This window comes from Lytechinus variegatus, chromosome 16 (assembly GCF_018143015.1).
Source record: "Lytechinus variegatus isolate NC3 chromosome 16, Lvar_3.0, whole genome shotgun sequence".
Lineage (NCBI taxonomy): Eukaryota > Metazoa > Echinodermata > Echinoidea > Temnopleuroida > Toxopneustidae > Lytechinus > Lytechinus variegatus.
In genome coordinates this window covers 8,964,051-9,108,229 of record NC_054755.1, presented here as the reverse complement: position 1 = coordinate 9,108,229, position 144,179 = coordinate 8,964,051, and the positions used below count along the sequence as shown (strand labels likewise).

Sequence of the window (144,179 nt, the reverse complement as noted above, 5' to 3'; positions counted from 1 at the left end):
TAATCTAAGAACCACTTTTCAAAGTTAATCCTCATAAATATGCCTTGTCTATTTCAACTGTGCACACATCACGCACGGCACGGAGTAAGATGTATTCCAGTCCAATACACAGGCTCGTTAGAAAGAAAATGGATGGAGCACGGAGATGGATGAAGGCTTTCATGTGTAGAAACACAAATACCCTACAACCACATGTTAATGCTACTAATTAGAGAAGCATACTAAATGATTTTGCAGATGGAGCTACGGTCTTCTTTCTTCTTCTTCTTCGAAGTTGCTCGGGGACCGGGTCGCGCAAAGTACATCGATGATAGAAGAGGATGGAAAGAAAGCTCTCACGATTCCTTGACGAGAGAAGAATATTCTGGCCCAGTTGTTGCAAATGAGTATTTGCCTGTGTAGATACAGTCATACAGTCTTGCAATTGGAGAATAAGAGAGGCGAGAAGCATCAGATCATTCAAAACCTTGCAGCAAACATTAAGCTGTTGTTCTAGATAAATTATACACCCTGGCAGCACTGAACACTTTGATCACATTAGGAAAGACTGAGGACTTCCGTTTTGAAGCATCCACACTTCTATCAAGGATTGCTTTAATCAAGGAGGTTCTTCAAAAAGGAAAGACAAGTTGAGTCACGAGGAGGGTCGTCGTCCAAGAGATACCACAGATATTCTTAATAATATTTTCCCTGGCTTTAAATGTTTCTTCTGAAAGGGGCTTTCTTTGTCTTACAGATCCTGGGATGATCTAAGAGCACTGCTGCACTGTGGCGCTGATGGATGAGCAATGCACGGAAGAAGATCAGCGTGTTTCTTGTGAAAAGAGATAGCAGACCTTCTGTAGCCTCTCGCGGTTGGTGATCAATGCTTGGCTTTGGAAGAAGAAAGCATCACAAAAAGCTTGGCTGTCATCGTTGTTATTCACTGAAATGTTTGGAACACAGGGGCTCAGATTAGGCAAAAAATTGTTATGAAGGGATTTTGGCAAGAATGCTGGTGTAGACGAGACATTGAATCTTTGTGAACATGGAAGGATGCGATTTCTTGATGAAGAACCGTTCCTAAATCCCTCCTAAGTTCTCGGCTTAATCCGTCTGGTAGTCCTGATTACACACAAAGTGAGGATCGATCAGGGCTTAACATGGGCGAGCGTCACAAATCCCCCGAGGAAACGATGCAAACATCGCAGCAATGACTTCAAGTTAATTGATCAATCGTTGGATGGGATTGGAGATCGTCGCAAGAGGCAAGAAGCGATGATGGATGATAATTAAGCAAACAGTAGACTTGCTCAATAACATAGGGATCCAATGGAACTCACACTGTTCATATACACAATGCGATGCGTAAATCACACAAATTCTGAATATTCCCACCAATCAACCTCGCTGTGCCAATATTATCGACATGAAGAATTGTCAAATCGCTATTGCTCTTGCAATACAAATGCACATTGGATTGCTTCTCCTCCACTTGCTAAACAATCAATATTTGTCACAATATGCAACGAGCGATGTCTATAGCGTACAGCATCAAAACAATAGCCATGCTGATTAAAGCAATTTCTCCATGCTCCGCAATCGATGGTAAAAATCTGCACGGGGAAGCGGTCAAATACAGATGTCATCCAGGCGTTTGCATGAAGATCGCTGGTGGAACAAACACGTGATTAACGGAGACACCCCTTCCTTGGAGGAAAGAACGATGAATGAATCGATGTCGAATAACAAAGCTACAACTGGGGGAGGGACACCATCGGAGAATGGGAAAGAGAAGGAGAGATGGGGAGAAAGTGACGGAAGAGTGTGGAGAATGAATCATGTAGGCAAGTAATAGGGATGCCAACTTCAGGCCGAGTGGTGGGAGTGTGTGTGTCTGTGTGTATAGCTGAAAGACACATATAATGTAGCATGTGGGACTACAATATTCAGCCTTGGGCTTTGTCTGTTTCTCTCTCTCTCTTCTTCTCTTATCACTTTTGTTTACTCCCAGCTGGTGTGTATGGGAGGTGGGTGGGGTAGGATAAATAATTAATCATGCCTATAGTATGCTTTATGAAATGATAATTGGATGAACCAACATGACTAATTGCTATAAATGTAATGGGTGATTCTGTGCTCATATATGATCTTAGATATTAATACATAAAATATATGTTTGCTAAACGTCATGGTTCACAGGTATAACTACTTCTACCCTGTACCCCCTCCAAAATTAGTAAACAAAGTTATGAACTAAAAACTTGGTAAAAACATATAGGCCTACCAGAAATACAAACTTAGAGCAAAAATGATATATCGGTTGGCGTATCTGGCCCCCATTACAGCTTTCCATAAGTTGAGGTACAGATCGGAAATGAACTACCAACAGCTGGAACGAGACTAACCACGAGAGGGCAATGCGCTCGGCTCGTCGACTCCGGGAATCAAAGGGATTGCTTCGCTTTATTGACCTGTTAATAAACTTGACCGGCTTGATTAGAAGTGATAGGTGTATACATCCGCACACACGGCCTCAAAGGCACTATCCAGTATATCAATCTTGTTCCTGCCCTCCCTATTTTCATAAATTACGGCTCTGAAAGTTATCCCCATGCCAGCCAGGCTCATAGTAATATCGGCTTTGGCATATGGGCATGGAGAGTAGCTCGAGGCTGGCCAGAGTTCGTGGATGACAAGAATGGTTTGTTCCATATTTATAAAGTTATGAATTTCCCAAAGGGATTCCTTTAATTGATCAATGTCATGTAAGAAATATTCATGTGAAAAGTGAACTTCTTTTATAGCAGATATCTTAAAACCCCAAACAACAATATCTTAACCTATTTTCAAGTTTGAACACATGCATTCAATATTTAAGTACTAAATGGATTGGGAAGATACATTTTACACATGTTCGACATTATCTTTTCCATTTCTAAGTGCGCTCACATAATACTGGGGACGAGAGGCTTAAGCTTGGCCCTTTGACAATGAACGAATGGCCAATTTCCGCCCAAATCATGTCTCAATGCCTAAGTATAGAGCAACGCTACATCTTATTACATTCTAATATGGGATGTGATCTGGCTCAACCTACTGACTTTGCCAAGTTTGAATTCCTGGGAAGTTAAAGAAAATGTTGCTTGGATTTACAATTTTCCAGAAGATTTATTTATAATTTTCGGGTCATGTTTCAATGATGTAATTGCATTAGTATCAGTGTTTGTGACTCATCCGGTGGACCCGTACGCATCCCCCACTTCTCTTCGCCCAAACCAATGCAATTGAGAGGCACGATTTGAAAATGGTAAATAGAGAGACAGATACTATGAAAAAAAGCAAAAGAAAAGAAGATATACCACAGATATGTGAATAAAACATCGTTGAAATGAGGACAGTGACAGAAACATGGATGACAGGGAAAATCATGAGCTAATGGAGAAGGGGAGGAGGGGGGGGGAGGATTGCCCCTTCTGAAGTTTAAAAATGTCCCAACATAAAATATTATAAATTGACCGATGCATAAGCACCAGAAAATAGGATAGATTGTAAGACACTTAAACTAATTTGCAAGGAATGTGTTAATGAAATACACCAGGATAAAGGAACCAAAATCTGAATTTTATTTCTCTGATATCTTCTATCAACCAATCTTCAAACCTAGGAGGGTATAATGAACTAGGCAATCTTTAAATAATAAGCACATTGAACTTTACACAGTTGGCACACTCAGATCTTCAAACGGAAGCTTGCTAAGACATCGGGATGAGAGGGCATGCAAACAAATCCTTGATATTTTTTACATTTTGATCCATTTTTAAAGAAATCTCTTGCAAACACTTCTGCTCTCAAATGACTCATGAGGGCTCCTCATAGCGCTGCCTCTCTGGAGTGAGTCAGTGACGTCCTTAACGCGTACTATTTAATGATACATTGGAATGATGCATGCTTTTCAGGGCCATTGATTCATGTAATATGTAACACCAATTATATGACTAGTCCGATTCATAGAGATTGATGGGGTGTCATCTACAGACGGCGAAGACCCGAACACTGTATCAAGCTACAAATGCAGTATGGTCACTGATTAACAGCACAGATTGGACACCGGCGGGAGCATCTTACCATATCTCATCTTGATGAATAATTTAGATGATTAATATATCATATTTAATGAGCTCTGTCATGTTAGAATCATGACTGAGTTGGACATGCATAGACTGACATTTGTATTTGAACATAAAACTAGCTGATGGAATTCCCTTATTTCTTTGACACACCACCAATCTCTATAATGACTAGATACAGTAATTCATCTTTGAGATAACTGTCATTTAAATTCTTTTGCACAGATAAACTTACACATTATTTTATTTTTAAGGCATTATGCACAGGTTATATTTACTTTCATTTATTAGATTTTAGTTTGAAGTTAAAGCAATAACAATATTGTTGTGCCAAAGTGGAAATTCTGATGACGTCGTTGGACTTTTTTAATGAAGGAAAATGAAATGAAATTTCAGCTGGTGTACACTGTGCAGACAATGCAGGTATTAAGAGTAAATACCTTATCCATTTTCAGTAGTACCAACGCGGTGAACCATGAAGCAAAACCATTTTCATCATTTAAACATGGAGATAGCTCAATGATTAAACACATACCTATGAATAAAATAATTTTCAAAAACATGAAAAATCCTGAATTAGCATGAGATATAGGAATTATCCTAATGCAGCATTATGGAGTATGAAATGAAGACAGGCATGACTCATTGTGTTCTATGTATGGACTAGGTACATGTAGGTGTTGTATGTTAAATATGATTGAGATGTGAAAGATGTGTCATCTGCTGTATGAGATGCCAGCCATGATACTGGAGTGTAGATGGGAGGGATGGAGGAGGAAGAGGAGGGGAGGAGTAGAGGAAGGAGAAGGGAGATGGAAGGGGGGGGGGAAGGGAGATGGAGAAAGGGAGGTGGATCATGTGAGAGGGGGAGAAGGGGAGGGAGGAGGGGATGGGGAGAATGGGAGGGGAAGGAGAGGAGTAGAAGGGAAGGAGATGGAGAGGTGGAGAATGGAAGGGGATGGGGAGAAGGAGAAGGGGAGAAGGGAAGGAGAGAGATGGAGAGGTGGAGAAAGAGAGAGTGAGAACGGGAGGGGCAAAGAAATAGGATGGAAGGGAAAACACAAGGGGAGGAGAAGGGAGGGAGGGAGGGGATACACAAGGGGAGGAAAAGGGGAGGGGTGGATCTTGAGGGAGAAATATGGGAGCGAGGGGTGGTTGGAAAGGAAGGAATGAGATAGGAGAGAAAGAGGGGATGAGGGCACAGAAGGGCAGTAAATGACAAGATAGATGAGAGGTTTGGGTCATTCCATGGTCAAATCACACACCAAGTAAGCATGATGTCATTGGCGATGTCATCACAATCACCGGGCGATGTATGAATCATTGAATGAGATGACACACTCAAGCTCCTATAAGCCGAGTACATTTGTCATGGTTGGTAATTACATATTTTTGTCTCCTTATTCACAGCACTTGACTGCAATATTTTCAAAGACAGTCACAGTCCCCTTGCGGCCATAATGTTTATGATTAAAAGCTAATGATCCCAAAATAAGTTTTTCTCAAAATCCTACAAAGAAATTAAAAAAAAATGTTTTCTGCAACAAATAATACTGGGGAATTCGGGAACAAGTATAAACTGCAATGTAATTAACAAATATAGTATGCTATAAAAATTGGCAAAGTGTCTGTATAAGATTCTGCAAGAAAATTAATAATTTCTAATAAATGCATGTCCCTGCTGGTTGACTAACCTATTTCCAAGCAAGAAAATAATACACGCTCCCATATGTGCTTATCTGTGGTGGTAATTTCCAGTATACTGGCTATATTCAACCTATATTTTATCATTTCACAATGTTCAGAGTGTGTAAACATACTTGATCTACTTCAATTTTCAAGCCTTCCTAGTGATATTATTCCTTGCCATAAGCGCTTGATTTTAGCTTTGATGTTTAAGTGGAAGTTCACCCTCAAGAAAAGTGTGAAAGAAAGAAATAATTAAAAAAAATTTGAAGGTTTGAGGAAATCCATCAAAGATTAAGAAAGTTATTAGCATTTTAAGTTTTGGATTTGTGACGTCATAAACAAGCAGCTGTCCCATATGTTATGTAATATAAAGTGCATAAATTTCATTTTTTAATGGTTTATGGTGACTTACTTATGTTTTTGTTTAAGGAACGGGTGTGAAATGATCTGTCTATTGATATACAAAAGGTACAGTGAAAACCATTTTCAATTTTTTGAGAAAATAATATTTCAATGATTTTATACCATATGGTATGTCGGAAAGCTGCTCGCATATGATGTCATAAATCAAATAATTAAAATTCTGATAACTCTATTAGTCTTTGATGGATTTTTCTCAAATATTAACAATATTTTTTCTGCTATTTTTACCATAAACTTATTGTCAGGGTGAACTTCCCCTTTGACTGCGACAACTCTGGGTGTTAATTGATTGCTTTTATTCGTCAAGAATATCATAAGAGATTACAATGAAATTGAAGAATACCTTGACAGGATAGCCCATGAAAGCCGAAAGGCTATTTCCAATGGGGTCCTATGCCTTAAAGCTAAATGATAGTAGTTGCAGTAAAACACTAATGTCATGAGAATGTCTGTAAAACCAAGGTTAAGTATGACTATATCATCATGGATCTAGATTTGGTACAGTTACATAAACTGAACTTTGTGAAATCATAAAATCTAAGCTGAAATACAATCACACTGAAGATCGCCAACACAGATAGGCACACGTGGGACAGTGTATTGTTATTGCTGGAATAAAGACCCGACGGAAGTGACCGAATCCGTGCTTATTTTGCTTATTTCTCAGCAATTACACAATTTCTTCCAGAATCCTTTGGCACATATTTTTTATTCATACAAACAGACACTTGGGTGGTCATTATATTAGATTCTGTAAAATGTCATTTTGAGATCGTTACCAGAACTGGAATTTATCTTTAAAAACACTTCTCATTACTCGCCGATTATAGAAAGGAGTGCAATGAGGTTGGGGTCCCTATCTTCCAATGACCCTGTGTACAACCAAGGATGAAAAGATCGGGAGCAGGTGGGACCAAAACGGAAGAAAATGAGATGGGAGGAAAGAGGATAAAGAACGAGCTATTAAGATGGATGACGGGCAAATGAATAAGGTCTCTGCCACGGATGAGTCACCGGGGTTAATTCATGCATGGATGGATGAAAAGACGAGAAAGGGTGTAAGGAACCCATTTCACACCAAATTCTCATTTACGTGAGTAGGAGTAGAATGGATAGATGATTAGTAATATGATGAATGCCCGTTTCACATTCTAAACTTAAGCAGGAAGGAAAATCCATGCCAACATTTATAATTCTAAGGAAAGATGGGGAATAAAGAGGAGCTCTTTTATTTACAAAATAAAATATTACATCAGAGATGTCGCAAAGATCATACATGCCTTTGCTCCATTAACACTTTACGACATATAGCTCTACATATGACCCTTGATACAGATCTATCTCATCTCTGGAAAAGTAATAATAAAAATATTAACACCAACAACAATAATAATGGTATATTTACCCAGGGTAGCAACCTCACTTCCGAAAACCATTCTCCCAGCAGCCCTTGCTATTATTACGACCCGGGCTAAGCTAGGCAACTGATACAGGTACCCATTCACCTCACCTGGGTCGAGTGCGGCACACAGTGGATGAATTCCTTGCTGAAAAAAACTATGCCATGGCTGAAATTTGAACCCACGACCTTTGTTTCAAAATCCAGAGACTAATCCACTGAGCCACGACACTCCACATGGATGACTTTCTCAAATAATGTAGATTATTTCTGAATTCATGAGTACAATTTTGATTGCTGGGTCTTCACTTTTCTGACTCAATACTATTCTGAGGGCGAATTCGCCAAAGATGCATATGTCATATCAGGAAACAGATACTTATGTAAATGTTATATAAGTTATTGAAAAAGAGGATTATTAAGTTCAAGAGAGGTAGAGCAAGAGAGAGAGAAAGAGAGGGGGGGGCACCAACACTCTTGATATTTAATATATCTCACACCATTAAAATGACATCAAACTAAACCCCATTTCCTCCTCATCAATCTCAATATGTGGGAATGAATATCACGATAATGTTCAGGTCTTTTAAACTACCACCCCGAAAACCCTTGGAGAAAATGGAAAAGCAATTACAACATGAAACGCAGATGCCTGGGATCATGTAGCAAAACAAACAACCAACTTGGACTGCGTCGGTTCCGGACGTCTCTCGCGGCCGCGTCTCCTGGGCGGGAGACGGAACCAATGCGGTGACATTTCCAACATCCCCAATGTAATCAATCAATTATGCATGGAAACATTCTACACATATTATCATCATGGCCTGGCTGTTTGGCTGCCTGTTGGATTTTAATGTTGTTGGAGCTCAAGATGCTTTGCGCAGGCACCGCGAAAATACACTCTACAGGATTGTAATCGATAAACTGATAAAATTACAAAGGACTGTTCATTAAACAAGGACTGTTTGTCATAGTGACCATTTTGAAGACAGTCCCAGAAGACAAAGAAACTGATTTTGCATTCACCACCCCCCCAACAAAAAAATCTGAGAATATAGTTTTGAACAAAATAATTCAATTGTGGTCACAAGAGGCACTTCCAAAAACGACACCACTCAGAATAAAAATAAACAATTCCGTATATTTCCTGAATAATCAATGTTTTCCAGATGTTAATCAAAATAATATATTCATTCAACTTACAAACCAAGAAAGAAAAGTCAGAAATGTCTCAATATGGGACATATCAATCAAAGGAAATGCCCATACAAAGCACAAGAAAGTCATTTTAAAGGAAGCCATATTGCTTTAACAAAGCCCATTTATCTGTGATATACTGCACCCATTAAGGAAAATTATTCGCCATCAACATTTACATATAAAAATTATGTGCAAAAAAGGAAACTCCTAATGATGCTTTGTTATCAGCCAAGCTAAACGACCGGTTCTGAATATTGCAGTTGTCATGGCAACCAATAATCAACACTATCGACAAAGCCTTATTCCCCTGCAGGTGTTTCGACTTTAACTGGGCAAAAATATTGAGAATAGAAATAATTATCATGCTTGAATCGTGTTCAGAATGGGGGGGGGAGGGAGATTGATAGAGAAAGGGCCTGATGTGGGGGTATAATAAATTCAATACTAAATATCACAATTTAGTACCAACAGTCATAATTTCTGAATCACTATTACAAATTTGAAAGCATTTATTGTACATGCACACTGGACACTCTTTAAATTCAAGTCATAATTATATGTACTGTATGAGTACTCTGTTTGGGTGTGATATTTCAAGAAATACATTTATAAACTCCCCCCCCAAAAAAAATGCTTATCCTGTTTAATACTGTATGTACAAAGATTGAAATACACCAACATCAGGCGTTACAATTTATATTAAAAATTCTGAAGAATCGTGAAAGAATAAGAAAGGCCATCGAACAACACAACCTCTGAATTCAACATACAGGATAGAATCTTGCTACATTGTCAGAGATGATGAAAAGAACACTCAACTGTTCAATACTGAACACAAGAGGGCACTGCTCCAGTTTTCAATATGAACAAGATAGAGCTTTCTGCTTATATCAGCAGCATGATGTTCAGAATGTTATTACTTGGAAGAAAAATAGAGAGTACAAATGAATGACAGGACTGCTCATCATGACATCAGAAAAGAAAGGGGAAGGGGGCTAAACCAACCTTTTTTTTGAGAAAACATCCAAGATAAAGGCATCAATTGTATACACCACTGAATTATGAGCACAAAGAACACATTAGCAAATCTACATTTTTGTTACTCTCATTTTCCCTCACAACATCCACAAGTTTATGTTGTAATACTAATGTTACTTATGAATAACAAATTTAGAAATCATCACTAAATGTCATCTAGTTTGATACTAAAAGCATAGAGCTATTAATTAGCATTTCATGCTACATGGAGGCCTATTTGAGGTATTCCAGATCAGTTATTCAGTTATCCTTATCTTATTGGGGAGGGGGGATCTACTGTGAAAGTTTTGAAGGGTACAATTTTTTCGAACCGCTCAATATTTTCTTTATTATCTTTTTTGAGGGAGGGAGGAGGGGGATACAGTAATTTATTTTGTCTGTGCTCTTTCAAAGATGTACTTCACATTCATTTATCATTATTTCTTTCTTTTAGCTGGGAGAGAAGGAATCTAAAAACCTAATTAAGAGTTTTAAGACATACTTATATATCTATTCTATACATGTATATCTAGCCTTACTTGATATCCAATAACTTTTGTTGAAATGATTTTCATTTTCCCACAGGACTTAAAATGTCAAAGAGTTAACAAAATGATACATTGCACACATAAAAAATCCCCACAATTTTGTGAACCTAAATTATATCAAAAATTCAATTTCAATTCTCTTGAGGGGTGAGTGAACCCCACAGCATTCAGACATAGATAAGTTCATACCAAAAACTGGATTGAAAAATTTCATATTTTCCTCAGTTTACGACCCCTTAACAGCAGAGATGCAGTTTTTCAATTTCATTACAAAGATAATAGTCTTCTTGAAATGATGTTCAGACCTTTTCTGTTAAAATGTTCATGTCAGTTACATGTAGCAGTTAGCACTGAGTAATACATATCTATTAAAACTTTATTATGGTCGAGTCATACAAAACATTTGTATGCACAGAAGTCTTCTCCTCCACTTTTACCCCCTGGCCTTTTTTGGATGCAGTCTCCCTCCCCAACGGCCCTAGTCTGCTATGCAGACTCTGAATGGCTCGTGAGGTGGGATCTGCTACTGGTTTGCGAAGCAAACCAGCCTGAAAGGGTGAGCGAAGCAGGCTCAGTAGACCTAGTCTGCTATGCAGACTCGTTGAATCAGCTGAGGTACACACACTGCAGATGTGGGTCTACATTTGTAGACTACAACGGCCCATCAATATATGGAATATTTTGTAATATTTGGGGTATAAACATTTCAAGTAGCTTGTACCCTGATGCAATAAATCTCCACCGATACACCTGGCGCAAGTAAGGGTCATGGCATTTAGGTCCCTGACATTTTTATTGCAAACGGGGTAACTAACGTACAAGAGCAAGGGAAGATATGAATTGAGAAGGGGCCCATTCACATTAGAAATATAAGCACAGGTTAATGTGCATGGGTAAATAAGATTATTAAAGCGAGAAAGGATTAAAAGGGGCTGCAATATTTTAACACAGCTTTACAGAAGATCTCCAAAGACTAATCTCAATTATGGGTTTTCTTGCCTATTTATTGCAATAAGCAATCAGTAAAAAGTGAAATAAAGTTTTATTATTTTGTCAATAGAATTATAAACAAATGCAAGTAATAAAGAAATCAAGTTCAATTTTTTTGTCTATAATGCTTTGTATAACATTTTGGTTGGAAATAAAATCTTTCTAAGGACATAGTTCAAATTCATAGGGGAGGGGGGGGGGGTGGGTGGTTAATATGACTGCATGCAGTGCACGACACTAATCTCATTTATCCAACCCTAGACAAACCAAAAATTTATGAATTTCTCTACAAATCATCCTCAATCACCAAAACTTTTTGCAAAAAGGAAAAGACATATTTCAAGTCAATGCACTTATGTCTTCTCAAGATACTAGTAGTATTAATACATGTCACCATACAAAAAATAACACTGGAAACCACAGAATAAGTACATGTATTTTATAAAGTAAATGAGAGGAAAATAAAAGTACCGTTTCCCACAATACAGTCACTCCATCGACGACCAAAGAATGTGAAGAGGAGGGAGATTTTTGTAAAGAACGTAAACGAGACGAAAATGGAAAGAGTGAAGGAAAAAGAAGTATATATTTCTTGACATTTTCCCTGGAGCGTAGGGAATAATTGAACTTTATTGAACACTCTTCAACATCACTCGAGGGGACTGTTTACTAAAAAGAGAGAAAGCGTAGAGTTGTTTTATATCGACCCGTTTCAAAATGAGGGGGATAGAAAGGAGGTTCGGGAGGGAGGGAGGATGGTAACGTGTGTATTCAGACCGTCTCTGATCAGGAAATTCCCCCTGATCTATCCATAATAAGAAAATACTAGGCGTTTTTACCAATTTGGAAGCAAAATACTCAATCATTTTTCTTAGAGGAAATACCCGCTAAATAGTAGGTACTTTTCATAACTATAGGCGGTTTCAGACCGCCTCGAAGTTCGCCAGTTCCAGGTATTCTCTGATCGGGAAATTTACCCCGATCAGAAAATACCAGGTATTTTGGTAATGTGAAAGCAAACTACGCGTAATTTCCCCGAAAGAAAATACCCGCTAAATAGTAGGTACTTGGCGAAATTACAAGAACTTTCGTGGGGATTTTTCCAAGGTCGCAGGTATTTTGGCGATGTGAAAGCAAATTACAGGAACTTTTATCCCAGCGTGTCGTTGGGCGCGGCGGCGTGGGTGGCTGCTGGGCTAGTGATTTTGAATCTCCCGCCTTGCCTGCTTATCAGACCACACTGCGCATGCTCGTAACTTCGGGAACTTATCCCGAAGGATGTGTTTCGGGGCGGTGTGAATGCAGGAATAATTAACGGGTATTTTTTAGCCTTAAAAAGTTCTCGTAATTTAACAGGGATTCTTGTGATCGAGGCGGTTTGAAACCACCTTATGAGAACATTCGCAGGAACGTTTCAAGGTCGCAGGTAATCTTGCAGTGTGAAAGCAAACTACAGGAACTCACTCAACCCAGTGAGTAGTTGGGCGTGAATGACCAGGCCTGGCCTGCTAATCAGACCATACTGCAGATGCCTGTAACTTCAAGAACTTATATCCCCAAAGGGTCTGCTTTGGGTCGGTGTGAATGTGAAAATTATTATCAGGTATTTTGAGGCCTGACCAAGCTCTCCTGATTTAAAGGGTATTCTGGTGATCAAGTCGGTCTGAATATGCCTATAGAGAATGAAAAGAGAAAGAAAGGAGAAAGGAAGAGAATGGAAAGAAGAGGATGTTGTAATGGAGAGTGTAAGAAGTAGAAAATGAGAGACAGAAAGAGAGGGTAGAGGGAGAGAGAGAGAAAGAAAGACAGACAGACGATTGAAAAGGGAAGAGATAGAAGACTGGGGAAAAACACAAAACAATAGGGCCCATCTTAATAGGAATAGGGATCATCGTTTTCATCCGGTTTTATTATCAAACAAGTATGAATTGGCATGAGTTTATGTGATCAAGCATGAATACGCCTTCTTTTGATGCACTAAAATCTAATTGAGTCTTCACTTACCTGTTAGCAAGAACATCACCATGATGGCAGAGGCAAAGTAGAATCACATGCAAAGGAACAAAAAAAAAGAGAAAGAAAAACACAACATTAGTGAATTGTATATGATACAATGATATAACAATAGTGAATAGTAGGGAAAGGTTGAGGATTAGCCCTGGGATAACAAAGGCATTAATGTCAACTTTTGCTGTATAGATGATTGAGCATTTACCGCTGAAGCCCTAAAACTCTGGAGTTGCTTGTCTCTGGAAGTCCAGAAAGCACCATCAGTGAATGATTTCAAATCAAACCTTCAAACACATCTTTTGAATTATAACAAGGATCTCAGGACCTCGTCTATGGACAAGCAGAATTACTTTTAATCATAATAAGGTTAGAAAAAATACTAAATGACCTTTTGAATACAATTTTCTTTGATCTACATACTCAATCAACCATGCGCACCAGCTAATCCATGTTTAATTCACAAACACAATCACAGACACAGAATATTTGCATGCATCACATCGAACTGCATTTGCGACTATCACTCATGAGAAATAATTTTTTTATTTATCTATATTCCAAGCAGATTTCCATGGAATATATTTTAACTGGTTTCATGATTTGAAGATAAATACAACGTTGTGGTAACGATCTCAAAATGAGTTTGAACTGAATCCAATGAAATGACCACCCAAGTGTTCGTATGTATAAATGAAAATATGTGTGAAATGGTTCTGGCAGAAAATGTGTAATTGCTAAGAAATCAGCAAAACAAGCACGGAATTCCATAAAATGTTGGGTATTTTTCCAAGCAATATAAATAAACTGTCCCACATATGCTTTTCTGTGTTAGCGATTACAAGAGCCAGTTTTTTTTCAGCTAAGATTTCATGGTTATATAAACGTAGATATTATGTACCAGATCTAGATCTATGATAAAAGGGTGACAATTAACCTTGATTTTAAAGACTTTCTCATGTCATAAGTGTTCGCTGCAACGACTTCCTTTTACCGTTCAGGAAGAGGAATGACATCTCAAAAGCTTATGAAATTCCTGACATTGACATTGAGAACACATAAGAGTACTGATGGCAATTTGTCAAATGATTTTTCACGACGACGACACCCGAGACCCATTATTTTTGCTTCCTTTGCCAAGCTTTCACAAGTTTTACCAGTCTACTTCTTCCCTTTTTCAGCTTTCTCATATCATAAGTAGATATCAGCAACATTCATTACATTGGCAATACTCTAATGGTGTACACGATATACATTATAAAGTAATTATATAAAAAAAAATCTCTCTCATTTCTTTCCATAGTTGGGCAAGTAGCATCTTGGGGTTGAAAGGAATCGAGAAATTTAGCAAAGACAGCACTAATGGCTGTGTCCTAGTTGTGTCAATGCATGGAAGAAAATGATGTATGCATATGCCAGGTTCTCGAGTCATCCTGTGAGTTGTGAAAGGGTGTTTGTCATGTTATGGAGTTGAGCAGAAAGGAGGAATAGGAATGAAGAAAAAAAATTGAGGTTATGGCAGGAGAATTGAAAGGAAAGAGACATCGGGGGAGAATGAAAGAAAGAGAGGAAGGTGGAAGAAGGAAGGCTAGGCAAACAGTGAAGATTGGACAGAGGACTTGAGAACAGAATGCATCCTATGGCGAAGGAATAAAGAAAGGCCCGGATGATGAAGGGAAGGAGATGAAACAAGGAATGGGAAAGAGCAAGAGAGAAATATTTAAGCAAACAAGAAAGAAAGAGAACAAGAGATTGGAAAGGGTGTAACGATGGTGAAAAGTAAAGAAGACTAGACGAGACAAGAGTGCAAGATGAATAAAACTGTCCAGGTAAATTGCCAATTGTCTACTGCCAACTCGTCCACTCACCACATGGTCTATCAATTAGTCTAATGCCATTCCGTCCATTAACATTTTGTCTAACAACCATTTGGTCCATTAACCATTTGGTCCAATCATCACTTTGTCTAATCACCATTTCGTCCATGACCATTTTGTCTCGTATCCAGTTGGTCTAATATCCATTTCATTTTCATTAATTTTGCACAATTTAACACTTAGTCCAATCAGACCAAATGGTATATGGACTGAATGGCTACTGGACCAACTGGTTATTAGACGGAATGGCATTAGACTAAATGAAGATAGACCATGTGGTGAGTGGACGAACTGATGGTAGACCAAATGATAATAGACGAATTGGCAATTGGATGAATTGGCATGAGACGAACTGGAAATAAACCAATAAAATCCACAGGATACATGAGGTGGTTGCTTCATAAAGCTGTTCATAAGATAAGAGCAACTGGTGATCCTTTCTTTTGGTAAATGGTATACACCATTGGCGAAAATTTAGTGCGTATGAAAGGTTCGCCAGTCGTTCTTATAGTTGCTCTTATCTTACGAACAGCTTTATGAAACAGCCACCTGGGGGGCGTTTCATGAAAGGACTTGTCAGACATTTTATCCGACAAGTACCATTTCATCTGACAGTTACCATAGGAACAGTGCCTCTCAGCCAATCAGAATCAAGGAAAGATGTCAGATCTGACAACTTGTCGGATGAAAATATTGATGAAACGCTCCCCCCCAGGTGTGGATATTTATTAGGTCCTAATTATCTGTAAAATCTAGCAAAGTAGTAACATTTCACTCCCTTCCTGCACCTCCAACCTATAACTAATCTCTTCATAACTAATTCAAACCCCCATCCATTTCACTTACATCCAACCTCTGTCGGGCCATCATTCACTCCCCTACCATCATTAATGTTTCATGCGTATAACTCGAGCCACAAGTTTCAAGCACGACACGGCACACCCGAAGCGCTCCTCTTTCGCTGAGCTCCCGTCAACGATCCCCGACATGTTCCAATGGAATGTTTGTTCCGGTGCAACGCCGTAGTGCTCTTGTGTTTTATAGTTCTGAGCACTGAATGCTAAGGATATTTTTCCTGTCCGAGACCTAGGGTGATTTTCAATCAGCCATGCAACCCCACCATTAACACATGTGACTTAATGTTCTAAGAATAAGCCAATATTTCCCTGTCTAAGCCCAAGAAATATTCATGTACCATTTAAAGTAGAGGCCCAACTTAGGTTAAACATAGTTACTAGTATCAATACAAATACAAGTCAGTATTTACTATTTTACAGCATATGCAATCATCTAGGAATTGCATGGGAAACATGCACAAGTCTTAGAAAACAAGTGGAAATAATATAATTTGACTCCTCACTTCCCAAAGAAACAGTCTGACACACTAGCGTACCTACCTGGGGGGAGGGGCAGTCTGCCCCCCCCTGACGAGCCAAAACACATCAAAGGACATATCCCTGCCCCCCCTGACGAGCTTGAAAGACCTCTTTGCCCCCTCTGACGAGCTTGAAGACCCTTATTGCCCCCCCCGACAAGCTTGACCTTTTTTTTTTGCTTGTCAATTTTTTTTGGCGGACGGTTTTGCCTCCCTGTTGAAAATCCTAGGTACGCCACTGGTCTGACACACACATTAAAACTGATTAATGAAATAATTTTAAAGAATTCATCAAATGCTTCAAAATTCATATTGAAATTATTGTTAGCACTCTCTTCACTCTCAGAGGTAATGATCAATTCCAATTCAAATTCAATAATTTTGCAGGTTTTTACAGAACATTTTTAGAGTGATGCAAGAAATAATTTTGCTCTACAAATTTGAATAGCATTTTTAGTCATAAGAGGAAAGCTCTCAACTAAGTAATGTACAGTCCTATTTTAAAATATGTTATACAAAAGACTTTATGTGTAGCAGTCTTCAAAAATGTGGAGCAAATTGCGATGTGATACCAGGAAAATTATTCCCTGGTGATGGATGTCCAGGGTCCCATAACACAAAGGTTAGTGATAAATCATACGCTTGATTTTCATGATTGATCATACATTGTAGTCAACTCAATCAATCGTAGAAAATTGGTCTATGATCATTGTTAAGCTTTGTGTTACGAGCCTCGGGTCTACATGACCAAATCCAAAGCTGAACCCAATACGATAAGTCAAAAGACAAGAAGTTCTCTCATTATCACGAAAAACCAACATCCAATACACAAACAAAACATTTCCTGAAGCTTATACAGTGAAGATGAATGTGACAAAATGTACACAGTATAGGCCTACATGTATCGCACAACTTTATAAAAAGGGTCTGCATGGAAGACTAAGAGCTGGAAATGCCAAAAGGCTCACATGGACTTGACCTCTGGGTCATGAAACCATGAATATTCAGCACCTCAACAGTGCTTCCTGTTGTCAAGGACACAAAAACAGAAACGAAAAACAATGGTGAACTCCACGACCCAAACAAGTTCTTTTTTCCCTAAATATCGTAGGCATACATGATTCGGGACTGAAACAGCTTTTGGGCATTGAAACTGTATAGGCCTAATATGATACTTCTTTTTCTTCTGGGGAGAAGAGATTGGGGGAGGGGATATGGGGGGGGGGTCCTGGTGGGCAATGATAAATGAATACCTGTGATATGAATACTGTACTAGAAAGGATATGTAAACTAAAATTTTGAAAAGCTTTTTCATGTTGCAATGTATATTGTTAATCTGGGAACATTATAGCTGACATGCACAATTCATTCCATGAAAAAGTGCAATTTAGTGATGGCCCATTGAATGGAAGACTGCCCTGCATTATTGTCTAAAGTTAGGCATATACCTTATAATTTCAACATTATGAAATGATTTCATGTATTCCTTTTTAAAGATTGTCTTATGATGCATTATTAAACCTATATGATTTTTTAGGTAGTTTCTTTAGGCACGCACACCTTTTATTTGACAATAATTTAGTAATTCATGATACAAGTAAAATTCATGGACATACCAAGATTTGTAATATCTATTTTAGACGAGTCCTTTCTACATGTAGGTAGTTACTTTGTGAACATCTTTTATTTAACAATCAATGATATTGTGGTTCAACTACAGACAGGTACACGTACATGTAGGTATCATCAAGATTTTCTTGTGATAAACATTACACGTTTCTATTTATGTGAATAACGCTACATACATGTAATTCATTGGGCGACACTGGCACTGGTCCGACGGTCCCAGACCAGTAATAATTGCTGTTGGGCCAGTAACTTTTCAGAAAAAGCCAGATTTACTGGTCCGACATGACTCGTAAAAAAATTAATCAAACGGTTTCAAATGATATTTCTCCTCTTTTGTAAATGATAAAAAAGACTCTGCAAAATTAAGAAATGACTCTTATGAATTATGTTGTATATGTGTGTGAACTGTTTTTTTTTTCATTTTTTTTTTGGGGGGGGGGGCAATAAAAGACAGCAAAAGAAACTAGAGCCTTTTTATATACTGTTCTTCATTTTGGAGACAAATAAATTTGAGGTTTCAACCAGTAAAATTGGAAAACTGGGTATCTAACTGTCCAACATGAACAGGTTGGACCAATAGAAAAAAAGGGTTAGTAGGCGGTTTCAAACCGCCTCGATCACAAGAATCCCCGTTAAATTACGAGAACTTTTTAAGGCTAAAAAATACCCGTTAATTATTCCTGCATTCACACCGCCCCGAAACACATCCTTCGGGATAAGTTCCCGAAGTTATGAGCATGCGCAGTGTGGTCTGATAAGCAGGCAAGGCGGGAGATTCAAAATCACTAGCCCAGCAGCCACCCACGCCGCCGCGCCCAACGACACGCTGGGATAAAAGTTCCCGTAATTTGCTTTCACATCGCCAAAATACCTGCGACCTTGGAAAAATCCCCACGAAAGTTCTCGTAATTTCGCCAAGTACCTACTATTTAGCGGGTATTTTCTTTCGGGGAGATTACGCGTAGTTTGCTTTCACATTACCAAAATACCTGGTATTTTCTGATCGGGGTAAATTTCCCGATCAGAGAATACCTGGAACTGGCGAACTTCGAGGCGGTCTGAAACCACCTACTGTGGAGCCTTGTGTAATTGTCCTCATATGAAGTCATACTCACCCCTGAATCACTGATACCCAGGTCAGGGGATTCTTACCCCAGGGCAGTGTCTGGAGTGGGGCTACCACACCCCAGGGGTGCAATCTTGCACCCCAGTGACCAATTAAACAGATAATGGGCGGGGTTGAGTTTCAGAGTACATGTATTTGGGTCAAGGAACACATGATAGGTGGCAATTTCTTCCTTCCTTTTGTATAGCCCTTTGTATATAAACTCTTTTCAAGTCATGCATTACTTGGGCCTTGCATCATAAAGCTTAGTGACTGATCGTGAACCTAATTTCTACGATTGATTGCATTGAGTATTGTGCACGACCAATCATAAATATCGCCACCAACAATCAACTGTTGGTAACGGGGCCCTTGCATATACATGGAGAGAAATTTGGCTTGGGAGGGAAAACTGCCACTATTAAACCAATGTACATGTAACTTCATGGATACTATTAATTTAAGTGCATGTTATTTGCCCATTTATCATGCCTGCACAAAAATAATTATCCAGAAGGCTGTTCCACAATGATTTAAATCTGATTAAAAAATGCATTTAAAATCAAAGTTGAGTGTGGTATATAATGCACTTAACTATAAGGCCAGAAAATGCTGAGGCGATATGTGCTCGTAATACATAAATCATCAATGAAATAACACAATGCAACTTATATGCAAATATGGCATTTTAAGCACGACGTTTACTTGAGTCAGACTTAACTATATGTGAAACATCCCAAGAATTATTCATCTGTTTCAGGTAAAGAGAGCTAATATGGTCATGATGCGATTAAGCAGTTGACCTGAAAGTGAAGCAAAGTGAAAGAGAACCTGTGCCCCAAACAGCCTGATATGCGAGTTATTGTACAGGTGTTTTCCAAATGGAGGCTTCTAACTCTTCAAGTGTGAAATGGAAGGATCAATTTTATCTCTCATTCCATCTAATTTGTGTGAACAGGGAGGACCAAATACTGATCAAATATTATCCACGTGTTTTATATAATATTAATGTCATTTCTTGTTGAATATCATTTGTGTACACGGGGCTATATGCTATATGCTATATGCACAGGTGCTTTTGTACAGATTGATTTCATTCTTTGTTCAATATAATTTGTGTAAACAGGGCCATATACTGAATTGCAAGGTGTTTTGCCGTGTCAAGATTAACTTTATTTCTCATTCAATCATATTTGTGTGAACAGGGCCATATACTGATGAAGTAATGCATTCTATTGGGGGCTGGCTATAAGTGGAGCATGAATGAATGATACACATCCTTCCATACAAGAAAAACCGGTGGCATTTCAAGCCCGCCGCCGCAGGGTGGTTGGAACACCCTTAAAAATAGATGAAATATGGGAGGAGAATGCAAATAGATAATGGAGAATACAGAAGAGGGCAGGGTGAGGTATAGCAAAGATGACAAGAGAAAGAGAGAGACAAACAGACAGATAGACAGAGGATGAGAGGCTTATCGGCATATCAGAGGGGGGGGGGGGCAGTAGCATATCTCTGGGCATTCTCCTTTTTTACTTATTTTTTTAAATAGCGATTGTGACTAATTGAAGATTGATCACCTGTTTGCCAAATAAAAATGCAACAATCTTTGTTGCCACCTTTGGGGATAATTTGGAAAAGTCTCCTTTTATTAATATCTCGGTGATATTTAGATAATCCCAGAATAAACACAATTTCTCACAGTAAAATGTCATCAGGAATAATTGGAACCTAACAAAAGTGTGAGAAATCTGTGAAAGAGAGAAGAAAGCTTGACAGTAATTGCAAGACATTTTGCATGTTAGATTAGGTCTGCTGCACGACTCGCGAAAGAAAGCACAAATGTCAAATGGTATCCACGCTGTTGTTTGCCTAACAATAAAATGTCAACTATATTGAACAAGATCAATCATTTTGTTTTCTATATCTGCTGAAACTTCTTCATGCTATTCATGTCCTTTTTTTCAGTAAAGACAAAATTGGTAAAGAACTTGTCTAAATAGGGTTGTTCTCACTTTGAAAAAATAAACATGTTTAGGAAATTTCTAAAAGATCAGAGAGGGGGACAATATGTATTAAGTGGTTATTTCATATCACAGAACACGAATGTTAAATGATCCTACCCCATTCTTTAAAAAAATTTGTTGTTGATGATTCATGATTGTTAAAATGAGGATGGTGATCTTATATTTCAGTTTTTTAAGGATGTCATGATAATACAGACTTCAACAAGAAAAAAGTTTTTCATTCAATTTGACTCAATAAATCAATTTTTTTGACACACCCAATCTGTCATGTAACACAATGACAAAAGTTAGGAAAGTAATCGTAAGCACGATTTTCAAGAATCAATTGTACATTGTAGTCAATGCAATCTATCGTTAAAAAATATTTACGATCATTGCTCAGCTTTGTGTTACTTGCCTAGGTCTGCTTCAGGAGTCAAGTATGCTTTTCACACTGCATTTCCTTAACCCCATACTATCTTTTTTTGTTTGTTTCACACTGTCTTTCTTAACCCCATACTATTAGCCGGGGTTAACGCCTCAACCCCGGACTATTACACAGCTCATGAATATTGATGATTTTGCCACACAGAGCGTGACTAACGTGCAATGTCAACTTCTGTGATTGGCTAATGCTTAGCCCCACTTTTCCTTAGCCCGGTTTCGGTTAACACTGCATCTGTTAGCACCGCAATTAGCTGGCTAACCCTGCTTTTTGTAGGGCCATATAGTACCGTACTATTTACCACGCTAGCCCACTTTGCTGAAACGTAGTGTGAAAACAAGTGGGCTAATCTTAACCCCGGGAAATTGGTGGGGCCAAAACCCCTCATAGCCCCATCAATTTCGAGAAGTGAAGGAAAATATGTGAAGTATGAAAAGCATATAAATGAAAAAAAACCTTTTGAAAGGTTTAAAATCACAAATCAAGATTTTTCGACCATTTGTAGATGGACACTTGAGGAAAAATAACACAGGAAAAATCGATACAGGAAAACAAGTGCAGTCTTTGAATAATTCATAGAAATAAGGAGAAAAGTAACGGATGTTTTAAGGTTATATTTGCAATTAAACTTTTAAATCTATTCTCTCCCAACCACCCACCCCCCTCAATCCTGATAAAGAAATCATTGACATGTTACAAGTACAGCGGTGATTTCGGCGATGTGTAAAAATACAAATAGGTCACTAGTATGTGGTACAAACAACATTCTCATGGATCCATCTAATTTGAGTCTTGTCATGATGATGCCAATGACATTTTGAACTTTAAGCATTTATCTACATATGGCACTCTCCATCCAGTAGTATTATACCCCTTTCATAAACCCAATTATGCGGCTAATAGCAGCATAATGTGGTCGTAAAATTGGAGGACCAGAGTTATCCGCATTATTTTGATGCTGCTATTATCCGCATAATAGCAGCATCGGGACAAGATTTTGAGTTTATGAACACATTTCCAAATAATACGGATAATTGCCATGGTGCGGTCACGAGGTCACCTTTTTCCAACACAACCGCATCGGAGGGGGCGTGTTCAGTTGTCATGACGATTATCCGCCTTTTTTAGGACGGGCACTCGTAAAAATAATGCGGCTTATTTTCGGAGTTTGTGAACGCAATTTTTATTGAATTATCCGCATTACTCTTAGGCGGCTAATTGATGGATGGGTTTATGAAAAGGGTATAAGACAATCTGAAGGAGATCCTACGTTTGTAGAGCTGTAAATGTGAGTTTACATGAGCACAAAATATGTGGGCAGACATACTTCCACAAATAAATGCCACAATATGCAGCTTATATAGTTCATATTGTAAACACTTTTTGGCAATTTTCAAATACAAGATATTTTATTTTGTCTTTGCCAACATGATAATTACAAAGAAAAAAATTAAATTACTCCGGTATCAAGCAGATTCGATAAAACTTTTACAAAAGTTTGAGTCGTCGAGAATACTTGTCATAATTATCATTATTATTTTCATTACTATCATTATTATTACTAATTCAGGTATATGGTTATTATTATTATCATGAAACGTGCCCCTGTACCAAAGATTGGGGTTCATTTGCACGTTTAGGTTGATAGAGACAGACACATACATAAAGAGCATGAACCGATTAAAAAGAAAATTGATATTGAACCAGAATTCTTATTCCTAACGATGAAACAGGAAGATAGAACTTCCCTGTACAGGAAACATATCCCACCCTGAAACAATAGTTACCTTGGTCTCAAACACACAGCGTAATGGCGATCGATTGTAAAGCTGATTTATACAATTGATTGCACATTGATAATAAATGCCATCAATCATAGCAATTAGCCATACGATCAATCTTTAAAGGTTGGTGTAACAAGACCACGGTGAGTGAAAAATTGAATAGGAAACGAAAGTGATATTTTTTGCATGAAGTACACAACACACCTTAATTCTAAAAGATAGAACTCCTTAACACATATCCAGGCCTACCAATATGTAAACATACATAATAAGAGTGATTCATTAAAAAATGATAGTCACAGCATATTTCCAATAGCTGACTGTATAGTACATAATATCTGGACAAAAAAGTTTTTTTTCCTATATGATATAATGTATATTAAAAATTCCCCCTAAAGGAGTAACTCCTTTTAAAAAGGAGTACATATAGTTGGCAGGCCTGTAGGATATATCTAAAATGAAAAATAAAAGTTATATGGGCTGAAAATGAAGACCATACACAGCTTTATGTATGAAATTTTTGGACCACTCTGAGAATAAAAAGACAACAAGACCCCAAGTTGATGTTGTAGAAAGCCCCTGCAATTAATCTACATATGAAGTAAAATGGCACAGACATTTAAGGTCTGAGGTTCAAGCCCCATGTCTTTCGAACACAGACAAACATGGGTGACCGGGAACTTGACTGGCCTAGGGAACTGTAAACAGAAAGCTTCACGACTGACCATCTAGGGGCTGATATTTTCTATACGGTTGATTGCAATGATTATTGTGTATGATCAATCTTGAAAGTCAGCCCCAATGATCAATTGCTTAACTTTACGTTACGGGTTGCTTGTGATAATAATCATATCTGATTGATACTACACATCTGTAAATGTCTAAAAACCATGAACACCCACCAGTAACTACCATTGGGTATCAATTTTCATAAGTAGTAATGCAGAAAATATACAATTCATACACAATTCTATGCAATTTCATTCACATACAAAATACAGTTGAGAGAATGGAACCTGGCTCACAGCAAGAGAGAATTGATGGAAGGGTATCGACTGTCGTCCATATTCGTGATGAAGAAAACAAGAAACAAGTAACTCACAAAAAATGGATATTACGAAAGGCTTTATTTACAGCATGGTCTGTATCACAGTATTATGAATGAACCCATATGTAAATAACTATGAAGCCATTTCATAATGATCAGATCCCCTCCTATCAATGTTCCCATTTGGTCTCATCCACATAAATTATGGGGTTTCATCGGGACTTCAAGTCCAGAGGTGATATTGGATACCACGATGCCCTCTACCTACATATTTTCCTCCTCGTTCTTTCTTTTGAAACCACTCTAGCTCCCTGCGCCAGCTTAGGAGTCACCTGATACCACGATGACATCAAAACACCATCGTCATGGTTACCAAGCACGCTTATATATATATATTTGTATCAAGCCCCTTCCATTGAAAATAAATTCATTTCTCATTTCCAAAGGCACTTCTTCATGCGTCGAGCCCCAAACCCTTAATCGGACAATGCAGAAAATAGGAGGAAGAGAATAAAGTCCACTTACAAACTCATTCTCTCCTCAATCTGCAATTAAAGGAATGATGTCAAAGGAACGTTGCCGTGGTAACAGAGCAGTGTACGCAAGCTACCTCTTTACAAAAACGACTCAAATTAGCTCAGACTTACTGGGATATAATAAGATTGAATCCATGGATCTTTCCACGGCCTAGAAAATTATGAAGTCTGACTTCTTGTTTAAAACGGCTTTTGGAAGAAAGAGCTTGGAAGATCAATGGAAAGTGCGACAAAAGGAAAAGCACATTTGTACAAACCGGAACCCATGGACTATATTGAAAGAAAAATGCGCATCAATGATGGTTTCTTTGAAATCAATTTGCCTTGACATTTCAGGTGGATTTTTTTTCCGTCTCAAAGCAAAATAACTGGGAGGGGAAGATCATTCAGAAACAGATCAAAATGGAGATGATGATGATGAAGAACTTTCTTGAATGCAGATATAGGTTAGACCACATTGTCAGTGATTTTCATATACGCACCCATTGAATTCATTCATTGTTGTCCGTTCATAGTGACTATTGGTGAGGCTGGATTCAGGCAAAGTTTTTGTTTAAATTTTCAGTTGCTACTTTCCACAACCTAATGCCTCAATCAGCAACACTGGATAGGTATCAACATTGAAGTGAATGGGGAAATTCCTGTGGCTTTTTTATTTTCCAGGGCTTTTTTCGCATTTAAAGGACAAGTCCACCCCGACAAAAACTTGATTTGAATAAGAAGAGAAAAATTTAACAAGCTTAACACTGAAAATTTCATTAAAATCGGATGTAAAATAAGAAAGTTATGACATTTCAAAGTTTCGCTTCATTTCACAAAAACAGTTATATGAACGAGCCAGCTACATCCAAATGAGAGAGTCGATGATGTCATTCACTCACCATTTCTTTTGTTTTTTTATTGTTTGAAATATGAAATATTTTTATATAGTTTCATTCCTCCCTGAATTCCATTATTTTAACATTTTGTGCTTCAGGCAAGGAGGTCCTAATCGTCAAATTCGTAAAAATTGAAATATTGTATAATTCAAACAATAAAAAACAAAAGAAATAGTGAGTGACATCATCAACTCTCTCATTTGGATGTAACTGGCTCGTTCATGTAACTATTTTGTTAAAAATAAGCGAAACTTTGAAATGTCATAACTTTCTTATTTTACATCCGATTTTGATGAAATCTTCAGCATTGTGCTTGTCTGATTTTTCTCTATTGATTCAAATCAACATTTTTCTGAGGTGGACTTGACCTTTAAGGGGCAGAATCGCCTAAAGCACCTGACCGGATATCTGGGTGGTATTTCATAAAGCTGTTCGTAAAGTTATGCACAACTTCTCGCACGACTGAAACCTGTTTTTAGGTGCTAAATCACATACATACGGATATCATTAAGAACAAGAAATGGTCACCAGTCGTGTGTAAAGTCATTCGTATCTTACGAACAGCTTTATGAAACGGGCCCTTGAATAGTATCCATGAAAAGCAAAATTTTCTACTTTTGACGAAATCAATTCATGCCTTTAACGGCATACGCCACCTCTGCTTTTGGCAAGAACATGAGGACGGTTTGCTATTCATGACTTGGAGCCATCCGTCACATACAAGCCTTCGTGTCATACATCATGATACCACTGAAAAACAAATCATTGCCCACCCGGAAAACATGATGAATGTTTCAAAACTGGGGAAGATATACACGTAGCCTGATGGTTAGAAAAAATAAAATAGGAGGGAGCGAAAGAACAAAATAAATCAAGACCTGCTGTGGAAATTGATGAATCCCTACAGATTTGATTTTAAACTTAAATGATCAAAATTAAAAAAATTTGAGATTAAAATCTACATCCAGATGTCAACTGGTCTCCATTCACATCCAATATGTATCTATTTTAATCAATGAAATTACGAGCGGGCATGTGAGAGAATCGTTCAAGTTACACATAGGTATATGTATTTGTCACTGCTTGAAACATTTATTGATGTAAAAAAACATTTCTTGTGATTAAAAAAAGACGAGCAGATTGGTTCACTTACTCTTAATATACAGTGTATTCCATACATAATTATATGAACAGCAATATTTTATGTTCTAAAGTCATAATACGCAATCTATTTCTGACAGTACAACATGTATACAATAAAGCAGACAGGCTCGTAATTCAGTAGAGAGGCTACATGTAGTCTCCAATCACAGACTCAAATTTGACACTTTTACAAATAATACCATGTCTGGAGAGGAGACTAGGGTCCAAACTCAAAGCGAATGTTAAATAATGAAATAACATTAATGAACAAAGCAGCCACAGTACACGAGTGAATCTAGTCTCGCTCCTTCAGACTCTGCATTATGCACCTTGCAAAAACAAAAGGTCTGTGCCCGCAGACTACAGAGAGGCTTGCCTGATATCGAAGCCCAGTGATAAACACAGTGGCCTACGTTGGGTCACGTATCGCCAAACTCATAGACCTGTATTTGCTCATTCACGTTTGATCATTCAAACGCCCATGATGAGCATGAGATGGAGTACGAGTATTGGATGCTTAGTGAGAGGGATATAGAGAGGAGGAAAATAATTTATAAAAGGAAATAAGGGGGGGGGGGGGTTACAGGTTGTATGGTAGATAATGTATGTTTCATAATAAAAATAATAATGGAGAAAAAAAACAGAATGCAAAATAATCCCCACAGAAATTATAAGCTTGCCGATGGCTACATGTACATGTATTAACTAGCTATTTACTAGCTTGTCATAGGCATGCAGATACTTTTCAGTTTTCAAGCAATCATTTTAATAGAGAGCATACTATTTGCTTACTAAGATTGTTTATTAATATCCTTTATAAATGACAGCCACAAGCTAGTTGCTACCTAGTTACTGTAACGAGCTTGCAGCATGCATGCTACCACTAAATTTCTTGAAGTGGGCTTGAGAAACTATTTCATTCTTTTGGAAACCCACCTCCTGACAAAGAACATTGCAATTTCAGGCTCCTTGCAGACATACAACGTAGCAATGCTACACAATGCAACCATGGATCATGATTACAAGGCTCCAAATTAGCATGAACTTAGCCCAAAGTGACTTTCAACAATATGGAGATTTGCTGAAATTCAACAGCTACATGTACATGCAGATACCAGGAAAAGCCAAGCACTCTTGAATTCAGCAACAATGAATGAACGCCAGACAATCAACATCAATTTATCACATGAATTTGCCTAATGACACAGGAACGCCTTGATGGCACGGGAAACGCCTCAATTACATGAAATATTCACTGTATATGTTATAATACATCTTTAATGGCCTGGGCTGAGGTTTCGCCTGAAAAAAGAGGCAACCAGACTAGAATGGATACACTTGATGCTTTGGTGGAATATCTGATGCCCAGAGGCAGATATATGTTACAGCCAATACAAGGAAATATTTTCTTGAATGTTTGCTGACGTTATCAATATCACATCATAGAGTGATGGATTGATGTGTGGGTACAATGAAGAATAAGAGTACACAGCAAAAACTGTGGTGTTAACTGGTGTACATAGAGGACCACACCAGTTATTTAACACCAGTGTTAAATTGACAATGTAAGTTTAACACCTACATGTATAGGTGTTACAACACCTTTGGTTGTTACATTTACACTCTGGTACTATGTTCAATCTCTAGGGTGTAATTCTAACACCTCAGGGTTTGGTCCTCTATTAACACCAACTGGTGTCAGTTCAACGATGCACAGATGATATGTACATCAATTTATCATGGTGCTAAAAACATCTCTTGTAACATTTTTCATACCCCCCGCACATATCAAACCATTGTGATCAGTTGTTGCTTCCTGAAAAAGCACATACATTCTAGATGGTCATGGACAATTCCAGATTACAGATTTGATGTTAAAATTGGTCACAGCCTGTCAGCTAATGTACATGTACGTCTGTGTCAATTTTGCATTTGCAAAAAGTTTAGTCGCACCGAATTCAAATGATGTTCACTATACTGAGTTGCAAGGGTGCAAAAAGGTTGGGGAAATTGAAAGCCCCTGGAATATTTGAAAAAAAAAATGAAATAAGTTCAACTGGGATTCAAGCCCATATTTCAACTTACAGCCATCAATCAATTGTCCTAATATTCAAAATTAAAAGCAATCCATATTAAAAATACATGCATAAAAGCCAGGCCAATATTTTCAAAATGAACGCAATAAATTGACTCCAAGGAAATTCTCGTTAACCCGTTGGAAACTAAATAATTTTGCTAAAACACACATTTTCCATGGACTCCAGCCAGCGTATATGCGGGTTCAGTCTCGAACGGGTTAAGGGTGTTAAGACTACCCTGTTATTTCCTCCAAAAAATTATTTAACTCATGAAAGATCAACATATGCAGACTTAAACTATATTCAATTTGATATGGGTGCTATTTTCCTGCCCTTCCGTTCAGCAAAAATCTTAATTTGCTCTAAAATCATCTACAAAATAACATTCAAATCACAGTTATTCTGCAAACTGATAAGGTCTATTTAATAACATTCACAGCAGCATTTCACATCGATTTCCCCTATACACAAATATACGGCAAATGTGAATGGGCCTTTGAAAAGCATATCTTATACAATATACCCTTATACAATATATCCAGTTAATGCGAATGCCCCTCTGCCTTTGCACATTGCACACAAGGGGATCGGGAGATACAGAAAACACCATCAATGTAATTAACTAAACATCAATCTCATCGCCACTAATGACTTCAATGTAATTGGTCACCCGGGCAGGTATAGATCATAGGTATCGGTATACACTGTAGATCAATTGTAAAAAGCTGCTCCTGTATTTTGAGAGTGGATGCAGTGACAAGCAATTACATCAATTTTGCAGTCGGAAATTCATCAAAATGGCCTATGCACCAATTCCGGTTCTGTTTCATAACAGATGAACAATTTCTAAACAAACTAACAATCAGCCAATGAGATTGAATGATTTCAGTAGCTTTTAACTGCAAATTTGTTATTATAACAAGTTTTATGCAACGGGCAGTTTCTCACGAATATCTTCAAGAAAACATCACAAGTTCAGGGGGTGTGTTTCATTGGATCATATCTTGTCAGACAATTTTGTTCTGAGCCAATCAGATGCAAGGATTTCGGTAGCTTCTAACAATTATCAATGAAAATTACTGATGGCTAAACTGCTCCCCAAGACAATTAATTTCATGTCTTCCCCTCATTAGCGTATCACTGATCATCAACAGACATAATTTTACTGATTTGATTAATTTCACTTGGGAAGTTGGGATCGTCATCAAAATAAATCACAGAAAAAAAAATCATTAGCAGGTATAATTATTAGAGATAAATCAATTGAATGTGACTTTGGGGAGAATTATGGGAGATGATGGACTCTCGACTTCATCATCTCCCTTGATGATTTTAATGATAAATTTGTCAAGGCAGATGAAAATTTGAAGTTTAACTATGATTCATATTTTTTCTCCATTTCTCCACACAATTATATTGAAAAAATGAGATCCTTTCTCTACAAAAAAAAAGTTTGATGTGTATGCATACTCATTTATACTTCAAATTTTACCCCTTTATCATATTCATCATGATTGCATTTGAACTGCAAACCTTTAAAAAGGTGCAGTTCATAAACCACTATACCTCCAATAGTGCTGATTTGAAGCTTATTCAAACTCTATTCTCTAATAATTGAGTACTACCAATTTTCACAAACCCTTGCATCATAGAGAGGGCCCACGAAAATGGTAAAGGAGAAATAAAATACCAAACACGAATTTCAGTTGACCAGTAATTAGGAACCTCATCTATTAACAAAATCAATTTAAATGACCTTTTCAGGTCGAAAGATATTAACTGTACCTTTCCCTGTATTAAAGCTAGATGTAAATCTTTTTAAATTCTGCAGCAAATATGCTAAGAAATATAAGATATTCTTAATTACTAACATGAACAGCATTGGACGTATAAAAAGATTAATTCACAAGAGTTTTCTGTACTTTCCAAAATGAATTAGTACATGGATGTATATCTTGCTTTTAAAACAAATGAAATTGCATACCGGTATATAAAATATCACAGTAACAAAGATTATTTGATAGCACAAATTAAAATCTTAATATGTCTCCAAATAGAAATGATTTTTTCTTTTACATACCGGTATAGCTTTAATCACTGCATGTTCCTGATTTGTCTTAAGAAATACATGTAGCTAGATGCCCTTTTAAGTTAACTTCCTAATCAATTTCAATGACCCTATTTCACTAATGGGAAAAAATTGCTGTTCCTGTAAATACCGTCTAAGTAAGTAGCATTGAACACTTTGTAAGTAAATAAAATAAAATTTAATTTCTTGAGCTGAATATCACTGTTGCTGCACAAACGCTCATAATTGTCAAAACTTTAAAACTGTGAATGAATGGTGATGGAAGATAGTTTGAGAGAGAAGGGGGGGGGGGGGGCTGGAGTCACTGGACTATATACTGCTGATCATTTAGTCAGAGCATGTGTCACAGGATCGTTTTCTGATTCACACTGTTTCAAGGTAATGGGATGGTACAGCTCTAATTAACATGCAAACCTGTACCAGCCCAGGATATCAACCATGTTAAAGACAAATACCAGTTGTGGTAACGATCTCAAAATGAGTTCGAACAGAATCCAATGAAATTACCACCAAAGTGTTTGTATATATACATGTCATAATAAATAAAATATGTGCCAAATAGCTCTAGAAGAAAATGCGCAATTTGCTAAAAAAAATGAGCAAAATAAGCACGGAATTCTATCAAATGTCGGGTATTTTTCAAAGCAATAATAATACACTGTCCCACATATGCTTTTCTGTGTTAGTGATCGTTGGAATTATTGATTTTGAGCTAAGATTTCATGATTTTACAAAGATAAGTTTACATTAATGTCCCAGATCTAGATGTATAATATTTTGACAATTACATGTAACCAAGCTTAAAAGACTTTCTCATGGAATAATTTTTCGCTGCAACTACTCTCTTTTACCTTTAATGCAAACACCATCTATCCAGCCTCTCTACATATTCGTTAATGGACTTTCGTTGCTAAAAGGGGATTATCTCCTAAAGCACAGTACTGCAAGGTCGATTTTATGACAGAAAAATCAATTAGTGTTGTCCGAGTCTTCCTTGTTTCGCAAAGCAATAAAATAGTCATTTATTTGGATGGGTATCTGTTTGAATTTCCTCACAATAAATACCACGGGCACAATGCCCGTTTGACAGATCCCATTACAAAAATTAATTGAAATTTCAATAAATCTTTCATATCCAGAAATGATAATTGAGGAGAGAGAGAGAGCCAACATTTGATGCTCAGTGCATTACATGTATACCTGAAGGAAAATAATGCAGTATCATATGCTTGGCTTGAATACTTACAGTGTAATTCATATCATTATCTTTTCATTCAATATTGAATTGGAATTAATAAGAGGTAGTGAAATATATACTGTCATATATTTCTAGAAAATAATGCATTTTAATGATTCAGAATATATGTATAATTTCATATAAAACAACATATGCTCATCAGGATGGAAATATACGCCTATTTTTAGTTGTTTTTTTTTACATTGAGGTTAATATATAAATATTTTTATCGGGGGTGGGGGGGGGCTACATTATTACTTTGATTCGGAGGGCTACGTTTCTTGTATACTTGTAACAAGCAAGTATGCGGTAAATGCAAATATCATCACCCTGACTTCTACAGCATATTGATTTTTCTTGATATTCTTGAATAATGTTTGTGGCTATCTTGGGGCAACCTTTAAAAAGATGGTAGCCCTCAAAGCATTTTATTTGGGTAATTTGAGGGGTGATTTGGACTGTGATAAAGCAGGGTGCTACTTAACTTCTTATATGCACTTGCCCGGTCAGGCAAGTAAATCTTTAAATAGTTGAAATATACTTGCACAAAAATCTATTTCACTTGCCCGAAAATATCATTGAAAAAATAGTTATACCTCTTCAAAAGAAAGTTTTGCAGTTTTATAAACCACTGACCTTTTCTCTATTTTGACATGCTCTGATCTACCTTGTTATTGCATTTCTTTTTCCAAAGTTATTTTATCTTGCCTGCCATGACCAAAATTAGGGTCAATATAGCAGCGCTAAATTTGGTCATTCTACAGTGAGAATTTTGCTTACCCCATTCGGGCAAGTAGTTTTGGTCTTTACTTCAAAACACTTGCCCGACTCTAACTTTTACTTGCCCCGGGCAATCGGGCAAGTGCTTATGTAGCACCCTGGATAAAGGACATATATCCAGTTGCACAAATGAATTTCCTACACCGATTCTCACCAAACTATGTTTTGAATAAAGATATCAATTCCAATGCACCGAGGTATCTGCAAGCACTGAATTATACAAAACCACAACATGAATAAAACCTGTATTTCACGATATTGGTTTCAAAGGAATGAGAAAGTAGGAATATGTATTTATTCTCCAGTTTGGATCTTCTAGAAAGGTTAAAGGAAAATGTGTTGGAAAGAGGCTTTCCCCCAAGGGCATATCCCTGATCTGCAAGATACACGTGGAAATCAACTACCATTAAAAAGAATTAACTTAACACTTTTGTAAAGGACTTACAAACTAATGCTCTGAGTTCCACGGATTTACAAAATAAATCCAGATCTGGAGTGGTTTGTAAAAAAACAAGCTGAACACTTAAAAACATATGAATTTAAAACCGTAACTTATTGTACTTTGCATGTTGATCTATATACAGCATAAGTTGATCATCATGTGAATTGGCCGGTGTATAAATCATCAAAGTTGTAAATTTAATTGAAATATGAAAGTGGACAAATAAACAAAATAAATTGAATTTACATATTACAGACTGAATATGAATCCTTACAAGATTTCAAAACAAATCTTATGGATTAAAACCTAAATTCAGGGATACATTGGTCAATTGATATCAAAGCTAATCTGTATTGAGGTGAATGTTGCCACATAAGTCAAAATTCTTCTCTTGAAAATATAAAAAATACTTGCTAAAATGGCAAAATAAAATAGAAATACATTCATAGAAAATAATGATTTCAGGATTCGAAATCTGTTTTGTCTGTGAAAAAAACCCTGTTTTTAGCCCAAAGAGTCACTAGGGGACAGGTTAATCATTAATCACTGAAATCTCTATTTAGATGAACAAACCAAGCGCAGAGCAAAACAAACTAATACATATTTGAACTCACAGTTTATATAACACTATTGACTGGCAAAGATCTTTGCAGAGTATTTAAAGTCTCTTGTACACATTAGGTGTTTTCATACCAGTTCAATTTAAAAAAATAGTTTGTAAATTATGGGGACTTGTTTAAGCAAAAAAAATCTGATAATTCATAAGGTTCTAGTAGTACGATCCAGAGACAAAATAATAAATTCCACCACAAAGTTAAGAAGGCCTACATGTATGTGTACATGTACATCGTAGGCTAGTTCTTGTAATTTACTGTCTTGTGGCAAAATTTCAACAGCTATGGAAAAAAAAATCGCACCTTATAATTTTGAAAAAAATGTCCGTACCTAACTATACCTAATAACTTGTGGGCGTTTTCATGTTGGTATTTTGCTTTCACAGTTGCAAAATAGTTGGCATTTTGCTGATCGAGGTAGAATTCCCGTTCAGTAATACCTCAGTCAAAGTTTCCCTATGGCGGGCGGCCGTACGACGAGTCGAAAACAGCCGTTTTTATTCAGGTTTATTCAAACCACCTATATGTATAGTAGCTGGTACAAAAAATGTTAAAAGAGCCGTTTTGGACTGGCCATACGGCCGCCATAAGGCAAATGTGACCAAGGCATTAATACCAATTATTTTTCAATGATTTGTTGGGTGTGAAAGCGTAATAGATATTCTGATTTTGCCTTTGTTTTCCTTTACATGCCTTGACCTGATTATAGATAAACTGTGTCAATGACAAATTAACAGTAGCGACTTTCTACACAAGAGTATGTATGTTTCTGGGATTAAGAATAAATTTGATTTTCATGGAAATTATCGAAAAAAATGCAAAAGGAGCTTTCTAGGAGTTCTCCATGAAATACGCTTTATAGCTGTGAAGAACAGCAAAAAGATAGAAATACTACAGGCATATTTTTTCATGAAATAGGATTGGCTACGAAGAAAAAAAAATAAAAAGTTATAGGAATTTTCAGTGACATCAAAATTCAGAGCAAATTTTTTTCGACTACCGTACTGTAGCTTACTTGCTTGCACTGCGAGACATGCAATGTAAGAGGTATTCGGTAAACAGTTACCTCACATGGCTATAAATAATGTGTTAAGTTCTGTGAACTACTCGGACATGTAGCCGAGTTCCGAAGCAATTCTATATATCGATTGAACGCAGCAAGCAATCCCAGGGGGAAAACATTCTTGCATTTTCTCATCAACGCTTTCCCCCTTTATCGGAGAATGCATGCTGTCTCAATCGACTTTACTGGGCAAAAAAAGAAACATTGATGTAGATCCATTATCCAAAAAAGATCATCATCCCCAAAACTCAGATAATAAATGTTTTGAATGTTACAAGCCAACAGGCAATAATCACATAAAATACAAGATAATCATATTTTCAAGATCAAAGTCCACCTTTAATAAACTTTTCTGCCATATTACTTTGACATGGCCACATAACTTTAAGCAGGTACATACAGTGTACATATACTACAGTGTATGCATTAATGATACAGATTGCACACTTAGCAATAAAAACCCTACTTATTTCATAATTTGATTTTAGCAGATTATTGGAAATCCTAGTTGTGGAAGTAATCAGCTGATCATAAAAAGAATTAAAAAACTATATATCCAGTGTTGTACATGTTTATAAGCCTACTGTGTTGGGGGAGTCGTGGTCTAGTGGTTATGACTCTTGTCTTTCATTCTGAGGGACGTGGGTTCGATTTTCTAGCCATGGCATGTTTTCCTTCAGCAAGAAATTTACCAACATTTTGCAGCTTTTAACCCAAGTAAAGTGAATGGGTATCCAGGAGGAACTGAAGTGGCTACCCTGGGTAAATATACCGTTATCATTATTGCTGTAGCTACATGTATGTACCAAATAATTCTGGTAGAAAATGGGTTAATTGCTGGTATAACAAATCAGAGATAATAATAAGGTGATATATTGTTAATCAACTGCAACCAGCAATATATATATAGGCCGAGGGCGTACACTGGACAATAGCACTGGCATTTCATTTTATTTCACAAGAGGCAATAAAAATAAGAAATCACATTCAACATGTCGTGAAAAGCTAGACAGAAATTGCAGTTCAATTTATAACCAAGCAAAGCCATAATACATCAATGCCATTGCCAATATTTTGTCTTCTTCAACCTACAGTAGTCTTCTCTAAAAGACCCTAATAATGAAATAATGATACATTGACAGTTTGCTAAACTTATGTAGGCCCTATATTTAGATATTTTAGCTTAGAATTTACAGTCTAATCTCATATCATACTACATGTAGGCCTAAGGTATGGAAGATGAAATTTGACAGAGGGCAATTTTCAGCCAATTTTGAAACACAATCAAACATAAACTGCAATATGAAAATCTGTGAAAAAGATGTAGGCCTATCTATGAAAATCTCATCTAAATATGTAAAATATTTTCTTCATCTTTGGTGATAAAATCTAAGATGCTATTTTTGGTTTATTCTATCTGTATGATAATTACATTCAGGGCACAGTTCTAATTCATTTATAAATGTTTCTAATAACACATGGATCTTGTAACACATAGATCCTATATCCGGCCTGCATTTCATAATCAAAGGTCAAGTCCACCTCAGAAAATGTTAATTTGAATCAATAGAGAAAAATCAGACAAGCACAATGCTGAAAATTTCATCAAAACTGGATGTAAAATAAGAAAGTTATGACATTTCAAAGTTTCACTTATTTTTAACAAAATAGTTATATAAACGAGTCAGTTACATCCAAATGAGAGAGTCAACGATGTCACTCACTCACTATTTCTTTTGTTTTTTATTGTTTGAATTATACAATATTTCAATTTTTACGAATTTGATGATTAGGACCTCCTTGCCTGAAGCACAAAAAATGTTAAAATAATGGAATTCCACGTGTTCAGGGAGGAATGAAACTTCATTTCACATGACAATGACAAGAAAATCAAAATATTTCATATTTCATATAATACAAAAGAAATTGTGAGTGAGTGATGTCATCAGTTCCCTCATTTGCATACCGACCGAGATGTGCATATAACTGTTTTGTGAAATGAAGCGACACTTTAAACTGCCATAACTTTCTTATTTTACATCCGATTTTGATGAAATTTTCAGTGTTATGCTTGTTGAATTTTTCTCTTTCTATTCAAATCAAGTTTTTGTTGAGGTGAACTAGTCCTTTAATAAAATACGTTCTGATGTGCATCCATGACCTCAACATAAGCATGCGCATCATCTTTGGACAACGCGACAACTTGAGCCTGGTTGCTATAGACTAAGTGGTATCGGATGATGTCATTCTTTTATTGATCCGAACAGGGATGGGGAGGTGGAGAGAGAATGTAGATCTAGACCTAGGCCTTGACTGGCACATGATATACACAGCTTAATATAAATCAACATGCACCTGTTATGAAACTACGCTCATTTCTGTGTTATTGCTGTCTCTCTCTCTCTCTATCTAGGCACTTTCAGACAGACTGGAAAACTCAAGAATACCACAGGAAATTCACTCCAAAATTTACATCGAACTCTACCATAATACCAGCTTCTTGTTTGTTCAGTGGTGTAAAAGCGAGTTTTTTTTTTAGTTTTCCTAAAAGAAAATACCTGCTAAGGTACATCTGTGTTTGTGTATATATATATATAGGGGAGATCGGGGTTAGATGGAATGCAGGGTAAGTTGAAACTTTGTAAATTTCTGTAAAATAAATTTATGCAATACTGCCCTCAATTTATTGCTATTAACACTGTTGTATTATAAATAGCAATAAATTGAGGGAAGTATTGCATAAATTTATTTTACAGGCATTAAAGAAAATTACAATGTTTCAACTTAACCCGCGTTCCAACTAACCTCGATCTCCCCTATGTGTAGGCCTAATGTAAATTTAACAAAAATGATTTATGTGTATGATTTTGTGATTGGGTTGCTTTGAAAGCACTGTCTCTCTGTTTCTCACCTTCGTAAAATAAACATGCATTGCTGCATCTTGATAAATTTCTGATGCTACACGTTGTACATTAATATGGTATTGAAATTAATGGTAATATAGAGGGGGTGGGTGATTTACACCATTTGGGGTCTAATCTACCCTATGCCTCCCAATCATTTTGGCAATTTATTCAATATTATTCACAGCTTGTTGTTTGTTACACTGTAATTTTCATATTTCATATGCCATTGCCAATTATGTAGAGAGGTTGAAATTCAGTGATATAAGACTGCAGGAAATACTAACAATTTCAATAAACCATTAGACCCTATATCTCATGTTTTCCTACTCTCTTTTGAAAGTATTAATACTTCAACCTATTTCAGGGTTTGTTTTAATTCACACTCAAGAATATTACTCCAATATATTTCTTATGGTTTTGAATGTATTTCATTGTTTCTTCATTTGTTAAACCATTCTCTTTTTTTTAATTCCCCGGCCCTCTCCCTCTCCATATTTCTTTCTCTTTCTATTTCACAACAAAATAGTTTCTAACCTATTGTACCTTACTTGCATTATCAGGGTAGTCTGCTGGGCAAACCCTTCACTCGAAATAAGGGTCTGAATGTGCAGCCTACTCATGCCTTGTGTACTGAAGGCTCTCGAACAGCAAGTTTTGTATGTGCTAGTCTCTGCGTGGAGGCACACTTGTTGATCAAAGTTCCAATGAGGGTCTGTGCCTGCAGACTATTATCAGGGTGCTGTTGCAACCTCGTACTACATGTACATGCTTGAATCGTTCGACATCCATGGCCTCCGAGTATCTATACGGCACTAATTGGTTTTTGTTTCGTTACAATTTTCCTAGGTTTCTACACGTTTTCCCCTTTAAAGCAATACAAACCCTTTGAATTTACAATAAAAGTATTAAAAAAAAACCCCTGTAATATAGAAATTGTAGAAAAGTAATTGTTTGGACCTGATACATCACTGTATATTTTTTGTATGACAATGTGAAAATTGATAGATTGCTATGAACAATTGAAAGTGTGATTAAACACATTTTCATACATAATTGCATCAACCATGATACTACATTCACAGTACCAAATGTACATATTCATTCACAGTACAAAATGTGCACGTAAGGGGAAATCCCTGTTTTCAGATTACATTATGAGTAGTTTCAATAATAAACATTTGCGTTCAATTACTCTTTACAGCATGGATTAATGATATCCCATTTCTCCTAACACATCTATGTACACTCTTTATTTAAGTATTAAATCAAAATCAACTATCACATTAAATTTCTTCTTCTTTAGGTTTCACGTTCATCTGCCTCCTTCAGGGTTGAAGATTCTTGCAGATGGTTTATTTGGCAGGTGTATATGGCCAGGTGGCCATGATGATGATGAGGATGATGATGGTGGGGATGGTGATGATGATGAAAATTATACTGATGATAATGGTTATAAAAGGCGGTTTCAAACCGCCTCGATCACAAGAATCCCCGTTAAATTACGAGAACTTTTTAAGGCTAAAAAATACCCGTTAATTATTCCTGCATTCAGACCGCCCCGAAACACATCCTTCGGGATAAGTTCCCGAAGTTACGAGCATGCGCAGTATGGTCTGATAAGCAGGCAAGGCGCGAGATTCAAAATCACTAGCCCAGCAGCCACCCACGCCGCCGCGCCCAACGACACGCTGGGCTAAAAGTTCCCGTAATTTGCTTTCACATCGCCTAAATACCTGCGACCTTGGAAAAATCCCACGAAAGTTCTCGTAATTTCGCCAAGTACCTGCTATTTAGCGGGTATTTTCTTTCGGGGATATTACGCGTAGTTTGCTTTCACATTACCAAAATACCTGGTATTTTCTGATCGGGGTAAATTTCCCGATCAGAGAATACCTGGAACTGGCGAACTTCGAGGCGGTCTGAAACCACCTAAAGATGGAAATGAAAATGATGGTGAAGTCATGATGATGGTGATGATGATAACAGTGGCCATGATGATAACGTTGATGATGGTTATGATGATGATGATTGATATGGCAGTAATGATAACAATGGTGACGATGATGGTGATGATGGGGATGATGGTGATGATGTCTGATATGGCGGTGATGATAACAAAGGTGATGATTACGACAATGCAACAGCGATGTCTGATGATAATAATGATGACGATGGTGGTGGTGGTGGTAGTATGATGTTAATATTTCAATGGATGAAGATATACCCCAACACCAATATCAAATAACTAATGAGATAATATCCTTTACAATTCACATAGTCATACCTGCTTGTACGGTTGTCGTCCAGGCATTTTGAACCAATTTCACTTCTTCCGAGGTGCATATAACATCCAAATACTTTAAACGTATATTCTAATCAACTGATCATTCGCAAAGTCACGGGTCAAAGCCAAATATTTTGTATGTCCGCTGAAATACAATTAAAACAGTCACCCAAACCTGCTAGCTGCTAAAAGCATTCAAGACTACACATCCAGTCCCACTCATCCAAAATTGTGCAGTGCTCCTTCGATCTCCCTTGACAGCACTAATGGAGTTATCGCATTCACTCGCAATAATAATGATCCAAAATCCAGTCAGTCGAGTTATGATTTGGATGATGGTTTAAAACCTCAACATCTCCCACCAAGGAGATGGAAAATGTCTTTATTATCCAGCTTGGAACCTGTAATATCTCAGAAATTCACTGGCGAGCTCGACTCTGGTTTGTTGTTTGGGGTTGACGAGAAGTCCTGGGGTTGATTTGAAAAATGGATTGGTGGTAGGCTGACAAACAGCCAGACAAGTCAATCAATGGACCGACCGTTGCACCAGGTAGAACGCCTGCAGTGCTGAATACTGAGTGTGTGTGTGTTTGAGTGAGACACACACAACTATTGTCTCACTGGCAGAGAGGTATGCGAGATCACCAACAAGGGGGTGGAAGAGCGTACCAATGAGATCTCGCACACAGGTGCACACTGCCTATCGTTTAACCGCTATCAGTATCACGGTGGCGGCTCAGAGCAATGCCAGCCTTCCGCAACACACCAATCCTTGTGTGTGTGTTTGTATGCGTTCACTGCACAGAGCAGAGCTTGATTGAAAACTGAAGCTCCAAAGACCAATCGTGCCCGAGCCAGTTACCCCTATTGAGACTCGCTTCAGTTGGCATTCAACTCATTCAAAAGAACATGGCACAAAAGAAAACCTCCAGCCTTTTCATTCAATACTGGGGCCAAACTTATGTTCTTTGTGCGCCTATTGTTAGAATGAATGCTGTATAAGGACAGAAAATAAAGGAGGTGGGGGGGGGGGTGCAGAAAGGAAAATAGAGAGAAACAGAAAGAGAGAGAGAGAGAGGAGATAGAGAAGTGTAAACAATACAACCTCATTTTTCGTAACCCTTGGGGCAATAATGTGGAACAAGTTGTCAAGCAAGTGTAAATACTTCAGAAATCACTTGCAATGGGACTTGCTGAAAATGAACTTCAGACACTTCAAAGTGTGAATACAAATGTGTGTCCAGAATAGAGAATTGAGAGGATAAATTTCGCTGAAGATCAACAATGCATCATACCACACTAATTTTTCAGCAATGCACCATTCACAAAAATGCCCTCCTGACCCAGGGGTATTTTTATACAACACATGAAAGAAGAAATGAGAGCTGTAAAAACAAAAATCCTGATTGATATCAAGGTGTTTTGGGAAAAAATGTGAACAATAAAAACAGTGGGTCCAAATTTTATGGTTTGATGAAAATTTTAATGTCACAGCATTCTGAAGTTCTAGTAAAAATCTGTTTGTATCTTTTTTTAAAAATCTGTCCCTCCCCTAAAATGCAAATAGGAAACCAAAACTAAATGTATTCTTAAAGAGACTGATATAATTGCTGCTTATTTAACTGTTGTTAAATAATATATCTGTCGTTCCGATGTGTTAAGCGCTATATAAATGCGGAATATTATCATTATTATTATTATTATTATTGTTTCTTATCTCTGTACATCTTTTTGAAACATTTTGTTGCATTCATTTGAAACTGTGCAACAATATATTTAGGTCTACATTGTATAATGAACATTGAAGGATCTACAAGACTGGGCAGGGCGAGATCGAGCATCTCACAAAATTCCTTGAATGCTCGAGCGCCCAACAAGAGAAGCTGCATGCTATAGCAGGGTAATAGTATTAAGAGCTATACAAATGTTCCATATTATTACAAAAGAGAGTCACAATTAAAATGTATGGAATTCTTTCAAACATTCTGACATACAAAAAATAATGATCACTCCTAAAAACATATTACAACCAAATATATAATTGAAAGCTGGCGAAGGTGGGGGGGGGGGGGGGTGCCCCTGTGATATCTCCATTTCATACACAATTACACTGCAGGCACATAGATGAAAGAAACCGTGTCATCAAGAATATTATGAAGAAATGGGATACAAATATCAATATTCCCTCCACACTTTGTCCTTACAATACAAAACCAGGTGGAGCTGGGAAGAACCAATAAAAACCTGTGTTGATATCGGCACCTGAAGACTGCCTCCAAGCAAAGAGACGTTATCCGTATCTATAACTTTCTTCGTCTTTCATTTTATCTCCCTCCATACCCTTCTCGGTTCAAGATTCATTTATATCTGGGAATCTTTTTCTCATCTGACAAATATGACACCCGGTCTGAAATTGGAGAGCTGGCAAAATGGAAAATGATTGGAGAGACTGGATAGATGGTGTTGATAGAGGGCAGCAGACCTCATTTGCTCCTGAGAGCAACATTGATTGAAAGTGTACAGGATGGGTTGGAAAGCTGTCACAATCCACAGACCAACAACAAATGTATGTACCCTTTTTTCAAATATATCCCCCATGTTCTTTTCATCCTGCACAATGGCAAATGATGCATATATCAAGTGTTAAAAACAAATTGCAAGAATACACTATACACTGAAAAATCTGCATTTTTTTTCAGCAAAAAAGAGAAAAGAATGAAGTCCATAATTTTATACTGTACATGTAGGCCCTATATTATTGAAACGGACCATGATATTTGTCCTCAAACTATACACATACATGTAAGTTATGCCATTAAGTAGACCTGTCTGGAGTCTGGAATCTATCATAAAACTGAACCAGAATTTATGAATAAATTGCAGAACACGGAGTGTTTGTAAACACAAATTATGAAAGATTCCATTGGCATACAACCATGTACATGTAGGTCTGTGATATCACGCTACATGTATGTGTACAAATGGGTAAGGGGTGACACTAAAGATCATCTACATGTAATACATGTAGGTTGCATTAATGGATCTAAATGGGCTGCACACCTAACAATTAGAGATAAATAGAGTTGTGGTAACGATCTCAATATGAGTTCGAACAAAATACATTACCACCAAAGTGTTTGTATACGTAAAAAAATACATGCCAAATAGCTCTGGAAGAAATGCATAATTGCTGAGAAATGAGCAAAATAAGCACGGAACCCCATCAAATGTCTGGTATTTTTCGAAGCAACATTAATACACTGTCCCACATATATGCTTTTCTGTGTTGGTGATCATCAGAATTACAGACTTTGCGCTAAGATTTCATGATTTTACAAAGACAAGTTTACCACCAGATCTAGATGCATATTTTGAAAATTAACCTTGATTTAAGAGACTTCTTTTAAAATAATTATTCAAATAATTAAATCATTGTTTGCTGCAACTTCTGTCTAAATTTGTGCTAGCGTATACCCATTTATGGATAACAAGCATTTCATTCTCCACATTAAAAAAGTTCTGATATTGTTAAACAACGCAAATTTCAAGAATTAACATTCTTTGAAGAAATCATCTTTTTTGTAGAAAATTGGGATCAACACGATGGTTTGACAAGTAGACATAGCCTATACTGTATGCATGTACTTATGCATACTGAGCAATTTGCAATTCTATTTCCAGACATCATTTCAATATCATTCAGTATACAATAAAAAATGTGATATTTTTACATTCTACATACACAGTACAAAACATATATTATGACATAGGCTATTTAAGTCAAGGATCATATTTCAAAGGCATCGTACATCTTGAACTATACATATATAGTGTGCAAATATTGCTAGTGCATTGCCAATCAAATTTACTCAATGTCCTTTAACTTTTAACACTAGGACGTACATGTAGCCTACACTGTAGGCCGACACGTATGTACAGGAAGCTTATTGAAACAGAATTTTACAACTTGCATACCATCCTCAAACCAAGGTAGAAGATGTAATTTACTCACATATCTGCTGTTGCTGGTATGCAAATACCGCCACCAGTCCGTGCCGTAACCAAACCGCATGAGCTCGCGAGCCGTCTGCGCGTACGATCCTCGTATCATCACCGGATTCCTCATACTTCTCTGGAGCGAATTCGTATCCATTTTTCATTTTTCACTCACATCAATTTACAGCATTTCTCATTGTTTATAGAGTGATCCTCTGTGAATGTCACGACCATGAAGTTTGCAAATATAGCAGAACTGCTGACTAAAGTTTGAAAGTTTCCGTCAAATCTCCTAGGGGATTCACGAAGAGCCCTTCGTATCACAGTGCGGAAATTGGATCCATCTGGCCCTCACTAATCCTTCATGTTGGATGACATACATGCAGAATTAAATGTTGAGTTCAGAAATTACAAAAAAGTGCGTTCTGAGCAATGAGTCGAAGGCAGGATATCTCTAATTGTATTTGTTTCTAATCCTGTTATTTTCTGCAAAATCTCATCTTTGCTAGTTGAAAATCTGAAATTTTCAAGGAAATCCTTTACAAGCTGTGATATCGCAGATTGCACTGCATTCTATGAGCACAGGTATTGGGCAGCGATGCATAGAAACGAACGGTAAACAGCAATTAAATACATATTGCACTTAGACAATGCAAGATTGGCGACCATATGGGCATTGTTTGTTTGATGAGGAATATGAAATTGTGCATTTGCATTTGATGGAAATCAATGCAATGTCAATGAAAGATGTGCAATTTCGTACATGCAGTCCCACATATAGACAACGGTGATGGATAAATGACCTTGTCCTTCAAGGAGACAGCGTATTTATAACACAGCAGGGAGCCAATGATTCAATTATTCTGTCAAATGGTTCCTGGATGACCAAGCGACATCTGCTTTAATGCCAGAAGGGAGTAAATCAAAATCCTTCCACAAAGCCTAAAATATGCAAGTTTTTCAACAGAAGCAGCCAAATTATCCGATGAATAAACTGAAAAAAAAAGAAATTACCTTCCTCCTCTCCTTAATATTCCTCCTGTAGTTCTGAAGACTTCCAATCATAACACATGATTTCAATATAATTCACTTAATGTAGGCTCCTTAAATATATCCACAACTATTGAAGTCCTACTCAAACAAACAGCAGTGTAGTGCAGATGGTGACTCGATTTGCAATTATTATTAGCATCTTGAAGAACACCATACACAGCCTACCCTCCTCCTATCCGTAAGAAGAGCATACATGTCCACCTTCGCTTTTCTATCGAGGACAAGTGTGCTCTCGGGGGCATATAGTTTACCAAAGGTGCGCTAAACACTCGTCCATCGGTTCCAATCGAAGGATACAGACTTGATAAACAAGATACGTCCCCGCAGCCGAAAAAGTTATCAGGGTTGGCCGTGGACCGGACTGACGCACCTTGAATGCATGCCAATCATGGCGATGAGAAACAAGGGATAATCATCATCCAGTGAGCTGTGATTGGGTTGTAATGGGGTCAATGGCTCTCCCAGGTATGGACTCACCTCTGGGTGAATCCAATCAACAATTTTTGCACCCCAGATATATTGTTTTAAAGCACATTCGGTTGAAAACACAGGTAATAATCACGAAAAAATTTCTAATAATTGTTGAGAATGCTATCCCGAAGAGCCAGACACACAACAAAAGGAAAGGGGTCTTATTTTGAAATATTGCTCAGCCAAAATCATCATTACAGGACTATGGATCTGAATTGAAATGGTACACAGGCAATGCAGCATTACCTTAAAGTCTATGGCAAAAATTAAAACAAATCAATTGTATCGTTCCATGTTATAAAGCCAAAATAAAACAAAGAAAGACAGGATTTGGATAGAATACTGATTTTAACTTAAAGGGGTGGTCCAGGCTGAAAATATTTATATCTTAATACACAGAATAGAATTCACTGAGCAAAACGCCAAAAATTTCATCAAAATCGGATAACAAATAACAAAGTTATTGAAGTTTAAAGTTTAGCAATATTTTGTGAAAACAGTCGTCATGAATATTCATTAGGCGAGCTGATGATGTCACATCTCCACTTTCTGTTTTCTTATGTTATTACATGAAATCATATTTTTTTTATTATTTCATACTTGTGTGAATAATATGTCTCCCTTATAATGAAATAAGTTGCAGCAATAAATATCTAATGCCCTAAATGAGTTGTCAATCCAAGTTTTCTAGTTCTTGGAGGAAAAAATTTGAATAAACCTAATTTCATATAATAAAATACAAAAGAACAAGTGGAGACGTGACATCATCAGCCCACCTAATGAATATTCATGACGACTGTTTTTACAAAATATTACTGAACTTTAAAATTCAATAACTTTGCTATTTGTTGTCCGATTTTGACGAAATTTTCGGCATTTTGCTCAGTGAATTCTACTCTATTTATTATGCTATAAATACTTTCAGCCTGGACCACCCCTTTAAAAAACACTCTTTTGCAGAAACGAATTGAACAGAAGGCAGGTCTCGTTATAAGAACCAGGATTTCAATCTACTTGGACAAAACAGCCTCGGCATTAATATTTCTAGACATCTCAAAAGATTCTTTCCAGATTGCCAATAAGAAAAATTCATAAGAAAAATAGAAAGATTGCTATGCACTTGGCAACAAATATTCCCACAAATCTTATAGAAAACAAAACACAAACAAAAATCCTCAAGGAAAAATGTTCAATATTAGCAGAAAGCAAAGCCCATATCCATTTAAACCTTGAAACTCCACTGTTAAAATCCAAGGAAGAAGTATTCAGAACTAAAAAGAAAGGGCTTCACTTTACAAAGGCTGCACAATTGAATATGAATTCATCAAGCATATATACATGTACCATGAAATTCCACTTCTGTAAAAACTAATCCCAGCAGAGATAATAATACAGTTTATCACACACTTATTTTGAGTTTTTAGAAACCTAAAAAAATAAATACCACAAAACCCTTGCCACAAACAACAAAACGACGAAGACACAACAAAGGTTACGAACCTGAATCTGCAAACATCATCTAAACTTCTAAATCATTTTTGAGCCAGCAAAAGAAAAGAAAAAAAAAATCAAAGTAGAAATGAATATAAATCCAACATGGTGTCCAAGCAAATTTTTTTTAATAAGACAACTCCAGGAAAATGCTAAGCTTGTTTTCTCTGCCACGAACACAGTAAACGATATCATCAAATATTGTCATGAACTCTGCAAGTTTCATATCAAATCGGAAAGTGATTTTGGTTGTGAAAGGTTGACCTTTTACCTATACAGAAGAAAAAGAGCAAGACAAAGGTTGCGACAAAGAGGCAGAGAAAAGAAATAAATAGAGAGGAAGAGTGACAGAGGTTGAAACTATTTCTTGTGCCCTATCATCTTTCTGTCATAATATCCCCTGCAGTGAGAAGCGGAGATTGGAAAACTTTCATATCTCAACAAGCATCATAATACTAGTAATGTAATTCACAGGTGGAGGAATATACTGTATCTGTCTGACTACAAGGATAAAACATACATAGAAAGTGAGAGAAAGGGAGAGAGAGAGTGAGAGATGAAGGGGGGGGGGGTAGATTGCAAACAGATTTCCAAAGATAAACAAAGTAAGAATTCAAACAATAACTGCATATCAAATCAGTTAAATTTTTTGTTTACAATGAATTTGGAAACTGTTTTATCACTTAAAGGACAAGTCCACCCCAACAAAAACTTGATTTGAATAAAAAGAGAAAAATTCAACAAGCATAACACTGAAAATTTCATCAAAATCAGATGTAAAATAAGAATGTTTTGGCATTTTAAAGTTTCGCTTATTTTCAACAAAATAGTTATATGAACGAGCCAGTTACATCCAATTGAGAGAGTTGATGACATCACTCACTCACCATTTCTTTTGTATTTTATTATATGAAATATGAAATATTTTTATTTTCTCGTCATTGTCATGTGAAATGAAGTTTCATTCCTCCCTGAACACGTGGAATTCCATTATTTTAACATTTTGTGCTTCAGGCAATGAGGTCCTAATCATCAAATTCGTAAAAATTGAAATATTGTATAATTCAAACAATAAAAAACAAAAGAAATAGTGAGTGAGCGACGTCATTGACTCTCTCATTTGGATGTAACTGGCTCGTTCATATAACTATTTTGTTGAAAATAAGCGAAACTTTGAAATGTCATAACTTTCTTATTTTACATCCGATTTTGATGAAATTTTCAGCATTGTGCTTGTCTGATTTTTCTCTATTGATTTAAATCAAAATTTTTCTGAGGTGGACTTGACCTTTAACATAATCATCAACCATACAATCTGACATCTTATACACTACCAGGCTAGACCTAACTGTGAAACATAAACCTTCAATTCAAGAAATTGCCAGGCATTACATAATAGTGTGGTATCGTTTGACAATACAAGGTTTCTTCCATATTTGGATGTAGAATGCCCTTGGAAGAGAGGTCAAGAAATCACACACTTTAGACGTGTCTGCGCTAAACGGTGTAGTCGTAAGGCTTGCTCGCTTGCCAAATGAAATCACGGAGATGGGCCGTCTTGATTTTGCATCTCCGCGGAGGATGGGAGTATTAACTCCGACACACGTCTGTATACAGGGATGAGTGAGATGCATTAAATGCCATGTGTTAATTAGCATTCCACTCTATGGAGCAATGCTTAATGTGTAGTCTCAGTAAACAGACTTTCAACTAACCTTTCAAGAGTAATTGCAATGAGCGACAATATCAAGAGAAAGTATTTGAAACAAAGGTGATTACATACATTGAAATTAAAAAAAATCTAGATTTGGTATATTCTGATGTAGTTAGTTGAGTCCAACATGGTGAAACTGAGAAATTTATGGCTGAAAATTGTCAAATCAGAACAGTATTTATAAAAGGTAAAAATAAGAATATTCTACTTCCACTGTACCACCACAACTACGGTACTACTTCTTCAACTTTGACTACTTCCTCAACTACATGTAAGTACTACTACTACTTCTGCTGCTGCTAACTACTACTACTACTACTACTACTACTACTACTACTACTACTACTACTACTACTACTACTACTACTACTACTACTACTACTACTACTACTACTACTACTACTACTACTACTACTACTACTACTACTACTACTACTACTACTACTACTACTACTACTACTACTACTACTACTACTACTACTACTACTACTACTACTACTACTACTACTACTACTACTACTACTACTACTACTACTACTACTACTTCTGCTGCTGCTAAGTACTACTACTACTTCTGCTGCTGCTAAGTACTACTATTACTACTACTACTACTACTACTACTACTACTACTACTACTACTACTACTACTACTACTTCTGCTGCTGCTAAGTACTACTATTACTACTACTACTACTACTACTACTACTACTACTACTACTACTTCTTCTGCTAAGTACTAATACTACTTCTGCTGCTGCTAAGTACTACTACTACTACTACTACTACTACTACTACTACTACTACTACTACTACTTCTACTAGTAGTACTACTACTACAACTGCTGCTGCTGCTAAGCACTAGTACTACTACTACTAAAACTGATAATGCAACTTATGATTTAACATAATATTAATATGATGCAAATATTAATTACTAAAAAGGGCTTCATACCACTGAAATGCAGATCCATACCATCTTGCCATACAAATCATAGACGAACTATCCGGACTGTTAAAGTTCCCCTTAATATCTACCATTGAATTAAACGTCTTGCTGTGAGGCTAGATAAATGCATGTCTCTATTATTGCAAGGTCTGAGAACAACAAATCAACAGAGATAAATCGCTAGACGCTTCACATGCCAGCCATTTCGTCATATCCAAAGGAAGCAACATACTACGTCCACATCTGCATTAGATCCGGCATTTGCCCGTCCAGTCTTCGCGGTAAAACCTGTGGGGAATGGCTGATCAATGGCTCCAAGATCCTGCAAAGTCTGGAAAAGAACTTCCAGCATTTGAAGGCTGGCTGTACATCCAAGTAGAACTCGAAAGCTATCTTAATGGCTATGGTAATGCATACAAAAACCAGTGCAGGTATACCGGGATGAAAGGCACTCGAAATGCACTCGAAATCTACTCGACAGGTACATGAAATCTACGATGGTGGATGGCAGGGGCTGAGAATTGGGCTTCAATCACATACCAAGAGCGATTGCCACATTTACACTGGTACAAATCAGAAATTATTACCACATGCTGTGAGTAGGGTGAATATCAGGAGTGCTATGTTTATGGTCTAAAGTCGCGTTCACACAATTTTATGCAGGAATTACAAACATCAATCACAAGAACCTTCAAAGATGAAATAAATGAACAATAAGTGATTTTCATTGACTACTGTGGAGTTGTTATGAGCTACTGAAATCCTTGCATCTCACTGGCTCAAAGCAAACCTTTCGGTGGAAATCACTGACAAAATACATGAATGCAATGCTCACCACAAATTGAAACTTCAGCGTTATACTATGTAACACGGTTACTGCAGAGAAAATCCAAGCAATATTGCATCAATACTGATACTCCTTCAAAACATAGAGCTTCATAGCAGTCTGACCCTGGAAGTAAAAGTCAACTTGGGGTAAATACAGCGATGTCCTTACCAGAAGCAGGCCACTATAATGATGTCTTAAAGTTATGATGGAGATCTCTCAAGATATTGCGCAATTTCTCACATTAGAATACAAAACATACCGATTTCATTGCACAGTCTCACGTTTGCATTTTATGAAAAGACAATGAGTTTCTATGGCAATCAAAAGTAGTCTGAATGCAACCATGATTCCAAGTGAATGTCTTTGAATTCCGCGACTCCAAACGTAAAACTGGAAGTTTGAACACAACCATAGAATAAGATATGAAAGGAAAAAGTTTGTGGAATTTACATTAGACTACATGTAGAACCCATTTGGTTTGGATACTATAGAGTATTTGAAAAGTTTTGATTAGGGTCATTCTAACAGCAATCAAATTTAACCTCTCAAATTGGAAAGAAATAGATCAGCATAAATCATGGACAACATACTTGATTTTATTTCTATCGCTATATACGTGACTAAAAGTGGGTAGTGCTGCTTCCTAGGTAATTTATCATGTCATTTTTTAATCTACGTTATTATAAAACATCATTTGGGATGGCGGCTCTCTTATCTTTAACAGTTGATCTTCATAATTGGAAAAAATGGGTCAGCATAAATCATGGACAATATACTTAACTCAGTGTAAATAGTGCTTCCAAAATATAGGTTATACATATATCATACAATTCTCTTTATAGGTGTAATCTTATTAACATTATTTGGGATGGCTCTCTTATTCTATCTATCTACCTACCTACCTATCTACCTATCTATCTATCTACCTATCTACCTATCTACCTACCTATTTACCTACCTACCTACCTACCTACCTATCTATCTATCTATCTACCTATCTACCTATCTATCTGTCTGTCTGTCAATCGATCTATCTATCTATCCATTCATTTATTTATTTGTTTATCTATTTATTTATTTCAATTTATTTATTCATTTTTTTCTTGGGGGGGGGGATTTTTAGCTATTTCACATTTTTCTGAGCTGCATCGATCTGGGGCCCCCGTTTCATAAAGCTTTTGATAATTACAAACTTGCAATAGCAGTTAAAAGCTACTGAAATCATTCCATCTGATTGGATGATGTTGAAATCATTAAAGAAATTGTGAATTTGTTATTGTAACAAGTCTTTGTGAAACGGACACATGGACTACCTGAGGTGAATTAATAAAAGGGACAGCATTCTCTATTCAACTATTGTACCCAGGGGTGTGAGTGGTCACAAAAAGATCTGAAAAAAGCTGAAGTGTCTTAAAAAAAAGTCTGAAATAGAAAGAGTTCCCATACTTTTTGTACAGAGGAAAGCCAAAATAAGCAGAAATTAAGCTGAAAATCGAAAAAAAAAATCTGAACTCTCACACCAGCGCACCTTTAACATTCCCCCAGTCCCTGGCCAGCCGATACCCTGCTTGTCTAATGGACAAATAAGCCCCAATTACTTGGAGAATTTGCAAATCTAAGACACCATACCTTTCCCCGAAGGATCAATTCTGTTTTGGCTGGTAGGAGCTCAAACACCATCTAGCAGAGTGTGACTGGTCTCTTTGTCTGATCATCATCTAGTACTAGACTCTATCAAGAGATGTCACTAATGGAAACTCATAAATTGTAAAATATCGTGTTTTTTATTATTCGTTTCAATGAAAATTTCAATGTAAAAAATAACTTTAGAATATCATAGAGGTTACAAGATAGGACCCCCCCCCCAAAGAAAAAATGTTTACGTCTTCATAGAAGATGTTATGTAAGCTTGCATGGTAGACCAATAATGAAATATAAATGAACCACTGCATAGAACAGGTGACATAACTTGTAGGTTACATTAATTTATATGATAGGGAAAGCTTCTACTACACTCTTTGCTTTTAACTTATTGGTATTATTTGACCCGTCGCCAAATACCAAACATGACTGACCTTCGTTGTTAATCTTTAATTGGGATAACAAGCTTATTTTAAAACAACTTTACAAATTTACAATAACAGATGAAAGCTACTGAAATCTTTCAAACTGATTGGCTGATAATAAGTTTGTTATTTGTTATAGAAATGTTTTAATTTTTTTATTTACTATTATAAATTGAAAAGTGGACCTGCTCATGAGCAAACTGAACTTACGAAACGGCTTATTCACACCAACATGACTCTAGAAAGTATACCACAAAATACATGAAGCTACTTCTACTAGTAGAAAATACAGAAGTGCAGCTCTCACATGTCAATACGTAAAACGAAGAAATAGATAAAACCAGTGAAGATGAAAAGTCCTTTTCCAGGGATGAGGGTAGCGACTCACCAGCACAAAGGCATCCACAATTGTAAACAAACGTGATGCGGAACACTGGAAATATGTACAGAGCAATACTTCCTGAACAGACAGTTCCTCAATCGGATTCCTGTCCATGGAATCGTCATGCAAATGTTCACAACATTTCCCCCATCAACCGTGAATACTTGCATCTCCAAAGAAATGCACAACTGCTAAACACACACAACGCAATTTATAACACCCGATGTAATTTACAAAACATCACTGTGTTGGCCAATAGCACACTGCATGATGTAAACTATATACAACCACAAGCATCCATTTAAGTAATCAACACCTTGTCCAATGACGAGAATCAGCCTCAAGAAGAAAACTGCCTTCCCCTCTGCTTTTATGTTTACTATCGTAGAGGATTTTACGCCGATAGTAGATTTCACCTGCTTTCGCATGCATCCTCCCTCCTTCCCTTCATGACTGAACCGTTGCCATGGCAATTGGTGAATTGGGCTCAGATGTTTTTTTGTGATCCTAAAATAGACGTAACTTGACAATAGTTTGAAGTATTGTGGTGCCTGATTTTTCCTTCCTCCTGAGAAAATTATATATTTAACGTCATTACAGGATATTAATACTACCCTTGGGGGATGGCTTAAATAGTAACTTGCCAGATAATCTGAAGCTCTATGGGATTGTGTGTATTATTTAATGTCAATTAACGGCAAAGGCATGTTAAGAGCTAAAATATATAAAATAGCTTCGGACAGACTAAGAAGTATCCATGTAGAGAGACTTTAAATTTGCAACCTGAAATTAATGCAAAAATAAAAAAGGAACACCCGATTTTCCCTTTTGTCCAAATTTCCCAGAATACTTTACAAAGTTATGATGAAGACACTGACATTTCAAAAACTTAACCGCGATTTTTAATTTGAAGCAACACCATTTTATTGTCTTGCCTGCACAGTAAAGGCGAGGCAATAAAACACAAATTACTTATGTTTCTGGCAATTTCTTGTACGTAATTAGAGGTGAATTGGCCTGGACCGTTAACAGGGTTGAATGTACTTTGTTTGTATCTTGTGTTATGTAATAGTATGCGTATGAAATACCAACATGACATGGGTGCTAAAGACCATTGTTATTATTATCTACATCTTTCTACTTCAGCTCATAATGATCAAATAATCATTGATCCCATTTGGTTTGCAAAAGTCAAGTGCTTCTTCACGCCAAGCTTTCTAGAACACCCCCCCCCCCCATACTGGAAGATTACCTCATTGACATTTGATATTAGGAGGCTCTAACGCTGATAGTTGAATAAACATTGATTTCTTTTCATCAAAGCAAATAGATATGATAGTATCCCAAAGAAGATAATGGGTGGATTGAACACCATTCTATACTTCTGACACAGTGACCTTATCAGAAACAGAAATACCAGCAAAGAAATAGTAAAGATTCACTCTGGACATTTCAATATATTACTCCTATAGGAATGGCTATATAAATATAAACGGCCGTCACACCTAAACGTAAGCTAAAGCTAGTATATGTACATATGCCAAGCAATTATATAATTTCTATTTCACTGCTTCTCAATCTTAATTCATATCCATATTCCTAGTACTTGTTTCATATATCTCTTCACATTAAAAGTATGATTGACTTAAAAAATGACTTTAAAAAATGACTAGTGATCCTTTCTTCGGCACTTAATCAACATGGATGGAAATTTGGTGTATACCAAGGATCACCAGTCGTTCATAAAGTCGCTCATAACTTTCGGAAACACCTTTCACCAAATCATGTGTCAATTTCAAAGGAGTAACATCCATGTACATACCAGGCAGTAAAGTGTCTCAAAACCTACTGCCCTTACCCTGTACAGTAAACTGTATTGTATATGTACAAAGAACAGAGGATTGGGGAGGCTATGAAAGATGTTTTCCAATTGAGGATTCCATTTGGCAATTTTGCAAGGGTAAACTGAATTTCTTATGAACTGTTCATAGAACAAGAATCTTGACAAGAAGTTTAATAGACACGTATGTAGTCCAATGCACCTCAAATTTCCACATTGATAGATGCTAAATAAAGATTGGATTGAGAAAGCACCTTGCACAGATATTCAATAATCACTATCATAACTTTGTTTTGCAAAATATCTTTATTTCCATTGAATTATGCAACTTTGAATAATGCTCAATGTACCTCATAAAATCAAGTGAATGGATGCCATCCAAAGAATGGGTGAGCATCTTGACAAGATCTTCATTTCTCCAATGACATATCCAAAATATACAAAATTCCAAAGAGTTGTGCAACCATAGCAAAGTTCTGTTCATCGAAGGGAAATAGAGGCATATCTGAAACACACATAATTCAATGTATTTTGAAGGATGCTAATTAAGACCAGTATACCATCTCAATACACACATTTGAAAGATTTGTGCAACCGTGTATACCGTTCCACAAAGTGGAATCGGTGCACATCCTAACACATAGAATAGATGTTGCGGGATCCTGACCGAAGACCAACATAAAGCAGCACAACCTTGTAAAGCTCTTTGATCCAAAACATACACTTAACAATCCCAAGAAGTTATGCAACCAACGTTACAACTCTGCAAAGTTGAAATTTGTACATGTTCCATATATATATACACAGACACAATAGAACAGATGTTGAGGGATGCCATCCGAAGAAAATGGTATGCATCTCAATCTGATAAATCCTTCATTTCTCCCTCTTGATCCAAAACATGTGTTGAAATCAAATATAAATGTGCGCATGTGTACGTGTATAGAACCTGGAGAGCAAATGGAATGAACGTTGAGGGATGCAATCTTCAGACCGGTTCCAGACTAGCTAGTAGCATCTCGGCCTGGTCTCGGAATCCAGAACATGCTACCGGTATTACATGGTATCAATCGAGGAGTTCATCAAGGAAAGGTCACCATTCTAAACTTTCCCAGACTGGAGTGCATACCAAGCTTCAACTCGCTCCCTCCTACTCTAGTCTTAGCACAAAGACTCCTGGGAAAAAGTGACACAAATCTTAGCGATCAATTTAGTGTAAATGATTGTAAAGCGTGAATAATGAATACAATTAAATATAAAATCAGCCCTACTAAAACATCAATGAAGATATTTGAAAATCAAATTAGACTAACTGTTCTAATGAAACAAGAAAATCAAATGCCACCTTCATTTCAAACAAAGCAATAGACTATGATTATACACATGATCTATATGTTCATCATTTTATGCTATTCTTTTATTGAGCTCTGCAAGGTCTGTTATACGCAAACCTCAATTAAATACGTTTTTTAAAGCCTATCAAAGACAAAATACCGTAGTGAAATGGTGTTATTCCAAACTTGGGGATATTCTAGGAAAGCAGTAAAACCATGAAAAAGCAAAATAATACAAATAAAAAAAAAACATTTGAATCACTAAATGCATGAGCTGGACCTTTTCTTTTTTATCCACAGATTCAAAATCATTACAAATCAATTTCACAATAAGGCGTAACTCAGAAGCAAATGGATACGTGTTCAAGTACAATCTATTGGACATGACTTAAGATGGCAGCATTGCATTTAGATTATCATGCTCAATCCATCTATATGTACATCCATAATAACCTTGTTCCAGATCACACATAAAAAAAAATGATATATTTTTCTCAATTTTCAAACTCAAGATCTGTTCTCATTTTCTTTCTTTTTATTTAATGCAAAGAATAATACAAAATTTCAAAGGGAAAGATTGATCAACATCCTTTTCCACAAAACAGGCAATAATATTTCTGGCAAGTCTCTTTGTCAATGCATGGCAAAGTACAAACTGCATAGCGCCATCACTTGTTGGAAAATACACAACTTGTCTGCTAGAGTTTCAGCAGGCCTGCAAAGTCACATGTGTTCTTTGGACATCTATCCACGTGGGCCAAACTTTCATTAAATCGATCATCTAATACCCTTTTCATAAACCTATCCTCCAATTAGCCGCCTAAGAGTAATGCAGATAATTCAATAAAAATTGCGTTCATAAACCCCGAAAATAAGCCGCATTATTTTTACGAGCGCCCGTCCTGAAAAAGGCGGATAATCGCCATGACAACTGGACACACCCCCTCCGATGCGGTTGTGTTGGAAAAGGGTGACCTTGTGACCGCACCATGGCAATTATCCGCATTATTTGGAAATGCGTTCATAAACTCAAAATCTTATCCCGATGCTGCTATTATGCGGATAATAGCAGCATCAGAGTAATGCGGATAACTCTTGTCCTCCTCCAATTTTACGACCAAATTATGCTGCTATTAGCCGCCTAATTCATTTTAATTGGGTTTATGAAAGGGGTATAAAATAAAGTCAAGCTTTGTTATGTGCTAAATCAAATTTTTTTTTTACTCCATTAAATAGTGATTAAAACATACCCTTGAAAAATTGATCATGTATCTAGTCAGTAGTGATGCTTCCAAAACTACATGTACATGTACTTTTACATTGTTTATGTTATGAAATAGATCAGTCAATAAATAATTAATCAATCAATATGGCCATATATATCTTGATCCGAGCATTATTCACGAATTGGAATTATGTTATACCTAATACATTGTATATAATAATCTGATTTAAATTTGCCATTTTTGTGACATCACTTCATATCCAACATTGTACTTTTATTCTATGAAAGAATATACAAGAATAAAACAAATTTCTGTTTTTAGAAATGCATTGTTTCTATGTATTTGGAAAGGTGACGTTTTGATTAATAATGGTTCTTCAAAAGTCTGTAACTGATGTACTGGGGAAGGTTGTTCCATAAATTTGGTACCATTTTTTACAAGCTCTATTACGGAATGCCACAACTAGATTTCAAATAACATTCATTTCTGACGGATACTGTGAACAAAGAATTGGGCTAAAAAATACATTTAAAAATAAAAAAGGAAAATTTCAAAATATCTCCAAACTGGTCGCATGAAACATTGATGACTTTCTCTGAAGTGATAAGTTTATATTGTGCATTCTCTTTCCCTTAAAAAGAATAAAAAAATATTTATAGAATCGTCAAGTTATGTTTGATTCTCATAGCCCTGCTAGGTCTGCAAACTTCTGGAAATATAACTACATGTAGTATTCTTTGATCCCCAAACTGTATTCATTGATAAAATATGCAATGCTGTTGCAGATGGAAAAAAAAACCCATTGAAACATATGAATATCTCACCTATTCTCATTAGCACCCTCGTTAAACTGGTTTTAGCATGAGGACACAACCGATCGTCGGGAAGCGATCTTTGCACATTTTGAGCGTGCTACTCCACACACATGTCACCCCCACATGTAGCGTTCCCATAGCAACAAGGCCACTTTTTGTGAAGTGGTTTTAAAAAACACTTTCGGCTGATCAAATGGGAATGCTGGCAAAGAGATCTTTCAAACTGGTCTCCTGAACCGATTTCCAGTAAATTAGTTTTACAAAGTACTGTATAACGGTATCCTCATGACATTGGTTCATGTTGCTATGATTGGAAAACAAAATCAGTAACTTAATTCATCCAATTACCTTAACTCGTGTAATTTTTTTTCAAAATCATTTTTTATGAAGAAAAAATGTCCCAATATTCTGTTGCAAAATGTATAAAATAGGGCAAAAATGTATTGGTTGGCAGCTCTGCTAAGGCTTCTATAAATACTAAGATAATGTATGCTGCTAGCAAGCACATAAATAGAAACATATTTATCATCATTATTAAACTTGCTTTGCAGACTCAATTCAAGACAACTTCTCCTTTACGATGAAGAATTGTAATACAGAGGCAGGCAAGAATTTTAATCCAAGTGTCTGATGCTTAAGACTACATGGAGCTTATCTAACAATATCGCCAGCCCTGGGCGCCGAGCAAATGGCGAGTATGTTTATTCTTGTTTATGATATGAGATATTAAGAATAATCTCTTCCTTTCAGCCGTGGGCCAGGCGAAGATTGGTCGCAATTATCTCTAATGAAACCGGGTTTGCCTCAGGAAGAATTTAAGCCTAAATCTCACAAGGGATAATGCATTGTGTGAAGCATTACTCTGCATACTTTATCACCATTTATTATCAATTAAATGGCAATATTATCACTGGTACGTGGTAATATGATAAATCACTGGTATATTTTTCTACCTTTTTAGGCAGTCAATAAACTTTTACATTTGTCCATGATTACAATAAAAATCACCTTTCCAGCAACTGTTGTATAACATCATAATACTTTGGGGTCAGACAGGAATCACCTGTGCTTCTGGGGGCGTAGTGGTAATGACTCTTTTCTTTCAGAGGGACATGGGTTCGAATCCCAGCCATGGCGTGTCTTCCTTCAGCAAGAAATTGACCCACATTGTGCTGCACTTGACCCAGGTGAGGTGAATGGGTACCCAGTATGATTTATTCCTTGGCAGTTTAGCGCTGATATGGCGGCTCAGCTACCGTCGGGATGATGCCAAGTATCAAAGCGCAGTTGAGTATTATGCACATATAAACTGTGATATATTAATGGACATACTATATATTATTAGAACTACAGGCTAAGCGGCCATCTTGAGCAGTCGTTGCCTTTGAATGTAAATGCTGCTTGTCATCATTTTATGAAACAAGTTGTCAGTAATTTTCACAGACTGTTGTTATAAGCTTTGGAAATGCTTGCATTTGATTGGCTCAATGCAAATTTGTCAGTGAAACTCACCGTTTGCTTCACGAACCTCTCCCCCTAGTGTGAGCGTGTCTTTAATATATGTAAGCAGATAAAGTAATTTTATCACCACGATAACAATGGTAATGTAAACATGCCCTATCTTGAAAGGTTAAGTCAAGAATAAAGAGTCATGAAATTGATAACTGTTATCGTAGTTCAGACTTCTCCGATGATACAGTGATAATATAAACAGTATGTACATCATGTACATGCATTGAATACCGTGTTGAATGACCAAATTTTCTGTGTGGCTGTGTGCATCAATGGGGAAAGGGGGGGGGGGGTTGTTCTCCTTTTTTCTGTTACTTATAAGGAATCAGCACTTTTAAAAAGTTCATTAAGATGTATAAAAGGTGTGTTAAGGTGTGTAACACAAAAAGTTGAACTTGTGACATGTATTCATGCTTAAATGCAAAAATTGTAGGTAAATTTCACCGAAATGTATAGCAGATCAATGTATTTTTTCTTTGGCTATCGAGTAAACAGGCCAGCAATCAGAATGATATTCACAACAAATCGCACTTATGATTGATTAGGAATGGAGCTGACATTTATTCAGTGATGAATTCAATGAATTCCAAATAAATGCACATAGACTAGGCGGTGCTGCACCATCCAGACTTTGCTCAATATTGAGATTTTAGCCCGATTGGCCCTCTTCATGATTAATCTTGAGATTAAAGAAACCCCGTCTCCACTATCGCAGGAGGAGCTACTCCTGCTCGAGCGAGGCATCAATGCATTATGGTCTGACGCCGTGAATAAATAATCCCGAGTGCGTCTGGACCTACAAATTAGCGCGAAAATTCGAAAAAATAGCGCGCTATTTTGCAAATAATCCCAAGTTGACTTGGGATTGCAATCTCGAGATTAATCCTACGAACTAGCACGATAATTGCGTCTCCATTGCAAATAATCTCAAGATTGTTCAGATCTGGATAATTTGCCAGATCAGAAATAGCGTGCTAATTTCAAAACTCGGGATGGTGCAGACGGCCCTACTTTGAAGTTTGACCAGCTATAGAGCTGAACCTTGCTGATTTGAATTTAAGGTTTATAGACCTTTTTTAATTAACATTGAGTTAATCCTTTAGATTATAAATCTAGTGTTATCAATCCAATACTACCAAGATTATGGATGGCTACTGATTAGCCTCAATAGGGCCGTCTGCACCATCCCGAGTTTTCAAATTAGCGCGATATTTCTGATCCGGCAAATTATCCCGATCTGAACAATCTCGATATTATTTGCAATGGAGACGCAATTATTGCGCTAGTTTGTAGGATTAATCTCGAGATTGCAATCCCAAGTCAACTTGGGATTATTTGCAAAACAGCGCGCTATTTCACGAATTATCGCCGTAATTCGTAGGTGCAGACGCACTCAGGATTATTTTATTCACGGCGTCAGACCATAATGCATCGATGCCTCGCTCGAGCAGGAATTGCTCTTCTTCTGATGGTGGAGACGGGGTCTCTTGAATCTCGGCTAAGATCTCGAGATTGAGCAAACTCGGGATGGTGCAGCACCGCCTAATGCCCCTCTCATACAGAGCCTCAGATAATTTTTGCCCTTTTAAAAATGTCCCAATTTGGCTGTAAAGTACTGGTAGAAATTGCCTTACACATAGATACAGTACAAGTACTGTGGAAGTGAACATACTTTTAATGCTGAAATTGAGTGTGTGGGGGGGGGGGTGGGGCAGGAGTGGAGGAGAACAGAGGGATAGTGTGCACAGCAGGCAAACGATAGAAAAGGTCTGGAATTACGCTTTCAAGAGAGCAAATGGCATACAGCTGGAGCCTCTGATGACTCTCTTGACACATTTCTGCCACCCTGTTCTATATTTAAATCATCTGAACACAGCCGAAGAGAAAGGGAGCTCCACGCATCTCCACCAGAAAGTGCTTCAGCACGCGCAAGGAATGTGACCGCACACAAATGCATTGAAATCGTTCACAGCAGTCCCACATGATGAATTTGGTGTATTGTTGCCAGGCATGCAGAGTCCATTCAGATATTTCAGAAGAGATACACTGTAGGGCATTTTGTGTAGGCCTACACGGCATGTAGATGTCGTTGAATAATTGGATAAGAGATTTTATAAACTTGACTACATGGAGGTCAGTATGTGGAAGAAATTATTACATATTAGTACATATTTACTTGTCTTATACCTCATTCTTTAATTAAAAGAACAATAATATAATTGACATTTATTACAAGATATATACAAAAATCCCACCAACTCCTCCAATTATTAGGCCCTACCATCTACCTTGGACTTTCTAGACTGGCTAATCTTCATTTTCCTAAACTGCTGGGAACCTACAATGTATGTGTGCATTTTACCACTTGAGAACTGATGACTTAACATCTCATCTGTGGGACTTGGCAATGTTGGTCAGACATGCTTCAATCCAATGTTTTACTTGGCTCCTGTGTCTGCTTTCCAACAGATCCGGATATTTCTTGTCATAACATTTTCTTGAGAGTACAAAAACTTACATGTAGGATGTAAACCCTATTTGTATTACATTTGCACACAAAAAAGGATCGGAAGAGAGCAGACAGCTGTATGAACAATTACAGGAAAGCCCAGGACAAAAAATAATCATTGATTTCCCTTTAAACACTGATCTGAGGCTATGAGATATCATCTTTTTTTCTCTTACAACTAGGAATTGTAAATGTTGAGTTCCATAGAGGGTTGGGAGTATCTTAAATTCCTTGTGCCCCCCCCAAAAAAAAAGAGAAGAGATATCACTGCATCTAACTGGATGATTGGATAATATACAAATAGCGAATAGGCATGAGTGCGAGATTTCGCATGAGGTGAAAGAAAGATGCTCTATGAGGTGTTAGCCGAGTTGAATAGAGCGTCTCTTTCTTCAACGAATGCAAAATCTTGCACCATTGCACGAATAAGAATATTCGCTATTTGTGTTGTACAACGCCTCAGAATTTAGCGAAAATATGAAGAAAAAAAACAAGAGTTTTTCCCTGCAGTAATCTATGAAAAGAAAGCAAATAATCCGAAAGTGAAAAGCAAAATCCCACAAGCGCACATGACCTTGGGCAGCATTGCGCATTTAGCCAGCAGGCTTTTACGCGTATTGTACCTTCATTTTACTGAGCGCAATAAATTAAATTGTATTGTGACGTCACCTCCTAAAGCCATGCAACGGTACATTTTGGAGGTACATTTTGGATGGTACATTTTGGATGGTAGTCTTGTGTACAACGGTACAAATGTTTGACATTCAGTCTCCCATTTGCTCGCGTACAACAAGCTAAGTAGGCATTGTAAAATAATTGTTATACGTGGCATTATGAAAATGAAAGTGATGAACTGGCAACTGCAGTTTGTATCTCTCTTTTCCGTCTCTATTTAGCTCTCTTTCTCAAACTTTTCAACTAATTAATTATTCAAAGCCATTGATAGATATAAATGTTTGTACATGTATTATGTTTGAAGAATCAAGTGATCACAAATTACAGAAACTGTCACTCAAAAGGAAATCAATTGCTCAAGTGATCGACCTATCCTCCATCAAATAATAATCAATAAATCAATATCAGCAAAACGATCAATCAATAGATCCATCCATCCATCCCATCCAACACCCACCCATCCATCCATCCATCTTTCCACCCACCCACCCATCCATCCACCCACCCACCCATCCATCCACCCACCCACCCATCCACCCACCCATCCATCCATCCATCCATTCATTCATTCATCCATCCATCTAACCACCCATCCATCCATCCATCCACCCACCCACCCATCCATCCATCCATCCACCCACCCACACACCCATCCATCCATCCATCCTACCTCTGAAGGTTGTTTAGGTGAATTTTGTGCAAACGGCTGCTGTTCTTCCCACTTGCTCACAACTTGTAATGTTTCTAACGTCTTTTGTGACATTGATTTTGAATTGTCCATCAACGTCTCCTCATAGAACTCTTGTATATCTGTGAATGAACAAAACAGTTTTTGAAAAATTATATATTGGTATTAAACACAACATTCCCTCCCACAATAGGTATTTTCAGACTGTCTCGAAGCTCGTCACTTCCAGGTATTTTCTGATTGGGATATTTTTTATCTACCCCGATCAAAAAATAAGAGGTATTTTTGCCAAAGTGAAAGCAAATTACCTGTAATGTCCCCGAAAAAATAGCCGCTAAATAGTAGGTACTTGTCAAAATTACGAGAACTTTCAAAAGGGATTTTTCCAAGGTCGCAGGTATTTTGGCAGTGTTACGGAACTTTCTTAGCCTAGAGTGTAGTTGGGTGTGGGAGCAGTGGGTGGCTGCTGAGCTAGCGATTTTAGGGTGTGTTTATGCTTCCATCGCGAGGACAGAATCACCGTTTTCAAACGTCGATTCAAAACACCGATCGTAAATGTGGTTCTGGGAGTGCTGTTTATGCTTAAATTTTCAGAGGCAAAATCTTGATCTCCAGCTGGCTTCGCAGGAAAGCGAGGTCAAATTGGACACGCCTTTTTTCGAAAGTTGTTTTATTACGTGGAGATAACATGGGGCAATGCGACTGTATTTGCCAGCGGATTTTCATCTCACCAGAACCATGTACCAAATTACGTCATTTAAACACGTTTACGATCAGGGTTCTGTTTGTACTTCCCCAGAAAGCCTGATTCTGGTCTAACGACGTTTACAAACGCACATTGGGAGTTTACGATTGGCGTTTCGAAACAGCGTTTAAATGAAAGTAAGCATGGACGCAACCGTGTTTTGGACTAATCACGTTTGGAAACCCTGATTCTGGCCTGAAAAGTGGAAGCATAACCACGGCCTTAATCCTGTGCCTTGCCCATTTATCAGACCATACTGGGCATGCTCGTAACCCCCAAGGGTATGTTTTGGGGCAGTGTGAATGCAGGAATAATCAGCAGATGTTTAGCCTGAAAAAGTTCTCGTAATTTAACAAGAATTCTCGTGATTGAGGCGGTTTACAAACCATCTACTGCTACCTCCTCCATTTCTCTGATACAAAGACGAGGATTAAAGCAATTATTACAGTTTTATTGAAATTTGTGTACATTTTCCATCCAGCAAGTATACATGTAGTTCCTTTCTAATAACCAACAAATTTAAGCTATTGACTACTGAAATCTGAATTTCACAAAAATGAACTTGACAGGGATCATACTATGCTAGTTGGATACGGATGGGTCAATAGATAGAACAAATTCAAAATAAAGGTTACGCAGCTGTACATAATATCATGGCATGAAATAAAGCATTTTTTTTTTCAAAACAGATGCTAATTTTATCTAAAATATTGTCAAATGAGGCCTATCACAAATGAAGACAAAAAAAAATCATACATGGAAAGGACCTTGCAAAACATGAAGCAAAATGCAATACAAAACTTATCATGCTTTGTTCATATTACCAAACAGTTACATCAAAGAATCATACATATACATCAAATAGATTAAGTATAGTGTTATGAAGAAAAGGCTTCTACAATATACCTCTAATACTTCCACTGTTTTTGGTTCTACTTTTTGTTCCCTATTTAATTACTTATAACAAAGAGATAAATGAATCTTGGTCCTTGTGATTAAAAAATCAGAGATTTCTCCAACAACGACCTCTACTTCTTGAAAAAAAAAGTTTAGTGGATATGGTCAATTTTAATGTAATTGGTAAAGTCTCTATAAGATCTTTTAAAGCGATTTTACAAATCAATCTTTATTAGTTGAGGTTTATCTCCAGAAATTTAACAGACAGACACCACATCATTTCATTTCTCCATTGCCCCTATATTAGCACAAACCCCTTTACTCCGCAATAGAAACAAGACAATTGCATGATAACAAGATGCGCAATGTCTCCTGCACCCCGCTCTCTGGTGAATAATCCCGGGCGAATTACACGCCAGAAACGTCAATTACCACTATCGGATTACCCGGTGTCCCCGGCCACAAGCGCGCAGCGAGAGTTTCCCTCGCAAGGCCACGACCGTGATGTCTGGCATGTCTGGTTACAGTAACGCTGATAATCATCAGGTCAAAGAGAAGTTATGATATGTGCTTCTTCGGTAAGAGATACATCTATCCAATGAGCATGCTTAAAGTCAATTCTAGAAAGTGAATCCTTTGATATTATGAAGTGCCATGTGCAAAATTATTCTCAATGCCAAAATTTTACAATGTTAATGATTTCAAAAGAATTTACAAAAATAATTTCACTTTTGTTTCATATCATTTTCGCTTTTTTTATTTTGTTTATTGTATTTTTGTAACAATTTTGCCCAGTTATTACCAATGACCATAACTATAATTATCAGCATTTCCATATTACTATCACGATTATCATCCCTTATTTACTATCCTTATTTCATAATTTTTATCATCCTCATCATTATCATTATTGTTACCAGAAGTTCATCAATATTATCATCTACAATGATTAATACTTTCTTTGGACAGCATCATTAGAAATGGGTGTACAATGTTGATATCTGAAATGCAAAGTCATGCACGCCCCATGAACATCAACAGTGCAGGATTTTTATGAGAAAAATGGGGGAAAATTGCAGTGATCTTTTGTTTTGATATCAAATGTCTGGCAATTTTTCTGCACGATCATTACTCGGCAAGCGGGTTCGGTGACTAATCATATCAGCGTTGATTATGCTTTTTCTACTTTCCTCTATCTCTTCCTCCCACAAAGGGTGTGTTTATGCTTCCATTGGGAGGACAGAATCAGCGTTTTCGAACGTTGATTCAAAACGCTGATCGGAAACATGGTTCTGGGAGTGCTGTTTATGCTTAACATTTCAGAAGCGAAATCACGATCTGCAGCTGGCTTCACATCGTAATTTTCACTGAGCAGGAAAGCGAGGTCGAATTGGGCGAGCCTTTTTTCGAAAGTTTTTTTTCCGAGTGTTGTCATTACGTGGAGATAACATGGAGCAATGCGACTGCATTTGCCCGCAGATTCTCATCTAAGATAAGATGAGATTGATTTTATCTATACACGGAAGCATGTACCAAATGACGCTATTTAAACACGTTTACGATAATGGTTCTGTTTATACTTCCCAGAAAGCCTGATTCTGGTCAAACGAACTTTACAAACACACCTTTATATAAGTTTACGATCAGCGTTTTTAAACAGCGTTTAAATGAAAGTAAGCATAATCACGTTTGGAAAAGCCGATTCTGGTCTGAAAAGTGGAAGCATAAACACGGCCAAATTCTCTTGGTCGAAAATAAAGTAAGCAGTCATATGTCCTTCCCCAGCTCTTTCCTCCTCCTCCATCTCTCTGTCTGTCTCTTTCTCTCTCCCCCATTTATCTTCCCAAAATCTGGATGCATTCAAAATATAGCTCTCTTTCTTTTTCTTGCTGCTCTCCCCCACCGCCTTGTTTCACTCTCGCCTTTCTTTTCCCTCTTATGTGTGTATCTAGGGCAGTATCTGGGTGTTTTGATGTTGGGAGGAGGGAGGGGGGGGGGGGGGGAGGGGGGGGGATGCAAGACCTCCTAAAAGTTATTTTGTTTTTTTTCATCTCTTTATTAAGGCTGTTCTCCATCACAACCTTTCTCTCTCTCCCTCTCTCTCTTTCTATCATTTCAACATGAATCTCAATATATTAGTTTCACCAAGGAAGTTTCATTCAATTTTAAATGAACTTCTTGGTTTCACCTTTTTTTTACTCTCATCCCCTCTCTCTCTTTCTTTCTCTATATCTCCCTCATCCTGTCTTTCAATCTTTCTCCTTCTCCCTCTCTCTCATAACCCACAGATTTGTAAGATTTAATATCTGAAGCGCTTTAATCATCACTTTTATCCATCTTGCCATGAACCGATCTGAATCATCAATGACTCATTATCAAGCCGGGTTTGAATTCTCTCGTTAAAGGTGCCGCTGCATTGGAATCCCCATAATTGATGTAAAATATTGAACACTTTTTTATTCAACCCTTTTTAAAACAATTTGTTTGATTTATTTTCTCCCAATTTTTTTTATTTCGAAAGAGAGCCTTCAATACACAAGGCATTGTAGGTTGCACATTCAGACCCCATAACATGAGTGAAGGGTTAGCACAACGAACCATGTAAATAGGGTTTGAACCTTAAGGCTACTGAAATATGATATGATGATATCTTTGCCACACAGATAAAAGATTTTTTGTTTTTTGTTTTGATGCAAAGTGCAAATCAAAATATTCAAAGCATGTACCAAAATCATTACTATTATCATTGACATTCAAGCTCATGATATAATGGCCCTATGCAGAAAAATTTAATGTCCACTTTGAGAATTATGTTGCCCATATATTGAGATACTGAGCTTCGAACATTCTCCATATAGAAAATCTCCCATATGCTTCCTGAATAGTAAGAGATTTGTTCTAGCAAACCTGGACCATGTATTACAGAGAGTTGTGATCAATCCGATCAATCTCAACTATGGCAAGCCATTGTGTATAGTAAGAGATAATGTTCCGGCGAACCTGGACCATGTCTTACAAAGAGTTGTGATCAATCCGATCAATCTCAACTATGGCAAGCCATTGATGTATTATAGTAAGAGATATGTTCCGGCGAACCTGGACCATGTCTTACAAAGAGTTGTGATCAATCTGCTCAATCTCAACTATGGCAAGCCATTGATGCCATTGTAATAATGCATGAATCCATTATCTGAATATTGCAAACAATCATGCATTATATATACTTTTTTTACCATTCACCAAGCTTCTTTTCATTTTATGAAAAATAATGAAAAGTACATGTATTACTCTGCAAACTTGTAATTGATTGGTCCAATTGCCCCTCTTTGTAAAACATGGGTACCCTCTCATCCCCCTATTTGGATCACTATGGTCCCCCTTCCAAATCTGAAATATGAAATAGTTCTATACAAGATAGTGCCAAAGGGGAATAATCAAATCATTTACGAAGGAAAGGGTATATTGGAAGAAAAACTTATAAGCCCGACTCCCTTTTAAAAGATAACATCCTTACATACTGTAAATACATGTAACCACGCCGCTCATGCATGCATTCATACTGCAACCATCAAAAAGCCATTTTACGAGTATGTTTGACATACGTGCAATGCTAAATATGTCTCCATTGTCAAGAATGTACTGAGGAATTCATGCAAGCGACTGGCCATGAACTTTGATATGCCAAGAAGTCTGTGAGTTTTACGAAAAGCAATTACATTTTTTAATGGTGAGTGCGCAGATTTGACAAGAACCATCTGGCGATAGTAAAGCAGCAATACATAGTTATACATAAATGTAGGTGCTTAAACATCAGCCCCATCAGAAAAAAATGCCTAATATTTTTTTATTGGGAATCCTCCCCCAAGAAAATGAATGCATGGCTGCTTATTTTGCCAACTGCATGAAAGCTAAGAACGTGAAATATCCCAGAAAAAAATATGCCTGCAAAATATAGCTTGTAGTATGTATTTTTCAAACTACAATATACTTTCGCACATATTTATCCAAGGTCGTGGGGATATGTGCAGTTTGAAAGCAAATTGTGATAACTTTTGCATGGCCTTGGTGGACTGGACTTGGATTGACTTAAAGGTCAAGTCCACCTCAGAAAAATGTTAATTTGAATCAATAGAGAAAAATCTGACAAGCACAATGGTACGAAAATTTCATCAAAATCGGATGTAAAATAAGAAAGTTATTACATTTCAAATTTCCACTTATTTTTAACAAAATAGTTATATGAACGAGCCAGTTACATCCAAATGAGAGAGTCGATGATGTCACTCACTACTTCTTTTGTTTTTTATTGTTTGAATTATGCAATATTTCAATTTTTACAAATTTGATGATTAGAACCTCCTTGCCTGAAGCACAAAATGTTAAAATAATGGAATTCCACATGTTCACGGAGGAATGAAACTTCATTTCACATGACAATGTCGAGAAAATCAAAATATTTCATATTTTATATAATAAAATACAAAAGAAATAGTGAGAGATGTCATGAGTTCCCTCATTTGCATACCGACCGAGATGTGCATCTAACTGTTTTGTGAAATGAAGCAGAACTTAAAAGTGTCATAACTTTCTTATTTTACATCCAATTTTGATGAAATTTTCAGTGTTACGCTTGTTGAATTTTTCTCTTTTTATACAAATCAAGTTTTTGTTGGGGTGGACTCGTCCTTTAAGAACTGGATTAGAATAACAAAAGTCCAATATAAAAAACAATCATAAAAAGTATTTCTGACCAGGGAAGTGGGAGTTGAAAAATTTCCTGCTCTAACAGCGGCTACTACAATACGCAATAATGCAACAGCCACACCAGGGGCCCGTAATTACACAAAGCTTAGCAATGATCGTAAACACATTTTTCTACGATTGATTGCATTGACTACAATGTACAATCAATCATGAAAATAAAGCGTACGATTAACGCTAACGTCTATGTTACAGGACCCAGTATACAAGTAGCGAATAGGCTTGAGTGTGATTGTACAAGATATTTCGTATGAGGTAAGCTCTATTTAACGTGGGGTAGCCGAGCTGAATAGAGGGTTTTTCTCACCAAATGCGAAATGTCGCACCATTGCACCGGCATTGCACACAGTGGCGGACCGTGACCCGAGGAGACAAAGCATTGGGGGGGGGGACACGGCATTGTTCACAAACAATGCAGTGCCCCCCCAATGCTTTGTCTACTCCGGGTCACGGTACGCTACTGATTGCACAAATAAGAATATTCTCAATTTGTGTTGTAAAATGCCTCAGAAGTTACCAAAAATACAAATAACTATCAACTTTTTCCTGTTTATCTATGAAAAAGAGAAAGAATTATTGAAAGCAAATTTAAGCAAAAGCAATGCGCATTTAGCCAGTTACAAGCCCAATGTGCATATTGCACCTGCATTCATAAAAGCGCAATGAATTGAATTGTATATTATGACGTCAAAACTGTACAACGGTACATTTTGGATAGAACACATGCAACGTTACAAATTTATGTTTGACATTCAGCCTGCCATTTGCTTGCGACTTCAGACTCATAAAAGATAATAAATTATTCTGAATGACAATTATGACATAATGTATCACTGGTAACATTGGAATTTTAGTGTAATACAATTGTGTGAGTGTAGCATACATGTCGGCAAAGTCACAAAATTTAAAAAACAATGTGCTTGAATATACTGATATTATTATAATACAAAAATAAATACAAAGAGTCTATCAAATAAATATATTCAAGATACAAATTACAAAGGTACATTATGCATATATAGGCAAATTGATTACAAAGATTACTGGATAATATTATACAATTATATGTAAATATCAATTGTAAAAATTTACTCTAAGTATACATGTAGGACATATATGTAATTTGTTTTACATGTCTTTTAGTCTTATTTGATTGAATAATGTTATCTGGATCACAGTGAAAGCAAAAATCACCCTTAGATATCTGGGGTCGACAGAGAGAAGACAGGATATATTTTTACGAATGAGCAGCTTTTTTTCAAATACCACATGGCAAAGGCAATTAACACTAAAATATTTAACAGGGTGAGCATATTTTGAAGTCTGATATTATTATCACAACTTCAAAAAAAAATTGACGATTTGTGTGGCTTTTTTTTGCTAAGTATGTTTAATCTTGAAAATCTTTTTAAGACACCAACCATTTCTGCTCTTCTTTTAACCCCTATCATGGCAGCAGGTGTGTGTGGGGGGGGGTGCTAATTTTGCCTACATGTACATATTGAGCAGTCGACAATTTCCATGTAGCTGGTACATACTTCAAAACAACTTTGACATTGACATTATGCTTTTAAAAATGGATGTATCTTAAGAGGTAAACCATAAGTAGAGTGAATTCATACTTAATCTTTTTGGTTACAAGACATCAGCAGAAGATGCTAACATGACCATGCATGAGGAAGGCATTTGCAGCTGAACATGGGAGACTGAACGGTGCACAGACTCAAACAAGAATGAACATCTACAATACATACTTTAACAGGTTGCCATGACAACATCCAACAAGTGAACAACAAACCATCATGCTGCAATGATTCAGGCAAAGCATAAAGAGAACATAACTACCTGTTCAGACAGTGGTGAAAATCTTTAAGAAACAGCGTGGAATGCATTAGAGTTAAATGTATAGTGTTCACGTGTGAAAGGGATTGGATTTGTTCATATAATCACTGTAAAAAGAGAATGCAGTTGAGGGGGCCCATTCACACATTTCCAATTAAGAGTTTGAAGAGTGCTGGCTAGTATCACAAAATGCATGTGTTAAATTATTTTTTTTTAATATCAAATAATCAACAAACACTGGTAGTTTATTTAATCAAGGGTGTACAATCAAACATTTGAAAAATTGACTATTGTTAATGTGTTTTTCATGGGGAAAATTATGGAGAAGTATTATGCAGAGAAAGGGGACACAGATTTTTGAGACATAAATTTGGAATAAAAAAAATAAGTCTAATTTTTTTTTTCATTTTCATTATAACCGATTTTCAGATCACACTTGGTCAGATGTTAGAGACAGAAAAAATACTGCTCGCAATGAATTATTTTCATGCAGTCCTATTGCGGAAAATAAAAAAATACATAAAATAAATAACAACCCAATGTTTACTATTATTATTTACTCTGTGAAATCTTGGACAATGCTGTTTGAATTTAAGAACATCTGTTAAACCTTTGTTAAACTATAAAAGAATAACCGACCACTTCATAAACCATGTTGTACCAAATTTACAAGTTTTTTTAATTTTGCTTTTACTGTTGTAGGTTAAACATTGAAAAATACAATGAATTTTCTCAGTCTGAACAGGGAGTTAAATAGATACACATGGATTAACATTCTGCCAAGTCACAATATGCTCACAGGAGAACTGAAATAATAAGACAAATAAAAGCAAATCATTACAGGTTGCTGGCCAATTTATGCATGAGGGGACGGACAAATTGGCAACATCGAGAAAAGAACAAAGTGTGGAGACGCGCTCCCTCTTACTGTTATCGACTGGAAGAAGAACGCAAGCGACTTGAATGTCTGTTGATGGAGAGATAGGAAAAGTGGTGGAGGATGGTTAAATGGAAGGAGTTGATGGGATAGAGAGAAGGGAGAATAAGGAGGAGATTATTAAAAGAGAAAGGGAGGAAACAGATGGGAGGAATGGATGGGTGGTGATTTTTTAAAGGACAATTATCATGAAGGATGAAAATGGAAGAATTATTGGATGAAAAATCAATAAATCATTCATAATTTTAAAATAAATGGAATTAATCAATATAATTGATAATGTTCACCCCATTTTTCAGAAGGAAGATGGTTTGAAGGTGGCATGATTTTTATTAATGATAGAAATATAAAAAGCCAAGATATGATTTGATTATTTATTAATTGTCAATTTATAATTGTTACACAAGAGACAAGTTTGAAAATTATCATTTCAATGATTGATATATGACAAATTGAAGTTAAAGTAAAAATATCCTTTCATACAAGGGGGAAGGAGGAAGGGGAGGGGGTGGAGGTTTAGACCGGTTGTTGGTTGCGGAAGAAACCAAGAAAATGAGATAAATAGGATGGGAAGGGAAAATTGTAAATGAAAGAAATGGAAGAAAAAATATGAGTTAGTAGAATCAGAATTGTCATGGATGTGTTATTACATTTATAGCTTTCAATGAAAGCTCAATATTAAAGACATTACTACAAAACCTATTCCCCACAAGAAACTCGATAGTTTGAAAATATATTTTAGGACTATTATTACAATTATTTTTTTTTCACAGGGGTAGATTTATTATGGCGAATGTACAATATTCAAAAAGCTGTCTGAATTATAAACAAATATTCCAATCAGCACCCATACCATTTACCAAGCATTTTCTGGGACAAGAATTTTGTTCTCAATTCAATAAGAATGGCAAAACTAAAAGTGGACCTACTGCATATTGACAATTCAAACATTTTTTAGCATCCCATTTGGCTTTTATACAGGCATAGAAAGATTTGTTTACAATAAAACAACCTTTTGATTCATGAGCAAAACACACAAACTAACAAACAATTTTTTGAAACAGAGCAAAAGATATATCAATGCGAGCAACAACAAAAATCGGGGGGGGGGGGGTGACTTTACTGCTGTACAAACGTCCAGAAAAAAACATCTGGGTCACATGTAGATGCCCAAAAATTGCTTGCAATTTTGCATTTCTTTGATAAGGGCTGATATCTCATTTTGATCATCTGAGAGATCAAGATAGAACTGTCCTAAGAGCAGTGTTTGATCTCAAAGTTATCCACTTTGGTCAGGCAACTTGTGAAAAAGCATTTTAGTTGGTCCACTATTAGGGTCAGGTCCAGGTCCAACCAGGGCCAGCTAATTTTGGCAGCAAAGGGTACTTATGCAGAGCTTTGGTTGGCCCAAATACAAGGTCATGCATGCATATACAGGACAGGTCTGGAGCGGCAGGGTGGTAGGGGTAGCTGACCAAAAATTGTATGTAAGTCTTGTGTCGGGCCTAAAATTTAACCAGGTCCTTTGCCAGAGATAATGGAACAAATCCCCTTCACCAGCAGGTGGCAGGGATATATAGGCCTATATATGTATAATACAAATATTTACAAAGCACATACACAGCAAAAACTGTGGTGTTAACCGGTGTACATAGAGGACCACACCAGTTATTTTACACCGGTGTTAAATTGGTGGTGTTAGTTTTACACCTATAGGTGTTATTTCAAAACCCGTGGTTGTTACATTTACACTCTGGTGTTATGTTCAATCTCTAGGGTGTTATTTCAACACCTCAGGGTGTGGTCCTCTATTAACACCAATTGGTGTCAGTTTTAACACCACAATTTTTACAGTGTAGGTCCCAGACTGATTGCTCTTATATGCAAATAGTATTTCCTTTAATAATCAGAGTGCAGACACCTTTAATTCGTGTCCAATTACCCACCAAGGCCATTCAAACATTCATGTTTAATTAGTACCTCCCAAAGAGACAGTGATCAGACAAAGAGGACGAGTTGAATAGAAAGAGATAATTGGGCTAATAGCTTTTCCTCCTTTCTCTAGGGTACCCTGGATTAAAATAAGATATTCAGTGAGCATGCTATTGCATTATATTAAAATAATTGACAACTATCTTTGTAATGAAACCTGCATCTATGAGGTCTCTTTTACAACTTCCGAGGAAGAAGTTACAAAATTTGGGGGTAAATACTTAAATAGCTCTTTTAACCTATTTACTTATTATTTCAATTTATCAAATCAATTTATTTATGACTTCACCTATCTATTTTCATTTATCGGTATTTATTATTCATCACTTCAATCACTTATATTGATTTAATATCAACCCGATAAATTTCATTCATACTTGTGGATCCTGAAATATGAAGACATCAATGCATTCTGAATTTGAATTTGTGGAGACACCCCACCCCCCTCCCTTCCGCATTCCTCTTACCTCTTAATTGTAAATCATTTCTTAGATAACTTTTTTTTGGGGGGAGGGGGCAAAGTAATGTACAAAATCTCTCATTTTCTAATTCGTAAGGTGCACTATTATTTGTTCATCATTTTTCAGTTTAAAATACCTAGGAGAATGCCCACTATCCCAGCATCCCAAGAATCACCCCCCTACATCTACATATAGCATCTCCCCCCCCCCCATCCCACTCTCTATCTGCCTCCAGTAAGAACTCAGTCCAGGGGCCTGTGACACAAAACCTAGCAATGATCGTAAACTTTTCTACGACTGATTCCATTGATTACAATGTACAATCAATCATGAAAATCAAGCTTACGATCGACTGACTAACCTCAGTGTTACAGGACCCAGGATCTCGTTCAAGTCATCTAATGAAACATGATTAGTGAACAAACATGGAAGTGAGAACCAACAATGTAATTACTGGCTAATACGGAATTATCAGCCCACCTCATTGCTAATTAATAGAAGTATTGTCAGTAGCATTAGGACATCCCTTCCAATGCAACTGCAAATATAACTATAGTTGTAGGTGTAAACTGATTATGATAATTGCTTTTATTAAGAAAACTCCCAAATAAATGAGATAATAATTTTCAGCTGTATATTTTGCTGAGCGTATTAGAATTTAGAAGCACTTTACTTGAAAACCAAATGCATATGTTTGTCATCATTTTTCTATCTAATGGTGTCAAGAACCTCGCATCATTACACATATCAACCAGCCTTGCAGGTTATTTTCGTCGGAAAAACATTTCAACCATAACCGGCCGATTATGACTCAGAGTGTTGCCGTGTATTAGGATTTGAAGGTGGAACGAGAGCCAAAATACCCCTTTTCAATATTGCAATATCCGTTTCTGATCAAACTGTAATTAAAGGGGGTGTAGACTCTTTCCTTCCCCCGCCTTCTTGTTTTGTTTTTTTGACGTGTTTGGGACTGTTAACCTTTTGAGGAATGAAACGGTTTCATTGAAAGATAGTGAGATGGGATTTACCTGTCATAACAATAACAAGATGGGATAGTTGTAAAAAGACAGGGTTTGAGATACAGTTGCATAACAGGAAATAACTCTCCAGAGTTGTTATGTATGAATGTTGGATGAGAGATGTGCAACAAAAACATAAGCGTTGGAATTTCTTCAATCAGGTTTTTAAAAACATGAAAAGAATTATGGGGAGTGGCACTCACATCAAATATCATATTTGGTATTAAAGCCATATTTCTACTCTTAGTAGCCATATCTGAATAAAACTAGGTGTGAGATAGTAACACGCAGGCCTCATCTTATCGTATCAACTAAAAATGTAGGCCATCAAAATCAATATGAAATCAAAAGGAAGATATTAATGAACTTGGAAAATACAAATATTTTCTGTTGAGATCCCACTTTAAAGTTTAAAGCAAAAAAAAATTCTGCTGATGGCTGAACAAAACAATTACGATATATAAAGAATTGGTGCCCACCCCCTTCAATACAAGAACATTGTATATTACAAAATTCTCCAGTGCAAATTTTCAAAAATGAATAAAACATGTGTTTTAGGGTGTGTTTATGCTTCCATTGCGTGGACAGAATCAGTGTTTTCAAATGTTGATTCAAAACGGCGATCGTAAACATGGTTCTGGGAGTGCTGTTTATGCTTAACTTTTCTGAGGCGAAATCATGATCTCCAGCTGGCTTCGCATCATAATTTTCATTAAGCAGGAAAGCGAGGTCAAATTGGGCGCACCTTTTTTCGAAAGTTTTTTTGTGAGTGTTGTTTATTACGTGGAGATAACATGGAGCAATGCGACTGTATTTGCCCGCGGATTTTCATCTCATCGGAAGCATGTATCAAATGACGTCATTCAAACATGTTTATGATCGTGGTTCTGTTTATACTTCCCCAGAAAGCCTGATCCTGATTCTGGTCAAACAACGTTCACAAACGCACCTTTTTGTGAGTTTACGATCAGCGTTTTGAAACAGCGTTTAAATGAAAGTAAGCATGGACGCAACCGTGCATTAGACTAATGACGTTTGGAAATGCTGATTCTGGCTGAAAAGTAGAAGCATAAACACGGCCTTAGTGGCATGGCCACTAAAATTGTACCACACATACAGCATAGCTATTGGGAGTGAAAATTGTCAAGGTGGTCTCACATGCATGTCAAAACTTTTTTGTCATCAATTAAGCCAGTCTAGACCAGCCCGTCTCGTTAACAATCTAATTAGCTAATCCCCCTTTTGGATGCTCCTGTGGGGATGCTACTCTGATCAATAACATGCCTTTCTGAGCCACCCCCAATTAACGGAATTAACACTTTCTGCAGCCAATCCCATCCCAATCAACAGATCAATTATTAGTAGTCTTTCTGCAGTCTAGCACCTCGAGATGTTTTTCTGCATCTGAATATTGAGTTTTGTGTTCAGCTGAGTTTCTGTGGGTCGGAATTAAATTTACATTGGCTTTTAATAGAGAAAAAAAATACACAGAGGCTCGGGGCAAATTTGCCCCCGAAATGCTCAAAAGAACCCTAGATATTTGAAGAGAGCTCCAGAAAACCTCAACTGCAATAGCTTATCCAATATTATTTAGGCAATTGGTTTTAAAAGGAAGCCCCCCCCAAAAAAAAAAAAAGAAATAATAATAACATAAATAAACAAATAAATCGAAAGAAAAACAAAAAACAAAAAAATGCCTGCTTGGAGAATGTGGAAATTATGGTATTATCATACTTGGATGAATTCTTAATTGCAAAAAATACATCACATCCATTCCAAATGATATGGCAGTATAGGCAAATGAAAGAACACTTCATTACTTTAGCTCTAGTTGCTAGGGGCAACAGATATACAAGACAAGGCTTGTGCCCAAGTCATTACCCTCTGGAGTGGTCATGACCTTTGACCTTTAGAGGTCAACTGTTTAACCTCTAATCATCTGGAGCTGGAAATAGGACACCCTCCACGGTAAACTTGACCCTATCCCTCTCTATAAAAGATGGGTGAAGGGCACATCATAGGTGCTCATGGGGTGCAGGACCCTACCCCATGCTAAGACAAATCTGTGGATTTAATCTAAAATCCACAGGTGAACTGTGCTTTGCATTAATGCAGGTGCACATGTGCAAGGATGCAGATGCCTGGGTATTTATACACAAGCAATACATGTATGTCAACAGGTCTTCAATTTATTTGTGTTACAGATAATTCTACGGGTACAAGACAATGGTACTATCAATTTATCCTGCAAAGTACAACATGAAGAACTTTTCCCCAAAATCATCTTATCTTAATTGATCAGGTTTTATGAAACAAAAGAGGTTTTGTTTTTCTCTCAGTTTGCACAAGTTATTCAATTAGAAAAGTCATAGCTCAGGCTTGCCCCATCTAACTTCTTTCCTAATAATGGTTCTCTTATTTAAAAAAAAAAAGAATTTGTGCTTTATCCTACACCTTTCTTGAAGCGCCATGAGCACTGAAAGGTGGACCTGTGCGCTATATAAGTAGCCACCACTATTATTATTAAACAAAACTAATTAACACAAATATAACTCACAATGTCCCTAGACCAAAGAGCTATACGACCACCATCTACCAATAGCCACACAGCTTTCCACAGACTTATGGTTATGATCAATGGTACAATCAATAGCATGATTTATGTATTAACATGGGAGGTGTTCCAAACCAATATGCCAGCCAAAAGGGATTCGAAGGGGTAAAAAATGAAAACTTGGACTGAGCATCCGGAAGCAAATTTTGGTTTGTGGTTGTGTTGTCACTGCGGCTTCACAATCTAGAATAGACAGAAGCTTGCATCTTTATGATGACAGCTCTCTAGGTCATCATATTGAATATATAAGGTGGTAACTGTGAGTCAGCTGCCTTGGGGGATCTCCATCGGAAATGCTCTCATACAGTGCTTGAGAACCAACAAGCCTTCAGCACTGCAGGCAACAGCAGGCTCTAAACAAGGGGAAGCATTTCCTGAAGCATCTTCGCAGAAGATTTCATTGACATCTTGCTGTCAGCCAATCAGGTGCAAGGGTTCCAGTAGCTTGTAACAGTTCTCAGTGAAAGTCACTGACATTTTCTTCATGATATACCCCCCCCCCCTTGGAGAAATACTGTCCATTGTTGTATCTACAAGTACATACATGTACAAACTTTGGTCAAGTGGATAGCATGCTGGATTATAACATGGGGGTTCAGATCCCAGAATGTCATTGTGGTTAAATTTTATACAAATGCTTGTTAAAAGGCAACCAGAGAACCAACAGCAACAGGTTCTCTCCGACGGCCCTTGGAATTTATAGTGTAAAACTGCTCCAAAGGGAACTTGTGCACCACCTTTAATAGAGCAATGTAGCTACATTCGCAGAATTGGAAATCCACTGCTCTTTCAAGAGCTTCAGTATCATACCTCCTGTTTCATACCAAACTCTGGCAAGGCATTTACTTTCATTTGCCTCTCTCCACCCAGGTTTTTAATATCGTAAACTGAGAAGACTGAAAAGTGAGGTTAATTTGCTATTAAAGCAGTCTGATTCACATATTAAACACAAACCTCAATTGTAGATTGTCCACTTTATTATGGCATGATCAATTAAACAACAAACATTGCAATAAATTTATAATCAATCATAAAAAAAATCAGCCAAACATGTACGATCAATCACTGTCCTGGAGGTATTGTGATGGCACTTGATTTGTAGCTCTAGGAATATGGTCAAGTAAAATGACAATTCTCCCATATAGATCAGCCATGCACTCCTGCCGAGATTAACGACATGTCTATTTCCTCCTCGCATCCTTTTAGCAATTTCCTGTACACCGCAGAACAGCAACAGAAGGTGGTTTCAGACTGCCTTTAAGTTTGTCAGTTTGAGGTATTTTGGCAGTGCGAAAGAAAATTATGTGTAATCTCCCAGAAATAAAATACCCGCTAAATAGAAGGTACTTGTGATCAAAATCATCAGAACTTGCGCAGGGATTTTTCCAAGGACGCAGGTATTTTGGCAGTGTGAAATCAAATAACGGGAACTCTTACAGTTGGGCGCAGGTGCCATGTTTGGCTGCTGAGATAGCGATTTGAATCTCGTGGCTTGCTTTATCAGATCATACTGCGCATACTCGTAACTTCAGAAACTTATCTCAAAGGGTACATTTCGGGACAGTGTAAATGCGTCAATGCGAGAAAAATTCACAGGTAGTATTAGCCTGAAAAATTCTTGTGATTTAACAGGGACTCTTGTGATTGAGGTGGTTAAGGTTTGAAACCATCTCGAGATACTTTGGCAGTTTCACTGAGGTGTACAGTGTATGTCAGATGGGGTATTTTTGCTCTCTTTCTGTTGAGCACATGTGGATAGTGCTCAAGCGTCTTTTTGTTGTTCATACAAAGATTAATGACATCCCACATGCCAACACTTTTTTAATCAATGATGTTCTATATTAAAGAGAAGGATTATTTCCTTAATAGATTTATGCCAAATTCTCATAAATCACTGTCCATTTAGAGAAAAATAATATGTAAACAAACTATATTTCCCACTGCCAATGCTGAATGTTTATAATACACTAAAATGATAAACATTAAAGCTCAAAAATATAATGCAAAAAAGGAATAAATGAATATTGGCATGAGAATTTGATTCAACAAAATAGCAGTTTCAGTTTTATACAACATTTTAAACCATGTGATTGAACATGTTTTTCAAAATTGCACAAAATATGTAGAAAAGTTATTTCCACTATCAGAGAAAATTTTTATTGCAACCAGTACAAAAACAAAAATCACTTTCATTTTTTAGATCTATATCCTACCATTTTTTAAATTTCTGCTTTCGAGCATGCAGCTCATAAAAACACTGATACGTGTATGTTGGAAGTACTTCGCAAACTGCATGGTATACACTCCATGTAGTTTGAGATACTTTTTTTGAGCAATAACGACGTGTTTGGACTCAAAACTGTAAGTCCTAAATTTTCTGTTAATAATAATAATATAATATAGGTTATTTATATTGCGCACATATCCACCTTGTTAGGTGCTCAAGGCGCTCCTATATTACCCGGCTAAGCTAGGCGTTCATAGCGCACACAGCTTTTTAAGGAATTACTTCCTACCGGTACCCATTTACCACACATTTACCTGGGTTGAGTGCAGCACATTGTGGATCAGTTTCTTGCTGAAGGAAATTACGCCATGGCTGGGATTCGAACCCACGACCCTGTTTCAAAGTCCGAAGACTAATCCACTGGGCCACAACGCTCCACATAAGAAATAAGAAAAAAAAATTTGAAAATGTAATTTCATGCCCTTCCCTATATTGATATATACATTACACATCAATGGATCATACATGTACACTGTACATGTAATAGGCAAGATTAGGCAAGGATTTTTTTTTCAAAAGAGACGAAACCAAACATTGAGACTAGAGTTTCAGGCAAGTTTCTCAATTGCGTTTTTTATCAAACCATGATGCATCTGAACATACTCACAGCCTTAACACAACCATCGAGAGATGAATGATTTATTACATTCATAGGGTAATAGGCAGAGGAGGAAATATTGACACCTTTTGAGTGCGAAAGGCAGCTAATATCCATTCGTCATGTCATTTCAGATCTGCTTACCACAGAAATCATTTTTTCTTTTAAAGGGGTTGTAGGATGATATGAACAAGTAGACCTACATATATGAGCGCTATAGATACAATCATTGGTGACAATGTAGACCCAAACCCACCTCCCTTGGAATATAAAATGAATCAAGAAATAAAAAAATAAATAAAAATAATTCTTGTCCTTCATACCCCATTACTGCCTTTACCAAATTCAATACCCCCCCCAGTTTGTCTCTTTGCCCCTACCCCCCCCCCCTCATTTCAACTCTCTCTCTCCTTTCTCCCCCCCCCCCTCTCTCTCCTCCCAGCTTCCTTTTCTCCACCTCTCTCTTGTCCATTCCCCTCTCTTTATTCTCTTGCCACCATGCCCCCCTTCTCCATCCCCTATCCACACCTCCATCTAGTCTGCTGTGCAAACCCTTTACTCGAGTTAAGGGTCTGAATTGTAACCTACTCATGTACTGAAGGCCCTGTATGTGCTAGTCTTTGTGTGGAGACACACTTGTTGATCAAAGTTTCAATCAGGGTCTGTGCCTGCAGACTAACCTCCATTCCCATAAAACAAACAAGATGACAGACCCGTTTCCATATCTGCCATTGTGGACCCTATAACGTTTCAGTTACTGTTGATGGACCAATAACTCAATTACTTGGATTACAGATCCTTTCAAAACATTGGATACAATTCAACTGATCGAACAGGTTACATTACTCGGCAGGTGTATCAATCCCCATGTTCAGACGCACAAAACTACATGTACATCAACTTTATGCTTAGAACCACTGGCGCATCCAGGGGGGGGGGGAGCACAGCCAGCCCGTGCCCCCTTTTGAGAGAAACAATTAAAATTTGTTAAGTAAAAATGCCATTAAAACAGAAATGTGCCCCCCCCCCTCTTTTAAAAGTGAAGACCCTTTTTTTTTGCTTGTCAAATTTTTCCTCGGGAAAATATGCCCTCCCCCCCCTTTTGAAAAATCCTGGATCCGCCCCTGCTTAGAACAGTATAGCTTCAATGGACATTCTACATGTCTACCAAGAAATTTAGTATCTGAATTATGATATGGAAATATTGCATGACATAATCACCTTTCCCTTTGTGTATGAACACATACATGTATGGCAACCAAAAGAATTATGTTCTGGCCTTAAATTTCACATTTTTGTGGGCAAGGACTCTATATCTTAAGACACATTTATGTAATATACTACATCACAAATGGGAAAACTTTTAAAGGAAATAGGCCAATGAGAGGGGCTTTGATGGCTATAAATTCAGGGCATCCAAGGCCACAGCCTAAACAGAGGGGGGGGGGGTTGGAGGGTTTTAGCCTCATTTTTTTTCCAGTGTACAAATATGTAAAATTTACCATCTGATTCTGGTCAGCACCCCCCCCTTCCACTTTCAGAACAATTCCATACATGTAGCCCATGTTTTCTTGATTATAAAATAGGGCCAGAGGTGACCAAAAATCAAGCATCTGTTCTTCATGGTCAAGATATTCGTCTGAACGCTCTGTTGCCTACATGTATATGATCACGAAGACAATTTTATACGTTCCTTGATTGATCAAGTTTCGGTATGAATACTTGGCGTCTGAACAAGCTCCAGGTTACATTACCTGTCTGGGGTAACTATAGCTCGACTACAGTGTATACATGTATCATGAGCTTAATCAAAAACAATATTGGATCACTTGCATTATACAGTGCGTATCAAAAAAAAGTTTACACTTTGAAAAAGCCCTGGGAATTAAAAAATATACAACATGTGGATAATTTTTTCATATATAATCTTGGGGTTGGGTCTCATCTATCCAATGAAAGTAAAAGTTTTGACAGAATGTTACACTTGAGTGAGTACTGTCCATTTTTGTAAAGCTCGCAGAAATCTGTTTGCGCAGAAATGCTTGTTTTCACGCTGTGTCAAGGGGAAAGGACGAAATCAAACCTACCCTGCGAAACATTTCTCATACATTTCCCTTGCGTTTTTAGTCGATTGAAATAAAACGGATACATTCAGGCATTTTGTAACAATTTTGCCACCCAAATTGAAAATTAAACTCTTAGTACGCACAACCTTTACCCTTTTTGTGCCAGCTGGATCTGAGGACATAACTGAATCTGAACAAAAGTTTATTTCAGACATCTCCAGCATTTTTTCACTAAGTTTTTATCATTTAAAGTGGGTTTACATTTCATTTTTCATTTAATACTTGTTTCTCCACACTTTTCTTAAGCTTGAAAATGATTAACAAAATGAAAATCAAGCCTAAGCCATTTTATGTAATCACAGCTCAGTGTAAAGCAAATATCGTCACGATGGCCTCAGTGTGTGGGGGAGTGGGATGGGGCAAAATGCAATCTTCAAAGTGTTTTGGGCAAGGAAACAAGTAGAAAAAGGTAAAAGATATCTTCAAATCAATTTTACTAGCTAAATTCAACGTGTTCTTCATGATTAAGGTCTACTTTTAATCGCATAACTATTTCAAAGTTCTGCGCAAATCATTTTTCACTAACTTTTCAAAAGTAAGTGGTGCTCATTCAAGCGGAAATATTTTTCGACAGTTATATCGGCATTTGCTTAAATGGAAATGGATCTGTACCAAGGTTAAAATGTGTAAAAACATTCAGGATATTACAAATGTGTAATTTTACAGGGTTTTTTCAAAGTGTAAACTTTTTTTTGATACGCACTGTATAGAGGTGTGTGTAGCAGCTGTAGCTCCATTTTCAAATTAGGTTGTGTGATGTCTGAGCTACATGTATATCTGTAGTAGAAAATAAATTCATTACTGCAATTTCTTTATTTTTAGGATTCCCACTGGATAAGAGTTACAAATTAAAGAGAAACACCAGTAGTTGCAGTAAACACTGATTTCATGAGAAAGTCTGTAAAACCAGGCTTAATTGTCAGTATATCACTGAGGATCTAGATCTGGTACAGAACTTTACATAAACTGAACTTTGTGAAATCTTGAAATCTACGCTGAAAAATGTTCACACTGAAGATCGCCAACACAGATAGGCACGTGGGACAGTGTATTATTATTGCTTTGAATGTCGGCCCGACGCTTGACCCGAATCCGGAGCAAATTTGCTAATTTCTCAGCAATTACACAATTTCTTCCAGAATCCTTTGGCACATATTTTTTATTTAAATATAAACAGACAGTTTGGTGGTCATTTCATTGGATTCTGTACAAACTCATTTTGATATCATTACCACAACTGGCATTTACCTTTAAGATCATACTGAAGACGATGATCACTAAACCAATTTATTTAAGCCCAAAAGATCAAGAGAATAATGAATCATAAGAGCTTCAACCAGAAAAAATAAAATAAAATGAGGCTAAGGGTGTTTCATCCCCTATTAAATAAAAAAATACTACCAGTAGTCGATATTTATGTGTATAATATTACAGAGTATATATATTTTTTGGGGGGAGGGGGTGGGGTAAAATGTAATTTGAACAAAAGTAAGGAAATAGTCCCTATAATGACCTTTTTACACTTAAAGGGTACAGGAGATTGGCAATTCCTCCGTATTCAGATTACATATTATGTTCTGCTTCTTTGGGTTTTTTTTAATTTTTTGTATTTTGTCATTCTTAATTAATTCTTGTTTGTATTTTTTATCATTTTTTTTAATATTGTACAATTTGAATTTGAATATGGAAATAAATGAATTGAAATTGAATTGAGATGCAACCCACCCCTTTTGAGAAGTAAAAATACAAATGAATATGGGGCAATTATCCCCCATCAAGATTTATCTACAGTACTTTAATAATCATAGAGTTGATTTCTTGGAGCCCAAATACCTGGAGAATAATCACATTCTTTACTTGATGACCTTTGGGGGCGGAGTCTGCAATATGACACTGAACTTGACCTCTGAATTCAACTTTCCACTCACAGGCATTTGGTGAAAACAATATGCAGTTTAATTGGCTGCTATCGGGCCTGTTCGTCTGCACTTAATGGCTGTTTTTTGGCATGCATTATGATGCAGTGCCTGTGGGCCTAGATAGTCGAGCCTGTAGGAATTGTATTTCTAAATATAAATGTACATCTGTAGTGGTAGGCCATGTATGTAAGCCTCTTATGGAAATTAGGGGAAATAAGGTATATGTAGGGACCCCATGGAAGAACAGTTGTATTTTTTTAATACCGCTGAGATGGGCCATCCTCCATACGATCTGTACGTTATATTAAATTGAGCAAGTATATATTTTATTTTTATATGGAAATAAATACAAACAAACAATACTCATACAAAAATCTGTGCAGACGCTACTTTTCTTTATAGTCCTATGTAAATTTCAAATTGCATTTTTTTTGCAAATTATGTGACTTTTTAAATAATGTATTTGACAATTTATTTTGTTTTATTTATTTATTCATTTATTTATCTATTCATTTATTTATTTATCTATTATTTATTTATTTATTCATGCATTTATTCATTTAATTATTCATTTATTTTGATTCATTTCATTTTGTGAGGGGAGTCTTATCATTTTGGGTGGCTGATATACAAATGGAGGTAAAATACTAATAATTCCCTTCTACGTGAAGGTCTATCACTCAACCCAGGTAAGGTAAAAATTAGCACCTGGCTAGTGTAGTAGCACCTTAGCCCCTTTCTAACAGATCTTCAATTTCCAAGGATTATAATCTATTTTTTTTTGCAATCTATATCATAATTGTTCACCAAGAAGGCATATACCAAAGCCTACAAATTGAGGTACTGTCACCATTGTTTGCATTGTCTTTTGTAAACAATAAAAAAAGAATATACAAATCCAGACTAGAAAAAGAAAATCATGTATGATTGAACGCCTGTATTCTGAAGTCAGGTTTAACTTTATACATGTAGACCATGGTCTAACTTCGTGCTAAAATTATGGGAAGCCAAAAAAGTAAAAAATTTGTTTACTTTGCATGCTTTCTATGTTTACCGTGATCTTCCCTACATGTAATTTTCCAATGGTGAAGACAATTATCTTCTTTATATTTCCAAGCCATTTAAAGAATGATTTGAGGGTCAATATTTTAGATATTTATGTCATAATTGGCTATCCATACATTAGTTCAACCACAACTTTAAACAAGAGTTTGAATTAAACCCGACTGCTGAATATACTTGAGATTGATAGGATCAATCACAACTCTTTAGGTGGTTTCAGACCGCCTCGAACTTCGTCAGTTCCAGCTATTCTCTGATCGGGAAATTTACCCCGATCAGAAAATACCAGGTATTTTGGTAATGTGAAAGCAAACTACGCGTAATTTCCCCGAAAGAAAATACCCGCTAAATAGTACAATGTAGGTACTTGGCGAAATTACGAGAACTTTCGCAGGGATTTTTACCAAGGTCGCAGGGAGTTTGGCGATGTGAAAGCAAATTACGGGAACTTTTAGCCCAGCGTGTCGTTGGGTGCGGCGCCGTGGGTAGCTGCTGGGCTAGTGATTTTGAATCTTGCGCCTTGCCTGCTTATCAGACCATACTGGGCATGCTCGTAACTTCAGGAACTTATTTCGAAGGGTATATGTTTCGGGGCGGTGTGAATGTAGAAATAATTAATGGGTATTTTTTAGCCTAAAAAAGTTCTCGTACATGTACTTTAACGGGGATTCTTCTGATCGAGGCGGTTTGAAACCACCTTTTGTAATACAGGGTCTAAGCGCTCAGAATCTAATAAATCTATAGAGAAGATGCATGAAAATCATGACCTTTCTCGACCTAGTCGTCCAGGAAGTTATTCATGAGGAAACATCAGTGAGGCATGAATGATGCATGCTTTATATAAAGACAGTTCCCACTAGCCAACATTAGTTCATGCAACAGTTATACCAACAAAACCAACTCGAAACCGAATGATGGTTCTTTTTTATCTATCAGCATCGCCCTAATTCAAATCGAAAACAAAGGAATCCACCAAGAAATAAGTTGAGGTTTACATGTACATGTACATACGTGTACATTTAGCTTTTTTTCTATCGACTTTGTAAAAACATGAATGTAATGTACATGTATACAGTAGCTGGAATATTATAAAGGCCCTTTAAGTCTTGGGGGACAGTTTTGATGGTATTACTGTGGCATTATATGTACAATGTACATGTACTGTTCAGAGGGGGGGGGGAGGGGTAGATCTGTGCAAATTTATGGACAGTGAAAAAAAAAACCTGGTCTGAATTTTCAGACTACAAGAGGGGAATGGGAAGTTGTGTATTGTACATGTACATATAGCTTAGAACTCGAAATACAACTATAGCACAGTACAGACCTTCATTTTTGAGGAGCGCGATCGCGTCGGCGCTCCTCCTGCGCTCCTAAAATAGGAACAAAAAATCACGCTCCTAAAAAAAATTAAAAAATATAAAAAATCGCCAAAACTCCACATTTTACATCTCCAAATCCATGAAACGGCCATCCATCCTCCACAATTCCCTGAAACACCTTAATTCAGTTGAAAACCATCAGAAAAATGAAGAACACTTACCTCCCTCCCGACTCCGAGCGGAACTTAAACCCGGCAAACATTGCAGTCCAACATGCAGATTTTCATGGCAACACCATGGAAGTCCTCACTCAGGACCACAACACCTACCGAGCATAAGTCAAAATTAGAGCCGGGTAAGAGGCGAATACTCTTCATCCCCCCCCACAGCTTGGAACCACAGAAAATATATGGCCACCTCATGGACCCAAAGATACAAAATGCAAAATTTCAGCAATTTCTTCCTTTTTTTTTCTTTTTAGCAGGAGTGCGATATTTTGTAAACATATTGACCCAGGCCTAGTTTCACAGATTAATTAATAGCTACACAGCTATTGCATATATACGATATTAAGAAAAATCTACAATTTATCATACATGTATTGTATTGAATTGATTTGAGTTCCTCAAGGAGAGCGATTCTGAGGAGCTCAATTGAGCTCCTCAATAAAATAAGGAGAGCGATTTAGTGAGCTCCACGAAATTATAAACGTGAAGGACTGACAGCAGTTGGAATTTGTCAAGAGTATTGGCAGAGGAGAAGACAATTAAATTCTTAAATTATAAAAGACTAAATTATGATGATAACGTATTAATGGTCATGATTGACTGTTGACACCTGATAAAGAATTTATCAAAAATAAATTTTGATTGTGGTTTCATTACAAAATGATTGAACATTTTGATGATTTACTGCTTGCAGTGTGCTAGGAAAGGGTACTGCTACATGTATTTTATTAATATGGCCCTGAAATTGCACCAAGGTTGTACTTGATTATTATCTAGCATTTTAAAGGCATTTATTCCGGCATTACATTGTAATATCTCTTAAAGAGCAAAAGAGGGTTACATACATGTACATGTAGCTCTATGGAATAAACAATTAAACATGTACAGTGCGTACATGCCCCCTGTGCATGGAAGAAAATCTTGCACAATGCAGACACAACGGTGCAACAATCCCCAACCGAACATGCAATTTACAGCACACGTGCCGCTTTGCTCGGTGAACGGCAGCGAGCGATGGTAGCCGAATTAGTAATTCCTTCCTCTACGATATAAATACACGGTGCCTCGTTGAACTGCATGTATCCTTAAACACACAGTTCAACATGTGATTATCGTAGAGCATAGTAGCAGTTCTTCCTTGGCATTGACTATGTACATTAATAAGTAAATTACATACATGTAAGTACTTCTCTATTGAATTCATTCCTCACATAATTTTCTATAAATTCATCATCCTTACAATTATTTGAATTCAAAAGTTCAAAGATGTTTTGATTTTTCAATCCAAGAACATAGGCCCTACTGTAGGTCTGCAAGCTTGATTGAAGCCGACTCCCAATTAGGAAATGGCAAAATTATGATTATTACAAGTTTTACAATAAAGAAAGCCTGTTGAATCTATAACAATTGAAATACATGTACAGGCATATAAAATTACAAGGAATGTATCATCAGCTACACTTACATGTATACATATCAAAGAGCTCTATGATTTTTTAAAACAATATATTAATAAAACAGTATTTTATAATATTTCCCTTTTTAAAAATTTCATTGCACAGTGCACTTTGTATTTATTCTCACCAAATTGTTGCTAGTAGGAACTTGCTAGGATAGAAATGGTTTTTTAAATGACATGTGCAATAAACATACATACTAATAGAAAACAACTGCAAAAGCAGAGCAAGTTAAAGGAGGGAGTCACAACTCACACGCTATTTGTGAATGCGGACGGACCACAAAGGATCGTTGCGATGATTCAGACGCAATCATCAGTCATCCATGTGGCCTTGTACATTGGTTTGGGTGCCTTCAAGTTCAAAACCATTGATCATTATCATCATTCTATGCCCTGTTCAACACAGGGGGAATGCATTGCAAGATTCCACTACTACATACATGTAGAGTCTATACAGTTACTTACAGTATAAGCATCCCCCCTCCCCCCCCATTGGCTTTTCATACAATGTAGTATACATGTACATAAATATGAGTCAAAGTGGTACTACATGTACATGTATGTGAAATCTACTTTGGTATAAAAAAAATGATGATTTGCTTACAGTAGTACATACACAGTGAACATGATATTGAATTCCTATACTAAATCATCAGGTACACAATGTAGAGCCTACAATGTACATTAACCAACCCCCCCCCCCCATCAGCCACCACCCCTGAATATACATCTTCTTGGTATAGAGAGGGGGTGATCCCTCCTCCATCTCTTTCTTTATCTCTCTTTCTATAATGTTAATTTAAACTCCCACTCTCTCTCTCTCCGTCTCCCATCTTCCATCCCACTATCTAACTACTCATCCTGTCTCTCCATCTCTCTCGCACCCCCCCCCCTTCCCCTGTTTACTCTCTTGTCTATCCACCACCCTCCCACCCTCTCTCTCTCTTGCACACCCCTTCCCCTCTGTTACTCTCTTCCATATCCACCACCTACCCCCCCCCCCTCCTCCACCTCTCTCTCTCTCAGACTGCCGCTCATTGAGTAAGATACGAAACCAGATACATAAAATTATGGGCGATGCGCCGCTTCTACCATGGACCCAACTAAAAACTGCTGAGAATCCTTACCCAAATCCCAAACTAACAAAGAAGAAAAAGATTTATTCAGCCTTTGGGCTACTCATTTAGCATGGAAGGGAAAAATCGATGCGTTTCTGCACCAGCTACTTTCAATCTTCACATGCACGTCGAGTGCTCCTGCTTTACACGATGCACAGGCGGCAAGCCTACATGTATATTGCATTTGAACTAATATACAGTACATAGGATCACACTGTAATACCTGTTGCTAAAAATACATCAGGTAAAAAAAACCATGATTTGAAAATGGGAATTGCTATACAAAATACCACTTTCAAATACCTTGAATGTAGTGTATAGTGCATCGCATGAATGTTTCTTCACCATACAATCTTGATTTTCGATTATGATCAAAATCAGCTTTCATGTACAGTAGGCCTACACGTACAATGTATTGTAGTCCCTGTACGAACTCTGTTTGCTTAAAAAAATTATAACAGTCAGATGTAAAAGTTCAAAAATTTGGGGTTTTACAAGTATACATGTAAAGATTGTGTGTGGGGAGAAAAATAAGCAGTCTGTTGTCTGTTCACCTATTAAATGAATATTAAAAATAAAACTTTTATTAAATTTATTTTTAATATTCATTTAATAGGTGAACAGACAACAGACTGCTTATTTTTCTCCCCACACATAGTGACACAATCTTCACATGTATACTTGTAAAACCCCAAATTTTTTAACTTTTACATCATAATTCATAAATGGAACGTTGTGGCCCAGCGGATTTGTCTTCTGACTTTGAAACAGAGGGTCGTGGGTTCAAATCCCAGCCATGGCATATTTTACTTCAGCAATAAATTCATCCACACTGTGCTGCACTCAACCCTGGTGAGGTGAATGGGTACCCGGCAGGATTAATTCCTCGAGTGCATGAGCGCTGAAAGGCAGCTCGAGCTAAAGCCGGGGTAATAGCAATATAAATAAAATTGCGCCTCGGAATAGAATATTTCTAGATAGATGGCACTATATAATTGCCTATTATTATTATTCTACTCAAACTAATTTCCCTGTGTGAATTTGCGTGCAACCCTGATGGCCAACCTGACAGATATTATTAAATAAAACATGTGGTTCATTTATAATACATCACACGGACTAGCACCTAGGATATTAAAGTTTTAAAGTAACGGTACCATGGTCTTTATACCTACTGCACTTTGCAGCCAATGATGCATTCCATTACTTCATTAAATTTCCATAGATGTACTCACTAGATGAAAATGATTCTGTAATGATCATTATAGCAGAGTCAATAAACGACAACCCTTCTTGTAGTGTGACATGAGATACAGATGTGTTTAAATAATTTGTTAACTAAAATACAGGTCATGATGATCTATGTAAAGTTGAATATTAATAAGATTTCAATCGCAATGAAGGGGTTTACATGTATACACATTATTAGGCTTAATGCCTTGTACAGTTTACACTACAGATACAAAAAAAAACTTAATAATAAAAGTTGTGACAACCAAAATTGAGGGGGGGGGGGGGGGGATTCATATTTGCCATGCAACAAGAACTGTTAAGCATTACATTAAGTCTGGGAGTGTTTACTTTATAATCTCAACAAGAACATGTACATGTATAGTGAATTATAATGGCTGTGTCTTTAAAATCTGTTAAATATGCTCTATAAAAAATTATTTGAAAACTTTATGAAAAGCTACAATGTAGACCTCCTGGGCAGGGGAAATACATGTAACTGTTTGCTTATAAATCTCTTCTAAATACAGTGTTCCTTATAATCTTTTAATACTGTACTGGGAATTAAATCCCTAGTAATTATAATACGCTTTTAAAGTAAAATAATATAGGGAGGAAAGATAATGCAGTACTGTACATTGTATGTACTTTTTGACATCTGCAGAAAAAAAATCAATATCTGAAGAAGGCTCAATCACAGCTGATCCTATTTAAAACCCCCTGTCAATAAATCCTATTCAAAATGTGCCCTCAATAGCTATTAGCCCACCCCCTTTATACCTGAACAAAGACTAAAACCACAGCCATTTAAAGTAAAGTACAGTATACTGTACAGTTAGCTGTTGTACAATATACAATAGAGTGAATTGAAAGATTACAGCTCAGGAGACAAAAGGAATGTTCAAGTAAATTACAAGACCTGCAAAAGCTATTAAGACACCTACACATGTACACATGGAGCGTTGTGGCCCAGTGGATTAGTCTCCGGACTCTGAAACAGAGGGTCGTGGGTTCGAATCCCAACCATGGCATAATTTCCTTCAGCAAGAAATTGATCTACAATGTGCTGCACTCAACCCAGGTGAGGTAAATGGGTACCTGGCAGGAATTTATTCCTTGAAACGCAGCACGCGTAAGAGCTGCACTGCTAAAGCCAGGGTAATTATGCTGCATACTGTAGAGCGCTTGGAGACTTCTGACAAAGTATTAAGCGCTATATAAGCAAGTATAATTATTACCTTTAAAGATACATGTAATGTTCTTTGTGAAGGCAGTCAAGACTCAAGACTGTCTTATACCCTTTTCATAAACCTATCCTCCAATTAGCCGCCTAAGAGTAATGCGGATAATTCAATAAAAATTGCGTTCATAAACTCCGAAAATAAGCCGCATTATTTTTACGAGCGCCCGTCCTGAAAAAGGCGGATAATCGCCATGACAACTGGACACGCCCCCTCCGATGCGGTTGTGTTGGAAAAGGGTGACCTTGTGACCGCACCATGGCAATTATCCGCATTATTTGGAAATGCGTTCATAAACTCAAAATTTTGTCCCGATGCTGCTATTATGCGGATAATAGCAGCATCAGAGTAATGCGGATAACTCTTGTCCTCCTCCAATTTTACGACCAAATTATGCTGCTATTAGCCGCCTAATTCATTTTAATGGGGTTTATGAAAGGGGTATAACTCACAAGCTCATTACATGTAGTCACAATAACAGAACAAGCACACTCTTGATACATGTACAGGTATGTTTCATAGCAATCAAAACTTGAGTTAGCGCTGGCTGTGATTTGACTCTGTTTCTGGTCAAAGTGACTCATTTCCAGGTTATTTTGACTAAGAATTGAGTGATTTTCAGCTGATGCCACGCAATTCAGAGCTCAATAAATTATCAATCTGAGTGTAAATTTAAACTTGGAATAGAGTTGACTCTCAGCTAGTCCCATTCTGAGAGTCAAATTTGACTTCATAGAAATGAGTGCAGTTAGGACATGACAGGTAACTTTGTCCAAGTCTAATCTTTTGGGACCAAAGAAGAAAGAAATGTGAATGACTTCCCGAAATCAAGATTTGACTAAAAAGAGGTAGGTCTACATCATGCATGTTTTGCACAATCTTTGTGACCCCCCCCCCCCCCCGGTCCTAAAAAAATTCTTCGTCTTGGGTGAATATTTGACTTAATGTAAGGATGGTCAACTTTATTGTGTGTGAGCTAACCTGTAGTTGTGCATCAGGACCAGCTTTGATGTGTGGTGGGTGGGCTTTAAATCGAGGGGGGGGGGGGAGAACAGCGTGATAGAATGTTAACCCTGAAAACAATGCTTTGTATTTTCGCTTTGATTTGTGATTCTTGTTTGTGGTCTAGAATTTGAGCAAACCCACCCTAAGAACATGCGCAAAAAAATCCACTTCAGGTACAGGTAATAAATATTTCAATCCAACCCGCCCCAACTATAAAGAACAAGTGCTAAAAAAAACTCCATTTCAGGGGACGGCTTTATCCTTGTATTGACTCAATTTCCAATTGTTCATGTGTTGACACATGCAGCTTACATGTTCTCTGATTGCCCAAACCCTGAAGGTAAGAGAGTGGTAACACCTCTCTGGTCTTTTGTTGAGAAACATGTCATCACTATACAAGATAAACAGACCAGTGGCAGAAATGAGATCAGGGGTGAATCACCAGTCTCAATCACACTGTAACAGGAGGGGTTTTGGAATGGAAAAACTAAAAGAAAGGGCAATTTCAGATCAGAACGAACATTAATATTGATAATATGAAAGGTGTGGGGGTTTAGAGGGTGGAAGCAGGGAGGCATCTGCATGAATTATACGAAGCATGATAAAAAAAAGTAAAACAACAACCATGATCTTATATCTCTGAATTGAAAATTAAGATATACACTGTACATGTACTTGCTATTGATGAAATGCGCACACTTAAAATCTTAAGTACATGTAGTTGGACATTAGGAAGAGGAAAAACTTTGATTAAAAAATATACTAAAAATCAATATTCAAACTAAAACATTAGAACAAAGGATGTGCTTGGCAAAGTTACAAAACAAAAATAAATACGAAACCAGATTTTTGAGGAAAATTAGCACAGAACACACTAAAAACAAGGACGGCAAAGGAGAACATACATGTATTCCCTGTACAACATTAAAAAAAACACTCTTGTGCCGCTGAGAAAAACCCATTCTATTTCATCACTGAATGAATGAAATGAAGAGAAATCAAGGACTGCCACTTGAAGGTTCTTAACCGCAGCCAGAGCTGCTGAAAATACATTTTTAATTGGGCCTCAGAATTGCACGGCAAATACTTGATGAACGAGAGATGAAATCGGACTTGATGGCCAGTCAAATTTGCTTAATACTGATGAAGAGAATGAGAGGGATGATGCTAAAGGAATGTGAATGGATCGAAAAGAGACACGTCTGGGAGAGTTCAGGGTGAAGGCATTTCATTATAAAAATATTGCTTCCTATCAATGATTTCAATGTTTATAGTTAAAGTGAAATCACATTTGAAATAAAATACTGACTTTAGATAATACAATGTATATTTCTTTTCAAGTACTGTTTCAATGGATGCTGGCAGATCCAATTTTTCTTTATCTTTTTTTGAGTTTTAATTGACTATAAAGAAATTGCTCCTAAAGTAGTATAGATGGAATAACTTTAATTTTTCCCCCATGTGGTCTAAGTACAGGGAGATAATAAAATTAGAATTTTTGGTCAGCAGTTTAATACCAAAGCAGTAATACCAGACCAGTTTTTACCCGAGAATGAGCCGACAAACATTTGTCGGCTGGAGTCTTTAGAAAACATACATGTAGGTCCATGGTTATAGTGAATTCATTCAGTCTCCAATAGTCAAAATTTATAAAACCTCTAATATAAGATAAGCTCTTCAGTTAATAAAAACTTGATTTCTTTGACTGGAATATGCTGAAATGTACATGTGTACATGTGTAGTTCCTACATGTATTTCAAAAGTCACAGCCCTGCAAGGCCTGTATAAGTTTGCAGAGGTTTTATTTCACCAAAATATGAAACTTACTTCACTCTTGTATTTTTCTACAGTAGTTGTTTACATTTCATTCTTGAATGGGATATTTGAATTCATTCATAAACACTTTCCATTCAAACAAAAGCTCAGGAATATGTAAATGTCAATCACTGCTTGAACGTGCAATGACTGCGTGTACGGGATGAGAGATGCGCGAGAGGACTCACCGAGGAGGGCTTGAAAGAGACGACTTTTGAAGATGCGGATGACACGTTCGATGGCGTTGCGGAGAGGGCGGTCCCCTGGAGCAGTCAGCTTGGAGTGGTACTCCTCCAGGAGCTCCAGGGCCCTGGAGGCTTCTGGATGGGTTGAAGGAGGAGAGAAGCAAAGAGATGGAGAGAGAGGGATGAAGAAAGAGAGAGATAGAACAGATGGGTATTAAAAGAGAGAGATATTTGTTATGTCTTTATTATTCTTTTGAAAATTTTGATGGTCTTGTATACCCAATAATTTCACAATTGCATAATGACTAAATCAAATTCCAAGCTGAAAATAAAAAGTACAATGACTTGTACCCCACTTGTGGGCAATTCTAGCTCTGCCACTGTGTTTGACAAACAAATAAAAAATGAAAGAATTGCTAACAAGTGGATTACTAGCAATTGAAAAAATATAAAGAAATCAATAATTATGCAAATGGAATACTTTTTTGTTTTCAAATCAGAGACGTCCCCTTGCTGCCCCAAAACAATCTTTTCAATTTATACACAACTTTGACAAAAATATACGCTGTAGGCTATCACAGACAAGTTCCTGTAGATAAACAAGTACAGGTGTATTTAATAATTCCCAAATTTTCTTTCAAACTTACGTCTCATTGTAATAGTTGTGTCTACCGCATTAACATCATCCTCGTAACTTGAATCCGACATTCTTGATCAAAATACTTCAATACCTTTGTGAGAGTACCTGGCAAATACTATACAAGGCCGGGAAACGAATGCTCTGCACTTATCGAAACGTAATTCAAATCTACAGTGTATCTTAATGTACACAAATCCTCGACACTGTCTGAAATGCAAAGCGTGAAAATGCTTAATTGGTCCAGGGTACTTTGTGTCAAAGTTCACTCACTGATTGTACAGTAGTGGATGGATACAATTTGTTAATTATTATGCTATCAAGCACTGATTTGCTTGTGTATTCTAGAAGTGAGCACTGTGACCCATACATTAAAGGAAGGAACCACATTTAAATGTGCATGGCCCAGTTATCACGGTTCATAAATTGGTTTAAAATTATGTAAAGTCTACAGCAGCAGGTCTCGAAATGGGATTGAAGAGGGGCAATTTTTCATAGCCAAGGCAGCAGACAGAGAGAAAAATTATAAGATTATAATTTAAAGGGAAAAAGACACTACAGCCAAATAAAAAGGGCACAATTTCAGTTCCCTCAACTTTGGCGAAAAGGAAGCGCTTTATAGGCATCGCCTCCACTAACATTTTGAGGGTTCACGTTTTGATAACATAGGCCTGCATTTTTTTTAGGACTGTAGAACATGAAAGTTAAAACCTTCATAAACTTCAAATTTCACTTGGAAAATACATCCAGTTTGCAAATACATAGGTCTAATGCTATGTCCGTTAAACTTATACAGGGAATAACTTTGCTTCACAAATTTGAATAGCTTTTTTGGTCATAAGAGGGAAGCTCTCAACTTTTATATAAAAATATGCTATACAATTACAAAAGACTTTTATGCATAATAACTGTCTTTAAAAAAATGTGGAGCAAATTGCGATGCGATACCAGGAAAATTATTCCCTGCTACATGTATATAAAGCTTTCACATTGTCAAGACCAACGCTCAGGACTCTGAAACGTATGCAAATTGATTCATACATGTACGGGTATTAGAAATCAACTCCAACTGCCCCCTCCCAAATCCCTGCACTAGCCAGTTAGGCCTAGGTCGATGACTTTTCCCCATGTCTATACTATCTGCATGTATCCTAGACAGGATGCAGGATATGACTAGTAAGGTTTCATGCAAGACAGATAGTCCTTGCTTCAAAACAATCTCTTCCTTGCATGCTACCCTTGCAAGGTCTGGGTGAACCGAAAACAAGTTTTCATGTTCCAGTGTACTGTACGAGCAGAGAAAACTTGTAGTCGAAAGTTTGCATGACTATACATGTACATCGATATTGCATAAATTGGTCGTTTCGTACAAATCATCAACAGAGTGAATACATAACGATTTTGTGGAACTTTGGTTCACTAGAAACAGAAAATAACGAAGAGTTACCTCAAAATTTTCGGCTGCTAACTGCAACATTGCAGTGAATACATTGAGTGAATACATTCCTATTTTTATTTCTTTTTTTAATGCAAACTTTATAACATAAAACTGCATAAACTAGCATTTTAAAATAAAGTTTTAAGCCTACATGTACATGTACTTGCCAAAAATTTTAATAATCTATAGGCCTAGGCCTATGTATCTCCCTAAGAATTAAACAAATTATCTTTCATATCGTACTCTTTTACCCTATTTAATTTTTTAAATCAAAGTACAAGTAGGCCTATAATAATGACCCCTTGATGTGTAGGCCTACATGTACATGTACATATGCAGGCCTTGTACTGTATACTGGACAGGTACATGTACATATGAATTTTGAAGGCAAAATTCCCGAAAAAACCTTTTTCCACTTTTGCTTGGAACTGCCTGCCAATACACATGTACATGTAGCATACATACTGTACATGTAGTTCCATGTACATGTACATGTACACATGTATTACATGAGGAGCTAAATTTTGTTTAGGGGAGAGGGAGGGGAGGGGACACCCTGAAAGTCTACAGGATTACATCAGGGACATGAGTCCCTGATACCATATGTTCAAAAAAGTTAATCACCCACACAAGGCTAAATGTGGAATGTGAAGTATGCAAGTCTGAACTGAAAATGGGATAGTTGCTAAGGTCAACAGGGGTCATGGGCATAAAGCCTGTACTGTTATCCAAATTCCAAATATGCATGTACATGTACATTATTAGTACTGCACATGTAGATGTAGGCCTACATGTACACATGTACATGTAGGTAAATTTCAAAGTGAAACTGAAAGCTTGGTGATTGTGCATTTCTTGAACCTGTATCAGGACCCTTGCAGTTTAATACACTATGCAAAGGCCTGGGGTGGTATTCTGAAAACGTTCTTATCTTTGTTGTTATCTTTTATCTTATCTCACTGAGATAAGAAGACGCTAAAATCATTGCAAATCGGTATTCTGAAAATCTTCTTAACGCGTTCTTATCTCTGTAAGGACTGCCCCCTTCTTATCTCCAACACGCCCATTTTTAAGATTTTACCAATCAAAATGCGCTTTATATTGGCAGTTTAACCTATAGAAGCGTTCCTTATGTGAAGAGAATATCATGGGCGCTGCGCGTTCACCGTTTCTGGCGCATTGTGCAAAATAGGCATTTTATACGCAATGACTGATTTTATTATTTCGAAACGTCCACTTGCAAAAAAAAAAGTAAGAAAAGTAAATAAAGAAGGTACGAATAAAGAACAAAATATGAAGAAAGAAAGTAAGTAGGTATGAAAGAAAGAAGACAGAAAAGGGTCAGAATGAAGCAGAAAAAAAAAGATGAAAGGGACAAAGTAGAAAATAATGAAAAAATAAAGATTAAACGAAAGAAAGCAAGCAAAAAGAATTCAAAAATAAAAAAGAAAAAAATAGAATGAATAAAAGAAGGAAAAGGAAGAAAAAAATAGAACAATTATCCATGATAAAGTGAAGGAACAAAAATGAAGAAAAAAAAGAAATTGGTCAATTCCAGCCAAATGTTGCATTTTTCCATTTTCAAAAATTTCTTTTCGGAGCAATTTTGTTTATACTGTTTATAAGTATACAGTTTAAGGTTTACAAAAACACACTTATATTTACTATACCCTCATTCATTCATAAAATACGCAATGTACACTCTGTTGCATTGTGGTACTAAGATTTCATAGAAAATGTACAACTTTCACCCATCCTTGGCTCCTGGCAAGCAAAGGGTGCTGATGAAAAATCCCACTGTCCATGTGACCTCCAAGCAATAATTTACCATTAGCTGTATTGTTTTACACGCTGCAGTGAAACTATGAGGCACAAAATACATTTCAAGGTGTGTATGTTTGATGTCCCATAAGTCACAGTTTTGAGCATTAAGTTTCCCTCATATGCTGCCATAGACTCCTGGAGACAAGTATTGGACTTTTTTATCTACCATAGTACATGCTTGCTTCAACAAATCAAGCTGCATCTGTATTGGACTTGAAATAGCTATACTGGGGGGACATACATTTCAGTCCCATAAGTCACATGTCCCATAAGTCACATATACAGTTTGTAAACCATGCCACCTTAAAGCTGTCCATGACAGCAAAGAGAGAGACAAGAATGCTTAAAAGCTGGAGAACAGTATGCTGACTGTCAGAAAAAACAGTCTGAATATCAAAGGCAGTGCATTGAACAACAAAAAATAAGTTTGCATTGTGTGCCCAGTCCAGAAAGAAGGAGAAAACTGAATATGATCGCTAAAATGCAAAGCTGAGTGCAGGTGAATTGGGTTTGTTTCACCCTAGCTTTTAGTCATTTTTTAGGTCCAGATCATTCTCTTGGTTTTCTTGTCCCCTTAGAGTGTGCATCAACTGTTTTACATATGATGTGAACTTGGTATATACACGTAGTTCCATGGAAACTATTAAAACCTATGTCAATGTCCCATCAGTCACGAATTTTGTAGTTGAGCGACCCTCTGGATCCTGTCAAAATAAGAGCACCAGTCCTCAGATGCATTTAAGGCTACCATGAGCAGAGCTATTAAAGCCCCTGTAAATGCCAAAAAATTGTTCAGAAGCTTGCAATCAAGTTTTCTCAGAATCATTCCTGCCGCCTGCCAATAGAAAGGAACATGCGCATTTAAAGAGGACCAAAGGGTGGTGTCATAATGTCATGAACATCGAATCGCCGGTTCTAAACCTAGTCGCAGCTGCATGATCGTCTTACACATTTGTATTTGCAAAAATAATGATTTGTGTTGTCCTTGGTTGTTACCATCATTCTGATAGTCGTAAAAGGGCACTGGTTCATAAAGCTTTTCGTAACTTAAGAGCAACTTTAAGAATGACCGATGATCCTTGTGGTAAATGTCATCATACATTGGCAATGTTTTAGCATATAAGAAAGGATCACTAGTCATTCTGAAAAGTTGCTCCTAACTTACAACAGCTTTATGAAATGGCCCCAGGTTATTTTGTTTAGAACCAGGCCGCCATTACACCATGACAACTAACATCACTTTGGTACTCTACAAATGATGATGTCCTTACAGGCATTCAGAATTTCTATGAAAGAGATGACATATCAACCCAAGCAGCTGGCAAAAAAAGAAGTTGTGATAGGGTGCATCCCCATGGTATATTATTTAACCAACATTTTTTGTATTGCCTGAAGTGTATAGTTAATGAATCTTGATGTTCCCTTTGTCAAATCGTGTCCCATGGGGTTCCAAATTGGCAATTTTGGCAGCCATCTTGGATTTTTCATGAAAATCAATTATTTTCATATTTTTTGCACAGACAATGGTATAATCTTCTATGTAAATGAATACACTTTTTACTATACAAGTATACATGTACATGCAGTTTAGATAGTAGAAAGCGATTGCAACTGTTTTCTAGACAGTCCAGTTAATGAATTTTTTAAAAAGAATTTATGCCAAAATTTTAATATTTTTTGTCAAAAATTTGCCTGTGCACTGATATCCATCTGTTTTATCATAAACATCAACAGCTAATGAAAAATATGAGCATTTGACACAAAAGAGAGTATATTAACAAGAATATTGATTTACTTCATGGCAGCATTAATGTCTTAATTTGCTTACATACAATACACTGAAAAGGTCATTTTCTTACCATACTGTATGAGACAGATAGAGAAAAGCAACATTTATTTGTCCTATCTGTAACAAATATGTCATATCATTATGTCCCATCAGTCACAATTGAAAGTGTGTACATTCTTTCTAATTGTTCATTTTTCATCTGTTTGCTAAATATTTATGATTGTAATTGTTTATTGATTATTTTCTACTTATTTGATTACAGTTCTTAAAACTTGATGACAAGTTAGGAAGCTTTTTTTTGGTTAATGTTCCCTTTATATAAATGAACTGCATGAAAAGATGTTTCTGCCCTTTGTTGAATTTATTTCTGACACAATGGCATGAATTATTAAGGGTGTCATCTTATTAGGAAATATTTATTCATGCTGAAATTAAGTTTGACTTAAAAAGTCATCGCGAGGAAATGTTAATTCCATGAAATGAGATAGGGTCCCATCAGTCACAGTCACTTGTCCCATAAGTCACACACGATTGCACACAACTACTGAAACAAATGAAATGAATCAAGTCCAATTCAAGTACTGTTAGTGAGTCCTATCACTAGTTAATCTCCAAGCCCAAATCTAAAAACATTGTCATAAAACTGAGATAGATATGGCACTTTGAACAAAAGAGCCCAATTTGTGTGGTCCATCAATGTCCCATAAGTCACAATGACATTTCTGAATATCTAGCACCCTATGCAACCAAGCTGAAAGCATACATTTTTGTATATAGTAAGTTTAAGTATTCTTCTTTCAGTTTAATAAAGTAAATCCATGTTTGTGCAGCTACTATTTCAGATATGCACCTCAGTTATGTGGAAAAAAGTATCAAATGTCCCATAAGTCACAATGGAATTGACCAATTAACTAAAAGGAATACACACAAAATAGAAAAAGGTCAAACTAATATAAGATAAAATAAATTAACAAGGAACCGAAAAAGAAAAAAAGTCTAAAAAAAAACGAAAGAAAGTTAGAAAGAAATAAAAAGAAAGAGAAAAAAGGGAATAAAAATGTAAAAAGTGAAGGAAGAGAGAAAAAAAAGAAAATTAAACAAAGAAATAAAGATGAGAGAAAAAATGGAAGGAAATTTGACGCAAATATGAAGACTACAAAAAGATAAAGAAAGAAAGGTAAATTCATAGAAATAAGAAATAAGGAAAGAAAAAAAAAAGAAAGAAGGGAAAATAAAAAGTTGGGAAAAAAAATCAATGGAAAGAATAAAGAAAAAGTTAAAGACAGAGAGAAGAAAGAAAGTAAAGAAAAAGAGTAAATAAAGAACAAACGAAAAAAGAATGAGCAAAATAAAGAAAAAAAAGAAAGTAAAAAAAGACACATAAGTGTCAGAAAGCAGAAATAAAAAAATAAGAAAAATTAAGAATTATTAAATGGAAGGACGAAAAAGGGGGGGGAATAAAAATGAATGATTAAAAAAGGAAAAGCATGTATAAAAACGAAAGAATGGAAGAAAAATAAGGAAGAAAAATAAAGATTACTTGTAAACAAGTGAAGGAAGAAAGAAAGAAAAAAGAAAAAGAAAGAAAAGGAAGAGAAACGGGGGGAAAGCAGAAAAAAGACTCAGTAAAGAAAAAAAAGAAAGGGATAAAACGAAAAGGGAAAATAAAAAAGGAAGAAAGATGAAGTATAAATGAAACAAAGCAAAAGAAAAAAAAAGAAATTAAAAGATTCAAACAGAACAAAAGTAAAGATATAAATGAAGAATGAAAGAAAAGAAGAAAGACAGACAGATAGGTAGAAAGACAGACAGATAGAAAGGAAGAAAGACAGACAGATAGAAAGGAATAAAAAATGGAAAAGAAAGAAGGGATAGAAAAAAGAGACGGGCAAAATAAAGGGTGAATGAAATAAATGGTGGGAGGAATACTTGTGGGTACTTGTTACTACTAGAGGCCATCGATTTTGAGCAAGAAAAAACGCGGACATCGTGAGATGTGATAACCCTCTAGCTATCTTAAATATTATCTTAAATATCGTGAAAGATAAGAAAGAAAAAAGATAAGAACGTTTTCAGAATACCACTTATCTACATTCTGTTCTTATCTTTTAGCGCGCTTTGGTATTATATGCGCGAGTTGTAAATTTACGCGCTCAGCATTGGGTGGAGAGCAAGATAAGAACAAAAGATAAGAAAAAGATAAGAACGTTTTCAGAATACCAATTTAAGAAAGTGACGTAGATAAGAACAAAATTAAGATAAGAACGTTTTCAGAATACCGCCCCAGGTCTCACCGCCTGAGCGTTGTTGGAGTGGTCGTGGAGCAGTAGGGAGAGAGGGTCGAATTTCGCTCACAAAATTGGGGAAAAAATCGAAAACAAAATAAAAACAATCGAAATCGAAAATGGTGAATGGGAGCGAGCGGTGATGACTTTTTTCTCTCCGCTCCACGACCGCTCCAACAACACGCTATATGGGCGGTGTGACCAGGCCTGAAACCTCCGTACAATGTTACATGAAATCAATGATGTCTAGTCAGTTTTCCATAGACAAAATGCTGCCACTTTTAATAAACAGCCAAATAAACATTAGTATGAAAAGCGCTGGTATCAAATACAAATCATAAAATCATCCATGATTTGTACATATACATGTATGTATGCACCCCTGCTATTTCAGCAGGAGATTGAGAACTAAATCTGACGTACATGTACGTGTGGGTCGTAAGACTACATGTAGTGTACATTATCAAGTTGGCACTCAAAATTAACGGTATTCATTCTATGATATCTTGTCCTAACATAACCTGACATACCGTACTTCATTTTCACTTTAAAAGTAACAGTACTTCAGTCTCATTGTTACATGTAGGCCTACATGTCACCTACATGTATATGTACATGTACATGTTTTAGGCCAGTAGTGTCTTGAACAGTCCAGTCTAAAAATGCAATAATATACACACGTTTATAGCTCATATTGCATTTCAACATTGTCCTGTATGGCAGGGGGTCCTAAAGCTGCGCGGGTCCTAAAGCTACGCACCACTCATCGCGCATGCAGTTTTTAATGGCAAATGCGCACTTTGTGTGGAATTGTGACTGCAGAGTGACGAACGATTCCTATTCAATTTTTTCTACAGAGGCTGCAGTAAATCTCTAAATGCAGAGAACACCCCCAACTGTTTTGAATTTTTGAGCTATATTCTCTTTAATTTCATATTATCCTATAATAGTATGAACATATTTTAGAAATTGAGGCACAGGAAATTCTATTATTCTGCATGATAAATCGAGTGCGTAGCTTTACATGTACACTGTAGGACCCCTTCTAACATCGGGCGGCGAATTCAAGAAGTGTTCGGAAAACACGGCGGGATTTTCGTATTAGTGAGTTTTGTGATATTTTGTCTTGCTTAATGATCTTTAGAATATTTGCCACAAGTTAGCGACAGATAATTTGTTCAAATATTAAAATTGGCATCGTTTCTATCGTTTGTAAACAAAGTGCGTAGCTTTAGGTCCCCCCATCATACAGTACATGCCAGAATCAGTATGCAAGGTGCATATAATATACATTTGTATTGGTACGCACATAAAGCCCACAATAAATTCCTCCAACACATACTTTGCAAACTACAGTGTACTTGGCCTGCTGTACTGACAAAAGATTTCTAAATTGCACATCTATGGATAAGTACTTGAAGGAGAACACAAAAATGCCAAGTGAATTCTTCGTGGGAAATTGAATCAACATTTATCGAGATGTATGGTGAACTGGGGAGTGAGCAAGAGTGTGCGTACTGAGCGAGGGAGCCCTGCACATTGAAGCTCAATGAAACCAATCAGTGCTGAACGAGGAATCCAAATCTGTGTACAGTGTAACTTGTATCTTAATTCTGCTTGTCTATTTGTCAGCCCGCCGCAAGAAAACCATTTGATTGAAAAGGAGACGAAATCTTCAAATAATTGTCACTTTACGGTGCAGCGGGAGTCTAGAAGAATGGGATATTGACGAAAGGTGGAAGTTTCATGATATTTTGAATATATTTTTGGATACTTTGGTCTTCAAATACATGTACTTAAAAATATGTCCCTAAATCAAGGTGTGTTTTTTTCTCATAAAATAAAAATTCAGCCCAATATTGGGGTAACAGATACCCCTAGTTAAAGACAATGAATCAACTCCAAACACCCTTTTCCCTCAATTTCAGTCTCACATATGGTGTACAGTGCCCTCGTGTACATTTTATTTTACTCACTCTATAACACCTCAAAACATACATAGTGAATCACGTCTAAAGTTCTTAAACCTAAAAAAGGAACCCTTGTCAAAATGTTTTTGCTGGTCATGCCTGTTAACACCAATAATTAAACTGCTCACCCTCCCCTTATGCATTTAGTATTAATATGTATTTCTTTAGCAATGCTGAATAGGATAATTACATGTAGTTTAAATACATGTATATATAGTTCAAAATTTAACTTAATTATAGAATCCTATAATTTCAGATACTGAAGCACTGCAGTTGTAAGTTTTATCTACTAGAAGTTTCATGGTTATCCATTATTAAAGAATCATTTTCCTTTTACCTGTACATAATACCTCAGTCACATTTGCTCTACGGTGGCCGTACGGCGAGTCGAAATTCATTTTTATTCAAACCACCTGCACATGTACACGTTGGTATTACCATGGTCCAACTAGAGATACATGTAGGTCCATGGTATTACAAAACTTGTGAGCAACTGTGAATGAGGTATATAACTTTCAATAGATTTTTTTTGTCTGTTCAAGGAATGCAGCTCACCTTTGGAGATTCACACCCCCACCACCATACATCAAACAGGCTTTATGGTGACAGACTGACAGAGTGCCTAGGTAGTCTATAGCCGCAGACTCTGCAAAAATATGTGCATCCGTTACTATTAGTCCTGTTTCATAAAAACTTGTGAATTACATGTTTAAGTGCTTTTCCTTTTAAGTTTGCTATTATATCAAATCAAATTTGTTTTTCTTGTGTGATGGTTTTATGCAATTACAGTACAGGCCAAGGACTGTTTAGTAAACAACAGACAGTAGCGCTATCAGACCAACTATTTTTTATTACAATACGAACTGTAGATCGTCATAGAAGATATGGAGGTCCATTACATGCAAGCAAAGGGTAAAGGAGGCGACAATACATGTGCTTTGTACATGTATGATGTATGTAAGGATCATTCTAGCTTTTATTCCACGGACATAAAATATTCATCAAAAACATTGTACAAATGAAGTGTTGCCTTGTCCTGGATATGATATCATACTTTGCAGTCCTGATATTACATTGTAGATGGTGTATAGTCAAGTACTGTGTAGGGGGGGGGAAACAAATATATTGCTGTACACATGCGTGACCAAATTATTTCCAAACACCCCCTAAACAAGTTTTTCTGTGTATGCAAAATAACCCCCTGAACAAGTTTTTTTTTGCGGGCTTAATTTAATAAACATTTTGGCCCCTAAAAAAGTTGTCATCAGAATATTACCCCAGGGAAAAAACATACCCTTAACATGTTTGGCTAGTCTTAAAAAAAAGCTGTGGAAAAAAACATACCTTACATGTATACGTTTGACCCCATGACTGACCATTGATCAGTCTTTCAAAACCACCCTTAAAAAAAAACCAGTGTTTTGGATACCCTTAAGACAAGTGCACGCGTTGCCCGCATCAAAACTGAAAAAAAAACACCCCTTCAACTGCGTTTTTTTGGTCAAGCATGTGTACAGCAATATATTTGACTGCCCCCCCCCCCCCGTTTGTACACACTACACAATGCCTTTGTGTGTCCTACACCATCTTGTTTACTGACTAGTGTAAGACAAGGGTCTGTGCATTCAGAGTTCAGACTACACTTGACAAGCCCACCTTCACCTGTCTTGGTAATGTTGGCAATGATTACACATCAGATGAAGTGATAGACTTCCTAATTTCAGGAGGCATGCCATTTTCTGCAGCTGATCCGACCCATAAATCTTGCAAAGGATGCTCTGTACACTGACTGTGCTATGGGTGTGAAGAACTGGATACAACCACGAACCCAACATTTATAAGCAGCATCCTAATTTGACTTTGGTGTAGAAAGTCAATGAGAAAGATGGATATTTCTTGCCCAAATGACTGTGAAATTCTGCCAACCCCAGATCAGATGTGGCACAACAAGCCATGCAATGCTAAGGCAACATTTTATACATTGTAAGTCAAGCGACAACAATTGCGGTCATGCTAGGGTCATCATACAGCCAAAAGTGTGATGGTATGATGACCCTGGCAAACAAAACGTTTTCTTTTCAGAAATCGCAAATACAAATCACTCGCAAGAAGTTGAAAAGTTAGAAAAATCAATTTCTTTTGTTTTTATGCATTTGGCCTATCAACAAATTGTAATCTACATGTTATGTAAAACAAGCTCAGAATAACATCACAGACTTTCGGTCAAAGTTATCTGAACAAAAAAAGGGTAATTTTTTAAGTTTATTCACCTTGTATTCAGCACTTCAACAATTTTGATTTACAGATTAGCCATTAACAGTAGGCCCACATCATTACGCACTACATACATGTAGAATATCAATGCAATATTTGGTAGCAGTCCTCCCAGTGCATCAGTTGGCGGCCAGGGAAAGGTAAAGCAAACTTAATCTAGTCTGCTGTGCAAACCCTTTACTCGAGTTAAGGGTATGAATTTCAGCCTACTCATGCCTTTTGCACTGAAGGCCCTCTGAATTGCAACAAGTTTTGTGCAAGTCTTTGCATGGAGACACATTTGTTGATCAAAGTTTCAATCAGGGTCTGTGCCTGCAGACTAAATTTTATCACTGTAACCGGATGGTTCCTTCACCCAAACAAATTATTATAAAACGAAATGAAAAATAAGTATAACCTGAAAATTTCAACAAAATCTGACACTAATAAAGTAAAGGAAGTTATGACAATATCATATTCTGCCTTCTTTTGATACAAATATATAAGAGACTTGATCAATATTAATAAAATTCAAATACATGTATGAAATTCCTGGTACATTAGATTTTCATCAAATTAATTTTGTTTACGATACAGTACTACAATACATGTTTAAAGTGGTTTTATTTCTCACAGAAAATGAAAATTGAATATCACGACTTATTGCCTTTATCAAACCAGAGTCCTCTTTGACTTTTTCTCATCAACCATAAACGACAGTATTGGGTTTTGATATCCTTTATTTTGCATACTGACAAGAATTATTCATAAATTGCCTACATGTATGTATGTACATTTATGTTCTGCGAAAGATATACTGACAAAATTTCATTTAAAAACTTCAATTCAAATGTGAATTTTTAAATCAAATTCTCTGAGTTTTGCTCTTGTCTGATTTTATATAGCTCAAATCAACTTGACGTTGCACTTCTCTCATCCTACTTCTTAAGATGTGTGTTCATTGTACATGGGCCTACTGAGCTTAGTAATACGATTCTTGCACATGTACCTTAATACTCAAAACCTTTCTCTAGTCTACTGTAGCCCTCCTACTTCTTCCACTCATATAGCCCACAGATAATCAATTGATACCTGTGTTATGTAGACAGATACAGAGTTACACGACTACCAGTCAGCTACATGTATTTTTTAAACTCACTATTAGTATTACCAGTACCTGTAAAACCAGACAATAGATCCAGTGGACCAAATCTATTGTTTTCTGGTTTTACTTTAAGTGACTTGAGTTTAAAGATAGCTGACTGGTAGAGTACCCGGTAGGTAACACTACAAATTAGAAAAGCAACAAGTTTGCAAGGATAACCCAACTGGCAGTGGCTGTAAAAAAAATTGTAGGTCAACCTGTTTAAGTTTAGGCCTCATTGGTACAAGAATTAATGTTTGATTTGTTGACTTATAAGTATTATTTGTCTTACATGTATTAAAAATCTAAAATACATCTGTATCTCAAACTCAACTGTTAAAAATGTTATCATACTGTCACTGATCTGGTAGCCAACGTGGTTCAGCGGAACAACCAACTACAGAGACTGAATTTTTTGGTATAGAATTGAACTCTACTGAACAATACGCTATGCCTTTCAGAAAATGATTTCATATGCTTAGAACATGTACATGTAACATTAGGCCTATTGTTCCAAAGAAAATTTCAAAAGAAAGATAAAATGAAAAAAAATCATGTGTTTCATACATGCAGTAATGTAATTGTAAATCATCTTTCTAATATCTTTGTTTTCTTAACATTCAAAGTTAACTTAAACAGTTATAGTCAAACTAAATGAACCCCCCCCCCACAAAAAAAAAAGTAATGTCATAAAATTACACAAGTCGGTGTTTTAAAAGAAAAGAAAAGGAATATTAATTTCAAACTGGTACATTCACTAGAAAACTCAATGTTGAAGTTAAATGTTTTCACAACAGTAAGACTTGACTTTTCATTTAGGCAGCTCTGTATACAGCCACACGCGTGTGTCTTTACCATCCAGCCACACGCGTGTGGTTATATCCAGAACACCTATTTGTGGATACCGCCACACGCCGCCAGTAATAACAGTAAAACGCGTATGTAGGTCTGACCGTCTATATCACGATCAAAATAACCTCATTTCTTCATTAAATTCTTACATTCTAAACCACTCTGATTTCTTTAAATCGTTTCAATTTCATTCTCACCGTCTTCTTTCCTTGCTTTTCTTGTCGTTACAAAAGGCCGCCTGTTAAATAGCAAATTTCCACACTTTTTCTACTTGTGTCGATTCTCTACTGACTCTAGGCTATGTGCGTGTACGTGCGTACGTACGAAACTCGGGATTCGTGCATGCTTAACGCTTGGTACGAAAATTATTCGTACCAAACGTAAACGTAACCCAAACTGTATATGTCTACTGCGCTGCGCTAACGCTGTATGGGTCTGCCACCGTACCGTGAAGGAAGCCAGAATCGACACAAGTAGAAAAAGAGAATTTGCTGTTAAACAGACGACCGTTTGTAACAAGACAAGAAAAGCAAGGAGAGAAGACGGTGAGAATGAAATTGAAATGATCTAAGGATATCAAAGGGGTTTAGAATGTAAGAATTTAATGAAGAAATGAGGTTATTTTGATCGTGATATAGACGGTCAGACCTACACACGTGTTTTACTGTTATTACTGGCGGCGTGTGGCGGTATCCACAGATAGGTGTTCTGGATATAACCACACGCGTGTGGCTGGATGGTAAAGACACACGCGTGTGGCTGTATACACTGCCTTTCATTTAAGGCTAAGCTCTCTTCTCAGCTCAGCTCAGTTAGTAACTCACTTCATCAAATCAACGACAGTCGACAGATGATCAAAAAATGAAAAATAAAAAATGAAAAAATACCAACCTTGCTTTCGAACAGGCATATTCACTGGAAAATCCACCGTTGATGAGAAGAAATTTCACAAAAGTGAAAGAAAATCCAAAATTAATCCACAAATTCAGGCCAGATAGATGCTATGCTAACTGAGCTGTGGCTTGTAACAGTTTGCCAGTATTGATGTTCAACGAACTCTGATGAGATTTCCTGCCGAGTCCAGCGGGGTTGAAACAGTGACGACTGCCTACGCCTTTCGTGGGAGTGGCTTCACTTTCATGGGGATGATAGTCCGCCTTTAATATCCAGAAAATCAGCGTTAAAATCCAGAATATGGAAAGATATCCGTGCACATACGACAGCAGAATGTAATGGTGATAAATGAAATAGATTAAATAACAAAACTTTCACAAAAACTGCCGAGGCAATCGCTTGTTGTTATTTACACTCAGAACGTGAAATTGCTCAAATGACAATATGGCGACCTTGTAATTGAGCGATCACGTGACTCCCTTGACCTGGGGGAATTTCTGTATATTTTTGCTCTGTTCCTCCAGTAAGGAAACCAGTTTATAAATTCTGTTGAAGGTACTTGGTAAGTTATCGTTAATCCAATCAGAGTAAATACATAATTCACATTTGAATCCTGTATAAACCTTCGAATTTTTCCAGTTTTTACTGGCTGTGCATGCATTGCAGTCCCACGCATACAAAATTGTGTATTGTCGGGTAAGAGAAACTTAAGTTTTTTTTTAATTTCTAAAAAAGTATTAGAATAAGCTCTAGATCTACACTCAGGCTTAGATCTATTTTTATTAAATTGTATGTTTTAATTTAATGATTATCATTTGAAAGTAATAATCAATGTAACAGACCGCTGGCAGCCGTCTGTTTTGAGGAGTTTTTTTTTTTAATATTTCTCGTACTAGGCCTAGGGCCTAGTCGTACACAGACGGCTCGCTATCGTGCAGCCACCATTAGGGGACTTACAATGCAAAATCCCCCCATCGGGGCTCTCCAATTTTTGTCTTTAATGAATCAAACTTTTGAAAATTAACATGACCGAAATGCAAATTAATATTCCCTCTTTCTTGGCATTAATTGCCAAAAAACTGGAAAAAAATCAAGTTAAAAGGAACAAAAACAGAACAGTGACTTACCTCGGCTGTCATGCAACTTCACTTCCATGTTTTATCTGAACTTAGTACATAAACATGTGGCCATTGAGTCCCCTGTACAGATCGCGCTAGAACTTCGGTCTCTGTATTTGGTGAGTGAAGCCAACGGAGTTCAGCTGAACAACCAACATAACAGAGACCGAAGCTTTTGGTCTATAATCAGTGTTACTAATCAAGTTAAAACATCTTTTCTTGACCCTGCTCTCAGTCAAGTTTCATTTTATTGTGCTGATTATCGAACCGGGCGGGTTATTGAAGTCCAAAAAGACTGTCTTTCATGTTTCAATTCTACAAAAAATTATATGTGTTATCAATGAAGTAAGGAGACTTTTGGAGACTTTAGGAGACTTGGACGTACCAGCAGTGTATCAGATATGCGAAAGCAACTCCACTGGGCTACTCTTCAGGAAAGAAGGGCACAACAGCGAGCTAGCATGGTCTACTGCATCATCAACAAGCTTATTGACATCCCGGATGACCACTTTATTCCATCAACTGGACCATGTACACGTGGAAATCCTGATAAGTTCCAAATTCCATATGCCAGAACACAAATATATCAAAGGACATTCTTTCCTGATGCTATCAGAATATGGAACTCACTCCCAGCAAAGATAGTTCACAGCACCTCCCTCGCGTCTTTCAAGCAGGAGGTGCAGCAAAGGAGGCTTCGTTAAGGCCTCTTCTGTTTTTAGCCGCACATAGTTTTGTAGAGATTTTTACTCGCACTATTCATATGGGCACTTGACAAGCACAAGTACGATAATATGCCAACGGCAGTCTGTACTTTACAGGAAGAAGAAGTAGCAATGAATTTTAAAAATTCACATATCGCATTGATTTTATCATCAATAATCCAGTCATTGGTCACTAAAAAAAAAACACCTGAAAAGATGATGAATATCCATATGATTTCCTCCATCCCCTTCTTCTTCTCCATCTCTTCTCAAGCTTCACAAGTTTATCCTCCTTCTTGGACAGTCCCAACCTATGCACGTTACATCTAATAAACTATTCGTCCAAGAGCAGGATGTTCACCCTACGTACATGTATTGCACCTGCCGATCCCAGCAAAAATCTTTAGGCTAAGTCAATCTTGACGTTTAGTTGCCATAATAACCGATATAAGTATTGTGGGCATTAGCAGAAAGACGCGACAAAGACCAGGTACATGATTTAGGCCTACGTATGTGTGAGACTTTCTATGATTTGGCATGAGATCACAGCCATTGTTAACAAAATGTATGGGGATAGGAGGGAGTCTCGCACATTTTGTCTGAGACTTGGCATGTCTGTCTTTCTTTTCTCCCTCTTCTCCCACTTTGGTTCCTTCAGTTCTCTCCCTTCTTTTATTTAGTGTGATGGATGAAATTGGCCATCATGAAGATCTTTTTTTAAACTTTGATTTCTACCAGCTTCCACAACTTTTTAATCTTCTGTTATTTTTACTCCAAACTACGTTTCACATTTCATCACCTTTTCTTCCTTTCCTTTGTTATTTGCATTGTATAATTCAGGGTCGAAGACTAGCCTGTTATCGCTATGACAACCATTCCCCAGCAGCAGAAGGAATCTCAGGAGGTCATCTCTGTGACGGCAGCACTGAAGGAACAGTATGATGCCATCAGGGCGCTGGGAAGTCAGAAAGCGTAAGTTCTTGGGGATCATTGATGGGTCCAAAATTTTGGAAATGATGGGGGCACAGAAAGTGGGTCAATTTGTACGGAATTTTTAAAAAAGAACAAAACTGGTGAGTGAATGAGACAACATTTTCGGAGTCACAAGAATATGATTTTTTAAAAGGCTTGTTTGTGGTGACTTTAACCAAGTTCATAGAACCATTGATTTGGTTGGATGGTTTATTCTTTAGCAAGAAAATGCCACAGTTATAACAGCCAAACTGACTTCAAACTGACCACATCTACATGTATTACGTTATTTCCAGTGACGTAACCGCAATTACTTTGGAGTTGGCTTCGTTGGTGTGAATTTATCATATGGAAGTGAATGCTCCAAAAGTTAAAACTATAGCAGGGTCCTGGTTGGGTCAAGCTATTGTTGTTTTTTTAGATACTCTCATGTTCCAGTGTTGAAAAATAACTCATCTTTTACAACGTGTAACTTCATAAGTAATTTGTTGAATAGTTTGAGTTAGCATTGATGATTCTTTATGTTGCAAAAGTGATGCCTGCCAACTTTGTCTACCCCTGGGAGCAAACTTTGGAACAGCACTTTATCACCAGTCACATGAATGACATGATTAATTCCCATTGCTTAGAACACAATTTGTCAACAATCGATTGTGGGCTTTAAGGGCCTTTATAATACCCTTAATTTCATATAGGGAGTGCCCTTTTGGCATGATTCTTTTTGGTGACCTTTTACATTCTCCACTTTCCTCTTCAGATGGCCATTCTTGACCGGCAACCCTCTAGTGGCCTTCAACACTGGTCTTGTTGGCCTGGTGTCCAACTCCTTCTTCCGTCGGATGCTGATGGTCCGACGTGGTCTCTTCCTCTCCAGCTTGCCCATGGCCGCCATACCGGGCATCACCATGACACTCGTCTACCCTATGGTCATCAGTACCCCGATACTGGTAGGGGACATACAGTGCCCTCTCTGTGCTTCGCTACGGGCAGGAGCCTTGGGGCTGACATTGGGTAAATCTCTAGGAAACACTTGCTAAAGACATTTGGTGCATTGCATGTTCCAATCAATGGCATATGATGCTAAGAGCTTGGGACCCTCATAATGAAAGCATCCTTTAAAGTTTCAAACTTTAAAGGATGCTTCTCACTGGGAAACAATTGGTTGTGGCTGTTGTGGTGGTTTGATTTGCCAATTTTTCTGATGAGTTTTGCAAACACTGGCAAAAGTTTGTTTGCAACATCCAAAGGTATGCATGTGCAAACTGTTTCAAAGTGGACATAACTTTATGCATTTGATGCACTTTTCTCAGTGGGTCGATTTCATCAAGGACCCATGTTCTCATGTCGTTGCTAGCATTGCTGAGTAAAAAAGGAACATCAACAATACTGTCTTATTACCGTTTGCAAATTAAAAGCTTGAAAAAAAATTAACACTTGCACCTGTTAAATGTGGAAAAGTAGATTCCCAAGAGTTGAACATATTCAAAATTTCTTTGCGACAGCAAAACTAATTACCAACTTTTACAAACCTTTCAAAACCTTTTATGAATGCTAGCAAAATACAAAGATGAGCTATTTTCACAAATGATTGCCATGCAGCAAAATACCACCTTAATGGTTAATTCATTTTTTTTTGTTTTCTATTTCCAAACCAGGTTCTGTATTCCCTTTTCTCCTATCCATCCCCCTCAACTCGGCTCTCGCCATCAGTTACGGTACCATGGAAGTCCCCTTGTTCTCCAAGAAGACCAGCTTCAGTGAGGCCCTCAAGTTCTGGCAGAGGAAGATGCGCTACTTCAAAGGCCAGTTCATCAGCATAGCCATCTTCCAGACTCTGATGTTTGCGTTCGTGGCCGACAGGCAGTTCACGTTGGCGCACACAGAACTGGATGTGCAGTTTGTGAAGGCGTCAAGGTGATAAAGGCCTCTTCTTACCGAAGTTCTTACCGTATCTACAAATTCTGGAAGATCATCTTGGTAGAGATTGTGTTTTGGGAGCTACCTGTGTGTGAACTGCCTGATGACAAAAGCACTTGTTTCCAAGATGACTTGAATAAGGACCAGTGAATTTGACCAATCACTGAAAATTTACTTGCCCAACAGTGATTTTTGCTGGTCTCCGACCGACGGACTGGTGTCGATTGCCAGTGTCTATCTTGCATGATAGGTTTGGGCAATCCATTGATCACTGTCTTTAATGTATTGTGCACTTTTAGTACAAAGTTTGTAGATTTTTCTTTCCAGGTGAAAACTACTTGGTTTAAAATACTTTTCAATACCTGTTTGGTCCAGTCCCATTTCTTCTCAAGTCATCTTGTTTGATAACTATTTGGTCCATTTACAATATTGTTGAATTTCCACATGCTACATGAATGACCATTTCGTACAAAACCCATTCGGTCTATCAGAATTCACTACATATCTGGTTTTAAGATGAACAAGAAAGGGTTTTAGTGTTTGCTAGGGCAAGTTATAAGTAAATTACAATTAGACCACATTGATTATTATATATATATATATAGTAACAAAATATGCTGAAGATAAAAGGTAATGCTTTCAATGCCAATATAGTTTTTATTTACTCAAATTTTCGACGGACCTCCATCTTCTTCAGGAGAACCTTTTATCTTCAGCATATTTTGTTACTATTAGAGAAGCCAATACGTGAAACTTTAAGATATATATATATGTATATATATATATATATATACATACATACATACATACATACATATATAAATATATTGGATTTTATTACAATAAAAACTATCAAAGTACAATCACAAGCAGTCAAAGACTGAAATGAGTGAATGTTTACATGTACAAATAGAAACATAACAAAATATAAAGTAAATCAATATTAAATACAATACAAATTTATACAGATGAATTCAAATGAAATGTATCATAAGTAAATACCAAAGGCCATAACATAATTACTACAAAGTGTCACTAATGAAGAATAGGGGGAATGAAGGATTAAGAAGAAAGAGGAGAGGAAAAAGATAAGAAAAGGGAAAGAAATAGGGATAAGACAAAAGAGAAGGGAAAGCAAGAGGTGGAAATTGGAAAGAGAATAAGAGGCAACCTTAAGAATAAAAAACACATTATACAATACAAGACATTTAACAATGGTCACTAAGATGTAAATGAAGTAGTAATTGAATCGAATTATTAGACTTTAAAAAGAAATGACAAGTTTGTATTTGATTGAATGATGGTTATACCAAATTACAATGAGATCAAATTATTGACAGAATTTTTAGAAGATCTGAGAATATATAATAGAGCTGTACATGTAAAGGCGACCGCACTCCTTACGATTGGTCTGCGACCCGATTTCAGAATAAAATGTAGTAGAATTTGATGCTAACATTGAGACTTGGAATATCTTACTGTGTAATGTTCTAAATCATGGTACGAATACCTATGTTCAAATCTGTGACTATGCTATCATCTTTCGTAGAATAAAAGCAAATTTAATAGAGTCGTAATGACGTCATAACAGTTGTAAGGTTGGCTACGATTTGAAACTAATTTGGCCTTTACTCCGAAATAAAGGCTTGCAATTTTTCAAAATGGTTATATAATGTATTCTTTCAATTAATTTAAACCTCAAATAAAATGATATGTTCCATTCACATTTTTCAGAAAATGAGCAAAATGCGATTTGTTCCAAAATCGGATCGCGAACATTCGTAAGGTGTGCGGTGGCCTTAAGTTATGCATGATGACTAGAACATGTTCTGGGGTGCTAAATTAGATTCACAATCATATAACGGTAAAATCCAATCATTGTAGATTAAGAAATACTTGGTGTTCACAACCATTTTAACTTAAATTTTATTATTTGTCAAAAGATGATTAATATAGGAAATTCAGTCCCATTATTCCTGAAATAGCAGGGAGAAATCACGGTGTCTCATTTAGCACAATAACATGTTCCAGTCCCTTGCAAAGCCATTCATAACTTGTAGGAACTGCTTTGTGAGACACCCTCTTAGAACTATACCATCTAGTTGGGTTATCATAAAGCTGTTCTCAAGTTGCAAGCGACTTTATAAAACTGGTGATCCTTTCTGTTGGTAAATGATACACTGCATATTTTCATTGGTGTTGTCTTAGTTTCTTAGAAGGGATCACCAGTCGTTCATAATGTCATTCGTTATTTACAAACAGCTTTATGAAACACCCAACGGGTGAAAAACGAATAGCTCTAAACCGTGTGACAGTCGCACGAGGGTGTTGCAAGGGTCTATAACAATTGATTGCAAAAATATGAATTACAAGTTAAGAATTATTCATCTTTATCATATCAGTTTAAATATGATATTGCAAGGAGCTGATCACCAAGCAGTAGCAAATAATGATTGATTTAGGATTGGATTAGGGACACAAATTTACCAACAATTGCAATTTTAAATTCGTAGATTGATTCCAACAGTATAATTAATTTCTTTTGCAAGAAAGAAACCTAAAATCAAACGCAAAATTGAAATGACTCAATTGCAAGATGTAATCAGGATTGAACTTGGGGTCTAAAATTTACCCGTTTCATGTATTGATTGCTATTTTGCCTTTAAGGAGCGAAGGGTTTTCTACCTTCTTGCATTTTGTTGGATTCACAATACGGTGCGCCAGCTATCGTTTGCTGTGGACAGGATGAAATTCGCAATGCATTATGGGAAAATGTAGACATCTGTTGCGCATGCATGCAATATGCTTCACTGGCTGACGCGGTTCAGTCGGTTTGCATAAAATTATGCTATTTACCAGGGTACAGGAGGTTGGGGAGAAATTTGCCTTATATGTATTTGCGAAATGTAGACTGTTTTCGGTGAATTCTTCCTCCGCTTTTGCCATATGGTTTTTATTTTTGAAGCATCACAGGCACATCGCACTGTGCGCTGCCTGAACGTGATGTCGACCCCGAAGTTAGAAATTGGCTTGTCGGCTGCAACCGATGGTGCACCGTCAATCCATCAAATTCCCTGTAAAGTCTAAATTTATTGTTGTATTGTAGAACACTACTACATATAGATATGATCTACATGTATATTTTGTATGTTTACAGCTCAAAGAGCAAACAATGTCTACAAATACTTTGTATTTGAAATATGACTATTAAATCATATTGAATCAATATGCTTCTGTTTAAGTTGGTTTAGTTTAGTATGAGTGTGTGGTTACCCCTCTTCCCCTCCTTTTTGGTACATTTTTTTGCATTAATTCTGAAGTCATTTATGTTTGTAAATCGAAATGGGGAGAAACTTATCACTAAATGCTGGGAGAAAATAGATCAAAGAAAAATAGTGTTCTGGATGTTCAAAATTTTGTTATCTAATCCGCAAGCGCCCCCCCCCCCCCTGTCATATGATATCAATTCCATTACATTTTTTTAGAAACAAAATTAAATTTATTCAACTTGTGCATCTGACACAAGTTAAGTCACCATGAATCATTAAGGAAAAAGAATATGTGGAAATTGTATAGCATTTGTTGATAATTTTGTTTTTAACTTATAAAAGCTAAATCAAGACTATCATAGAGAGAGAGAAAAGTAAAAGTTAGGTTAATATAAGAAGAGAACATGAGAAGAAAACCTAAGCAGTGTTTAAACTAATAGAAGTATTAAAGGAAATTGAAAGAAATTAAAGGAATGATGCAGTTAAAGAGATGACCCCGAAAAAAACATGATTTGGGCGAATAGTATTATTCTTCAGTCTCATGCCGGACAAGTCATTAAAAAAAAATCGTATTTTAAACGCAAGATGGCGCTATTCCAACTTTTGCGACGGAAACACTGAAATTTTCAGTTCAGTGGACGGAAACAACAATATGACAAGTAAGAAAGGACATTTGAATTCGAGCGAACATGGATTCTGACGAGAGCTGCTTTTCGTATAATTTTCTTTGATTCTTGCTATTATGGTGTAACATATATACAAAGGCTACATATATAGGCTGCAGGTAAATAGAAGCCGTATAACTTGTTGGCATCCAAATCTGATCGTAGAAGATGAAAAGGGTCAATATTATCTGTATAAAAATCAAGACACTCAACACCAAAGCGTCTCGGAGAGTCGGACACTACAGCATGATCTGTTCACATTTGCTATTTCGATATATAAACCGATATAGACCTATAGGGTGACGCGCATAAGTATGCATACCCTCTTAATTGTGCAATGCTGCCATCTCTCGGTAGATATAGGTCCAATCAGTCTGAAACTGCTGTCAATCACTTCTAAGATTGCAGCCTACGTGATGTGAAATTTCGAGGAAATTTCGAGAACTTTTTATGGATTTACAGCTGTTTCTTTTGGACTATAACTTTGAGGTTCTTCTTGGAGGATTGGAATTTTCAGTGTCAACCTGTTGGATCATCAAAATGGCAAGAAACAAGGGGATAAATGCAACTGTTTCAGAAAGAAAGAGGGTAATTCAACACAAATATTGAACAGAAGTAAAAGATTTGTTACATCCACCTGGGCTAAGAAGGAATGGCCTCATCTCTCAGACAGGAAACGGAAGGCCAAGAAGAGCAAATTGACTGCCCAAGCAAAGAGGTTTATCACTTCTTTTGTTAAAAACAAGTGGTGTCGAGGGTACCGTAAAGCTACAAAGGCCTTAAATTCAAGTGGCTTATTACCTGGTGGAGAAACTGTTTCAGCTAGGACTATTACAGATAAATACAATTGTATATTATCTCATCTAGGTGTACTTTGAAAAAATTATGAAGTTTTGTTGAAAAATATTGAATTTATGAACACTTTTTTCAGGTTAATGCCATGAGGTATGCATACTTATGTGCGCCACCCTATACATCTTGTATGAAAGCCGTAAGTATAAATTCATTCATAGCTTATTGATTTTCTGATTCAGACTAATCCGCAAAATGTGAACTCGATATGAATTAAGAGGTGGTCACTTTTGAGTGTTTTAAGCCAGCGTATGCCGCGACTGACGTATGGCAAGCCATTCCACTTATTATCCTATTTCTTGGCGTCGAAGATTCAATTCTTTACGCCAAGAGTTGCCATTCAGTGAGAACAAAGTCAAAGAATGAATTCTTGAAGTAAAGAATTCCATGACACCAAATCAAGGATTAAATAATTAATATCGAGAATTAAAATATTAAAACGGTTTGTCATACAAACGTTGGCGTACGTCCACGTATTACAGACCAATTAAAGCCCTATATAACCAAAATTTTATATTTCTATTGCTTAATCTGTGGCAAATGCCATTTAATCTGTCAAAAATTGTCATTAATAATCCGTTTTACAGCTCAAACAATTCATAAAATTTACATTTTGGCTTTGTATTAATTGATTACTGAATTTTATTTCTATTGTACTGGCTTTTAGTTAATTATTACCTTCTATTGAAAAAATTATGGCAGATATCAATCTATTCACAATGTCATTATCAATGCAGACTTCAACAGAAACAATCTATAATTGATTACATAATCATTTTCAATTTATCAAATTTTAATCGCTATCTATTTATATGATTCTTATATCTCGAATAAACAATTGTATCATTTTTTTAAATACTGGTCATCTGTCTGAGACTGTCTCGCAAATTGGTCTGTTTATATTAACTTCAAACATGTTCTAGGTTAAAAAACATTGTCAGTTAATTGTTGTAATACTTTATAAATTAATTGCCCTCCGTCATTTCACTTTCAAATTATTACTCATATTATTTACGATTTGGTACAATCTTACCTGGGGCCCGTTGCAGAAAGAGTTGCAATCAATCGCAACTCTAAAAATCAAGCGCAACTTGATTTTCAACCAATCAACAGCGCGCATTTGGGACTTGCGATTGATTTTTTGACTTGCGTTTAAACGCAACTCTTTCTGCAACGGGCCCCTGCTCTATTCCATGTATTATTGTGAATCTATTTTCCTTTGTTTTTATTTTATAAAATATACATCTAAATCTTTTGTAAACCCATGCATTTCAATCACTGGCGACCGTATGTGTATTGTTTTTTTTCAAATAAATAAACCATATAAAAATATATCATTTTGTTAGTAGCCCATCAAGAAAGGAAGTTGTTGTTCTGACGATTGCACTATTAATATCTAATTGATTTTTGTTTCGCAATGTCATCGAAAATATCCACTTCAACTACTCTTTATGGTGCTAATAGCTCACTCTAAAAATATTGATATATAGGCTTACCTCTTGAAACCGTTTAAGATTATAAAGACAGAATGAAGTTGTGTCTGCTGTGTGTCAATCTGCATTGATACATGCAATGATGGTCGTGTTTATGGATAAAAAGTAGTGTTCATTTTGGGCTTATCTGATAGGGAAAATGTGTATTAATCTTCTGATAATCAGAGATTTTGACAAGTTGACATGAATTACATAGAAATACAATAAAATTGAATGGTACAGTAGGCCTATTTAGACTATTGAAATTAAGATGAATTTTAAATTGCCAGTTCCCTCATATCAGGGGCCGCGGAAGCGGGGGGGGGGAGGCTTCAGCCCCCCACTTTTTCCAAAACCGTGTACAAAAACGTAAAAATGACCATAGGATTGTGATTTTTTGCATGATCAGCCCCCCCCCCCCCCCACTTGGAAAACCTTTCCACGGCCCGTGCATATTGTGCATGATGCAAAAAACCGTAAGAAAATAAAGGACTCATTTGCGTTACATGATTAAATAATATTTCGGTTAATCAAAACGGGAACTAAGAATGTCAAAGTAAGGAAAAATGTAATTTTTAAAATATTGAGAATTCTTATTTCAATCCAAACATGAATGACTTTTTCTTCTAAACATGGTGAGAAATTTGACCATACAATGCCTTGACTTTTCAAAAGTATTGGCATTGGAGTAGTACACAAGGACCATCTGTCAGGGATGTATCTTTTCCTCTGTCCTATTCTCGTACTTATCCAGGAAGTTCACCTTTTTGTTTTCACTATGTAACAGGGAGTGCCTCTTTCAAGAGCTTGTCCCAACAGTCAACTTTCCGTTTTTCGATGGCATTACACTCATGGTGTTATCGAACATTTCTACTTCATCATCCTAGCTATCATTACTAATAGATACTCATTATTCATTCTTAGGTAATCCCGACGGAAACCTAGCTGGTACTCAAGACATGCACATTCCTCATTTTCTGTCCCCAGCGATAGGCCCAACGCTATGCTGTCATCGTTCACTTTTCCTCCTGCTCGTCCTCGGCATCAAGGCAGTATTAAAATGAAGCCAACAAAATTTAAAGGGGGGGGGAGGGTATAGATACGGTGCACTGTTTGGGAAAATTTGCGAGCGAGCCAAACGAGCGAGGTGATATAGAAAATTTTGAAAATAATGATTAATTTTGCAATATTGAAACAAATTTGACTAGTTGAAGGGTCAAGATCCAGGTAAATAATGAAAGGTTTAATGAAAATTACAGTAAAGTGATTAGAATGATTTTTTATTATAAAAGAGGGGGGGGGGGGGGTGGCAACAGCCTCGAAATACCCATTAACACGTCCGTGCTCTATGCTGAAGAGCAAGCTCAAATGTAAAATATTTCAGTTGCATATTCATGGCCAACATCTTGGAGAGTGTTACCGGGACCGGGACCCGTTGTATATCTGTCCATGGTCACTGGTTGAGGGAGAGCATGGTGAGTCCGATGGTCTCTTGAAGTAGAGGGCTTTGGGTCTAATTTGGATGTTTCGTGTCCACCGTGGTGACTGGCCGCAAGTTCGGCGGCGTTGAATTCGGAGAGCGGCCGATGAGGGCAGACTTGACAGTGAATACTCCTGACAACATGCAATATTTTAGAAAATATTGAGAAGTGGTTAAATCAGTTATCCTTTTATAAGTGTCTATGTTAATATGTTAATACTTTCTTTCCAACTACCCTACATATTGTGTTATCGAGAATAACGGATGAGAATCTTCGTCAACATGATCGTCGTCGTCATCAACTGCTCATCGTCAGCAACCTCTTGCGTGAAAAAATACAAGCCTACACACACACCCCCACACACACACCCACATGCACACCCACACATATATATAATTACTGGCCTATAATAAACAAAATAATCGAAGAAAGCTTCTTCGACTTTTCTTCTATTTTGTATATGACTCTGTGCGTGTGTGTATATATATATTAATTAAAAAAAATATTTATGTACACGTGATTGAATGATGACGATGTTAATTTTAGAAGCATTTCTCAAACTTCATGGATTGTTATTTTAAGAAATTCTATTGGCAATATTTGCAAATTTGTTTTTATTACATTTTAACTTACCGCCTCCATGTCCGTGCGATGACGAATGCGAGCACGAGAATAAGAGTGATTCCAATGAAAGAGCTGTAAATCACAATAGCTGTAAGAACGGAAGGGAATGAATGTCTGAAACAGAAGACGACAGAATAATACCACATTTCTCACAAAAGATTCAACCTGATAAAAACAAAATAATGAATGTCTGAATCGATCATACCAAATTGTCTCCCAATTAAAAAGAATGTGTGTCATAAAATCTGTCTCTCAACATGGACTTTCTCTCAATCACCTTGTAAAAATATCCATCAAATTGTGATTTTTATGCATGTTTAGCCCTGTCCCAACTTACAGCACCCCCATTACAAATCAATCCCGTCACTGCACATTCTATGCGTATCACATTTTATCTTGGCATGCCATGAAGGGGGGGGGGGGGTCACTAGTCACTACCCCCTGTATAAGCAACTAGCTATAACTCACCACGATCAGTTAATGTAGTATTTCTTGCATATTCGTCGTCACAGCTGCTGTTTGAATTCACATTCACTGTGGTAAAAGTAATTAAACAACGTGATATATTTTTTTAAAATAATGGTTTATTATAGGTATGAGATTTGCCTTTAAATAAAATACACGTAGTTGTGGAAAATTTTATAATGGCTCCCAATTTTTATAAATCATTTTCGCTAAACACTGCGCTGTCAATAGTAAGTGAAAGTAAAGCACCGATTTCTAGTTCTTGATTGGAACACATGATTAATTAAAGGTCAAGTACACCTCAGAAAAATGTTGATTTAAATTAATAGAGATAAATCCGACATGCAAGCATAATGCTGAAAATTTCATCAAAATCGGATGTAAAATAAGAAAGTTATGACATTTTGAAGTTTCGCTTTTTTCACAAATTAGTCCTTGCACAATTTAGTCACATAATCGATGATGTCCTTTACTTATTTCTTCTTTTTGTAATTTTTACAGATTTCAAAATAAAGACCAACTTGACTGATTCATAGAATGTTAAACAATTGTAGTTCCACATGTTCAGGGAGAAATAAAACTTTGTTTCACAGGACAATGAGGAGAAAATATGGATATTTCATAAAATAAAATACAGAATGAATAGCGAGTGGGTAATGTCATCAGTTCCCTCATTTGTATACCGATCGGGATGCGCATATAACTGTGTTGTGAAATAACTTTCTTATTTTAAATCCGATTTTGATGAAATTTTCAGAATTATGCTTATTGAATTTTTCTCTTTTTATTCAAATAAACTTCTTGTTGGGGTAGACTTGTCCTTTAATTCATGGGGTAAAATCTCAATTCCCGTGTTTTAGGTTGAAAGCCATCTTTCATGATTCAGGACGCTGACTGCTGAAGCTAAACAGTGGGCCCATACACTATATAATTATTTTATTATTTTATTATTTGTTTCTTCCTGTCATGACAATGTACATAGTGTGACCATCAAAAAATGGAATTCATTGGATTTTACATAATAATAATGTATAATTATGATAATTTGCATAACTGATTATACCAAGGTTGTAGACATGCAGTGGTATGACAAAATAAGCAGATGTTTGAGCTGTTGTCAGACTTTTGGATATATGAAATACATACATAAATATAAAAACGATACTAAAAAGTCAAAACTAATGATTACACAAAGAAGGGAAAGAAAAAAAACAAGAAAAACAAATTATTATGTGCCACAACTATTTACAAATATTTACAAGGAGTGTGTGAGGCGTAATAATAGTTGAAATTATATCAATCTTTAAGTTTAAAATGTACAGTACAACAAAATGTGTCTTGCTAAAAATTACATCTTTGAGACAAGTATGCGTTTTACCGCACTTTTGAAGAAACACTCTAAAAACTGTGGTGTTAAGACTGACACCAGTTGGTGTTAATAGAGGACCAAACCCTGAGGTGTTAAAATTACACGCTAGAGATTGAACATAACACCAAAGGGTGTAAATGTAACAACCAAAGGTGTTGTGATAACACCTATCGGTGTTCAACTAACACTGTCAATTTAACACCGGTGTAAAATAACTGGTGTGGTCCTCTATGTACACCGGTTAACATTACAGTTTTTGCTGTGAATGCACTGATGATCTCGATCATGCCATCATCCCTTCAAAGATCGACGAGATCCGAGATCTTGTCTTCGGATCATCTCTTCAAATTGATATAGAGATCTCGTCATCTCAACATCTTTGCCGTAGGATGTACATAGACATGACTAAAACCTTGGTCACGTTAATTTTAGCCGCGGCGGCCGTCCGGCGAGTGGAAAACATTCGTTTAAAAAAAATTGTACCAGCTATATATTAAAAGGTGGTATATGAATAAAAATGAATAAAACGGCTGTTTTCGACTCGCCGTACGGCCGCCGTAGAGCAAATGTGACCGAGGCATTATAGCTTTCCTTAGACGTAATAATAGTTACATCCCATATTTTATGTATTTCGAGCACAATTTCCAGGTAAATTTTCAAAAACATTTTGTCTTACCGGTCATATCATACACGCTGACTGTGTCGTAACCACCACAAAGCTTGACAGGGTCACCTCGGCAAGGAATGCCGCACCTATCGTCATCCACTTGTTCGAGATACGTCTGAAAGCTGCAGAAGCATGAACATTTTGTGCGGTTGTATACACCTGCTAATGGGAATCTATATACTTTACATACTGCTGTGCAGGTGTCGGGTGTTGTTTGGTTACCAGGTTCATCGACGACATCATAATCGAAGTGCAAGCATCTTTGAGCAAAGCAACCGATGTAATCACCATCTGTAAAAGAAACTTGGTTGTTACACTGATAGAAAATTTATCATTAAAATAAAAGAAATTCTTGCAGCTGAGTCTCGAGAACACCTGTAATCTTACCAGATTGCGTAATCTTACAGGAAATTGCTATTTGATGTATGGAACCTTACAAATTTCCTATTTAAGAAAACACCCCTTTCCCCTTTTTAAATAGACCTGTTCTGTTAAATTGCAGAAAAACTCCTGTTTTATGAATTTACAGAATGATGCTGTTCTTGTTTTCTGCAACATATTCAATTACTGTAAAATCAGGGTTTTTTAAAACAGTGTAGACGGAACAATATATGGTTTGACCCGGAACAAATTGCAACAAAGCTAGATTTTTCAGTTGTTTCTGGCAGTATTTGACCTCAAGAATAACATACTAAAAATCTACCCAAATCCGTATCCGGGAAAGTAGATATTTTCAAGATAGTGTCCAAGATGGCCTCCATTCACTGAAAATGGATGTAGCTCACTCATTATCCACCCTAAAATCCTATTTCGGTTCATATTCCATGATCCATGGAGGTAAAAGAATTCGTTGATAAAAGTTAGAGTGAATAGAAGCACTGCAGAGTACCTAGAAAATCCAAGATGTCGCCCAAAACGGCTGCCGTAGGCTAAAACTCAACAATTCATCTATTTCTTAAGTGGCCTTAATTTGGTTTCTATTCAATGGTTTTAAGCTGTTAAGGGTGAAGTATTACATCGGAACAAGTTACAAGGACAGCCAGTGGTCTGGTGTGTCCAAAAATCCAAGATGGCTTCCAAAATGGTATTTAAATGGCTGTTGATACTTAAAATAGACATAGCTCATTTCATATCCACCTGGGAGATATGATTTAAGTGTATATACTACGGTTAAATGGGTCAAATTATACATTGGGATACGTTACAAGGACTGTTGGTGGTCAAGTCTGTCCACAAATCCACGGTGGCTTAAAAAATGGAGTATAAAATATCCGATGTTATTTACAAATGGATAGTTTATGTAATATTCGTCAAGGGCACATGGTTTTGATGTCTAATCCAAGGTTTTAAAAGTCAGAAAATTAGTTACAAGGACATTTACTTGTTCAGTATGCCGTAAATGTCCAAGACGGCTTCCAAAAATTCAGAGTCTAAAATGTTACTTTAAAAATGGACATAATTCATTTAAAATCCACCAAGGAGATGATTTCGATGCCCAAACTATGGTTTCATGGTTAAAATAATAAGTTTGGATTGGTTACAATGATACGCAATATATGCCTAAAAATCTAAGAGGGTTTTCAAAATGGCATCTCAAACTTCCCATATAACTCAATAATGGTCAGGGTTTATACATTTTCAATCTGTGAGAAATATTTTTGGTGTTTACACTGTGGTATGAAGGGTAAAATAATACATTTGAACAAGTAACAAGGATGGTTAGGTTTCAATTTTGTCAAAAATTCTAAAATTGGATCAAAGTGGGTGCTTTCACCAACTCGTGAAACAATATGATAACTAATCCCCATGCATTCAAGTGTAGGCACTGCAATTATTTCTCACAGGTGGATATTGTATATACTATGTCCACTTTTAAGTAACAGCAGTCATTTAAGAACCCATTTTGGGAAGCCAACTTGGATTTCAAGGCAAATTGGATAACTGCTGCATATTATTGTAACCTGTCCCAAAGTATTGTTTGACCCTTGAAACCCTAGTGTAGACATCAAAATAATATCCCCACATGTATTTTTTTAATGTTCTGTATCCACTTTTGTGGAATAGCAGTCATTTAAGACCCAATTTTTTGGACATACACGACACTCGACTGTCCTTTCAACTGGGCCCAGTGTATTACTTGACCTTTAAACTCTAGTGTAGACACCAAAATCATATCCCAAGGTGTATTTCTGTCCACTTTAAGTAACAACAGTCAATAATAACTGCGACCCCATTTTGGAAGCCATCTTGGATTTTTAACATACCATACCACTGAATGTTCTTGTAACTTGTCTTAGTGCATTACTTGACCTTTTAAACCATGGTTTAGACACCAAACTCATATTCCCCAGACAGATACTCTGAACAAACTACATGTATGTCCATTTATAAGTACCGGCAGCCATTTTAGAATCAATTTTGGAAGCCATATTGCATTTTGGACATACCAGACCACTGACTGTCCTTATAACGTGTCCTAACGTATTATTTGACCCTTTAAACCAGTGGTTTATATACAAACATCACATCTCCCATGCCGATATGAAATGGGTTATGTCCGCTTTAACTATCAGCAGCCATTTTAAGATCAATCTTTGGAAGCCATCTCAAATTTGTGGACATTACTAGACCACTGAATATCCTTATAACTTATCCTAATATATGATCTCACCCTAAAAAAGCAGTAGGCAGTCAGAGGACCACTCCGAGAGACCTGGTAATGAGGATTAATGCCTTACCAAAGGGCACTAGTGCACCAAGTGGGAATCGAACCTAGGTCACCGGAATCCGAAACACCCTCTCTACCGACTGAGCTATATCTCGCCTCCTTACATTGGTATAGACACACAAATCATATTCCTGGATATTGAGCAATCTATGTCATGTTTTTTAAAAGTAGCATTATCAATTTTAGACGCCGTATTTTATGGAAGCCATCTTGGATCTTTGAACATAATAGACCACTGACTGTCTTTGTAACTTGCCCCAATGTATTATGACCATTTAACCCATGATCTAGACACCAAAATCATATCTCCAAGGCAGATATGAAATGTAACAGGGGACAGTGGCGTACCGTGTGTCACGGCATGGGGGGGGGCACCAGTAAAAATTTTGAGTCATTAAGTGGGCGCCCGAAGCGCGCTCAATTGAATTTTTGAAATTCAGACCTGAAGAGGTGCATTCTATGGTATGTTTATAGGAATTTACTATTTCACTAACCAAGTGATGAGAGCGCGAAGCGCGAGCTGAAAATTTGCTATATCCAGGCCAGAAAAGGGACATTTTAAGGACTGTCTTTAGGAATTCGTGTACTGCAAAAACGCCGGTGTTGATTTAACCCCAGCCCGGTATCTATATCGGTCCACACCAATGCGAACGTAAGCATAGACTGAAAATGTTTTCTGTTTAGGCCTTAAAAGGGGGCAATCACGTTAAGTATATAGTCATGAAAAAAGGCCATGTCAATACCTAAAACAAGAATAACTTGAAGTGCGAGGAGATATATTTTGTGCATAATCTATATTGACCTAAAATACAAGTCTATTTATCTCATTAGTCAGACAATGCGAGCACCAGGAATGATGAACACATATATATATATAGGTCCTAAGCAAATTATGTTTCATAAAGTTATGGAAAAAACATTTATGTACTATAGTATTTAATATAACATACCAGGCGCGTACGCAGGATTTTTGAAAGGGGGGGGGGGGGGTTTCGAGCTGATTCTTTTTTTTAAATCTCCCGCCCAGTCTCTAAAAAGTGATGAGCGGGGGGGGGGGGGGTGATGATTTTTTTTCTTTTTTTTTCAGCGCTGCAAATAAGACAATAACATTTAAGTGGGGATGGGGTATGTAACAGTGCGGTCATGACCCGCGAGCGAGCAGAAATGTTCTCGTTTTTGCGTTGAAAACATAACCTTTTTGTCAATAGTTTGTTGGTATCATAGTCGATGCTACATGTCCTTCGGATCGTAGCACTCATGATATGGCCTTGATCAGAACACTAGAAACTTGAGAAATGTCATGAATAATTACGAGCGAGCGGAGCGAAATGTTTGCGGTTTCCGTCAAAACATACAATTCTTCTCAATAGCTTGTTGGTAATGATTACATATTAGTTGATGATACATGTCCTTCTGCTCGTAAGTCTCATGATATGGCCTTGATCAAGAGACTAGAAACTTAAGAAATTTCATAAATGATTACGAGCGAGCGGAGTGAGCGAGCCGAAATTGTCGCGTTTTCCCGTCAAAACATACATTTCTTGTCAATAGTTTGTTAGTAAATTAAGTATTAGTCGATGCTACATTTCCTATTCGTAACACTCATAATACGGCCTTGAACAGGAGACTAGATACTTATGGAATTTCATAAATTATTACGAGCGAGCGGAGCGAGCTAACCGACATTTTAGCGTTTTCCGTCATTTTGGTTTTCATATTGGTAAAACATATTTGGTAAGAAAACGTATGTCTTTGTCTTGGTTCACTTGTATTCATAAGTATACATCATGATAATCATGTATGGCCTTGTTAATGGCGATACCGTGATCATGTCGGCGACATGCGGAAATAAAAGATATAATAAAATGGAGCGAGCGAAGCGAGCGGAAATTTTTTCTGTGTTTTTTTTCGGAAACATGAGATTCTGTTCATTATTGCTGTCATATACATTATTGGGTAGGGGAACTGTCCGTAACCAGACCAAGGAGTTATCAGGCGCTTGCCCGAAAACTCCTTGACCAGACCGACCTCTGGGGAGACAAGCAAAAAAAAAAAAAAAAAGGGAGGCATATCAAGTCCTTTTACGCCTTTTGGACCCCTTGCGCGCGCCAATGCTCAGCGGCGCACGCACAGTCGCACAAGCGCAGCCCAGCCGGCTGCGCGTTTCCGTTTTACACCCTGGCGAAGGCATTTTCCGGAAAAGCAGCCAAAAAGCGACTAGTGAAGAGTCTACACACGTCGCTGGTTGCATGCAGCGTGCGACACAGGCGAGTCCACCACCGCATGCAATTTGCACAGTTACTGATCAGAGCACAGAGTTCCTCGGCACTTCATGTACAGAGAGAGCGACAGTCAGTGAAATCAATATACATCTCTATGAGAGAAATCCGAACATGCTTTTGCAGTCGCGTTGTTTATGATAGTTTTTTTTTCTAAATATAAATTAAAATGAATAGAATGACAGACAAAATCAAAATAAACAGATACTTATAATGGAAAGACAAATTGAAGTTTGATGGATTGATACACTTAGAAGCTGCCGAAAGATAGATATAGAAGACTGATAAATAGATAGAGACAAGATAGACAGATAGATAGATAGAAATAGAGAGAGAGACAGAGAGAGGGAGAGAGGTGGATAGATAGATAGAAAGAAAGAGAAAGAGGGAGAAATGGAGATAGAGAATTTGAGAGATAAATAGATGTTAGATAGATAAAGAATGAGAGAAACAGAGAAGATAGACAAATTAACCGATACTGTAGTTTCATAGATAGATAGATAAATAGATAGAAGAAAGACAGACAGATGGATAGAGAGGGAGAGAGCTGGAGAATTTGAGAGATATGAGAGAGAAGAGCGACAAATTAACAGATAGATACTGTAGTTACATAGGAAGGTAGAGAGAGAGAAATAGAGAAAGACAGACAGATGGATGGATAGATAGAGAGAGATAGAGAATTTGAGATAGATAGATATTAGATAAAGAATGAGAGAGACAGAGAAGATTATTAGATAGATAGATACTGCAGTTACATAGATAGATAGAGATAGAATTTGAGAGATAGATATATAGACAGATAGAAAGACAGACATCAGCACTGATCGGCAAGGCAAATGATCAAGGCATAAGCTCAGCTGCATTTGCAAATACCGACGGTATGTTCTGCGGATAACTTCGGTGCGGACTCTGGATCGCGAGCCCAGCTGATAATGTAAACAAACGTAGACGTAGACTCTTCACTAGTCGCTTTTTGGCTACTTTTCCGGAAAATGCCTTCGCCAGGGTGTAAAACGGAAACGCGCCAGCCGGCTAGCGCTATACGCTAGGGCACGGCGGCCGTGGCTCCTGCCTGCTGCACTGCATATTAGGTACAGTACGCGCCCGGCCCGAATATGACAACTTTTGCCATTGGCTTGTGGTCTGACACATGTTTATTTAAAGCTAAAACGCGAACGCAAAGTTTGACCAATGAACATCATTCTTACATCATCGTAAAGCTTAGAAAAAACTGCACAATGACTCATGGGAACTAAGCTGTACGATACCATCAAGCGAAATTGGAAGAGTGGGAAATCGTTTGTGGTGACATAAAGTAGGATTTTACGTTGAGTTTCATCCTATTTTTGATATGAAAGGGATGTTTTTTACCCCAAAACGCGAATGTAATTAACATCTTTGCAAAAATTTCAATTATTTAATGGAAATAATATGATATCATCAGCATTATATCATTGGAACTAGGGATAAAAGTGGGAACTTTTTTCAGGAAAAGAAAAATGGCCGATCGAGACGGGGGTAGGAGAGAACTTTTCGTTTTTTGACAATCTCCTGCAACATGTACATATACGGTTGCTGGGTGATTATGAGTGAATTAGCACACATGGGCCCGTTGCATAAAACTTTTGCCATAACAAACTCTGGCAAATAAACAAAAACTCTGTCACAAACAAAATTATGCCATTGGAAATTGCACATTAAATTTTTTTAATGTTTAAAGAGTTTTTTACGGCAGAAGTTTTATGCAACTGGCCTATGATAGTTTTGTTATCTAAAAACAACCATACAAACTTATCGATGATACTCTCCACAATTTGATAAGGATATTGGATAGATCGACCTACATACCTTTGGCTGATCGCTCATCATAATCCATTCGCTCTGCGTTTTCATCACTTATAACATCATCTTCGCTCATGATCATAATCAAAATTGGTATCCAAACGGCAAGAGTGGATCGAATCATTCTGACTGCCATCATCTTTGCAATACCTTTCCTTGTCGACTAGCAGTTTATAGATGCAAAAATAATAAGAACATTCATCAAGTCATACATTTACAAAGCAGATGATATACCGACACTTAATGGGAAAGTTAACGGGGCAGTAGGCATGATAAATGCACGAAACAAAACATTCTACTTCAGATGGATTGGAGTTCTTCCATACATATAGGTATAAATCATAGCTCCATGTATTAATCATAGACTGTAATTCACTAGCGTACCTAGGGGGGGGGGGGCAGGGGCAGACTGCCCCCCTGACGAGTCACAACTGATTCATGACGAGCCGCACGTGCCCACCCCCTCCTTTGTACTTGAAGACCTTATTTTGTTTTATTTTTTGTCATTTTTTTTTCTGGTCCGAAATGTCCTTTATTTGCGGTTGAAGACCTTTTTTTGTCATTTTTTTGGCGGACGAATTTGCCCCCCCTCCTTTGGAAAATCGCCACTGCTGTAATTCCTTCTTTTTCTGAATCGAGGACTAAGCGCAGATGTCATGCTTGAGGTTAGGTTATAGACCTAGATAATACTTGCAAGTAATTGTACTTTCGAAAACGATGCAGTAAAACTGTCATTATAAAATGAATCTGAATATAAAAGCCCTGATTATGATATGCAATGTCACAGCTAAACAAAACGTCGCATAAACGCATATTGTTGCAGAGCATGACAATATGCGTTGACCACAGCAAATTTCTTACACATAACGTCGCATAAAAACCAAGGCATAGTATTGCAGCGGTATTCGTATACTTCTGTGTCTGTTTGTGGTAAGGGGGGTAACTCCCGTAGAAACTCGACAGGACAGTAAAATGTAGAGTCCTAGAGTCCTATGGACTCTACAGTACAGACTCTACAGATAGATAATATAGAATATCAACATTTTGTTCAAGAAAGTTTTTGTAGGAGTATTCTGTGTTTGGTCGTACTACTTCCCTCCTTTAATCGGGGCCATGTCTCTACCAACAATTTTGTTGTTTGTTCCAATTATTATGAGGCTTTCTTCTGTATAATTATAGAGACGAGTGACCCGTTTATAAAGCCTTATAATTATGATAACTAATGGCACTGGCGGATCCACGGTGGGGGGGGGAGCACAGACGGCTTTTGCCCCCCCTTTCAGAGACACAATTAACATTTTTAATTTAAAAATGCCGTTAAAACGAAACTGTGCCCCGGCCCCCCTTTTGAAAGTCAGGAGTTTTTTTTTTGGCTTGTAAAATTTTCCTCGGGAAAATGTGCCACTCCTTTTGGAAAATCCTGGATCCGCCCCTGCCTAATGGTAGGTCCATGATGGTACTAAGGAAACCTTCATTTAATTGGCCAACAAGTCACGTACGGTTACCGTTGTAAAACATTTTGTTGTTTTAAACTATAGATGGCGCTATGACTCTAAACCACAGAACTGAAAATATTTTTTTCAGTTCAGTGCTCTAAACATTACTTGGAGACAGAACCGAACTGATATAAAACTGAGATTTTATGCGAGAGTTTATGGTTTTTCAAAAGCATTATCAACAGCAACACAGGAAAAGTTAGTCAATTTATACATTTAGTATATCAAGCTGATTTGGTTCTTTTACGGAAATAAAACCGTTGGTAAAATAGAAACGGACCCCCCTCATTGAACTGGTATATAGAGTTCATCTGTTGGTGACAAACAGTTCAGTCAATCAATATAATGTTTCTAAATGGAGGTGGCGCTATACAACTGACCTAGCCAGTGCCCCATGAATCTGGCCATCCCAGAGGATCATAAAATCTGCCAGCTACGAATTTTACATAACTAACGATAGGAGGGAGAGTCTGTGAGCCTGTGACACAGAGTATGATAAAATATCTGCTAAAAGATCACAAACAATAATCAAATAAAAAGCTGACAATGAATCGTGAATCATAACTAAACAAAAACACAAAGTAGTTATATTGCTGAACTCCTTGACAATGAATAAAATGAAGAAAGAAATAGAATTACCATATATTGTGGTTTTGCCCCCAAAGTAAGCGAGAGTCAAGAAATACCAATTCGGAAATTCAAAATATAATTAGATTTGGGCGGGGCCTGGGGCAAGGACCGTTAGTCCCATCCCCTTAATCTACACCCCTACTCCCTCGAAAAAAAGGGAGGGGAGGGGCAGCAATATTGTGCATGAATGCTTAAATAGATCGTATCCAATTGTTTGTTTAACGTTAAAGAGAAATGCCAGTAGTTGCAATAAACACTGATTTCATGAGAAAGTTTTTAAACCAGGCTTAATTGTCAGTATATCATCGAGGATCTAGATCTGGTACAGTTACATAAACTGAACTTTGTGAAATCTTGAAATCTACGTTGAAAAATATTCACACTGAAGATCACCAACATAGATAGGCACACGTGGGACAGTGTATTATTATTGCTGGAATAAAGACCCGACGGAAGTGACCAAATCCGCGCTTATTTTGCTTATTTCTCAGCAATTACACAATTTCTTCCAAAATCCTTTGGCACATATTTTTTATTCATACAAATAGACACTTGGGTAGTCATATTAGATTCTGTAAAAAGTCATTTTGAGATCGTTACCAATACTGGAATTTATCTTTAAAACCCCAATGCATATGGCATAAATGACAAAATAAGAAAATCAATGGAAATACATGTATAAATGCATGAATAAAATAATGAATATGTTATGAATGTATAAAAAAATAAATGTGGAACCTGCCAACGCTAATAAAAACGTACAACATATATAAGCACATATTCAACGAGTATGTTTAATAGCTTAACCTTCATGAAGCGTCCGTTGAGATTATTACGTAAACAAAGTAATTAGCTTCAATATTCATATCGCTAAATGCTATCGATCGCCTCCAATCGATCACAAACGTGTAAAGACAAGATTTGCTCAAATTTGGAAATCGTTTTTTGAAGCCATCCGGCCAGGAGCGATCGATTGATTGGGCGAAATTGGCTTATATTGAAAAGTCGGAAAGAGATTGTGATTATGCAATGGGTGAAATGGGATAGGGCGATTCCACACTAGAACTTCAAAAATATCATAAATTTCAACATGCTTTCAATAAGTCATAAGTAGTGTAATATTTTACTATGATACCTAAATTTTATGAAAATTATGAGTTTTAACCAAAAGTGAAGACAGATATAGTTTTTTGGGGGGAGAACAATGGAATTTTAAATTTTCAATAATTTTGCTCATTGAATAGTCAAGTACAAATTCCACCTGAAACAATTATTTGCAAAGCAAGAGAAGATTGAAAATATTGCAGGTCAATAGAATAATATATCATTGATGGTTCCAAATAATATCTACAACATTTTCATGATCCATAATAGGGGCAGCCCTGATTTTTCCGAACCTATTTTTGGCAATGTCCCGTACGACACATGACAATGCAAAAGTTTTTCCTACAATTTTATTTTTGATGATGAGTTTCTCTTTGTTTGACCCATGGGTGATCGATTTATCCCATAAGGATCTAATTACTGCCCTTCATTTTTCAATTATTGTCCTATTAAAAAATGTCCCGTACGACACACGCTGTGTCGTACGGGACATGTCCCGTACGACACACAATATAATAATGCATCTAATTGCAGGATTTGGATTCAGAAACCATAAATAGTAGGCATATTTAAATTCATTTAATTGATTTAACATAAAGTGAACTGAAAAAGTACTTTGTTTATCTCCATAGAACATGAAATAGGTGATTCTAAACATTTTAATTGATTTCATGTAGGCTTATTCTTTTGTGAATCCCTTCAGCTAAACTGGTGATTTTCACTGATCAGAGCAGGTTAATTTCTTTTCATTGAGCATGAAAAGAAAACTTTTATATTTCAACCTAGCCTGGAAGATGACTTCCTCTTGCATGCTAATGTGGAATTATTATAAGATGTAAAAAAAAATCATATCAATCATCATGATCATCTATTTGGACTTCCCTTAATATTGAAATATTGAAAATTGAAACTCCTTACGTTTTTCAAGTTGTTAAAAAAAAATCTTGAAAATAAGACAAACCATATGGTTTCATGAAATGCAGATGGGTTTGAAAAAGTAGAACCGCATTTCTTTAGACAAAAAAATTGTGACCAAAAAAGGGAAAAAAGTGACAGTTGTGACATATATCATGTAGATATACATTTTATATAAAAAATCATAACATCATGATCATTTTAGCCCCATAATTTACACAAAGTTTCATTCATTTATTGTTTAAATAGTGTTTGGAAATCATCAATTAGTTCCCTAAAATATAACTTCACACAAAACCTGAAGTTTTTCAGCTCGTAAAAATGCTGTGAACACTTGTACATTTCCCATCATGAAAAAAATTATAACATATTGCTCCCAATTGTATATATTGAGGTTACTTAATTGTATTGTCCTGAATGACTGCTTATTAAAATATTATTCATAAATAAGCAAGAATTTAGGGGCAATGCTCCTTCTGATTGATAAAAAGTTCATGTTTATTTATTCAGGCTGCCCAGTACAACACGCAGTGCCTGTACAACACACAAGTGTCCCGTACGACACACAAGTGTCCCGTACGACACACAATTGTCCCGTACGACACATTATTTTGTTTATGATATATTGACAGAAATATTCACCTAATAGCGGTTTCTAACCTAATGAATGTCTTAGTTTGATGGGATTATCATTATCATCAGCCAAATAATGTGATTGAAGAAGTCAAAGTGACATAAAGTAAGAAAGTTTGGCTTCAATTTAGAGATGTCCCGTACGACACATTTTGAATGTCCCGTACGCCACAATGTTCTCGAAAATTATAATTTGCTTTATTTATTCATGAATGTTTATTTTGCTTTCTTTTGTAAATGTGTTTGTTCTTGGGTAATTGAGTGTCAATTTGAGTTCAGTTTCTATGAAATTTATCTGCCCAACTCACAGACTTTTGAGTACAAACTTGAGGTTTCTAAAAAAGCCACTTTTTCTGCGTCCGTACGACACATTACTATTTTTAATCTGTATTATACAGGATGTGAATTCAAATCATGTTAAGTCTTGGTTTTTCTTACACTCTGGTAGTAGTTGATGACCACCTATAGTTACTGGAATATTTTTTGTTTTTTCTTGTCAAAAACTGTCAAATGTTCTCTAAATGTCCCGTACGACACGTATGGAATCACCCGATGGTGTTTTGTGAATCGAGTTTTGAATGACTAATGTCATGTTCAATAATGTAACAAACGGATCAATAATCCCCCAAGACATTGTTACATGCTGTACCTCTATATGGCCTAATGAATGTTAAATAGCCACAAATGACATGTTGCCGCAAATGTTTGTTTGCTTGAAATTTATTTCTGCGTTCCACATGTTCAACATAATACAACATAATCAATTATTACATAGATTTTACATATATATATATATACATTTTAGACACACGTATCATTTACAATCTCTTTCTGAATATAAAAAAAAGTATATGAAAAATATTATTTAACTAAATTTCAGAACGCAGGAGACCGTCGTCATGAGCGACCTGCTTGATGTTGACGACGGCCTCAATGTCACGATGTATGCAGCAGTGCATATTTTTGCAAATTTTATCATAATTGCATATAAAATCAAAAGACTGAAAAGACAGAGAAATTTCTTGCACTACCAATTAGATCAAATGAATTAAAGTCACGAATCCAAAGAAAAGAAATCAAATCCTGTTTGTTTTCCAACGATTTATTCAATTTTGTGCATATTTTGAATTGCTTCTTGAATTGAATTATATGAGAGCGAGAAAAGGAGAGAGATAGATTGAAAGATATTAAGAGAGGAAAGAGGGGGGGGGGGGGCAAAGAGAGAGAGAGAGGGGGGAGAGAAGGAGAGACGGGAGGGGGAGAGAAGGAGAGACGGGAGGGGGGGGGGGAGATGGGAGATCGGGGAGAGAGAGAAAGATAGAGAGAAGGAAAGAGAAATGTATATAGGGGGAGATGAACTTAAATAGATAGTGTATAAAGAAGGGAACAAGAGGAGAGAGGGCAAAAGACAGAGCTAGAGGTTACTGGCATCCTAATTGATTCATAATTCAACGAAAATCGGAAAAGAAAGGAAAATAAATTATTGAAACGAATGAGTGATTCGGCATCTGTAGAAACGATCATAGTCTACACAGAACCCAGATTCAGAGCATCATTCGTAGAAAATACAGTTCAATTTCATCAAAAGCCCACTGTTCCAGAACATAATTTTTCGTCTTCAATTTATTTCTAGCGTAACTAATATTTCAACGAGATCCGTGGCTCCACGAGAAGTCAGAAAAGATTAAGAAGGGCGAACTAAGATAATTATTTTCTGTGTCTTAAGGTTAGGGTAATTAATAACGATCTTGACTATTTTAATATTACGAAGAATAAAGACCCACAGACAGGACACAATACAACGACGAAACTCTCCATTCCTTGGATTGAAAATAAATATGATTGCGGTGGGGGACAAGTCCACAATTTTTAGACTAAGAATAAGATTGAGTTTTAAATCTGCTAGATTGATGTTTTAAATATACGATATTGATGTTTTAAATCTACTAGATTGATATTTACAATCTAATTTTGGATTATTCCCTCGATCACAGCAATCTAAAGAATACAGAGAGAAAGAAACGCAATACATGCATAAATTACTGATGGCATGATAAGCAATATTGTGGGGATATTGTGGTGATGATAGCATGATGACCGCTGGCGTAGCCCAAAAAACTAAACGGGGTGGGGGGGGGGGTCATGTTAGCGAACAAAGTTTTGCTTAGTGATAGCTTAATCACACAGTATTGAGATTTTTTCGCGCATTAAAATGTGAACAATAAAATAAAGGATTTTAGTTATTAGAAGACTTGATTATGAACCAGGATGAACTTCTAAAAACCGCATCTCAGAAAAAAAATGCGGAGAGTATATAGCGACCGGGCGAGAAAACTTTCCACGTTTTCACCAGTGAAACTTAATCTTTTGAGAAAACTTTCCCAGTGAATCTTCATATTTTGAACTTACAAGGTATGGACCCCCCAATCGTTGCAGTGAATGTAGTAAACTAAATACGTACACGTACAATAACTCCAATTCCAAAAATCCTTTTAGAATTAAAGAATCAAAGAGATGGGGATGAGGGGGGGGGGGGTGGCGTTGGAGCCTCGCCAGATAGTTAGAAGAACAGTATTAAAGGTTTGATCAACAGTCTGAATAAGAAGAGTAAATGAAGAAAAGATGAATGTCTCATGAAAATGCCAGACAATACAATATATGTAATTTTGCCATGATCTGTTTAGGACCTACAGATGCACGAGACTTCAATCATAACATACATGCTCAATGGAGCAGAGACCTTCTAGCCTCTAGAGAGACAGGTGTCCCGTAATACTACTAGTAGGTTGAAGGTCCGGACGTACAACGTAATTAGCAGAAGGATATAAGTCAATTTTTATCAAAAGTGAAAGTGCAGAGGTATAAAGATAAAACTTTGCAGTGTTTTAAAAAAATATTCCAATCTATTGAGGAAAATATATGTTTTGTCCATAAATTATTTTTGTAGTAAAAATATAATCAACACAATTTGTACCTGATGTGATGACAAATATTTGAAACATTCATTTATCTTGGATCATTCAGTAATTATTTCTCCTTAGGCTATCTTTTAAGTTAAAATGATATTTTTTGTATTTTTCTATCATTATTCTTATTACAATTGTCATAAATATATTTTTCTGTTATCATTATTTTTTTTATTATCATCATTATTATTATTATTATAATTATCATTTATTATCATCTTTATTATTATTATTTACTATTATTATTATTATTATCATCATCGTTATTATTATCATTTTTTTTGGGGGGGGGGGTGGAGGGTGGGGCGTTATTTTAATATCCTTTCCCTTTTCGTCATAAGGACATAGTTACCTAAATGGTATTTTAACTTAGTTGCTGTGACATCAGTGGTTAAATCGTTAGCTTAATTTCATATCACCATTCCCCCAAAAGTGCATAAATTAAAGAACAGGTATGGGGGATCCCCGAAAATGTCTGGATCCAATTACAGGTCTGCGGGTATAAGCGATGAGAAAGTAACACCCCCGGGGGGTCTTATATTAATGCACCTTCCACGACTCGTCGTGACGGATAGCGCGTGAGAGTCATCAGCTACCAAAACAAACCTAAGAGGCAATATGTTCATGTTTGGCTAAAAAGTACACAGGGGGGGGGGGTACATTGGTTCAAACCCCCCTTGATTTTTTTGATACCCAACCACCCTAAGAATTGACCCCTCCCCCAATTTTCTAAAGACCTTTTTTATGGTTGTCAAATTTTTTTGACGTACGAAACGACCAAAAATTGGTGGTAAAGACCCTTTTTTGGGGGTGTCAACATTTCATTCAGCTTGAACCCCCTTTAAAAAGTCCTACGTACGACACTGATTATATGTTATCATTGTTTTGTTATATCGAAATCAATCACAAAAGACAATGCAGCAATAAGAAAAGGACAAGCATAGGAAGAATACGAAGGAGAAGATGAATGGGAAGAAAAAAGGCGAAGGAAAAAAAAGAAGAAAAGGGGGAGTAGGAGGAGGAGGAGAAGAACAAGAAGATGAAGAAGAAGAAGAAGGAGGAGGTGGAGAGGAAGAAGAAGAAGAAGAAGAAGAAGAAGAAGTAGAAGTAGAAGTAGAAGAAGAAGAGGAAGAAGGATGAGGTGGAGGTGGAGAAGAAGAAGAAGAACAAGAAGAAGAAGGATGATGAGGAGGAGAAGAAGAAGGAGGAGACGGAGTTGGAAGATTGTTACTCCGGGAAGTTGGATTCTTACTACCCCCTTCTTGATCAAAAACCCTGACTCCACTCTTGGTATCTAAATGGGTAGATCCATGGTGATTGGAGTGAAAATAGACTACCCATCTTCCCTTACAGTCAGAAGACAAATGAAGATGAATATGAAATGGATATGACTGGCAATGATTAAAAAGGGTGGTATGACGAGAGGAGGACCAATGCGAGTAAATCAATGGAAATGTATTGGAAAGGTTACATTTCAAACCCTTTTCTCCTATACTGGCAAAATCACAAAAGTTATATCATTCTAAATTTGTGCTTAATCTCACAAAACAGCTTATGTAAAACAAACATGGTCTATACAAAATACTAATAATGATAATGATAATGATAATAATAATGATAATAATAATAATAATAATAATAATGATGATGATGATGATGATGATGATAATAATAGAGAAATATTCTATTCCGAGGCGCGTTGTTATTATTATTACCCCGGCTTTAGCTCGAGCTGCCTTTCAGCGCTCAAAATCCTTTGGGTGATCCTCATGACCGTTTGATATATCCAAAAATAAAGAGGTCAAAGTTAGTGTTCGG

The 144,179-nt window shown here is 36.8% G+C and overlaps 3 protein-coding genes across 3 annotated transcripts; 1 reads left to right on the top strand and 2 right to left on the bottom strand.

Moving 5' to 3' along the window:
* Window positions 1–62,557: 62,557 nt before the first annotated feature.
* LOC121430213 (disks large 1 tumor suppressor protein-like) lies at window positions 62,558–98,715 on the bottom strand. The gene is made up of 5 exons (XM_041627491.1): window positions 97,755–98,715; window positions 97,111–97,242; window positions 73,422–73,460; window positions 64,231–64,370; window positions 62,558–62,569 (listed from the first exon to the last, which is right to left on the bottom strand). Exons 1-5 carry the CDS (start codon window positions 97,813–97,815, stop codon window positions 62,558–62,560), a joined length of 384 nt encoding a protein of 127 aa, XP_041483425.1. The 5' UTR covers window positions 97,816–98,715.
* Window positions 98,716–112,205: 13,490 nt separating this feature from the next.
* LOC121429624 (transmembrane protein 126A-like) lies at window positions 112,206–117,188 on the top strand. Its single transcript, XM_041626754.1, has 4 exons — window positions 112,206–112,755; window positions 114,856–114,987; window positions 115,745–115,998; window positions 116,643–117,188. The coding sequence occupies exons 2-4, from the start codon at window positions 114,881–114,883 to the stop codon at window positions 116,903–116,905; spliced, it is 624 nt and encodes a 207-aa protein (XP_041482688.1). The 5' UTR covers window positions 112,206–112,755; window positions 114,856–114,880; the 3' UTR covers window positions 116,906–117,188.
* Window positions 117,189–124,403: 7,215 nt separating this feature from the next.
* Window positions 124,404–134,693, bottom strand: LOC121430212. Its single transcript, XM_041627490.1, has 4 exons — window positions 134,624–134,693; window positions 125,736–125,801; window positions 125,277–125,355; window positions 124,404–124,776 (listed from the first exon to the last, which is right to left on the bottom strand). The coding sequence occupies exons 1-4, from the start codon at window positions 134,691–134,693 to the stop codon at window positions 124,527–124,529; spliced, it is 465 nt and encodes a 154-aa protein (XP_041483424.1). The 3' UTR covers window positions 124,404–124,526.
* Between the last annotated feature and the right edge of the window lie 9,486 nt (window positions 134,694–144,179).

Coding starts and splice junctions, on each gene's coding strand:
- LOC121430213 (XM_041627491.1), bottom strand. CDS start 97,815: ATGTCGGATTCAAGTTACGAGGATGATGTTAATGCGGTAGACACAACT. Junction 73,461..97,110: donor TCTCTTTCAAGCCCTCCTCG/GTGAGTCCTCTC, acceptor CTCCATCAACAG/ACATTCAAGTCGCTTGCGTT. Junction 64,371..73,421: donor TCTTCTTCCAGTCGATAACA/GTAAGAGGGAGC, acceptor GTTCATTCACAG/ATATACAAGAGTTCTATGAG.
- LOC121430212 (XM_041627490.1), bottom strand. CDS start 134,693: ATGAGCGAAGATGATGTTATAAGTGATGAAAACGCAGAGCGAATGGAT. Junction 125,356..125,735: donor TACTACATTAACTGATCGTG/GTGAGTTATAGC, acceptor CCGTTCTTACAG/CTATTGTGATTTACAGCTCT. Junction 124,777..125,276: donor ATCGCACGGACATGGAGGCG/GTAAGTTAAAAT, acceptor GCATGTTGTCAG/GAGTATTCACTGTCAAGTCT.
- LOC121429624 (XM_041626754.1), top strand. CDS start 114,881: ATGACAACCATTCCCCAGCAGCAGAAGGAATCTCAGGAGGTCATCTCT. Junction 114,988..115,744: donor GCGCTGGGAAGTCAGAAAGC/GTAAGTTCTTGG, acceptor TTTCCTCTTCAG/ATGGCCATTCTTGACCGGCA. Junction 115,999..116,642: donor AGCCTTGGGGCTGACATTGG/GTAAATCTCTAG, acceptor TTTCCAAACCAG/GTTCTGTATTCCCTTTTCTC.